Genomic DNA, 144,179 nt, shown 5'->3' with positions numbered 1-144,179 from the left:
TGCTGTTAAGCTAGTTTCATTGTAACATATGGCTGCAATGCACAAATTTTCACTCATATATTCATGGGATTTAAATTATTTCACATGTGCCTTTTCCCTGAAGACATTTTTCTGATTTTAATCTCATGCTTTTTTTTTTTTTTTTTTACTAATATTGTTGTTAAGAAAAAATATTACCCAAAGCTTATATGTAAGGTAAAAAAAAAAAAAAGGAAACTTTATTTCCATTGTTAGACAATGCCCTGTTCCCAGATCAAAAGTTGGCACATGATATAGTTTGGGTGCCCCCTCCAAATCTTATGTTGATGTGTAATGCCCAGTGTTGGAAGTGAGGCCTGTGGGAAGGTGCTCAGGTCATGGGGGAAGATTCCTCATGGCTTGGTGCTCTGCTCACAATAGTGAGTGACTTCTTTTAAGATCTGATTGTCTGAGGGCTCTGTTCTGTTCCATTGATCTATATCTCTGTTGTGGTACCAGTACCATGCTGTTTTGGTTACTGTAGCCTTGTAGTATAGTTTGAAGTCAGGTAGCGTGATGCCTCCAGCTTTGTTCTTTTGGCTTAGGATTGACTTGGCGATGCGGGCTCTTTTTTGGTTCCATATGAACTTTAAAGTAGTTTTTTCCAATTCTGTGAAGAAAGTCATTGGTATCTTGATGGGGATGGCATTGAATCTATAAATTACTTTGGGCAGTATGGCCATTTTCACGATATTGATTCTTCCAACCCATGAGCATGGAATGTTCTTCCATTTGTTTGTATCCTCTTTTATTTCATTGAGCAGTGGTTTGTAGTTCTCCTTGAAGAGGTCCTTCACATCCCTTGACGATAGACTGGATTAAGAAAATGTGGCACATATACACCATGGAATACTATGCAGCCATAAAAAATGATGAGTTCGTGTCCTTTGTAGGGACATGGATGAAACTGGAAAACATCATTCTCAGTAAACTATCGCAAGGACAAAAAACCAAACACCGCATGTTCTCACTCATAGGTGGGAATTGAACAATGAGAACTCATGGACACAGGAAGGGGAACATCACATTCCGGGGACTGTTGTGGGGTGGGGGGAGCGGGGAGGGACAGCATTAGGAGATATACCTAATGCTAAATGACGAGTTAATGGGTGCAGGAAATCAACATGGCACATGGATACATATGTAACAAACCTGCACATTGTGCACATGTACCCTAAAACCTAAAGTATAATAAAAAAAAAAAAAATCTGATTGTTTAAAAGTATGTGGCACCTCCTGCTTACCCCTTGCTCCTGCTCTTGCCATATGACGTGCCTGCTATCCCTTTGCCTTCCACTGTGAGTGAAAGCTCCCTAGGTCCTCCCCAGAAGCCAAGCAGAGGCTGTCAATATACTCGTACAGCCTGCAAAACTGTGAGCCAATTAAACCTATTTTCTTTGTAAATTACCCAGTCTCAGGTATTTCTTTATAGCAAAACAAGGATGTCCTAACACATCAAGATTTTTGTTATATTTTGTTTTCTGTAAAGAGGCCAGATAGTGTTTTAGACTGTGTGGGCCATCCAGTCTCTGTCACAACTATTCAACTCTGCAGCAAAAGCAGCTATTTAAAACATGTAAACAAATGTGTGAGGCTGAGTTCCAATAAAACTTTATTTACGAAACAGGTGGTGAGCTAGTTTTGACCCAGAGTCTAAGCAAGCCTGTAACTGGATGACTCCTGCCCTAGGGTGACATGATATATAAGTTTGTTTGATTTGCCATTTACTGTTGATTAGGCTCAGACAATTTACAACTCTATAGTATTGCTTTACTGGAAAGGGGATAAGGTATAAATAATTTTTGACCAATATTATGCAATAATTTTTGTCCAGAAACGGTGGGGATTCTTTTTGCCTGGTGGTGATACACACAAATTTCCTTGAGTAGAAAAATAACCTCAAAGGATATAGTTGTATGGCTGGTAGAACAATAACAGTTTTGCATCTAACTTTCTGATTTATTGCAGAATTCTTTTCTTTCATTGATTATATAATTGTCAGTCCTTGTATCCTACAAGTTTGAACCTACAGGTTGGTTTGAACCAACAAAGTTGGTTCAAAGAAACCATTAACTCATTATTAAGTCTAATAAAACTTTGATTTCTATTCATTATAAATTTAATTGAGAATTATATAATTTTAAACATTTTGAAAATTACATTTTTGGTATTGTCTGTTAAGATATTTGCCTAGATTCGATCCCAGTGCTCTTGTCCTTCAATTTTATGAACAGGTAGGGAAAGGAAAAACTATTTCTATTGACTTTCAAATCCAACTCAAGACTCTTAAATAATCTAATCAAGAGCTGAAAACAAGTAAAAACTATCTGAATGTGATAAAGAAGCCATAGGTGCCTTGGAAAGAGCATTTAACTGAAATGTCAGGTTGTGGCTTCAAATTTGGCAGTAGCAGAAAGCATGTGGCGTGTGTTTCTAATTCTGATACAGCGAACCTCTTGCAACATTTTCTGTTTTCTGGCAACATCTATCTCAAGATGGCAGGTGTTTTGCTCACTGGAAGTTGTCAGCACTTCTTTGATGTTACCTTTAAAACAGGAATGAAGGAACTTTTCAGAGTAAGTGAAATCCATGTATTAAATGTATTTTTCCCAAAAAATAACCCTCAGGAAAATTTAAGAATTGAGATTCTTCTCTCCCCCTTTGGCTCACAGCAGTGACTGTGTCTGCTTTTAAGAGAGGCTGAACTTTTGAAGGACGGCTGAGATCATGCTAATCAGCAGGCAGTAGCAAACTGAAGTGGATTTTTTTTTTCACATTAGACTAGATGGTGTAGTGCCAAGTGGAAAAATATTATTCAGTTTCATTTTGGATTCATGAGTTTCTTTTTTCTACTGTGTGATACTTGAAAGTCAAACTGAATGTCAGAGATAAAAATGTCATGCAGATTATAGCTAGGTTCCCTGGGTTAGTTGGAGATGTACACAGTTGAGACTCTTGACTGAGGTATAGAGAGGTCAGTTCAGCCCTGCTGTTCCACAGCCACCCCCTGCTATTCCTTACTCCAAAACAGTAATTCACTTTTTGTGTCCAGTTGAAACTCAGGTACAACTAAGATTCAGCTGCACTCCTAAAAGCTTAAAGACAGTCAGTTTATGAAAGTACTAAGGATAAAGTTTTTAGAAAATATAGACTCATAACTCTTCTACAAATAGAAAATGAACACGTCAAAGATTTTAACTCATTAATGAGGAAACAGTAAGATGTTACAACCAGTTCAAAGAACAATTTGAAGAGAAGACATACATGTAGGCTACCATAAATGTCAAAATGAATTTGAATTTCCATAATTGGTGCCAAAACGACTTGTTTGGGTAGGGGGGAATCAACTGAACCTCCCAGATTCACTTGTATATTTATGGAGGTTCAATTCAATCCCAATGCTATGGTCTTTCAATTTTATTAACAGGTAGGGAAAGGAAAAAGTGTTTCTTTTGACCTTAAAAACCAACTCAAGACTCTTAAATAATCTAACCAAGAGCTGAAAACAAGTAAAAGACATCTGAATGTGATAAAGAAGCCATGGGTGCCTTAGAAAAATCGAATGTGGAGTATCATTTGCATTTCTTTTTTTTTCATAGCAGCATTATTTGTAATAGCTGAAATGTGGAAGAAACACAAATGTTCATCGACTGATAAATGGACAAACGAAAGGTGGTATGTCCACACAATGGAACACCACTCAGCCCCAAGCCATAAGAACGGATGAGTGTTCATTCATGCTATAGTATGGATGAGCCTGAAAACATTATGCTGCCTCAGAAGAGCCAGACACAAAAGGCCATATGTTGCATAATTCCATTTATATGAGTTGTGTCCAGAATAGGCAAATCCACAGAGGCAGAAAGTAGATCAGTGGTTGAGAAAGGCTGAGAGGAAGGTGGAAAGGAGGGTGACTGTTAATGGAGATGAGGTTTCTTTTGGAGTGATGAAAATGTTCTGAAATTAGTGTTGATTGCATAATTCTGAATCATTTGCGTTTTTCAGTTGCAGAATTGTAAAGAACTCAAATAAAATAAAAGGTATAGAGATTCCATAGAATCAGGTAACCTGGAAGGGTATATTAGACAGTGCCTATATTTTCATTTAAAACATACAGTAATTTTTTTTGGTGTATTTTATTCCTTTGCAATTTTTCTCTACAAAAGAAAACTCAACTAAAATTATGTTTGTATCTCTAGGGTTATATAAAACAGAAAAGGCAATAGTGTTCTTCTCCTGCATCTGTTTGCCAAAAACAACATAATAGAACAACAGATGGACTAAGTAGCAGACACTTGAAAGCTAGAGAAATCAAATGGAAGAAAAAGTAAACTTTATTCTTTGCTTAATCATTGTCCTTATAGCATTTTACTTTGTATTTCACATTGTGGAAAATTTTAAGAGAAAAATACTAAATGGACTGAGCTGTCTTAAGCTCCCTGTTTTCATTTTACAACCTTTTCAACATTTTGGAATGTCAGAAAGAGCAATCTAAATCTAAAGCCTTAGAGAATACCGTGGAAATCTTGTGACACTTTTTCATGGAAGGAAGAGGCGACAGCACAATGGATTCTACATGGCATACCTTTCTAATAACCCTTCTTATATACCATCCCCCCGAAATATCCCACTCCTAATAGCTCTTCCTGAATCTTTTCTCTCTCATGTACTCTCCAAAGTTCCCAGTTGTGCTAGCTCTTCTGTTGCTCCTATCTTTTCTCTTTTTGTTCTATGAAGATTAATTGCACCTTCTCAATTCTTCAAGTCTTCTCTCCTTCCACAACAATACCCTGATAAACAAACCAAACAAATACTATTTCTTTTACCCTCAGGAAGAAATGGAGAGGGTAATCACAAAAACTTGTAATTTGGTATTTTCCTCCACATCACACTTTATTTTTAACCTAAAGATTAAATATGTTTGCTATATACCTTGGAATATAAATAGCTACCACACTGTAATTTTGAATAAGTGCACCATAAATGATAGCAATTTTATTAAACTTGTGTAAAAAAGTATTTCTATACTTCATCTAAATGTCAACTGGGTTCCTCCCAATACTTCCAAAATTCAGGTAGGCAAAGGGCTGTATTAGTTTGCTGTGGCTGCCACAGCAGAGTACCATTGACTCTGTGGCTTACAACAGAAATTAATTTTCTCACAATTCTGGAGGCTTGGAAGCATAAGATCAAGGTGTTGGCAGCTTGGTTTCTTCTGAGGCCTCTCTCTTTGGCTTGGAGATGGCCATCTCCTCCCTGTGTATGTCTAAATTACCATTATAGGTAATTTGTTTAGTTTAATGTTTATGATTCTTATGGAGAAAATAAACATAATGCACACATTTAAAGTGTTCTTCATTTATCTTTGCATTAGTGCCTAAAATACATATTTCTCTCTCAAGATGGCATTTAAAAATTATTCTAATACAATAGCAGCAAAAATACAATTCTGCAATTATAAAAGAGCTCAACTGGAATCCATAATTAAGCTATTCTTATGTTTAGAATTGTGATTCTGAGGCCAGGTGTGGTGGCTCATGCCTGTAATCCCAGCACTTTGGGAGGCTGAGCCAGATGGATCACTTGAGATGAGGAGTTCAAGACCAGCCTGACCAACATGGTGAAACCCTGCCTCTACTAAAAACACAAAATTAGCTGGGCATGGTGGCACATGCCTATAATCCTAGCTACTTGGGAGGCTGAGACAGGAGAATCACTCGAACCTGAGAGGTGGAAGTACAGTGAGCCTAGATCATGCCATTGCACTCCAACCGAAGCAATGAGCAAAACTGCGTCTCAGAAAAAAAAAAAGAAAAAAGAAATAATTGTAATTCTGAAATAAATACCACTACTATGTAGCTCTGTTGTAAGCTTTCTAAGTTTAGTTTATTTTTTATTTATTTATTTTTTTGAGACAAATTCTCACTCTGTCACCCAGGCTGGAGTGCAGTGGCATGATCTCAGCTCACTGCTACCTCCTCCTCCCAGGTTCAAGCAATTCTCGTGCCTCAGCATCCAGAGTAGCTGGGATTACAGGCGTGCAGCACCACATCCGGCTAATTTTTGTAATTTTAGTAGAGACAGGGTATCGCCATGTTGGCCAGGCTGGTCTCAAACTCCTGGCCTCAAGCGATCCGCCTACCTCAGCCTCCCAAAGTGCTGGGATTACAGGTGTGAGCCACTTTGCCCAGCCTAGGTTTGGTTTAAACACACATACACACATACACAATTTCAGTTGTGGGAGGCTTTACAAGTTATACTCTGCGCACTTTTTTGAAAGAGTTCCAAAAGAGCCAACCAGTCCACAAGACAGGCAAAAAAGAGTTAAGCAGGATAAATAGGACTCCTACATAACATTAAAGCATGCAATAATCTGCAGCAAACAGGGAGTGCTTCAAGGTTGGCCTACTGTCTTCTTTAGAACTGATTTCATCTTAACATTTTTAAAAGGTGGACATTTTACCATCATCAAGTCCATTTAGGTGACATGTTTCTTTTGTGTTAACTTGACTCGCCTGAGTGACCTAGTTAGTGAACCAGTCATGGGTAATTTGGTCACCAAGCAAATCAAGCCTGCAAGAAAGGCAGCCAATATTCAAAATACCACATTATTGTCTGAATATATTCAATTTATTTTCAACATAAACATGTAACCTCAATAGTGAAATGTGTAACTAATGCAAGCTCCTCCAACAAGACCAAGACAGCATCTCTTCTTCTTCTAAGGCTTAGGTTTTGTCCAGAATTCCCAATATAGGGAATAGCATATACCAGGAGTCATTGCTCCCACAGCAAAGCCTTGGGCTGCCATACCTATGTGGATCAGGTGAAGGGACATTTTAATATTTCCCCCGATCTTTAATTTGTTAATCCATGTGCAACATTTGCTGCAAAACCTGCTATTCTAGTGGGGATTAATGGTGTCTCTTCAGCTTTTCAAATAGGTTTGGATTCCTGATCTTCATTATATGAAGAAAGAAAGACATCTATGTTGGTTGACATAGTGATTGCTTGAAGAATCTTCTGAGAGCGAGAAAACCTCTCACAATCCAAATGTCTTCTCCAATCTTTACAGTTTTCAATTTTTTTCTTATTATTGAGTTTTAGGAATTCTTTGTTGTATTTTGGATATAAATCCTTTGTCAGATAAGTGTTTGCAATTCTTTTCTTCCGTTCTTTCATTTTTTTAACAGTGTCTTTTGCAGATAAGTTTTTAATTTTAACAAAATCTGACATAACTTTTTTTTTTCTCTCATAGATTGTGCTTTTGGCATTATATCTAAAAACTCATCTTCTAATTCACATCACATAGATTTTCTCCTAGGTTTTCTTGTAGAATTTTTATACTTTTACACTTTACATTTAGGTCTATGATCCATTTTGAGTTAATTTTTGTGAAAGGTGTAATGTCCTTATCTAGGTCCCAGGACCATTTGTTGAAGATCCTTTCTCCTCTGAATTGTCTTTGAATCGTTGTCAAAGATAAGTTGACTATATTTGTGTGGGTCTATTTCTGAACTGGTTTTAATCAATGTATGTAGAAAACTTACTGTTAGGTAGCTTAATACCTATGTTAGATATTCAAATTTATTCTCTAAGAGGTAGAAAACAAGTGCCCCCAAGTCTGCTATCTCTCCAGAAGGAAAAAAAAGGGATAAAAATAAAATGCATTTAATTTCAATAAGCATGCGTGTGTACGAAAATCTACCTCAAAATAGCTAAAATGGTAAAAGATGTGTTGCTATTTTAAAGTCAGAAGAGTTGGATTTGCCTCCGGCAGCTTTAAGCTTCCAGGGTGTTATGGCTCACTAGTTTCAGGTTAGAAAATTAGAAATGCAGCCGGGCGCGGTGGCTCACGCTTGTAATCCCAGCACTTTGGGAGGCCGAGGTGGGCGGATCACGAGGTCAGGAGATTGAGACCACGGTGAAACCCCGTCTCTACTAAAAATACAAAAAAATTAGCCGGGCGTGGTGGCGGGCGCCTGTAGTCCCAGCTACTCGGAGAGGCTGAGGCAGGAGAATGGCGTGAGCCCGGGAGGCGGAGCTTGCAGTGAGCCGAGATTGTGCCACTGCACTCCAGCCTGGGTGACAGAGCGAGACTCCGTCTCAAAAAAAAAGAAAAAAAGAAAAAAGAAAATTAGAAATGCAAGGCATGCTAAGGTTTCATTATCTGCCATTCTATCATAATTTTGTAGTACAAGGGTTTCCAGGGAGGGACCTAAGACAGAGGGTAGGAAGGAGGGGGCAAAAATTTATGGAGAAAAGAATGAAAGGTACCAAGAGAACTGGTCCAACTATCTGTCTTTATTTTTAACAGCTTTCAAAGCAAGTCTTGCATGCTGAGCACTGCAAAACACCAGGCATTTGTGGAGGGGGAAAAAAATCCTCTGGGAATGCACCGCTTGAGGGGAGAAAATGGCTTCATAAAGAAATGATGCAAACACCATACTTTGCGCCGCCAGCAACTTCTCTCTTAATTTGCAAGGGCAGAATGAAATATCCACTACACCAAAGCCTCAGTCAGCTGCAAAAACAATGTATTGTAATCTGATATTTATTTTTGCTGAAATGGATCCATGGCCCTGACATTTCAGATTCTGCAGCTTTGCAAAGCACCCAGAGAGCCTTTGCTGCCCTTGGGGGAGTGCAGAAGGCCATGAAACATCTTCACTTTTGCAATGTAATTTTTCTTCAAGAACCCAAGCCAGAGTTGCATGAGTTTCCATCCAGCTTTGGGAGGGAAAAACAAAAATGAATTAATTGAGCTTACCAGACAGCCTTCAAAAAGCGTAATGTCAGCCCTTTATTATGATATAGTATCAGCCAACACTTGGTTCACTTTCCCTGGGAGATACTGGATTGGAGCTGCTGATTATGGAAGAAGCACTTGGCTGTCCCAGCCCACACACTCAAGTGATTTAAATCTAGTCTCAGGAGAGACTTGACATCATAAAGGGAAATTGTATTCAGGTTTTCTAATCTATGAAAACATCACCTCAATAGTGCTAAACTCAAGCCTTACCACCATTTATTTCTTTCCTTCTATCACAAAACTTCACGGAAGAGGAATCAATGCTTCACTACTTCACCACCTAACATTTCCTTAACTCTAAGACCCACTGCCATAGAAAACGTGAATGATGCTCTTCTTTTAAAGGTCACCAAGGACCTCACATTCTTCAATCCAATATGTATTTTTCAGTTGCCATGGACTTTACCATTAGACACCACTCACCAACCTTTTTTTCCATTCTGAAGCTTTGTGTTTCCTTGCCTTTTGTGGACATGGTGCTGGAAGTTTCCTCTGTCTCTTTTCTGTGCATTTTCCAGGCCCTTCCTTGTGCTCATTCTCCAAGGTTCTTTATTTCAACCTCTTATTCTTTTATATTCCTTGTCTCAACAAGCCCCCATGCCCATATTCACAGCTATCATCTCCCTGATGGCTGGCACTTTAGCAGCAATCTTGAATCATGAAGTACCCTTGAGGATGAAATTCACCAGTGGAGGGTGCTGAAGCAGGGCATTAGAAGAAACTTGCCGACCTCCAGATTTCTTTTATGTAGTAGAATAAGCCCTGTGTGTTTTAGCCATTCTTCCTTCGAACTCCTTATTTTATGCAACAGAATCGAATTTAACTAATACAAATAGGTATCAGCCTGGGTACTGTGGCTCATGCCTGTAATCCTAGCATTTTGAGAGGCTGAGTTGCAAAGATCGCTTGAGGCCAGCAGTTAGAGGCCAGTGTGGGCAACATAGCGAGACCTCATCTCTACAAAAAATAAAAAGATTAGCTGGGCACGGTAGCACAGGCCTGTAGTCCTAGCTACTCAAGGAGGCTGAGGTGGGTGGATTGCTTGAGCCCAGGAGTTTGAGGTTATAGTGAGCTACGATTGTGCCACTGCACTCCATCCTGGGAGACAGAGCAAGATCCTGTCTCTTAAAGAAAAAAAAAAGAATATAATAATGCCTTGCTCGTAAAGTCAATATAAGGTTTACAAGATACATACAGGTCATGTATCTAGCTCAGAACTACTCATAGCCTATGTGGCCAAATTTTACAGATATTATTATTATAAACTCTATCCCTATATTCTAGCTGTGGTATACACCATACCACAGACCATCAACTGCGTGCTAAACAAATCTCCCCACAACCAATTCCTCCTAATCTCCTTCTTCTTTGGTTTATGACATGGCTAATTTGTTTCTAATGAAGGTGTTGATTTTCCCATTCTTTCCCTTTTAATATTGAATCAGTTACTAAACCCTACTAATGTAGTCCTTTGAAGCATCTCCAATTACTTTCCTCATTTTTATATTTCCTCTGCAAACTCCCTAGTAGGGACTTTGATTATTACTACCCAAACTATTGCAACTGTCAACTCAGTTGTTCCCCCACCCTTGTGTATCTTCCTCTTTTCCAGGTTACTCTATGGAAACCTTGAGATGAAACGTCCAAGAACCCTGCTCTAATCTTGTTACTCCTCTAATTGAAGATCTGAATAACATATGATTGTCCACTGAGCTAGATAACTCCCTCCTCAGCCTGGCTCTTGAGACCCCAACCTATCTTCTGACCTTGATCTCTGTCTCCTTACATGCCAGTCAGTCTAGACCCTTCAACTTGCCTTCTACTTTCTTAACTCTGTTGCTTGGCTCATGTTTCACTCATCCAGAATGTTCTCTTACTCCATCCACTTCCTATATTTCAATTTCTTAGCAAACTCACAAAGCTGCATGGAAATATTGTCATTCCAGGAAGTCCTCTTTCTAAAATGGATGTTATTTTCCCTTTACTTCCAGCATTTTGTGTCTGTCTTATGGCATTTGTGTTCTATTGCTTCAGAGCAGTGATTCTCAAAATTTGGAGAGTATCAGAATCACCTGGATGAATTTTGAAAACACAGATTGCTGTGCCCCACTCCCAGAGACCCTGATTTACAAGGTCTGGTGGGGTGGAGCCTGAGAATCTGCATTTCTCATAGGATCCCAGGTGATGCTGCTGGTTTGGGAATATCACACATTGGGAACTGCTTTATAGTGATTTGGATCTAATTCTCCTCCTATATTGTAAATGTCGTGAGATGGAACAATATGGCTTATTTTAACCTTTGTATTTCCTGTATCTTTCAACACACAGTAGATACTTAATGATTATTTATTAATATTGAAGGCCAAAGTTTTGCTTTTAAACTTGACACTTAATCTTTGGAGTTATGTTCTGTTGTTGGTTCTCATCAGCCAGAAAGAACACATCTAAGTGCTACTGCCAAGGGCACAGCCGAATTCTTCCTAGTCTTCGCTGTTGTTTTTGGTCTGGGGATGTGAGCTCACAGCATGTATTTGGAGAAATGTTAAGTATCGAAGGCAATGACATGACATGAATTCAGTGAACGCAGTAGTTGAAGGACTCCCCCAAAGAAATAGGATGACAAAAGTTCAACATTTGTGAAATTAAGTATGAACGTTGCCATGGTAAGGTAACAACAGATTTGAAATCTATAATTGTACCGGAGAGAGGCCTGTTAGAGTCCCCTCCGTGTATTTTGTTCCCTCTTATGCTTTTAATGCTTCAGAAGCAAGTCACTCTGAATTCAAGTTGTGATTATAATTACCCTTATTATTATTCTCAGAATGTTCTTTGGAACCAACATGGTTTTTAGGGAAGAAAATTAATTGCAGCTTTTCTTGGTTTAGAAATGTAGGCAACTGGATATTCTGGCAAATTCACATCCTGTCTTCCTCCCATGCGTAGATAACAGACTCTCTTTCTACCTGTCTATCCAGTTTTCCAGTCAGGGTATTTTTTCAGGAGGGTATTATGGAATTCTGCATATTGTAATTGTTTTTGAAATCATAAGAAAATCAAGAACAAGTCAGCCAGAGAAACAATAACACCACAATCATCTCCCCAGAGACCTTTGTTTTTAGGTTTTAATATTTCATGTCAGACTTCTCATGAAGTGAATTCTATAAAAATAATGAAGGATATACGGAGATCATTACAATAAATGATACATATCCAATATGGATATTTTTTATTTTAAGGAGGCAATTTAATTATATCCAGATGGAACATTTAAAAAGTCACATCTATGCATCATCATCTTTCAGCAGTAGCACAGATGGTACCTTTTCATTTGTACCACGTGCCAACATTGACAGTGTGTCCAGCTGTCTACCCCGCCTCCATCACAATTCCAAGTTTATGTGTAAAAGGACATGTTGGTTAAGTCAGAGACCCGTGGGAAACTGCATTACCAGGGGCCATGACATTACTATTTTACAGTATTTCCTTCTTGAGGGAAGCAGATGGGGTTGCCAGACCTTGGCTTTTGTTTGCTGCTCTTGAGTAAGGTGCCTCAAGTCTTTTTGCCCCACCCCGGGGACAGGCCACAGATCTGCAGTGATAGAGGGAACCGTGCAACATCTGCAGACCTTCTATTAAAAGCCCTTGTTTGTTTAATATTCTGTTTCCTTGCTATTTATGTTTCTAGAAATTAGGGACAGGCTTATCCCTTCATGTCCCAAATAAAGTCAAAAATGATGACTGATGTCATCAAGGGCCCTACAGCTTACGAGAAACAAACAACCCATGATGGTTGGAAACACATCATCCCCAGCACCACCAGCACCAGCACATCGCCCCCCTCCCCCCACCTGACTGTAGGAATGGTTTGTGTGGAGACAGTAGCAGGAATTCTGTTTCTCTAGGGAAATTCCTATGGTCTTCTTGGGGCAGCATACCAGCTTGGGGCCCAGAAAAATCCCAACCAGGGGAGGCACCAAGTAACTAAGTAATGGGAAGCACTTCTCATTGCATCTGAGAGCAGCTAAAGAGACAATGAAAGCACTTGCCGGCCGGGCACGGTGGTTTATGCCTGTAATCCCAGCACTTTGGGAGGCTAAGGGGGGCGGATCACGAGGTCAGGAGATCGAGACCATCCTGGCTAACACGGGGAAACCCCGTCTCTACTAAAAATACAAAAAATTAGCCGGGTGCGTAGTCCCAGCTACTCGGGAGGCTGAGGCAGAAGAATGGCGTGAACCCAGGAGGCGGAGCTTGCAGTGAGCCAACGTGGCGCCACTGCACTCCAGCCTGGGCGAAGGAGCAAGACTCGTCTCAAAAAAAAAAGAAAGCACTTGCCACTCTCAGGCTGACCTGCAGTTTGTTTTGTTGTGATACCACAAACTGTTCAAAGAGCAGAAAATCCCTAATTTTGGCATATCCTAGGGCCCTGGGGCATTTCATGGCCTAGCACTTATCACTTTATTGACAAATCCTAAACTGACTGATGTCACTGATAGTGACATCATTTCAACATTTAATCTCATATATGACACATCCACAGAGCACTGACAATATGCTAAGCTCTGGGCAAGGTGCTGGAAATATCAGTGAAAGTAAGAAAATCACAATCTCGTCTAAGAGGAACTTACGTTCTAACTAGGAAGGCAGCCAATGAAGAAGCAAATAAATAATAGGATAATTACAGGCACTTATCATTTTCAACATTCCACAACTGTGCTAACCTCAGTGGTCTCCTGCCCCTGGCTCTTGGTAGAGAGCTTCTAGTTCTTTGAGTTCTTTGAAAAGTACTGTCTCCTCATTCCTCAGCCCTTCCTGTGTCCTTGCGCTTAGTCAGCAGCCTCTGCAGCTCCTCTCATCAAGAGATGGAGCCTATTTCCTTGCCCTTTGGTTCCGATATCATCTGTGTGATTTGCTTTGGCCAATGGGACGTCGGCAGCTGTGACTCAAGCAGAAGCTTGAGAAAAAGCTTGTTCTTTCGCAGTGGGGTTTGCTCCTCTGCTGCGGCCATGAGCAAGTGCCCAGGCCATCCTGCTGGAGAATGAGAGGGATGTGGGGCAGGGCTGAGTTGTTCCATTTGTCCCAGGTAAGAACAGTCTAGGAGCAACTCACAGCCAAAGGACTCCGAGACCAATACTTTACCTTCCATTTCATTGTCAAATTCTGGTTTTACGGCTGGGCACGGTGGCTCACTCCTGTAATCCCAGCACTTTGGGAGGCCAAGGCAGGCAGAGCATTTGAGGCCAAGAGTTCGAGACCAACCTGGGCAACATGGTGAAACCCCGTCTCTACTAAAATTACAAAAATTAGCCAGGCATAGTGGTGCATGACTGTAATTCCAGCTGCTCAAGAGGCTGAGGCATGAGAACTGCTTGAACCTGGGAGGCGGAGGTTGCAGTGAGCCAAGATCACGCCACTGCACTCCAGCCTGGGTGACAGAGCAAGACTCTGTCTCAAATAAAAAAAATCTGGCTTTATCTCCCATGTAATTCCCAAGCTTGCCCACTTCGCTGTAACTCCATGGCTGCCACCCTGACAGCTGTACCATATTTCACCTGGATTTCTGTAATGTCCTTTTTCCTTCACGTTTTCCTGCAAGACTTTGCCCACTCAGCAACCTGGGAATCTTTTAGAAACATAAATCAGATGGTGTCAGTCCGCTAGATAAACCCTTTGCTGGGTGCTCCTTCCCCTTAGAATAAAAGCCAATACTTAGGCTGGGCGCAGTGACTCACGCTTGTAATCCTGGCATTTTGGGAGGCTGAGGTGGGCAGATCACTTGAGGTCAAAAGTTCAAGACCAGACTGGCCAAAGCGGTGAAACCTCATCTCTACTAAAAATGCAAAAATTAGCCGGGCGTGGTGGCGGGCCCCTAATGCTAGCTACTCAGGAGGCTGAGTCAGGAGAATTGCTTCAACCCGGGAGGTGGAGGTTTCGGTGAGCCGAGATCACGCCACTGCACTCCAGCCTGGACAACAGAGCAAGATTCTGTTAAAAACAAAAACAAAAACAAAAAAACATTACTCAGCAGTTCTCAAGGCTCACATGTTGTGCTTCCTTAGCCAAACTCACTACACTGCCCCAGGCTCTTCCTAGGCTCCTATTCCACTGACCTGCTTTTTTTCCCTCAGCAAGATAACTTCCTTCCCATCTCCGAGCCTTTGTCCATGCTGCTCCCTCCACTTGGAATGCTCTTTCCCCAGCACTGCCAATCACTGGCTGATTTTCTTGCTTCAATCTTTGCTTAAACATTGCCTCCTCCTGGAAAGCTTCTCTGTCCTCTACCTAATGAACCCTCCAAGTTGCAGTCATACCATCTAGATGATTTCTTTCATAACATTAATCACGATCTGTAATTATCCTATTATTTATTTGCTTCTTCGTTGGCTGCCTTCCTAGTTAGAATGTAAGTTCCTCTTAGACGAGATTGTGATTTTCTTACTTTCACTGATATTTCCAGTACCTTGCCCAGAGCTCAGCATATTGTCAGTGCTCTGTGGATGTGTCATATATGAGGTTAAAAGTGGAGAACCCTTATATCTGTACATGCATTCACACAAATAACATACATGGAATAAGTGTTCATGTGAATATGTTAGTGATTCCTTTTTCTGTGTGTGTGTGTGTGTGTGTGTGTGTGTGTGTTTTGACCCTGTCACTTAAACTGGAGTGCAGTGGTGCAATCACAGCTTACTGCAGCCTCAACCTCCCGGGCTCAAGTGATCCTCCCACCTCAGCCTCCTGAGTAGCTAGAACCACAGGCACACACCACCATGCCTGGTTAATTTTTTGATTTTTTTGTAGAGATGAGGTCTCACTATGTTGCCCAGGCTGGTCTTGAACTCCTGGGCTCAAGTGCTTCTCTCACCTCAGCCTCCCAAAGTCTGGGATTATAGGCATGAGCCACCATGCCTGCCATGATTCTTTTAACTTCACTCTTATATGTAATGTATACGTGGAACACACATATGTGTGATATATTTGCAGTATTTGTGTATAACGTATAATATACGTATATATGTAATGAGATCTTTATTTGAAACATTTTTGGAGTCCTTTATTTTTCACCCAACACACACACATAAATATACACAATTTACTCCTCAGAATCTTGCATTATATAAAAATAGAAATTGAGCATCTTTTTGTAACAGTGGATATAAGCTTACCTTACTTTTAAGGTTGCATAGGATTCCTTTGTATGGCTATACCATAATTTATTTAGCCATTGTGAATTAGTAAGTACTAAGGTTGTTTTCATTCGGTGATGAGAAAACAGAAGCTGAAGGAGATAAATAGTTTGTCCAAGCCAACCAATGTTGAACTTGGGGTCTGAGTCCTGAAGCCTAACCTGGCACACCCATGGCATTTGCATGCTAGGAGACAAGTTTGTTGGGGGTAGACTCCGTTCCTGTTGCTGCTTTTTTTTTTTTTTTTTTCTTTTTTGAGATACAGTCTCGCTCTGTCACCCAGGCTGTAGTGCGGTGGCGTGATCTCGGCTCACTGCATCCTCTGCCTCCCAGGTTCAAGCGATTCTCCTGCCTCAGGCTCTCAAGTAGTTGGGACTACAGGCGCGTCCCACCACCTCCGGCTAAGTTTTTGTATTTTTAGTAGAGATGGGGTTTCACTGTGTTAGCCAGGATGGTCTTGATCTCCTGACCTCGCAATCTGCTGGCCTCGGTCTCCCAAAGTGCTGGGATTACAGGTGTGAGCCACCGCACCCGGCCGCTGTCCTATTTTTTGGCTCTACTTTCTCCAATCAATTCATCTCCCAACAAGTTGAAAGGGATCATATATGTCAGTGGTTTTCAAACGTTACTGCTCATAAAATTACCCAGAGATCTTGTTATAACACAGACTGCTGGGCTCCACCTCAGAGATTCTCACTCAGTAGATCTGGGGTGGAGGCTGAAATTCTGCATTTCTACCAAGTTGATGGATGCTGAAGCTACTGGTCCATGGTCCATGCTTTGAGTATGTGAAGCGCTCTGTAAAGTCTATAAAATCAAGAGGGTGTGAGCTTTGAGCCTGTACTGAATCCTTACTGAATGCCAGCTATTGGGATAAGCATTACGGGGAAATAAAGAAACCCAACGTGGAGCCTCATCCATAAAGACTTGAGAATTTAATCAGTGAAAACAAAATGTGTAACAAAAGCTAAGTCTTCAGTACAAAGAAGAGTGATATAAGTGCCAAAGGAATAGTCTTTAATTAGAAACCAGTTCTGGGGAAATAAACACTCTACTTAGTGCAGACCATCTGATTTCTGGAAACTTCTTTAATATCAGTTTTGTTGATAAAACCTTCTCCCCTCACTTTAGCATGTGTGGAATTAAGTGTTTTCCTGGAACTTGTTGACAACTGGTTTGAGCCTCTGCTTGCTGTCTGTCTCTTAGCTGAGACTGTCCCAAGAGCCACATTACCAGAAATGGAGGCCGACTTAGATCGGTTTTCCTAGAGCAGAGCCTGAGATGGGAGGTTCTTGTGCAAGTGATTTATTTAGGGAGTGCTCTCAGAAGAAATCTGAAATGGGATGAGGAAAGCAAGACAGGGCAGGGGCAGGAGAAAAATGAGGATATGGGCTCAGTTGTAGCCTCAGCCTGACCCCACAGGGAGCTCTGGAACAAGAGCAGCAGCAGAGCTGTGCCACTGTGAGTCAAGGGGGCAGCCTTCAGTGCCCCGCTATCAGTCACTGCTGTGGGTTGTTCGGGGGGCTGGCATCATCGCCAGGGGGATGTGGCTCCCTTTGGCACAGGTGCCTTCGTGAGGACCTTGTAGGCCAGGGGACCCCTCTTGACTTTCCCCCATGTCCCCCCTGATTCTCACAGTCTTTGTAAAACCCTCTTTTCTTTCTTCTCTTTTATTTGGCAAGCATGTATCACACACATATTCTAGGAACTATTTGTACACTTGTAAGGTCCATTCAGGGTCTCAATCTCTGTTCCAGAACAAACAGCGATGTCACTTGCTGACAAAGTCTGACCTGGTGACTCCAAGGAGGTCCTTGACACTCTCCCTCCAGGGTCATACACCTGTATTTTATTCGTGGTCTTCTAAAGACAACTCCCAGTGTAAGATCGAATGTCCTGCCTCTGGGTTCGCCCTCTCCTGCCCTACCCGACACTGCAGCCAGGGGAATCTCCAGTCAAGAGAGGCTGGCCCCTTCACTCTCACTTAAAATCTTTAAGGATGCTCTATTGCCTTCCAGGTAAAGTCCAAATTCCCCATTCTGGTTTGTAAGATTCTTTATGTTTTGGTAATCGGCCCACCTCATCTCTCACCTCTCCTTAAGCTTGAGGAATGTCGAAATATCCACTCACCAGGGCATCTGCATGTCTATGTCTTAGCTTGTTCTAGTGTGCTGAATAATGGCCACCGCAAGATACCAGGTCCCAATCCGCGGAAACTGTTAATGTTACTTCGCAGGAAAAATGGGTCCTTTAAGATGTCATTGTAAATGATCTTGAGATGGAGAGATGTGCATGGATTATCTGGGCCCTAAATGCAATCCTAATGTGTTTGTAAGATAGAAGCAGGGCCAGACACAGTGGCTCACTGCAGTAATCCCAGCATTTTGGGAGGCCAAGGTGGGCGGATCACTTGAGGTCAGGAGTTCAAGACCAGCCTGGTCAACATGGCAAAACCCAGTCTCTGCTACAAAATTAGCTGAACGTGGTGGTGCACACCTGTAATCCCAGCTACTTAGGAGGCTGAGGCATGAGAATTGCTTGAACCCGGGAGGCAGATGTTGCAGTGAGCTGGGAGGAATCACGCTACTGCACTCCAGCCTGGGAAACAGAGGAAGACTCTGTCTCAAAACAAAACAAAACAACAACGAAAAGACAGAGGCAGTGGGAAAGTTGACACATAGAAGAGGTGAGGGGAAGAGGGAGACAGAGATTGGAATGGTACAGCCACAAGTCAGGGACTGCTGGCAGCTACCTGAAGTTGGGAGAGGCAAGAATGGATTATCCCCTAGACCCTAGCCTCTTTAGGGAGCATGACTCTATCAGCACCTTAATTTCAGATTTCTCATGTCTAGAATAGCAAGAGACTAAATGTCTTGTTTAAGCCACCTGCTTTGTGGGAATTTGTTACAGCAGCCATAGGAAACTAATACGGTTGTGATTTACCTCTTCTTGGAATTACTTGGGACCTCCACTCTCTCCCACAACACATATTTCATCAGCATAATTCTTTGTAGCTCATATGCTGCCTCCTCCAGGTAGCCTCCCAGATTTCTCCTCTCACCATCTCCAGGCTTGCGTCTGAACAGACAGCCCTCCTCTGTCTCCCGTAATTCCTTATGCGATCCTCTGTCATTGCTTTTGCTCCATTCTTTTGTATATGACTCTTCCTAGGTCAATCTCCTTGTTAAATTCTACATCCCTAAGGTCCTATTCATTTTCCTAGCCCCCAGGCTTGGCATCATGCCAGGTAAAAGTGTCTTTTCTGTATTTGTTTTCTGCCATGATGGGGAGGTACATGCTACGGTCCAGTGGTTAAAGGAGAGATTTGGGGACCTGACAAATCACCATACATGGGTGAGTGGCAGCTCCCCAGGCTGAGCCAGGAGTGGGCAGCTTTCTCCCTGACTGTCCAGTCCTCCAGCTCAACCTGCTCTAGAGCTTTTTGGGGCCAGAGGCCTGGGGTGCTCCCTTCAGTTTCATGTCTGCAGCACCCATGTTTATTTTCTGCTCAGCTTTTTTTATAATCTCCTCCTCTCTCTGCTCTCCTTCTCCTGCCTCCCAAACAACAGTGACTCACCACCTCCGATGCTGCTCCCTTTTGTCATTATTTTTAGGAGCCGCATGATTTCTCTCATTATCACCCTCGGGCTAGACCAGGATTTGGCCTGCAGTGTTTTATTTGTTAGGGCCAAGGTGCAGAGCACAGACCAAGTGACATTTCAATAAACTAGATGTCAGGTTAGTGTTCTAATAATCTGGTTTCTCTGAGGAGGTAGGGGCTGAACATGGCATTTGAAAATTAAAGATTGTGCTTCAGTCAAAGGGATGATCTTGAGTCTTTTCAATTCTTCCTCTGACACACAGAATTCCTGGCCAACATTTGCAGTCAATTTTGACACTCCCTCCTAAAATCTGACATTTTTTATTAGCCTCAAATGAAGACAGGTAATTGTTTTGTTATTTTTTTAGACACCAGGTAGAGGGATTCTAACATGGAGGCGGTGGTGACAGCCTATTTTCTACCCTTTGTGCTGTTTAGAAGCCACTGTAATGTTGTAATTATGAAAGCTGGGCTTTAGGGGAGGGTTTAATAGCTTGTTCACAAAGTGGTTGAAATAGTTATCTATTGCTACGTACAAATTATCCCCAAACTTAGCAGCCCCAAACAACAAACATTTGTGATCTCACAAAGTTTCTGAGAATCAGGATACAAGAGCAGCATAGCTGGGTGGTTTTGGCTCAGGATCTCTTCCTAGAAACAGATCACATGGCTATTGGCTGAAGTCCTCAGTTCCTTGTCACACAGACCTCCTTAGAGGGTTGCTTGAGTACTTGTAAGACATAACAACTGGCTTCTTCCAATGTAAGTGATCCAAGAGAAAGAAAGGAGGAAGCCACAGGCCTTTGATAACCTAGTTTCAGAAGTTACACATTGTCACCTCTGCCTTATTCTAGTCCATAGAAGTGAGTCACTAAGCTCATACTTGAGGGGAAGAGAATTAGGCCTCACCTTTTGAAGGGAGTGTTGAATAATTTGTGGACATATTTTAAACCACCCAACTGTCTTTTTTTCAAATAGCTTCACACAAGGCAAACAAGTCATTGTTACCCTGTGGATAAAAATACCACCTGGTGTTTGAATGTTCTGCTGGGAGGTTGCAAGAAACATGGAAGTCTTATATATCACACTCATTGAAATAGTGAAAAAGTCATATTTAGGAAGATGAGTGAGAGGGTATTCCGCTTTCGTAGGCATGGATGAGGGAAGAGTTTGGAAAATGTGGGGGACACAACTTAGAATTTTCTGTTTAATATATACATTGTTAACTAGCTATCTCATTGGGCTCTTTGATTCAAGAATTCAACACTATGAGGAATGAGACAAAAATCCCTGCCTTCAAGGATGAGAGATGAATGATGCAGAGCTAACCCAGCTAAGCTGCCCAAACCTAGCCCAGCCTAGACAGAAACTCAGCTGACCCATAGGTGCATGAATGATTCCAGCAGAGATGGGTAGAACTGCTTAGCTGAGCCCAGCTCAGGTACATACTGAAGAAGTGTGAGACATTAATACTTATTGTTGTACGCCACTGAGATTGCATGATTTACTTGTTATGCAGCAATAGGAACAGACACAAGTTTACAGTGTCATAAAAGAGACAAACATAATGAAAAAATTTGCAAAGCAATATATAATAAATATTATACTTGAAGATTGTATAGGGTGCTCTGAGAAGAGTGAAATGGGAGTGTTTAAATCTGCCTTGGGGAGTTGAAGACTCTAGTTGCCTGAATAAAGTCCCAAAGATGAGCAGGTATTTGCCAAGGTGGGGTGTGAAAAGCACATCCTTTCAGATACTGCAAGTATCTTAGTAAATTGGAGAGCAGTAGTAATGGATGAGTCCTAACTGTTGGCAGCCACTGGATCAGGAATAGCTTCATACATAGTGCTAGAATTTTCACTTCATCTTAAAGGTAACTATTGGAGGATTGAAGAAGCATAAACTGGTCAGACTGATGGTTTTTTAACCATGCTCTGGGAGTGGTATGGAGGGTGAGGCGAGACCCAAGCAGGAATTGGGTAGGCTCATACTGAGTGTGTGCTCTCCCAGATATGGCCATGGGAAAGGAGGGGGCAGAAGAAAGAGATATTCGGAGGTGGCATAGACAAGACATGGTGACTGATTTAATGAGGGGGTGGTTCCTGGCTTCAGTCCCAAGGCAGAGAAGTTTAGAAGGGGGCGGTGGTGAGCATGTCATTGTGGTTCATGATGAGTTTGAAGTGCCTGTGGGTGAGCTAGAAGGAGGTGTTTAGTAGGCAGGCAGAAATGTGGTTTTGGGCCTCTGAAGAGGAGCCTGCAGCAGGCGTCTAGGTTTGGGAATCATTTGCATAAAGGTAGTAGCTGAAGCTATTATAGGCAAGGTTGGGTTTGTATACTTTGAGAAGCAAACCCAATTTAGTATCTTAGGGAAATGCAGACACCTAAAATATGTGCAGAGGGAGAGAAACCGAAGGAGATCGACAAAGAGCAGCCAGAGAAGACCCAGGGGAAAGCGGTTTTGCAAAAACAGATGAAAGAGTTTTTTTTTTTTTAAGCTGGAGGTTAACAATATCAAATATCCCAGGGAGACCAGAGTAGCTGAGGATTCAAAGATTTTATTTGTTTGTTTTGTGCCCAGAAAGTATGATGAGTTTTACGGTGACCTGAGTGAGGGTTTCATAAAGGTCAAGAAGGATGGAAGATAGATTGTAGAGAATGGACAGGAAAACTGAGAGTCAAGAAATGAAAACTACAATGGTTATCAACTGCTGCATGATATTTGAACTATCCATGATCTCTTGGTCTTAGCACTGACTTTAGCCATGGATGGGTACACAATTCTGTGCAGGCTTTGACTCACTTCAAGCAGGAGGCATCTTGCCTTTAGTGGGTACCTTGGGTTTTCCTTTTTGTCTCAGGGCTTCTTCAATGCCATGGGCATCGATGAGAGTTTGCTCGACCCTGTGGATGAAGCGTGGCAGTGTGGGGAAATTAATACCTCTAGAAATAACCCTTTAGGTACAGCGGTCAGAGCTGATGAATAAATGCTCCTGCCACCCATCTTTTGGGTGGCCAATACTGAGAGGTATTTTATACACTTCTCAGATGTCCCATGGAATTGAACCCCATTGCCCAGAGTGGTGAACTTGACAACAATGCTTACGGTGGCCTTTCTTTCTTAAAAGATCTCTTACTCTGGCTCTCTGAGATCACCTCTTAAATAAACTACTGGAATCTAAGAGCATATGTCAGTCTCTGTTTCGAGAGCATCTAAACCAAAAAGCAAATATTTTAGACACTAGCGATTTAAGACGATTACGTAGATATCAACAGGTACTCACTCACTGCACCCATTCTCCCAACTACAGCTCCTGCTACTTAGGTAGCCATGTTTTGTGTCACATGACCAACTTCTCCATCAATAGCTCATTGGACCAAAAGTGAGCACATGAGTGAGCTCAGCCAATCCAAACATAGGCTGCTCAGCAACATATGATGTTTCCTGTTGTGAACCTAAGCGGGGAACTAACTGGATTCTTTTCTGTGGGAATTTCAGTAGAAAACATCTCAAGAATGAGGGAGAAAGCAATGAAAGCAGAAGCTGAAAGGTTGAGATGAAAAAAGTAAATGGAGAAAACATGGTTGGTTCTCTTTAGCCAACATTATGAAGTAGCCAAAGCGGGAGAATATAAAGACAAACAGAAGTGGAAGTACCACATAGCTGTTAAGCAAGAGGAAGAGAAGACTCCATGACTCTCTAATTTCAATTCTTCTGTGTGACCTTCACCACAAGCTTCCTTTTGCTTGAGGGACGTTTAGTAAGACTGTTTCATGCAGCTACAACAGCCTCAGTAGAGTCAGTGTGACTGGAGAAAGATACCTATGGAGAGGGAATGTGTTTGAAGCCCTCACTCGTTGCTCCAAACCAACACTCTACCCTTCTCCACCCTGTTCTGGGTCTTGGAAGTGCCATTTTTTTGTGGACCTCATTACTGACTAGCTTCTGGTAGGCTTTGGCCCTTGGGAGCCATCAGAAAGGCAGGAAATCAGACGGTAGGAGTAGAGGGAGACTGGTATTTATTTTCAGTTTTCTCTCTCCACGTTGCCCTAGGTTGACTCCATCCCTTCACCAAAGGCCACAACTCCAGCCAGACGGTGTCCTTTCCATGGAAAACTACCTTTTCTAGGTTCAGGGAAACTGCTCCCTTTCCTTGCCTCTTTGGGACTAGGGATGGGAAGGGCCCCCACTGTTGCTAGTCCCAAGGGACTGCACTCTCCTCCTTGGTTTCTCTGAACCCGCCCACATCTTTGTAAAGAGTCGCTGTTGTTAAAGTCCTGTTACATTACCCAGGCATTCTAAGAGCCTGACTGACACAGGAAGGCAGTACGGCATAGATGGGAAGGGACATTTTGAAACTGGAGGGACAGGAAATGAAAGTGGTTTATGCCTTATAATTGCAGACCGTGGTGCTGTACTACTCCAGGGAGCATTTTTCACACTGGGAAGCAATTATGTAACCTATGCCCCTGCTGGTAACTTGGTAACTTCTGTTTTTTCTTTTAAGTACAATGAAAAGTCATGCTATGAGAAAGGAAAGGAAAAGGGTGGGGAAGGAAGGGCTCTTTTGTGTTTGGAAGTCCCCTGGAACTGAAGGGAGAGCCAGATGAAGTTGGAGACTATATACGTATATATATATATTTGTCATTTTGGTAACTATTTTGAACTTCCTTATTGAGATATAACATACATACAGAAAAGTACACATGTAACATATTACACAGATCAGTAAACTTTCACTAACTGAACACGCCCATGTAACCAGCACCTATATCAAGAAGCAGAATTACTAGCACCCCAGAAGCTTCCCTTGCATCTTTAGTCGCTAACCATTTCCCCCAAGGATTACCACTATTCTAGCTTCTAACACTATGGACTCATTTATCCTGTTTCTGAACTTGATACACATGGAATGGAACAATGTGCTGTCTTTTGTATTTGGCTTCTTCCATTCTATATTGAGCTAATAAGACTTATGTATGTTGCTTCAGCATGTAGTTGTAGTTTACTTATTCTCATTACTGTAGGTGTTCTGTGTGAAAACAACCAGAATTTATTTCTTCATTCTATTGTTGATGGGCATGTGGATAAATGCCAGTCTGAGCTACAAACATTCTAGTACCTGTCTTTGGGTGAACAAAAGTATATACAGTTGACCCTTGAACAACCTCGGTTTGAACTGCATAGATCCACTTACATGTGGATTATTTTCAATCAAATGGGGATGGAAAATACAGTGTTCATATGATGCACAGCTCAAGGATACAAAGGGCTGATTTTTTCTATACTCAGGTTTCACAGGACTGACTTCAAGACTTGAGTATACAAAGATTTGGGTAGAAGCAGAAGTCCTAGAACTAATCCCTTGCCTATACAAAAGGACCACTGTATTTCTGTTTAATAGATACTTAAGAATGGAATTGCCAAGTCAGTGTATGCATACAGCTTTAGTACATACAGCCAAATGGTTTTCTAAAGTGGTTATACCAGTTTACACTGCCACCTGCTGGGCATGAGAACATCAATGGGATCATACATTTTCCGTGGTACCAGTCCAGGATTTTCCTGTGTTCCCAAGGACACCAGGCCTAAGGAGGGGTCGAGCAGAGAACTCTGTTGATCCAGAGTTTGGGATTTATAGTCCAGGATTGAAGGGCAGAACATGGAAGATGTTGACCCAAGAGTGGAGGCTGTCACACACTGGAGCTCTTGGCAGGATTTGAAATTGGGCTAATTGAGAGAAAACTTAGAAGCAGACATGAGAAGTTTAGGTTAGTTTGAAGAGCAAGTGCAAAGACATAAGAAAGAACATGAGAGAGTGGAGGTATGACTGTTTTGGTTAGAGAATGACATATATGGAGTTTAAGATTTTGCTGAACTTTGGAGCAGTGTTGGATGAGCTGAGACCCAGGATGAGAACAGCTTTGTGGTGTAGGAGGGTGTATTCAAGGGCACCTTGGTGATGGCTGTGAGAATAAAGGAAGAGAGGGCAACCAAGGAACAGGTTATTTCGGGAAGATGAACTAGAAATAGCCTGAAGAGGCAAGGGAGAACTGAGTTCGTAAACATCCTCTGTCCTCCAATCCTTCAGAAACCATTGTTATTTAAAAGCTTCTTTTTATACTTTTTTCTCTAGTTCCTTTTTTTTTTTTTTGGGCAGAGTCTTGCTCCGGGCTGGAGTGCAGTGGTGCCATCTCGGCTTACTGAAACCTCTGCCATCTGCCTCCCGGGTTCAAGCGATTCTCCTGCCTCTGCCTCCCGAGTAGCTGGGACTATAGGCACCGGCCACCACACCCGGATAAGCTTTGTATCTTTTGTAGAGACAGGGTTTTACCGTGTTGGCCAGGCTGATCTCGAACTCTTGTTCCTTTTTAACTAGTAATGTCAGTTCTTCTCATTCTCTTCCGTGTTAGCATTTTGTCAAAATTGCTTGACTCTATCTTCGTTGGCGTTCCTTTTCCTTGTCTTCCTCTTCATGTTAAACTATCTGGTTCATTGCCTCTGGGTCTTTAGGATTAAAAGAAGCAAAACCAAAAACAAACCAAAAAACACCTTTCCTGATATTACTATCTGTCATCCAAAACCTTAGATCTACTACCGATATTTAGAATATTTATATATTAATTTTTCCATCTACTCTTGAGTTCATCCTATTTGTCTTCCAAATTATTCTAGAACAGAGGCTTTTAAAGATTTCTTTCTCTCTCTCTGTATTTTTTTTTTTTTTGCCTCTTCTTTTTTAACAGTGAAAGTGCTTTCAAACAAAATCTTCGATGAAACCCTATATATGGAACAGGCGAATGTGGAGCTGCTGTTACTGTATGCAACCTGAACAATGGGATGCAGTACCCTGGGTAGGTGCCCTGCTTGCGTGGTCTCTCCCTCATTTCCCTCCCACAGTAGATGCTTCTTAAACACACCTTCTAATTTTCTTGTCCCTGTCTCTTATTCCACCCACAACAGTGGCAATCAGTTTCATACAGGGTCCAACCAGCCTTACGGAAGTGTGAGCTGACTGTCCCCACTGCAGCCCCACCTCTCCGTTCTGCCCTGGAATTTTTCTAGTCCTCTGGTGCAGGACATCCTTGCAAATAACCCGTTGTCATCCTTGCACACAACCCAGAACAGGGAAGTAAACACCCTGCCCTGTGGTAGTCTTTAAGGTATATAAATGAAGGTTTTGAGAGTAGAAATTTACATGAAATTGATAATTGTGGAAAACAAAGTGTGGCAATCCTTGACCAGAAGGAGTTGGGAGTTGAGGGGCAAATGCAGCTAGCTACCTTTCTTGTCCCAGGCAGATGGTCCTAATAAACATTTCATAGGCCTTTCAGCTGTCCCACAGAATCAAAAGTGCAGGTGGCTAACTCCATTACTCATGCCTCCATTGGCTTTCCAATGACTTTTTTCACCATTCACTTTTTCATCCCTCATTCCTGCTCCCTGGAGTCACACTTCCAGATAAACTACTTAAGCTTATTCCTCTATTTCAGGCTTTGTTTCCTAAGGAAGCATCCTGTAACATCCCCTAACTTGAGAAAAGCACTTCCAAGGTACTCCAAAGTTTCTTCTTGGTTTGAAATCATTGCTCTGGAATAAAATTACGTTGAGATAGTTGCAAGAGCTATCTTGACTAAAGAACTGTTAATTATTCTCAGCGCTGAGTAGGCTATTTGCATTTAATGTATATAAATGAAAGCTCTGAGAGTAGAAATTTAAATGGACCATTGTCATGGTCAAATCAATCCGCATTGAAAACAAACTGAATTTTTAGTGGAGTGGTATAAAAGCTCTAGCCCCTTGGAGAGTCTGTTTGGTCTGGTTTGGAGTTTTGCCTTTAATAACAAATGAAAGTACAGATTTAGGTCTCTAGGGCTTTCTATCTCCGCAGCCTCTGGATGTTTAAAAACACATACCATTAGCACTTGCCTCATCGTTCCTAAACTGGCAATTGTCACGGTTCCTTCAAAGAAGTACAACAGTTCCTCGGAAGATAGCAGCCACTTCCCACACCCCACACCCCCGGACACCCGGGATATATCTTGTGTATACTTAAGCTGTCTCTGACACACATAATTTCTTTTTCAACCCTGCGTAATCAGTCCTTTTTGTCCCCTTAGTAAAGAGAACACTGTATTTTTGTACAGAAAAGGTGGGGAGGAAAGGAAAATAAAAGAAAGACCCCTTTCCTCCCTAAATTTCAGTGCAAATTTCCACAAAATAGCAACAAATAAAAGATAGAAAGGAAAATAAACACAGAAGTGTCCAGAATAAGGGTATTTGTCAAGTGCTAATTGAGGATCCAGTTTTATTTGTACATTTTGCAATGTTTTCTTTCAAGTTCTGGGTATTTAGGGGTTAATGATGTGGCTGAAACCCTATTGCTTTGAATAGGAGGGATTAGTTTTGTTGTTTCAGGATTAAGGTCAGTCTTATCAACAGGCTGTCAGCAGCCACCCTCAGCCCTACCTACAATCACTCCGCTCATGGTTCTCAAATCTTCCGTTGGGCTGCTGGACCACTGAGCCCTGTGATTTTTCTTTTGAATACCATTAAAGGGGAAGAATACTGGCATGTGCTCACTCTAAGAAACAGAGAGTTCACCTTAACTTTTTGTTTTCATAAGTGTCTAGGGTCAAAGAGGAGAGAAGAATTCCATACACCTCTTTGAGGTTGTAGTAGATTGATTGCAAAGACAGGCATACTATTCACCAATCTCTGTATGCACACTCTTTGCAATGAGACTGAAGAATTTTTCAACAAGAGGCAGAGCATATTTCTCTATTTCTTGGATCTGGACAGGTCTTGTGACTTGCTTTGGCCAATAGGATGTGGCAGAGGTGAAAAGCTTAGCCCTCAAGATAACTTGCACACTTCCAATCTCTTTTTTGGACTCCTGACTTTGTCATGAGAACAAACCTTGCTTCCCTGCTGGAGAATGAGAGTCTTCATAGAGAAGGAGCCTCAGTCAATAGCTGGCCAACTCCTAGAAGCTGAGCTATCCAGTGGGCTGTAGCTGACCACAATCAAATGAGGAGCCCAGCAGAGACCAGAAGAACTGCCAGCCAAGCTTATCCCCAAATGCCAAACTGCAGAATTGCAAGCTAAATAAATATTTATTATTTTAAGACACTATGTTTTGGGGCAGTTTGTTACATAGTAGTAGCTAACTGACAACAGAAGTTCATAGCCTCCACCATATTCCTTGAATATTTTGCCTGGTTTCCCTTATTATCATTAACAGTACTGGCAAAAATGATAACAACAGGTAACAGTAAGATAGAACTGTGGAGTGTAAAAGTCGTTTGGGCTCATAGTAACATTTGGGGAAGTATTCCTATTTTCTGGACATGAACAATAGAGAAAACAGTATTAATGCCCTTGACCTTGATGACTTTTGGGTAATGGTTAGAGACTGAATTTTGATGGTGAAAAATTCAGTACCCCCACTGCTACAATTGGGAACATGGAGATACTTGAGCAGTTTATTGGTAGGCCCAACAAAGGTATGAAACATATTTGATGTGAAATTAATTTACTTAAACCTAAGATGAAGTCCAGTGAGTACAACCTGTGCACATACATGTGATGAGTGAATTTTCTAATTAAAAGAAGCAAGAGAGGCCTGTTTCTGACCCTGATGGTGCTGATTGTGTTTCCTTTCACCTTAATCATCATCTTAGTGGTATGGAAGATTTACAAGGCAAGTTAATGAACATTATCCTCATTGATATTCCCAACCACCTTGTGGAATTGGTAAGGCAAGCATCATGATGTCCATTTTGCTTCTCCATAGACCAAAACTCAGGGAAGTCTTAATCAAGACTCCTGATTGAATTCTCTTTCCACAGCATGTCCATGCTACCCGTTAGTGTGCAATTTTGTGGGAGGCAGAACATTGCCTTTTACTATAAACTTTCATTTCTCCAACCCTTGTTTGGGGAGGGTGCAGTGATGCCTGAGGACAAAGGCTAAGCTTCATGGTGAAGGGCAGTAGGTTTAGGCAATTATTTTGGTATTGCTTTGCATGCAGCCTCTTGCTCAGCACCAAAGAATGCCAAGGGGCATTTCACTGAATAATGATGGATCCAAAAAATGCTTTGAAGCAGATGGAAGGCAGCACATTTCTCTACAGCAGTGTTTTGGGGAAGATGCTTAGGAGCTGGCCTGAATCTTGTGAAAGTGTTGTCTTAGTAGGACTCTCTGAAGAGCAGACCCTGAGACAAGGTTTTTTGGGTGAGTAGTTTATTTGAGAAGAGATTCCAGAAAAAAAAAGTAGGAAAGGTGAGAAAGAGACAGAGAAAAGCAGATAGCCAGTAAAGTGATTGATAATTATCAGGTGAGTTATCACATGAGCAATTAGAGATTGATTCAGCTGGGGAACTCTGGGAGACAATGCAGAACACACACCTTGGAGTTATCCCAACCTAGGGCCAAAGAAGCTGGGGTATCCACTCATCCATCCTCATCCATTCTTGATGACTGCTTGCAAGTCCATTAAAACTTCAGCGTTCTGGCTATCCCTGCCACAAGGCAGAGAATTACATGATTCTTCACTGCAAACAGCATTTTATGAACAGAGGTGTGTGCTTGGAGGATGTGGGCAAGGCATCAGCAGGGTCTGGTAGGAGGATTATGTGCCAAATTTTTCTGATTTCTTTATGGAGATAGGATCATAAACTCAAGGCGGTCAACCCCCTGAATAGAACGGTCTTGAAGCTATGTTATGGCAAGAGGCTAGAGGAGCCAAGGATTGTGTAATGGTGGGTGGTGAATACCAGCTGGAGGCATCCTTCCTGGGATTGCTCCTCCAGAACAGTGAGACAACTGAGAGTGTTGGCAACTCATCCAGGAGATAGCTGCGGGTACTACAGTTAAATGCCTTGATAATGGTTCACTTTCCCTTTGTTTTCTTGTTCCCTACATTCTAAGAGACAGACTTGAGTATCCAAAACTTAAAGAACCTGAGGTAGGTACACAACAAACATGTTTGAAGGTAAATTAGTAAATGGATGATTGTATGAAGACCTAAATCTTGGACCATGAGGTCAACACCTTCTACTATTCTAAGAAAATTTGACTTGACATTCATTCCTTGCATACCACTTGTCTCATTATCTGAACTTGCTTCCTTGCTCACTGGGCCAAGGGTTTGCAACTTTCTTCTAGCATATGTAGGAAATACTTAACACGAGTACTGATTTGCAGAGGAGGTACTCCACTATTATTAAATGAAAAGATAGAGGCAATTTGTACTTTTGTTTCATCACTTTCAGCCTCTGCTTCTCCAGTGGGTCACTCTGGATGTATTTTAATTACTAAACCTTGAAGAATTCCCTGACTTAACTTCACTTTATTGGTGAGATCTTCCCTGACCATTCTATTTTACAGTAACACCTGGCTATGAATTGAATGTGTCACCTCCAAAATTCATGTGTTGAAACTTAAACCCCATTGTGGTGGTAATAAGAAATGGGGGCTTTTGGGGAGTGATTAAGTCATGAGAGCCTCACTCTCATGAATGAATTAGTGCCTTTTAACAGGGCTGGAGAGAACTAGCTTAGTCCCTTTTGTCCTTCTACCTTCCTCTATGTGAGGACACAGAGTTTTTCCCCTCCAGAGGATGCAGCAATAAGGCACCATCTTTGAAGCACAGAGAGCAGCCCTTACCAGACATCAAATTTGCTGGTAACTCGATCTTGGACTTCCCAGTCTTCAGAACTGTGAGAAATAAATTTCTTTTATTTATGAATTACCCAGTCTGTGGTATTTGATTATAGCAGCACAAGTGGACTAAGATACACCCTCTGTCCTACCTCTTATGCTCTGTACCCCGTTCATTGTGTTGCATTTCTCTACAACATTTACCATTCCATATACTTTATATATTGTTAATCTCTCTCTCCGTAGCTTGAGTGTAAGTTCAGTTAATGCAAGGAATTTTCCCTGCTTTGTCTGTTTGCTTTTTGTTTCTCCTACTGCTGTTTTTCCAATACTCAGAACAGGGCTTGATATATAATGGAAGCTCAATAAATATTTCTTGAATGAATGAGTGAATAAAAGGTAGGTTCACAAGGACCTTCTGCTATGACATCTAGTCCATCTTTCTTTGCTTCTCCTTGTGGAGGCAATTGTCTCCAGGAGTTTCTTGGCTGGCTGAATTGACAGAGGTGCATTTCTGAAATGTATATTTCAGGACTCTCTAAAACTTCAAAGTCACACACATCTGGCTTAAATCACACCCACATCACTTATTAGCTGAGAGTGCTTGTTCAGATAAACTATCAGTTTCTTCATCTGCAAAATGGGGCTAATAATGCTGGTTTTGCCAAATTGCTAAGCTTTTTTTTTTTTTTTTAAGAGTTTAATGAGTCAAAATAAATGAAGCACTTAGCACAGTGCCTGGCATGTACTAGATAGATGATCACAAAATATGGATTTTCTTTCCTTTCTTTTCTTTTTCAATGCAATCATCAATTTATTAATGAATTAGTGACACAGAGATTGGGGAAAGCTGGTGAAAGCAGAGGCTCTAGGAGGATGTGGAAGAAGGGTAACAGAAATAGAAATGAGAGTCGGACAAGAGAAAAGGACTCTGTTACTGGGATCTGGGGCCACCCTTCACCTTCTGGTGTTTTGTAGAAGGGTCCTCTGCCAGTGCCAAGTACGAGGGAGGTAGAAGATTGAACTTTCACAGTGTTCCACATTGTCCTAATCATTTCATTTCTAATGTACTTTCTGAGTTGGTGCATTACCCAGAGCTGATTCATCCCTGGGGCATAGGTCTCCCTTTAGCCTAATGGAGATGATTGCATACAAGCCATGGCTGGATAACCTCAATCATCAAAAGAAATATGCTTCAGAAAGAATAATGTGACAGGCTTTAAAGCAAAATGCCTGTATCTTACTTTTAATGTATCCAGTGAGAGGTTTTAATTACTCAAATGATGTGGAAACACACTCATCTGGCTAAGAACAGATGGAGTTTGGAACAGAATTTTCAAATGTGGCCCATATTTGACCCCTTGGCAGCTTTGACATATGCAGTAAATTTATTCACTTTTCCCATCTTCTAGCATCCTTTCTACTACCTTAATTTTAAGGAGTAAGTTTGTTGTTACTATTGTGCCTTAGAATAACTTCCAAAAGCCTCTGGCTACTTATAGAGCCTGTTCTCAGGCTTGAGAGAAGGTTAAAGAACTACTCATATTTACTGTCATCACTGTTCTTGCTCCTTAACTGCTCTCACCAAACCTCCAGGATGCTTTTATGGATAAAATTATCTGACAGCCAACCAAGGCAACCAGGATGAATGTATCTGCATTGCTACTATGTGGATATACAGAGAGGTGGAGGAGGTGGCAGAGGTGATGGAAGTGATGATGATGATGTTGGCAGAGGAGATGGGCGGTCAGGTGGTGGTGGTGATGGTGGCAGTGGGAGCGGTGGTGGTGACGGAGGTGATGATGGTGATTATAATGGTGGTGGTAATAAGGGTGGAGGTAATGGGCATGCTGGTTAAGATGGTGTGGAGGTGGTAGAGCCAGTGGAAAAGGTAAGGTGGTGGTAAATGAGGCAGTGGTGGTGTTAGTAGGGGTAGGGATAGTGATGGTGGAGGTGATGGTGGTGGAGATGTTAGTGGTGGTTGTGGTGGGACAGGCAATGATGTTGGTAAAACTGTGGGGCAAGTGAGTAAAAAATCTTACGTCTACACAAAAACTTTTACATCAACGTTCATAGCAGCATTATTCATAATAGTCAAAAAGCGGCCAAGCGCAGTGGCTCATGCCTGTAATCCTAGCACTTTGGGAGGCCAAGGCAGATGGATCACCTGAGGTCAGGAGTTTGAGACCAGCCTGGCCAACATGGTGAAACCCAGTATCTACTAAAAATACAAAAAAAAAAAAATAAATAAAGCTGGATGTGGTGAAAGGCGCCTGTAATCCCAGCTACTTGGGAGGCTGAGGAAGGATAATCACTTGAACCGGGAGGCAGAGGTTGTAGTGAGCCGAGATCATGCCACTGCACTCCAGCCTGAGTGACAGAACAAGATTCTGTCTCAAAAAAAAAAAAAAAAAAAAAAGTCAAAAAGCAGAAACAATGCAAATATTTATAACCTGATGAATGGATAAACAAAATAGTACCTATGCATACAATAGAATATTATTTGGCCATAAAAAAGAATGAAGTACTGATCTGTGATACAACATGGAGGAACCTTGAAAACATTATATTAAGTGAAAGAAGCCAGTTCCCGAAGACCACACATTGTATGATGCCATTTATATGAAATGTATAGGCAAATCTATAGAAATAACTAGTAAACTAGTAATTCCCTAGGGCTGGGAGAAGTGAGATGGGAGTGATTGCTAATAGGTATGGGGTATTTTGGCAGCAGTGATAAAGATGTTCTAAAATTAGATTGCAAACATCTGTGAATATACAAAAGAAATTAATTATATATTTAAATGGATGAATTTTATAGTGAGTCAGTAAAGCTGTTTAAAAAAACATGGAGTCAGTAGTGGTGTGGTAGTAAAGCCCTCAATTTTAGATGGTGGAGATTTTGTGGAAAGGAAGGAAGATTGGAGTTGACAGACACCAGATATACCTGAATCTATGTAAGGCCATGCCTGGGTACCATAGATTTTTTTCCTATAAATTTTTTTTTCTACGTCTTCTGGATAACTACATTCTCTCCCTTAGTCAACACTGAATTCACCAGGTAATTCTGGAGCAGGTTATGAGAATCAAGCCAAGTTGTCAGTTGCCATCGGAATCATGCTTCAATCTTCTATTTTCCTCCCTGTCCTCGGCGCACAGAACTGGCTTTTAGTAGCTGGGATAGGGTAGCCAGGCTTTCTCTTCTCGTGTGAGTGCAAAATCAGACGAGTCCATGAAGAAATTAAAGCAGATCATCTGGAGTCTATAATTTTTAATAATTTTAAACTAGCTACAAAATGTCAATCACTTCACAAACTGACAGAGGAGACAGGAGGAATTTAATATTACATGCTATAATGATATTTATCTCACAGTTTATCTATATTTCATTCATTTATATTATTTTTTAAAAGGTTTCTTTATCAGCTACTAAACATCTCAGCAATTTGGTGTGCATAGCTCTAGATTAAGCAACAAAGAATTGTACTGATAACAAACCACAGGGGAAATGGTGGTTAGTAAGAGTCAGCCTTATAAAATTTACATCCACACTGTTTCACAGCAAGATTGCTCTCTCCAAAACGTAGCCATCAAAAGCAGCAAACAAACCTTATATTACATCCATTTGACATAATTTCAGCCAAACATATATTTTGCTGGAAATGATTAAATGGTGAGTGTGTCAAATCCATCTTTTTTAAAATTCTTTTTTTTAAAAAAGGATGATTATGATTTAGAAGTCTCTATATATTGACAGGAAAAAAGTGACACTACTGCACTTTTGCTGGTATAACTTAATCTTGACAGTGTCTCAATACTGAGCATGCTTTGTTGTTGTTCTCTTGTTGTTGCTGTTGTTTTATGTGTGTGTGTGTGTTGTCTCATCAGTATGCTACTGTCATGGAAAGTTTTTGTTTAAGTAGGAATCTAAAAATCTATTTAGTTCTCATGCATAAATGCATAAATCACATCACTTTTAGTGCAATGCCTGTTATGTAATTCCACATTGTCTAATCATGAAATCATAAAGACAGATAACAGCCATGAGGAACCAAAGACGGCACATTTTGAGAGATTCAGAGCCTGACACTCGAAGGACCGTGGCAGTAGCTCTGTGGAATGTCACAGTTTTACAAGAACAATACTGTGGATTGAAAGAATCAACAGCACATTGAGCATTCCTAAACTGTTGTTATTCAGCAAATGCCACCGAGGAGAGAAAATGAAAAATGAAACTCAAGACATCAAGGAGTTAGAGCCACCAAATGACCACTATGTACAACCTTTGGAAAGAAAGAGACCAAGAGAAAACAAAAGACACAAAGTATTGTTGGGAAGCTGACAGATGACACAGGACAACATTCACAATGGGGGTGGACTGATGTGTGTTATGTGTGCAGACCTACTAGATAATACCATGAGAAAAGCATGAAGGAGCTATCTTGCCCGACAGCATTTGGAGGAGAACACAGGTGGGCACATTTAACCACTTCCCAGCATCTTTGTTGCACGTTGGTTGGCCTCATCAATTCTGGTTTTGTTGGAATCAGCCTAGAAAAGGGGGAAAAGAAACAGAACTCAGGTTACCCCTTAAAAATCCATTCGCCCTTCTGGGTCCAGGTCCAATGCTTCCTCTTGGGTGAAACCACTTAAAACCTCCTTGTTCAGCTTGGGCCATCCTTTCTTTTGTCTTCCCAGAACGACGGCTATGGCTCTATTTGAACGTGACCGTAGAAGCTTAATTTTCATTTTTTTTAATGAACGAATATATTTATTCAGAATCATTGCTTTTTTAATTTTCATTTTTAATAATTTTCCCTACCAGAGAGCATAGGCTTATATATGATTTATCTTTCTATCCTAGAAAGACACTCAGTGACTTCTATGGTAGGCATTCACATCTGTTGGACCAAGTTGAATTACACTTCTTATACAGTAGGATTGAAACCGTGGCTAATTTATTAGCAGTGTCCCTTTGAACAAATTACATCTTGGGGGCTCAGCTTTCTCGTCTCTGACCTGGATGATAAAAAATATTGCTAATGAGCATGAGCATGTACAGTGGACCCTTGGACATGATGGGTTTGAATGGTGTGGATCCACTTTTATGTGAATTTCTTTCTTTCTTTTTTTTGAGACAGGGTCTTGCTCTGATGCCCAGGCTGGAGAACAGTGGTGTGATCATGGCTCACTGTACCCTTGACTACCTGGGCTCAAGTGATCCTCTCATCTCAGCCTCCTAAATAGCTAAGACCACAGGTGCATGCCACCATGCCTGGCTAATTTTTCTACTTTTTGTATAGATGAGATCTCACTATGTTGCCCAGGCTGGTCTTGAACTCCTGGGCTCAAGCAGTCCTCCCTCCTCAGCCTCCCAAAATGCTGAGATTACAGGCATGTGCCATTGTGCCTGGCCAGGATTTTTTTTCAATAAATATACTGGAAAATGCTTTGGAGATTTGCAATAATTAAGACAAACTTGCAGATGAATGTGTTACTTAGAAATATTGAGAAAATTAAGAGAAAATTAGCCATGTCATGAATGCATGAAATATATGTAGATACTAGTCTAGTCTATTATTTACTATCATAAAATACATATAAATCTACTTTGAAAAGTTAAAATTTATGAGACTTAAACAAATAGAGACCATACATGGGCCTATTTGCAGTTGAGAGAAATGTAAAGATGAAGTATTAAATCATAATTGTATAAAACTAACTGTAGTCCATACTGTACTACTGTAATAATTTCATAGCCACCTCCTATTATTGTGGTGAACTCAAGTGTTGTGGGCATCCGTTTAAAATGCTCTGTGATACTAATCATCCTCACGATCTCTCCAATAAATTGCATAGTGCAGTAAAAAGTGATCTCTTGCAGTTTCACATTTTAAAAAAATCATGGTTAGTGCAATACTGTAAACCTTGAATAACATCATGGCACCCATACAAAGTGCCACCAGTGATGCTAGCAGTGCTCCCAAAAAGCAAAAAAAAGTCACGACATTTCAAGAAAAAGTTGAATTGCTTAATGTGTACTGAAGATTTCAGACCGATGATTCATCTTGTAAACAAATGATATAAACTGATGGTATCAATAAATACAGTATAGTATTATAAATGTATTTTATCTTCCTTATGATTTTCTTAATAACATTTTCTTTTCTCCAGCTTACTTTATCATAAGAATACAGTAAATAATACATAAAACCTAGATGTTAATGGACTTTTTATGTCATTAAGGATTCTGGTCAACAGTAGGCTATTAGTTAAATTTTGAGGGAGTCAAAAAATTTTCAGCTGCATGGGGGTTGACAACCTAAATCCCCATGTTGTTCAAGGGTCAACTGTACTTTGTTCCACTCATTAAACTTTGACAACATCAAGATTAACAACATCAACTATAAAGTGTGTACTATTATTAGCTCCCTTTTCCAAATGAGAAAAGCGGTCAGAAACGATCTGGGGCATTTGTCTGAAGTCTTAGTACTAATAAATGGAGAAACCAGAGTCTGAATGCTAGCAACCTGGAGTCAGAGTCCACACTATTCATCACTTACTATTCAATTTGCTGAGATCAAATGAGTTTATACACATAATGTGCTTGGAATAATGTTTTGCAAAATGAAGGGCTCATTAGTTTATCTTGCAATTATTGTTACTGTGTGAAAACTTGGCTTGCTTCTGGGATGCTTAATAGTTTTTAAGTTGCATTTCTGAAGATTCATTTCTATGAGTTTAATAACTGTCTTGTCTTTAACAGGTGTACGTTTACCATGATTTTGTAGCTGGCTGGCTTTAATCTCTTGGTTGATCTCTTTACTGTTTGGGTTACGTTTGCTGTATATGCAGCATGAAACCTAGGGCTGCTACCAGCATAAATCTTTAAATTCCAGAAAATGAATGATTCCCAACACCACTGAGAAAAATGCATTAGCAAGCAGAGGTGAAGACAACGATTCTGTTGAGGCTTTTCTTTTGTCCTTCCCTGACTGGTAATGCTGTCTATCCTCCTACAGCCTGGGAAGAAGAGGAGGAGGCTCAGGCAGTGTGGGGAAACCAAACTTTTTTTCTCAACCAGTATCACTCAATGATTACCAACTTTGTACCTATTGTGGTGCTGTACTTCCCCATTTTTATTGAGCTGAGTCTTCTGTATTCAGTTCATATTCTGAATTCTCAGGACATTAGAATTATCCATGTTCAAATAGAAATTTGCAAAGTTAAAACAAACATATTTCCAGATTAATCATAACTTTGAATACCTGGCAATGGTTCTCTGTCATCTGTGTGGATAATTAACACTTGTCTTTTAAAATCGGTATTTACATAGTAAGACAGGGCATTGATTTTGATTGTTTTGAACTACAGACTCACATTTTTGACCTCAGGTTTCTCAATTGGAAAATGGATAATCTCACCAATCTTACTTGGTTCTTAAGCCCTCTCTTTCCAGCTACAAATGGTATCAGAAATAATGACCCTTCAGTGCAAAGGAAAATTACAGGATCAGAGCAATGTGAAATGTTCCTGTAGATTGAATTATTATGTTGCCAGACTGAATGCTTTGAAAAGCTCAAATGAGAAAAATAATTCGTTTAAAAATGATGGCATTTCTGAGCACAAACATTCTAGGATCTCCTGTACAAGAATGCACTGAGGAGCCTTCACCTGGGGGATATTTGAAGTAGAGCATGAGGTTACTCTGGATATCCTCAAAGGATGTGGGAGGAGCTGAAACAGACTTATGTTCAATGAGCATCTGTGATTTCCACCTAACTTACTTCTGAAGCATATGAAAATTCCACCCCATGCAATATTTGACACAGAAAGCACTGCCCCTTTATTATATAAAAGAATTAGCTTCTTTTAGAAAAAAGAAAGTCTGGAATCCCTTGTAGATGTCTTCCTGGTATTTGGAGAATGCCCCTATGATTACCCTACTTATATGCTGTAGGACTTTATTTATGATGGCTGTCCCATTCCAATTTTTATATTTCCATTTAGAAAATTCTAAATTTGCTGGAGTGCCCAACATATGTTACATGTTTGTCCTTGTGAGAAGGCCAGGATGACCACCAAAGAGCCAGTAAAAGGTTAGAAGGAGCTGTTCAACCCATCTTCTGAACACTCTGGGAATCTCTTCAACTTCAGACCATGCCAGGTAACTTTTAGGACCCAGTTCAGACTTCCAGCCTGTTCTGATCCTGGGTTTGAACAGTTCTCTTACTATCCTTCAGGTGAGGCAATCAGGTCACAGAGCTGGTGAATGGCAAAACCCTGTTAGAACTCAAAGTCTGAGCTCTCAAATGCTGTGTTTTCTCACTGATAGAAGAACGTGAGGACTGCTAAAGCGTCAGCCTCACTGTATTCCAACATGTGCCTGTTATCTATCACTGTCAACTTTATTTTTATTTATATATTTACTTATTAGAGATGGGATCTTACTCTGTTGCCCAGGCTGGAGTGTGAGTGCAGTGGCACGATCATAGCTCACTGCAGCCTGGAACTCCTGGGCTCAAGGAATTCTCCCGCCTCAGCCTCTGGAGTAGCTGGGACTGCATGCCTAACTTATCACTGATAACTTTAAATCAAAGTTTGGACACTGCTAAGGTATTTCCTTAGCAACAGTTCCCATAAACCCTCTGATACAGGCTTGCTTCCAATTCAGTGTTTTCTGAAAAAATTATGTTTTTAACCTTAGAAGGTATATCTATATATGATTGTTTATTTTTATATATGGTTATTTATATATAGTTATTTATTTATATATATAAGGTTATTTATTTATATACATAAATACCCTTAAGCAGAAAATGAGATTTTTAAATAAAGTAATTTCTTGACAATCCATGAGGATGTATTGAAAATCTCATTGTTAAGGACTCCCAAAACTTCACTATTGATCCAAGTGATGAGAAAAGATCATGATTGATAGAGCTGGGTAAAGGTTGCTGTTGGGGTCATGAGAGACTATGAGAGAAACATCATAAGACTCTCCTTACCCCTACAGTGTGATTGTAATTACATCTTAGATATGCAGGAAACTTCTGCATACTGTCCTGTTATCAGAAATGAGAACTTCAATGAGAAGGTGGAAATCTATTAATAATTGTGCAGTTCATGCGACATGATCATTTTGGGCAATGCTGGGTTGAAGTGAGCTCTATTTAAACCATGTGTGGATTTTGATTCTGGAAAAAAAAAAGGGGCTATTTAAAGTGTTGACTGGAAGCTAATTATTCAAAGGTAATTAGACCCTTCTCCCACTTAAATGATTCTGCACTCATGGAATGATACAAATGGAAATAGTCATTATCCGTCCACCTGCCTGGCTTCTGATTAAACCTTGTAGCTGCATGTGTCTCTGTCTTTATAGTACACTAGGCCTAGAAGAAAAACTTTCTCCCTAAAGATGAGAACTAGAAATTCAAAGTGGCAGAATCAAGATGCCACTTGCCTTTCCAGGAACACATTTTCTTGCTTAAAGTTCAACTCTGTCAATAAGAATTTGACCCTTCTATTAGTAAAGACTCTCCTTCTGGAACCCTAATTGGCTTTGATGCATTATCTAGCTGCATCTGCAAGTAAAGTGGGTCCATTAATAGAAAATGAATACTTCCTGTTTTTTTCAAATTGTTTTTTCTGTTGGAGGGCAGCTCAGCAATGATTTCTTCGTTCATTATTCTGGGCTGTAATGGGTTAGGTCAGCTTGTGTTGGCTCTAGTGAGTTTTTTTTTTACTGTTATACTTTAGGTTTTAGGGTACATGTGCACAATGTGCGGGTTTGTTACATATGTATCCATGTGCCATGTTGTTTTGCTGCACCCATTAACTCGTCATTTAGCATTAGGTATATCTCCTAATGCTGTCCCTCCCCCCTCCCCCCACCCCACAACAGTCCTCGGAGTGTGATGTTCCCCTTCCTGTGTCCATGAGTTCTCATAGTTCAATTCCCACCTATGAGTGAGAACATGTGGTGTTTGGTTTTTTGTCCTTGGCGATAGTTTACTGAGAATGATGTTTTCCAGTTTCATCCATGTCCCTACAAAGGACATGAACTCATCATTTTTTATGGCTGCATAGTATTCCATGGTGTATATGTGCCACATTTTCTTAATCCAGTCTATCGTTGTTGGACATTTGGGTTGGTTCCAACTCTTTGCTATTGTGAATAGTGCCGCAATAAACATACATGTGCATGTGTCTTTATAGCAGCATGATTTATAGTCCTTTGGGTATATACCCAGTAATGGGATGGCTGGGTCAAATGGTATTTCTAGTTCTAGATCCCTGAGGAATTGCCACACTGACTTCCACAATGGTGGAATCTAGTGAGTTTTGAAACTCTCATTATTATTCTAATAGCTATTGATTTACACAGCTTTAAAAGCTTTATCATATGAAAGCCTTCTTAACAATGATAAGCATGCCATTACTTGCAAAAGTAAGCAAAGCACAAGTATTTTGCCAACCCACACCAAAGTTTGCATAGTTCATACTGATCAGGCAAAATATGCAATCGGATATTTTTAACATGGAGTATGTACAACACAACAGGACAAAGTGTTTCCTTTATGCCTACTTACTCCTTTTTCAAGTCATTGGAGGCTGCTTGCATACCAAGAAACTACTATTTAGACTTATGATTCTAAAAGTCTTAAAAGTATCCTTCTCTGCTCACCAAAATGGAATGAATTATTATAAGAAAATTTAGGATATCAGACAAAGAACTTCAACATCTCCCAGGGAATAAACACACAACATAAGTTACCCACATTGAGTAGATTATAGAGGTACAATTATCATTAAATCTAAAATGTCTCTATTTCTCCTTTTTAGCATTTGGACATAAGAGTTTGTAATCAATATTCAAGACCCTACTGACTGAGGAAAGGGCATGAAACATGGAAATATAAATTATGTCGGAGTTCTGTGTTGTAGAATATCAGGTTTTGGTGCCCTAGGTCTCTTTATAGGAACGTTCCAGTGTTTCTTTCCAATCTTTTCTAATTTTAAGCCCCCAAACCCACCCCTTCCCAGTCTACTCCCTCCAGTCTTTCTTATGGCCCACGTTGACATGGTGGATCTTAGAGCCAAGTCTGGAAACTCAATTTCATCATATAAAATTCCGTTTTTAGATCTGGGGATGTGAACTGTTAAACTGGAAATGGAACCTGGATATTTTTGAATTACCATTAAAGCTTTGGCATTTATAAAAACAAAGCTCATAATCATTTCCTGGCTAAACTGACTATTCTTTCCCCCATTTTCTGATTCTATCCCTTCACCACCTCCACTTGACAAACTATTAATACTAACCATCCTTCAAGATTCAATTCAAAGTCAACTTATTCTGAGATTTTCCCGCACTTTGCCTCTCGAGATCTTTCCTTATCTAACCTTGTTTAGCATTTTATCTGTGGATCTCTTAGTGAATTATATTTTGAGTGATAGAAAATTCATCTGGAGGCTTGTTGCCCCCCATGGGCCGTGAATTTCTTGGCAGTAGGGGTGGTGTCTTTCTCATGTGTACATGGCCCACAGTGCCTAGCCCAATGCCTGGCTGACAGGAGCCTTTGAGAATATTTGCTGGATTAAATTTGACCCTCTTATTTTCACTCCAATTCTGTTGCTGCGTCCTATATTTTTCTCTTGGAAAATGAAGAACATTTCCAGCTATCAGTGCGCCTGAATCCAAGGTCATGTTTTGAGGATCTTGTTATGCCCTTCACACTTCCTGTTGGTCATTTCGGAAGTGACCCGCAGTAGTGACTTGCTGACTGCCAGGTGCTCACCTTCTCCATGATCCTGTCGATCTGGCGATTCTGTGTATCGATCTCATTGCCCATATCCAGGGCCATGTGACGGAGGTTCCCGATGATGCCGCTCACCTGCTCCAGGTTTTCATCCATTTCATTTTCTCGGGCATCATTTGTTACCCTAGGATCCAAAGAGCAAGTTTTAGAAGTCAGAGGGTGGAAAACATACTGAATACCAAGGACCCAAAGCATAGTGGAAATCTGTAGTCCTCTGGGCATCAACTTTATCTATCTTTAATCTCCATCCAGGTACAAAAACACATTTTAGCTTTCATACATTTAAAAAAAATGTTTGAAATTGCTTTTTGAACCCTTAAATTTCTATTCTTAAAGAAGGTATATTAAATAGATTAATTTATCTACTTTCTCACTCCTTCCATTATGTTGTTTCCCCTTCATGTGTTTATTTCAATTTTTATTGTTTAAGGACGAAAACATTTTGTTTGAAAGGACTTTAGGTCAGAGCACGAAGATGGAATTAGAAACGGTATTCTTCTAAGAATATTCTTAATATTTCTAAGACTCAAGTCTCAAAATTTCTAAGACTCAAATTAAGAATACAATAAAAAGCTTATTGTGCTAAGTCAGAGTTTCTGTGCTCATCTCTTTTTCACACTGGGGATTGACACCAATGGGAAGAGTAATGATAATTACGGTCTGCCCCTTAACCCTGCCTGCTCCCAGGAACTCCAAGGAGAGCTACTTGTTCAAGATGATTTTTATTTACTCATATATTAATAACATGGGTTTTTTAGTGGCATGGTGCATAGGTGATTTCAGAGTCAAAAACTGTGAAACCGTGACAAAAGAGTATTGTTTCAGGTTGAGTGGAATGGGAATGGGAGGAAGGAGCTGGCTCACAAAACACATTACATTTTTTCACAGTCCAACTTGAAAGTTAAGGAGGTACTTATTTCAGAATTTCCCTAGTGTATACGGTATTGAGCTAAAAAATATTCAGAAGGGTTAAAATCCTTCCCCCATGGTAACTCCCAATGTAGACTGGCTCATTATGGTTTCAAAATCAGCCCAGGCCAGAGAAAATTAAAAAATTAAAGGAGAACTTTCTAGCTTTTTCCTGTGGGGAAGAATTTTATTTAAATGATCATCAACAGCTAAGAGATACTTCTAGTTCGATGGTGCTTGGCCCTAAGTGCATATCAGAATCACCTGAGGAGCTTTAATGGGCCACAGGTGCTTGTGTCTCACTTCAAGAGCTTCTGGTTCAATTGGTGTGGATTCGGCCCAAACACTGGTAGTAAAAGAAAAACAAGTCTCCCCTGGTGATTCTAATGTACAGCCATGCTTGAGAACCTTTGGGCTACTTTCCCTGGGAGCAAAGGGAGAGCTGAGTTCTGAATTGGCTGATGTGTGTAATTTGAGTTTTTTTTTTTTTTTTTTTTAAGGGAAATGCCCCTGAGTCATAATTTGAACTTTTAAAAATAGATATTTAAGTTGGCTTTTGATTCTAGGTTTCAAAATAAATCATTAATAAGAAGCTCATTGTTCTCTATTTTCACTCCAAATCTATTCTTGGACCTTCTTTGCTCTGTGCTCTCAGGAGCTGACCTCATGGCTGTATCACTCAGCTTCTCTTACCCTCTGGCTTTCAGTAGGCTTTGGCTAATGGCCAATGAAACTGCAGGGCAAGAGGAGTGAAGGGTTATGGCATTTATTTCCCTCTTTCACTCCCTCTTAGCTTTGGTAGTGGCTATATTTCTCTACTGATGGTTCCTTGCCCACAGTCGCAACTATTGCTGGGTTCTGATAATCATTCCTTCTCCTGTCCCCCGGGACTGTGGTGGTAACAACTTCCTGCTCTTGCTAGCTCAGAAGTGCTTCACCATTCCTTGTTATTAGTCCTGCCCACCCCTCTGTAAGTAGTCTCTTTTATAAGCTCTATTCAATTAAACTCATGGAATGTGATGCCTGTGTACTGCCACACTGAGTCTGGATGTGGTCATGTGACTTGCTTTGTCTAATGAAACCGCCAAATACAAGGTAAGCAAGCAAAGGTTTGATAAGTGCACTGAGGCTTGCCCCCTTGGAATGCTGCTACCACCATGTAAGGAACCTGGGCTCTCTTGCTGAAGAGGCCACATGGAGAAGAACAGACGTGCCCCACCCACAGCCCCAGCCAACCACCAGACAAGTGAATGGGGCCATCTTGGATCACCCCACCCAGGCAAGGTCCAGGAAAGGCTTAGAAAAGAACACTCAGCCGGTGTGTACGTTAATGAGCAATAAAATGGTTGTTTTTTAGAAAACCACTCAGTTTTGGAGATGTTTATACTTGACAATAGAGAACCACTGCAGTGTATGCTGCATGAGGCTCACCTGCGGATGAAGCCGCCACTGATGGCCATCTGCTCCCGTTCGTCCACTACACGAGCAGGCTGGCTGGCCACCACTCCGTCCTGATTATTGCCCCAGGCTTTTTTGTAAGCATCACTTGATTTAAGCCTATGCAAAAGAGAGGGTGAGTGACAAGGCACAGGGGTGGAGGAGCAAGCTCTCAACAATTGTCACTTCTTCAAGCGAAGAATCGAACCAAGCGAATGAGTTTTAAGTCGAGGCATTAGAGAATACCGATATATCATAATCCAGACCCAAACAGTTGGCCACCACCATGCCTCAGCTACTCAACATTTCACTTCCAATCGAGTCCATTGCAATGGACTGCAATCTTTGTCCACAAGGTTCTTCTTGTTTGGGCTTGTTTTGTGGTTTAGTTTGGATTTTGGACAAGGATTAAGGTAGCTGGAGGACATTTAGTTCTATTTTAGTGATGTGATTATATTTGGAGACACAAAACACACAGAAAAACATACTGGCAGACAGACACAAAACAAGACTGCCAAGTAGAGTGTGCACATCACACCACAGCAACACACTGTCATCAAGAAAACATCCTCAACCAAGTTTTTACACACCATCATGCAAAGATCCCTGTGGAATATTTTTTTTCCAACACGTGTGGAACTAACATTTCCAAATCTCCATGAAGGACATAAAGGATTGGTGGTTGGCCAAGAGTGATGGTCTTTGCGTTGCCTCTAGAGTGATTTGAATTAGATAATATATCGGTACTTCCAAACAGTCACCATACATCCAGAGTTGATGTACAAACCTTTGTCCACAGAGACAAAAAGTAAAAGAAGCATAGTGAAATGAACGCAGGAAAAGAGAAGAGAGAACAAGCCATCTAGCACCAAAAAGGGAAACCCCTCTATGTCTTCTTCATGCACCAGCTACAGGCATGAGTAGAAAGTGAAGCATTCTCATTTAAGCCAAACTACTCCAGAAGTTGACCATTCTCGAAAAAGGCACTAGCAGGACAGTAATAGCCTTCGTGAGGATTTGAAACGCAGGTTCAGTAGCTTCTTTGTTGGGCTGAGGGGCAGGGCAGAGAGTGCTTACAAACTCCTACTTTAAACTATCCTGGGGTCGTAATGGAGGAGAGTGGTTTAATGCTGGTATGGTCTCCATGGGCTGTATTTCACTGAGCTGCCTTGGAGAAAAACTTAAAATCCAGGCATACCTATTGTGCCCAATAGAAACATGTGCAGCATATTTTGGTGAGTGTTGTAATTAAAGGCAATCAAAGATGTTTTTAGGTTCTTTACATAGTAGAAACCATATGCTTTTTAGTCCAAAAACAAGAGACATTCTTTGGTCCCATTTTCACATTTTTTTTGTAAGACACCGGAATTTAACATTTTATTTTCTTCTTTCGCCAGAGGACCACAGCCATCTATTAAAACTGGCTCTAATACTTGCAGACTGGGGACCAAGCAACCCTAGAGACAAACTGGAAAATTGTACCAATGGAATTTCGGCAACTCCCACAATCAAGTCTGTAATGCCGCAGGCCTTAGTGCAGTCAAAATTTATTGCACCAAAGGGCCATGGACCCATTCAATGAAACAAGATCCCCAAACTAAATTTAATAGGGCTTAGAGTCTGGCTTTTTTAATTTTTATTTTTCCAACTCCCCATCTCCTCCCTCCTCAGATTAAAAGAAGTTATATGGACTTTGTGATGTTTTCTGCTATGTCAAATATCTGCTATACCATCTTTGGCAAAGTCAAAGGACTGGGAAGTATGCGTTTCTGAAAGAAGGCAAACCACTGCACCCACAATGCTGCACATAGACTCACATCACTGCCGTACATCTACCATCGTCCCTTGAAACATGCCGAGACAGGGCGAAGCCCTCAGAGAGTCCAGGGCACCACCAGCCACTGCGTTGTGACACATGGTTTTTAAAGCATTATTTACACACAATAGGGAACACCTCAGTCAAGCTTTGAAGCTTAGTTTAGGGTCTCTTGTGCATTAAGGAAATTAGTGACCACTCAAAAGTGGAATTCGTAGGAGCCATCATTTCATTAGAACATTAGAATCCATCCCAGGGGACCCTGCCTTCACCCTTTCTTCACACACAGTTGATGAAGGGGGGAAAATGTATCTGTTGGAATTTATCATGAAATGGATGGAAATCTCACCTGGGGGCAAGTTGCCACTGAAAGGAATATACAGTCAAATCTTGACTAACTGGAATGCTTGGTAATGAGGTGTTTTTTTTTTTTTTTTTTTTTTGATGAATTATATGACTTTCTTAATGAACAGTGGGGCCATGGAGGAAAGTTTTGTTTCATGGATGATGAGTGAATATCTTTGCTAGACTCCTGAGCCACTTTCCTGCCTGAAAGTCTTAAGGTGGAAGACCTGATTGAATCGTTCCTTGGTTATCATTTATATTGATTGCTTGATGGCCTTTCCTGTGAAGATCAACTCTTATTGTTTGGTCCTCATAGATGTGGAAGTTGCAGGAGGATGGAGACTAAGTGAGACAATGTAAACTACCCTGAAAGAAAAACTATTTTACATTTCTGATGTGATTTTTTTCTTTGTTTCTTTTTTGCTAAAAATGGAAGGGAGCAAGAGCATGCAGCTGAGGTTTCCAGTTAGCTAGATTCCAGTTAATCAGGCTTTACTGTAGATCATTCTTTAAAAAGCAAAAATTTTTAATTTTTTTGCAATATGAGCCCCTCCCCCTCCTAAACAGGAAGTGGGATATTTTAAATCAGCCTCAAAGTTTAAAGGATGTGAATGGTCATATAATCTGCTAAAAATGACATCAATTTCTATTCTAAAAGCTAGGATCAGGAGAGCTTTTAGGAAAAAGTCTTCTTTTAAAAGGGGGAAGTGGGAGGGGTGAGGGAGATTGGATAAGGAGTTTAATTTTCCAAATGCATGTTGGGCAATCCACTCATGCATTTCTTTTTCCACCACTAGTCAAATGAGACAATCTTCCAGAACCCTGAGTTTTAGGTTCCTTCCGTTGCAAACCTTTATAACCACATGTCACATTTCTGCTACATTCCAAAAAAGCGTTGCAGAACCTTGAGAACAGTTGAATGTTTTGTGATGTTGTGCATGCAAAATCTACACATTTCAACATTTCAGCCAGTGTACAGGCAGATCTTCCAAGGAGAACAATTTGGGAGGGATGGGTCCAATTTGAGTAAGGCTTGAACGCTTCTTGCTGAAGAGCTCATTGCCTCTGTGTTGGGTGCAGCGGCAGCATCTATTGACCAAATTTGGCAACTGGTGGGCAGTAGAAAGGGAGAATCTCTGTCATATTCTCTAATTTATAGAATGCTTCCCTGGGCCAAATTACCTGTCTCTTTTATTTTGGGAAAAATCAAACCTTCACATATGTGTTTCTCATCTTCCAAACTTACCCGCAGCCTTTTCTAAATCTGTAATTTTGACTCTTGGGGTTGGGGAAAAGGAAGTTCCCTGGGTGCCTCTTTCTTGAGGCTAGCCTCTGTCTCAAGGTACACTTTCTGGAAAATGTTGAAACGTTCATCAATAAAAGTTGCTGACAGTGAAGCTTTCACTGTAGTATGCCTGATTTTTAATGCATCAACAGTAACTCCTGCTAATATCATCTATGCTATGAGATGAATGCACTGGAGACGGTATTGATCTGTTCTGCATGCCACATGCTCATCCTGCCTATGAGCTTGGCAGGAATGAGCTTGTCAAGGCTTGGAGATGGGCCTTGGGAAATCAAAGCTTCAGGCAGGCAGGCAGCACCTACTTGTTACAGGGACACACACAAAGCCCGCAGAATTTTCCTAGGTCCGTCAAATTCTTTTCTGCTTCTTTCATGTCCTTATTGATTTGGTCCATCCCTTCCTCAATGCGTTCCAGTTGTTCTGATTAAACACAAGTATTTTATCCCCACAGAATGAAGCAGATGGAAAAGGACAAAGAAAAAAAGACAAAACTTCAGACATTCACTTTGACATTAAAAAAGAAAAAAAAAAAAAGAAAGAAAGAAAACTGGACGCCACAGATTAGAGCTGGTACCCAGTACCTACTTGTTACAAGGACATATGAAAAGGCCACAGCATTTCCCTAAATCTTTTAAATTTTTCTCAGCCTCCTTCATGTCTTGGTTGATATGGTTCATGCCTTCTTCGACACGATCGAGTTGTTCTGGTTAGGACAAAGGGATGACAGTGTGGAATGAATTTTTTGGGGGTCTCCAACAGAACATGAGAAATGACTATGTGAAACAGAATTTGAAAGAGAGATATTACAATGCATTGTCCAAGAGGATGCATTGTTGAAGACTGCTACCGCTGCTCTACACAGGTATGGGTGGAAGGAAACAAACAAAATGATGCTCAAAATACTTTGTAATTCAAACATGATGGGATGGGGTCGAAGGCCTGCTTGATTCTGAGTGTCCAGGAAAACAGCACAGCATATTCGCTTACTCAGGCACCAGTGAAATCCAGGAGAAAAAAAAAACGGTGTTAGTTTATGTTTTAGGCATTCCAATTTAACGCTACTAAAGAAAGTATCTGCTTCAACTTTAAAATATCTCCATCTTTTGGTTTTTAAGCATCCTCAACCAGATAAGGGTAGAAAATAGAATCCATTTTCTTCTTTGGAGACAACAGCAGCAGCAGCAATCATAAGCAATGGGTATGGAACTCTTTTCTTCCCCTAGCAGTGGCTGTCTAGCCAGAGGTAGCCATGGTCTGCACTTGATTGTGCATATGTGATTCATAAAAGCTGTTTAAAAAAAAAGAACAACATCCACACAGCAACATTGTAAATCCTGGAACACTGCAATTCCTCTCTCATCCTATGACTTAATTGCTATGAATGTTTTGGAAGGGATTTCACTTCTCTGCCCCCTGATTTCCAAGTCTATAATGGGGGGCATGCTCCAAGCCCAGGCAGAGAGCAGGGAGAATGAATGTCTCTTTGGAAGTAGGACGATGAATTGGAACATAGGACAATATGGTGTCACTGCTGCCAGCATAGCTGACCTTAGTGTATGTAAGACATAGATCAATAGTTATAAATATGAATCATACTTCTAGGTTGCCAAGGTTACATATACCAACTTGATTAATTTTTTTGAATTGTGTCACCAAATTGAGATAACAATTGAGTTCAATGAAAGGATTTTTAAAACAGCTTTTAAAAGACCATTAAAGGAAGGCAGCAATGGATGTCTTGGCTGTCTAATTACAAAACCTAATTACATTTCCATTCCTCTTTTCATCTGTATTTTCATGCATGCATGCCTATGCCTCCTGGAATAAAGGCATGCCTAGAATACAACTGATAAGTACATTTCCAGCCTAAGGGCATACATCATCACTTAAACACAATTTCACATTAAGTTATACAGTGGAAATTGTGCTTCCAAAAAAACTAAGATATATTCACTAGTGACCCAAACTGCCAGACTGTGAATTTGGAAAATAAAAGCCTATTGTGTTTTCTTTCATGAGGCTAAAGAACAGAATTCAGTTCATGAGGAATCTGCTATTTCTCTATGCTTTTGAAATGACAGGTGAAAACAAAATTTCGTTGTTTATCCAGCATTGAATACCTGGAGGAGATAATAAGGTAGTGCAGAACTTTTGCTGAATAAATACAGGCACAGTGACGGCTTAAAAAAAAAAAATCCGCTAAATATAGCTGGGCGTGGTGGCTCATGCCTGTGATCCCAGCACTTTGGGAGGCCGAGGCGGGAAGATCACCAGAGGTCAGGAGTTTGAGACCAGCCTGGCTAACATGGTAAAACCGTGTTTCTACTAAAAATACAAAAAAAATTTCTGGGCATGGTGTCATGTGCCTGTAATCCCAGCTACTTGGGACGCTGAGGCAGGAGAATCGCTTGAACCTGGGAGGTGGAGGTTGCAATGAGCTGAGATTGCGCCATTGCACTCCAGCTTGGGCAACAAGAGTGAAACTGCATCCCAAAAATAAAAATTACAATTAAAAAAATTTTTAAAAAGGGCATATATATATATATATATATATACACACACATGGCAATCTCTACATTTGAGAAGATATTTTTCTTTTCTAAGGATTTCACTCCAGTTTCCTTTTAAGAATGCAATAAATTAGTCTCTAGATCAAGGTAAATATTCAAGTGGAGGGACTGGTGTGGGGAAAGGAACTCATCATCAGATGAAGAACCATTATATGTACAGACAATAGGGATGCCAAATCCCAATCAAGTAATTGCTAATGGCCTCTGGGAGTACAAGCTTGAGACGGATTGGAGCAGGCATCTGGGCTCAGAAGGAGAGATGCTGCCCCCAGCTAATGACAGCTGAAATAAGCATAGATTATGGCATGGGGACACATACGCAATTATCTGTCCTTCTTGAGGAGTTTCTCCTAAGTTACAAAGCAAGTTGACAATTTTTTTTTTTTTGGCCAAAATATCAACTCTCTGACAAGATATTAGGGACCCATCCACTGTGCTTCCAGAGATTAGGAGGTAACATATATATGTGAATTGGTGCACAGGTATTGGACCCATGAATTAGATAATTGATATTAAAAAGGGAAAAACAAACAGGCACGTCTAAATCCTTATTTCAGGAAGCTGGGCTCTGCCATCGGTTACCAGCTTAATTTGGCAAAGTTTTGACTAAAAGAGAAAACTCTGAAGCTGAATTTGATTCAGAAAACTATTCAGAAAATAGTTGATTCAGAACACTATTTTATAACTACCAATATCACTTGAATATACATTTATATATGAATTCTAAGTCAAACCTTTAATTTAAAAAATATTGTGGAATCATTTTGTTGCAGAAATTCTAGCAATAATATTATTTTTTTGAGTGTACTGAGTTATGTTTGTGGAGATGTTTGGCATATTGGGACTTCACGGCACTTCAGTGATTTCTGTGAAGATGCTTTTCAGGAAATGCTTAAAAGCATCTCATTCTGGGATGGACAGCAGCATCTCTGAGGCTGATGCAACGCACCATCCAGTGTTGACTGCTTTTGATCTCCCTAAGCTTGTTTTCTGGCTGGTTTCTGTTTATTCTTGGGGGCTGGGAGGAGAATAACAGTAGGGAGGGGGTCTTCAGGTAGGTGACACTATATGTTGGGGCCAGAGCTTGGGCTTTCTTTTGCCATGATATTGGATCACTGGATATTTGTGATAGATCCACCAATGACAGGATCCTCAAGAATCTATATTAATGTTTTTCATTAATATTTTTCCAATGACTGGTGGAAAGAAAATTTCTACTAATCTCTCCTAAGTAAGCCAACATGGGGCCCTTAGTATTCTCAACCTAGTAAAAAATCAGTAGAAGAATAGTAAGCATTAATACTATTAATATAGTATGCAGCCTTCATGAGTATACCCAGTTACAAGATGCTGCCTCTATGAATTTCATTTTTCTTAGCATTTATGAACATATAGAAATTTATTTAAATTTAAATAGCCCTATGTGGCTATCATGACTAAGTACAGCCTTAGGCATTCATAACGGTTATTGGTGAGTGGACTTTAGCTAGAGAGATGGTTTTTCAAATGCCACCTTGTAGTGCCATGAACCTTTTAAGATAGCCGACTCTCTGGACAGGGATTTACTTTGTCTTTCTTCTGTCAGACAGTAGTCAAATATTTCACTGTTTAGTTTGGAGTTGATCCCAGGAGATTTTCCCAAGAGTCACATCTTCAGCATCAGAACAGACATACAATTCAGCAAAGACCAGCAAAAGCAACAAGAGATATGCAGGTAAAAGCCCACATTAGTGCCAAGATCATTTGGGGACTTCCCTTGGTGACAAATTTTCTAGAGGAATGAAAGTCCCAGGGCTCAGTAGGTTTCCAGGGCTGGTTGTCATGCTCAGTGCTCCTTGGTGTCTCCCGATACCTGGGTATAAAGCAAGAATTCCATAGGAAATTTCCTAGCGCAATCATTTAACTGGACAACCTGGAATGGCCTGGCCTGACCCAACAGTGGTTGAGATGGTTCTTTAGAAGGATGGCTGTTTCTTGAGGTTCCCTGCTGCTGTGAGGTAGAAATAGTCAACAATTTTGGTGCTCACGCATAAACGAAATTAGTAGAGCATAACTGAAGAGAAATTTCAAAGCAGTTACTGATCTAAACAATTAAAGGCAAAATTAAAATGCATTTATAATGGCAATGAAGATAGCTGTTGACATGCTCATCTGTCAATTAGAAAGGTCCTTCTGGGTCCCTACTGCCTAATTAAAAAAAAAAAAAAAAGGTCCTAAGCTCCTATTATACTATAAAGGAAATGTGTACCATTTAAGACCGGCCAGAAACCACCCACTTTCGGGGGTTTTACAGTTGCATGTTTCTCATCAGTGTCTATCTACTCACCACACGTCTGGTAAAACCCAGTCTATCCTTGTTTAATTGAGGAATTCAGCATTTACTGTGGTATGGTCATAATTGAAATGTCTTAGCCGAGAACATTAAGTGTCTCATGGGGAAATCTGTCAAACAGACATTCTATTCTGCTTTGTTTCTCAGAGAATAATACATAGGTGATTCTGGAGATCATTTGTGCTAAAGAATATATATTTTTGCATTTTTATGAAGATTTCAGCAAATTATATCTCTAGATTTTCTTCATCAAAGTACAATGCAATTTATCACTCATGTAAGCCTATTATTCATGTTTTCTCTTTTTGGTTCCAGGTTTGTATATATTCTTTTCCATGTCTTTATGTCAGTGCTTTATTGTTCGGGGGGAAAAGGTTCTAGTCTAAATCTTTCCTAAGTCTACCCTCCATTGCAATGTCTCTTTTTCCACCCACATCAAGTTACAAATTATTAACTTAAAAAATAAATAAGGTGAAACTCCTAATGAGTGTATATGTTTCAATTTTGCACTGGAAATCAGGTACTACTCCTCTATTGGGAACCTGTTGTTTAGTTATTTTTTTAAAAGCAATGACTTGCTGCATCCTGAGTTTCAAAGCCTGGGACATTGTTACACAGATCCAGCCAAGAAGTCACATAATAGTAACAAACCCATTTGGGGAGTTCTGAAGGCTTCCATTGCCACTGCAATATCGTCAACATGGAACTCTAATAGACTTTGTTATTTGTGTACAACTTTTGACAATTTGTATTGGGAAAATTGAAGGAAAAACGTTGGGGTTTATGTTCAACTTTTTTTTCAAGCTTTTTTCTCCATTTTTTTTTGATCAATTGGTATATATTTATTGAAAAAGTTTAATACAAATAAATAATGTAAAACCGAAAGTCCTTATGTGACAGCCAGATGCCTCCAGCTGTGCAACTATGCAGCCTGCCACAGTGTTTACCCTGAGGCCAGGCTGTTCCTGGGATGCTTCAAGCCAATGGCTGAGCACAATGGGCTACTAGTGCTAGAACATTTCTGCCCAACACAGGGCTCCTCTAATCAGCACTCTTTGCTCTCGGGCTCCCCATCGGCCTGGCTGAGGGCTTCTCAGAGCGGTACCCATCTACTTTTATAGGCGTCAGACCTGCTTCATAGTCTGAAGGCTGTCTCTGCCTGCTCCCGCCCACTCTCCCCTTGACCTATCACAGACGTTTCCCCAATAAATCTCTTTTGCTTCTAATTGGTTCCTGGCATTTGCTACCCAGGGGACCCTAAATGAGGCATCTTCCTCCAGTCCCTTCCTGCTCCCACCCCAACTCCACAGAAGTCAGTAAATAAAGATTTACCTTATGTATTATATTGGTGGCAGAACAATTCTTTTATGGCCGTACCACAATTAATTGGGTTGGTCTCCCCACCGACAGATACTTAAGTTGTTTCTAGTCTTACATTATTATGAGTAAGCCACATGCATTTTACTTCATATAACTGTAAATGTATATCTGCACTGTAAAATTCTAGGAGTGGAGTGTCTTGGTCAAAGATGGGTGCACTTTAAAATGTGAAGATATTATCAAATTATTCTTTAAGACATTTGTGTCAGCCTACAGTGCCTAGCTGTGGAATAAGAGTTTCTGTTTTCCCAACATATTCACAACACTGGTTATTATCATTTTTTAAAATTTATGCCAGTCTGCTCTAAAAAGTGGTATCTTGTCCTTGTTGGTGATTAGAGCATGGTTTCATACATCTGTGATGACGTCTTATTTTACATCCATTTTTCCTTTGGGTTGCTGCCCTTTTCTTTGATACGCAAGGGCTCTCTGAATTTTAGGAGAAGTGCCTTCTTTCTGTTATCTGTCAGGCACGTTCCCCCACAGCTTGAGATTTATGCTTAGAGTTTATTTAAGGTTTCCTGTGTTGTGAATACATTGTACATTTTCATCTTTGCCATTACAAAAAAATAGTCATGACTCCAAAAAATGTTCTAATGCTTTTACAAAGTATGAATAAAAAGAAAAAAACTTTGCAGAAATCTGTTTATTATGATAAGAATTCAGAGTGGAATCAGGTAACTGACTTGTGGCTAGAATTATGTACAATCTCACCATAAGGCTAGATACATTGAGATGAAGAAAAATGATGATATTACCCTTTTTAGTTTCCATGTTAGGTATAGAGATGCTATATTAAAAAGCTGGCTCTCTGATTTTCCTTGCTTCTAGCATTTCTGTAATAATCTTTAAAACGGGCCAAATACTTCAATTGGTTCAATGTTCTATTTTCCAGATAATTTCCCTCAGGTTATATTCTGTGAAAAACAGCTCCCAGGTATTTAAGAAATACCCATAGTGACTTGAAAATCAAAACTACTAGATACTGAATTGGGATGGTCAAAAGAAGCAGACAACATGATATGCCATATGCTCATTCTATCTACATATTATAAGAAGAAAACCAAATTTATTGGGAAAGTTTAGGGGCAAGGATAATAAGAAAATTCTTACACTGTCCAAAATACTATCATTTTAAAAAAACAAACAATGGCTTTTGCCTTCAAAATTCTGTTACCCCAACATATATAACAGAGATAGTGGTATCATTGATTCACTCATGAAGAAGGCCTCAACATTTCCATACGTTTACCAATCTTTTCAACAGAGAAAGAAAAAAAGCAAGATGAAAAATCTAGAACCTGCATATTCGTGTACGTGTGTAACACATGTCAAAGCGACCATCTGCATATGCACAAGTAATTTTAAAATGCACATTATTCAGAAGAGGAATTGTTCTTACTGAAGAAATCTGAACTTACCTCCTTGTTCATCCAACATAACCAAAGTCCTGATACCAGCATCTTTACTCTACATTCCAATAACGGTAGCAAAGTTGAAAAGGAGTTAGAGAGAGAAAAGAGAGAAAGAGAAATCAGTAAGGGGACAATTAGCCCTAGAAATGGAAAATGAAGAAGGACCAAAAGAAAAAAGGGAGGAAGTATGACAAGAGCCCTGAGGGATTATGGAGGGATAGAAGAATGGGCCAGCTGTGGACTTGATCTACCAGTGATGCTTTAGGCAGAATGAGGAAATGGAGCACTGTCTCCATGGGGTAGGGCTGGGGTGGGGCCTGTATGAAATCGGAATACACATACTTCATATTATACTATAATTTTATATTTGGAAATAAACGTGTTTACAGTTTTTATAACACCAATCACAGAAAGCAAACCTTTGGAAATCTTCTAGTCTAAATGTTCTTCTTTGGCACGATCTATCAGAAAGTCTTCATCAGTGAAATTGGGGAGGGATGCCCCATGGGAAGATGTGCAAGAATCTTGGTGGTGGGGGTTGAGGTTTTTAGGTTCATCAGAAGAGAGCATGGCTTCACAAAGATTGGGAAACACAGCTCAAAAGGAAACTCACTCTCCAATTTTCTCTCTCTATAGAGAGAGTCTGCAGTATTTAGAATGGGTTTGAGATGAGAAATAAGGGCTCCAAGTTCTGAAATCTGATATTCTGCATAATAATCTAGTGTGAGAAAAGAATTCCTTTACAAGTTTTACAGAAGTTCTTCTGTTCAGGAGAAGTCTTTAAAAGGCATCCCTCATCTCCTTATTGTTCAAATAAACCAAATATGACCTGAACCATGGGCAGGAAGGGAGTGGGAGTTGGTGGGCAGGAGAGAAGGAACAAAGATATCTGTATCACTCATACTTAAGAAGCCTAATTTCTAGAAAGCCTAATCAGTTAATGCCTTCCATTTTACAGGGTGACTGTTAATGGGTATAAAATGGCATTGCTTACAGTTTGGATGAATTGGTTTTTCAAGTAAAGCTCATGGTACCCCCAGAAGAAATTCTAAGCTAGGACCTCTCTCATGGTGCTTATTTTCCACTGATGTACTTTGAACTAAGAAAGAAAGAGAGAGATACTAGTGGAGGCCAACAAAGTGCTTTTAAAAAAAATAGTATTTTAACACTTACATTTCAATAGTGCTTCCGAAAAATAAAATACTGAAAATGATTTCTGTGAGCTTTTATAAACTCACCATTTTAGAGAATGTGTGCAGTTAAATCTCCAGGACACAAAAGCCTACCTTGCCTTTGAGCACACTTTGATAGGCTTTAGTGGCAAAGTCAGGATGTAGTATGGACAGGGCTGGCCCAGGATGGCCTCAGGAGTCCTTGACAGCACAGACTCTGGAGCCAGACTCTGGGCTGGAATGCTGGTGATTTCATTTCCTAACTGTGGGGCCTTAGGCAAGTGTCCTGATTGTTCTGTGCCTCCTTTCTCTCCTTTGTAAGACAGCAATGACAATAGTTAATACCTCATTGAGGAGGTATGTGCATTAAACAAATTAATATGTGGAATGTGCTAGAATGGAGTGTTTCTAAAATAAATATATTCAGAAAATGCATCTATAGCAGGCTATCTAGGCAAACTAAAAATATCATCATTATCAAGTATCTGAAGCTTCTAGACCACTACTTTTCAAACTGGAATGTGCATATGAATCCTCATCTTGTAAAATGTAGATTCTGATCCCGTAGGGCTAGGGTAGAGCCTGGGCTTTTCATTTCTAACAAGCTCCCTAACATGTGGAGCTGGTTCAGGGACATACATCGAGTAGCAAGGTTCTAGACCACAAAAGACATTTCAAAATATTTTCTTTAAATGGGTTGTAAATAGGCTTTTGTCTGTACTAGCCTGTATTTTAATGATTTATTTGCTCTTTTCTGCATTCTTTCTCCATTTCTTGTGAGATGAAATTATAAAAGGCAGATGGCTATTCGGGCATAGGGATGTGACAATGCAGGTTCTGTTGACGGCAGAGGCATCTCGGAGAGCACTTTCTCCTCGAGGGCCCAATCAGGCCACACATGAAATCTTTGCTCCATTCTACTGGGGACAGTGGTTGGGAAAAAGGTTAGTGATTTTAGTTTGGTCAGTCCAGCCCTCATCTGTTTACACTTTCTTGATATTCTATTATACCCATTTATTTTTATGTGGAGCCCTGCAAGTATAATTGCACATTTGTCCAATTTGGTGCTGAATGTTTTAACACTAGAATGATTCACGGAACTAATTTGAGGGAGCAAGAGTTTTTTAGGTTGCCCCAATTTGGGAGAACAGAAGCAGAGAGCACTGATGTGGGAGTCAGGAACACTGGGTTGTGCTCTTAGCTCAGCCAGCAACCAGTCATGAGACCCTGGAAGAGACATCTGGCCTTCCAGAATGTTTCTCCACGTTTAAGATAAGGATAGGGATGCCGAGTAAGATTGAGAAGATTGAGTGGTTGATAGGTTGGTTAATCACTCACAGGCTCCTTTTTACTTTTCCTTCCTTCCTTCCTTCCTTCCTTCCTTCCTTCCTTCCTTCCTTCCTTCCTTCTTTCCTTCCTAGTTTATTGAGCCTCTACTCTGCTCTAGGCACTAAGGATAATGGGTAGACAAATGCATGACCTCTCAAATGTGTCCCTTTGTTTGTGAGACAATTCGGTCAGGTGGGCAGAACCAGGATCTAGGAGTCATTACTTCTGACTTCTAGACCTATCTTCATAATGCTAGTGCTCTAAGGTCACCTGTTCTGTGTCTCAGCTTCCCAGCTGTCAAATGGGGACAGTAACTGCTCCCTCATAATTTCTCACAGTAGTTATGAGGGTAAGATGAGCCTCAGAGGGTCCAGCCTCTCAAGGTTCACCTCTATGGGAAGCTGACACCTCCATGAGTTCAGGAAATAAGACGTTGAGTAGAATCTCAATCCATTTAGAATGAGCTGCTTTGTTTCCTTAGATCCTTTTGTGTGTGTGTGTGTGTGTGTGTGTGTGTGTGTGGAATTCTCAAAGAAAAATAATGATTGTAAGAGACGCTGGTGGAAGAGAAGTGTGATGTGTAAGAACTTACACTCTGAACTCAGATAGACCTGGGTTTTAACTTCATCTCTGCCGTATATACCTGTGTGTCTCAAGCAAGCAACTTAACCACTGTGTACCTCAAGTTCCTCTACAGTAAAACAGAGATCAAAGTAGTAGTAGAAGGAAGCTGACAAAGATTGAATTAGGTAATGTACATTTGATGATGATGACAGTGATAGCTCCAAGCACAGTACCTGGCACATTTCACCTTGGTACATGTTAGAACTTGCGTTTGGCTCCACTCTTTTGCTGACAGCTTCTATTAAAAATAACTAGGTTGCTTTTGGGGGGAGCTAGAAGCTTAAGGAGATGGGCAGGGATAGAGACATGATTTCAGGGAGGCAGAATATTACTTTCTCTTATTCCTTAAATAGTATTATGTTTTAGTAGCTAGGAGTGTGAGGAGGTGGTTCTATTTTTATCTTAGCTCAATTCTTAGTTTCTGTTTGAGATTGCTGGGAAAATCGCCTACTTAAAAACAGGGGAGTTGGAGATACGAAGGATTACTTTTTCTTTTCCATTTCTTTCTTTTCTCTTTTATTTCTCTATTTTAATTAAAAAAATTTTTTTTCCAGATGAACTAAGACAATCTTTATAGAACGTTTCGAATCTTTCTTTTGCCATTCTGAGATGCTTTTCCCAAAGTCTAAAACATTTGAACTAAAACTAGAACACTCCAGGCACTCTCTCCAAAAGACCCCACATCTGCATATCTGAAAAGGACTGCTCAACCTGATTTTTCTCATTTTTAGCGGAAAGTCTGGCATACACCGCTTTAGAATGCTTATTCTCTTTGCATGGCCAAAGTGTCTTGAAAGTCTTGAAAGATAAGCTGGCATAAAAAGAAGGATGCTAAAACATTCATGAAATATTAGTTGTGCAATAACCACTCCATGGAAGTTATGTGGCGTCTCTGAATTGGCCTGCCCTAAGGCTGTGGGGCTTTTCCTGGGCTTAATTTACATAACCCAAGGCACTGATGTGCAGACTCCATTTCCTGCATTTAGCATTAGCAGAGTTAACTTTTTTTCCTGGAATTAAATACTCCCTCCTTAAGGATACCTTAATGAGTCTCTTACCAGAATCAGTTGTTCCCTCCCCTATGCGCCTAAGGCAAATATGCCCTTGAATTTGCAGCGCTACTTACATATCTGTTTCCCAGCAAGATACCAATTTACATCTCTCTTCCTATCCCCAGTTAGGTATTCTGTGAATATTTGTTGAAACGCATTCACCAAAAGAGAGTTCCTAACTCCAGGCTGAGAACCAAGTGCTACATGATTTCTAACCTTTTTACCTATCTATGGCATTCATTTTTTCTGAACTTTCTCCACTCACCTCTGTGTAGTTTTACATTACCCTTGAAATGCTGATAACGATGACTATTAAAAAGCAAGGCCCCACCCCTAACCACGGCTACACCCTGGAGTCTATTAAGGATGGTGTAAAGTTGTATATTCCACTGAAAGACAGATTGTTTGCCTTAGGGAGACTTCACAAGTTTAGTAACCTTTCCTGTCTTTGAGACTGAATTTCAATAAGGATTCAGCTCAATTCAAATTATATGGCACTGTCAAACCTTGGGATCATGAGTAAGATCCTGGTGCTTCAATCCTCAGGTTTTCCAAATGATTTCTGCCCTTGATGAATATTTAATGCAGATTCTCTTTAGAGAATGTCCTTTTTGATTGAAAAGCAGAATATCATCTAAATAGCCAATGTCCTAGACATCAGGATGTTTGACCATAAATATAAAATAACCCAGGAGGAAGTAAGAGCAAATCAGTCTACTCTAATAACACTTTGCTCACAATTTCCTAAGCATGGAGAGTCTAATAGCCTCCTCTCATTTATTAGAGGCAGGAGATAGCTTCCATCTCTTTTGATCCTTGTTCTAAGATGTAGCTGCATGCTTGATTGAAAAATGCTTTAGGAGAAACAAAAACATATGATTCGAGAATCCTACTTCAATCAATAAGCTTTTGAGAAATTTTCCCCTAGAATAAATTAGAGCAGATACTCATTTTTGAAGACTGGCCGACATGGCTTGCAGTTTAAGAAGATACATGAAAAAGTGACCATGTCTCAGACTCTGATGTGTAAGGGGTCAGTTCAAGGTGTGCGTTCTGATTGATTTGTTTTGCTCCTTTCCACAGTCTAGGCAGCATTTCAACATTGCACAGGCAGGCAAATTAGTGACAGTTCTGGTATTTCGGAAACTTATATCAGATGTGCACACACGTAAGCAAAAAAAGAAAAATGGGATTGGAGGCTATGGTTGAAAGCCATAAGGATGTATTATGATAATAATGTAATAATATACAATCAAATAAATATCTCGGTTGATTTCTAGGCTCCCTTCAGGTTAACTTCAGAGCTCATGTAGGCATATTACTAAGATGGGCTTCTTTCATTTTTCTTCCTCCTGAAAACTTGAGAGAGAATAAGTCCATGCTAAGACTCTTGCCTGCACTCCTAGATTTAGAATATCTACCTCTTTCTTCATCCTCAAGTATTTCTGCATGAGCGGCAGCGTTCCCTGGACTGTGCAGATAAAATATTGCTCTTCACTTAGACAGAACGCTGCTTCCCTGTACTGAGGACCTGCTTTGCTAGGGCTGCCTTCCGGTGTGGCCCGTTTGTGCCACATTGCAGGCTCGAATTATCATTCTGGGGGATAACAGATTTTGTTATGTGCACCCCACCCTCCCACCCCCCGCCCCACCCACTTGCCAGGCTTCCTAGGGAGTGCAGGCTTGCCACCTCCTTCCCACTCCTCCAGTGGCAATTCACATTTAGCCATATCTCATTCCTAGGTGAGAAGCTGAAGCTACAGAAATAAGAGAAGGAGGACATTGGCTCCTAGAGTGTGAGAGGCGGCTGCCTTTGCTTTTACCCTTTGTAAAATTTATCTTTTCTTCCCTTTCATGTTGTTGCATATGCAATTTATAACATGAGGGGAGTAGGCTCATTTAATCATTCTGCCAGAGAAAGCCCAAGATCTCTAAAAACGATAATCACACATGTATTTATATACCGATAAGCAGTTTCAAAGCACAGCTAAAACAGCATCTCACTGAATAAAAACTATTAGGCTTGTTTTATTAGGTTAAGATAAATATAGTCCAACCCATTCTTTTTCCACTTCATCTCTCCCATTGGGCAAGTTCAATTAATCCATTTATTCTGCCTGGCCGACTGCTGCTCTACCAAATTGGAATGAGTGAGGTTTATGATTGCAAGTGCCCTTTTGATTCCATTATTGCTATTTGCCCCATTTTACCCATTTAAAAATAGTTTGGGATTCATTAACCCTGCCTTGCAAATGGGTGCTCAATCCAGACAGGAATATAAAAAAGCTTCTGTATTTATATTATTGGACTTGATATTTCCCTTTGTTAAAGGGTTTTCCTATTTTTTTTCATAAATTTTAGTGCTTGACTTTAAACAGAACAATTTCTAAAAATGATACACCTATATGCATACATATTTTTAAAAGTCATATATGTGGCTAAAGTTAGAACAGAATCTCAAGATTAGATGTAATTTATAGGCACCAAAATAATTACAAATAAAGTTTTATGTAGATAATTCCTTTGTATATTAAAAATTGCTCTGATTTGCTTAAAGTGATACAATCTTCTGTGATTTCTTGAGAGCACTGACTTGGAAATTCTATTATTCTCTGCTTCCCAGACCAGACTACAGAGGTGGCTTGGGCTGGGAAGGAGGGCGAAGGTGTCTTCATGGCTATCTGGCAACTTAAATACAGCATCTCCCTCATTCTGAGCCTTTCTGATGGGCTACATCCACACTGGAATCTAGGGGATCATGGCCTAAGGAAACATAATAGCAACTAGGAAAGGATATATCAGCATAAGGGATTTGTTTCTTTATCTTAAAATACTGTCACTTCTTACCTCTTCAACCAGTTGCAGCATACGACGGGTGCTTTCCAGCGACTAAGATTTAAAAAATAAACAAACATAAACTTTATGAGTGCAGGATCCAGAGATCTTGGAAAATCAGAAATACTTTATTTACTTGAGAAACACAAATGGTCTCTATCACATATTCTTTTCAGTTGGCAAGTGAAACACAAAACGTCATTACATTTTCAAACTAACTGTTTCCTGTCAGGCTTTTTACATGATCAGATTCCCTAAAGCAATTACATTAAAGCTTATCTTCAGAAAATCAAAACCATATGAAGCTGATCTTGATATCAAAGACGAAGTAATCTGGAGAAGATAATTTTGCATGCTCAGAATGCATGAAAAATTATCTCAAATACTCAGAGGACTAATTTGGCCTCCTTGGGCCAGGAATATTAAATTTTAAACACGAACATAATTTTTCATGAATCGAGATGAATATAACATCAAGTTTCTTACAAAGCTCCTAGAAACACAATTGGAAGTTCTTATCAATACAAATTAAGTTGTCGCCTTAGGGTGAAAAAAATCAAGCATGTTTGAAGATAATAATAATTATTATCTTCATCCTTAGGTAAGAAAAAATGAGACGGAAAGGCTGAGCTCTGCAATGGTCCCCCGGGCGCGGCGTTGTCACTTTTTTCTCAGTTCTTTTGAAACGACTAGAATCCAACAACCAGTGTGATTTCTCAAAGCTTTGCTTTTAACTGACAAACTTATTTTGAACAAGATTCTGCAGGGACCTGAAGGATGTTAACTTCCCTGGAAGAGCTGTCAGCCGGCTGCTTTTTGAAATAGAATGGCTGCAAGCAGCAGTCTGCTGGTAAAGGTTTAACTACCGGGTATCTGGGAAAAATATACGAATACATACATGTATTCAAGTTTATTATTTTACTGATAGAAAGGATGAATAGCACAAAATTTATAAATAATAATAAAATATACAATACTCTCTTTATTGTAAATTCCACATAGCCAATTGATTCTCACAGAAAGCTTTTACTGATTTTTGCTGAACTTTTGTGTCTATAGCTAACCATGTGATGAACCAGAGTAGTTCTGACATGAATATTGGTTGGATATTTTCATTTATACTAATGAGTAAGAAGAAAATGAAACAATGAAGGCATGTGTTGGAATTGTACTCATTTGTGAATGACCAAAAGGATTTCTTTGCCTTAGAGAATCATAATTTTCAAATACTGGAAGATTTCCTCTTTTTGTGTTATTCATAGTATAATGGCTGCAGACATACATACTTTTAACTTTAATCTCATTATTAATATTTTCTCTACTTTTTAAAGTCTAGACAATCAGCAAAACAATAAGTCAAGCCCTGATCTGCAGTATTTGCAGATTCTTGGGTTATAAATACTCTTACTCTGTCTGATTTTTAAATTTTTAAATATTTTTAGAGATGGGAGTCTCTCTATGTTGCTCAGGCTGGTCGTGAACTTTTGGCCTTCGCAGTCCTCCTGCCTCAGCCTCCTAAGTAGCCGAGATCACAGGTGAGAGCTGCTGTGCCCAGCTCTGCCTGATTTTAAGCTACAACTTCATATTACTGATCATGAAGTTGGAAAGATACGTGGTAACACATTATTATACCTTATTTCCACCCTACATATAAAATGGATGGATCTCAAGATCATGGATAATAGTAAAATGTAGCAAAATAATTAGGAAGTGATGAAGTTTGAGTGTTTATTACTTTTGATTTTAATAGAATCTATCTAATTGTCAGTTTATATAATTCAATTTTAATAATGGCTGCATTTAGCAACCAGCTTGCAAAGTTCCCAAAAATGTTAACAATCTGTTCTCAGAACTGAGCCTTCTCCAGCATAGAACTGAATTGAGGCACCCAAAGACATTGCTTTCTCTTCTTAGAGGACCTTGACTTCTCAAGATTTCTAGAAATTGAGAGTTAGGGCCAAGACATTAATTTGTATGCAGCTTTTATAATCAACTCATTCTGGTCCACAGAAGCCTTAGGTGTACAGAAAATCAAAGTCATATTACTTTTTCTAAAGAAATTGAGACATTGAAAGAAAGGCTTTCCCTACCTGAACCTGAATAAGACAAACCACTCAGGCCTTCATCTTTTGCCTCCCTTCCTAGGTCTCCACTCCTTACCTCATCAGCCAACTGGTCAGCCCTTCGCTGCATCTCCTCCAGCTCATTGCGCATGTCTGCGTCTTCGGCCATGGTAGCGGTGGGGAGTGGCTGGGCGCCTGGGCTGGGGGTTCAGTGACGGGTTTGGCTCTGGACCTGGGAAGAAGTAGATTTGAAAATATGAGAGCTTATATATGTTCATGTAGGTGTGTGCAAAGACCAGAAAATCTAAATGGCCCATACTCAGTCCACATGACTCAGTTTTCTGATCTGAAAGCCATGCTCAGACAGGGGTCAACAGAATTGTGCTGTTTCTCCGAAAGATGCCACAAATACATACTTGCCAATTCTGCTATGGAGATAGACACCTATCTACCTGTGAAATATTTTTAAAGAGACAAACTACCCAAGGGTTGGGAATGATGAGGTTGGAGGGATGTGGTTTGGGGTTAGTGTACTTTTATCATCACATTTATTTATTTATTTATTTATTTATTTATTTATTTATTTATTTATTTGAATAGCTCTATTAAGGTATAACAGATATACAGTCCACCCCACATATTTGAAGTGTACAACTTGAGAAGTTTTGACATATGTATACACCCAGGAAACCATGACTGCAATCAAAACAATGAACATAGCCATTACTCCTCCAAATCTCCTACCCACCCACTGGCCTCTGCCCTATCCCACATGTCTATGCCCAGAAAACTGCTGATCTACTTTCTTTTTTAAATTTTTTTGAGATGGAGTCTCGCTCTGTCGCCCAGGCTAGAGTGCAGTGGCGCGATCTCAGCTCACTGCAAGCTCCACCTCCCGGGTTCACGCCATTCTCCTGCCTCAGCCTCCTGAGTAGCTGGGACTACAGGTGCCTGCCACTACGCCTGTCTAATTTTTTGTATTTTTAGTGGAGACAGGGTTTCACTGTGTTAGCCAGGATGGTCTCGATCTCCTGACCTTGTGATACGCCCGCCTTGGCCTCCCAAAGTGCTGGGATTACAGGCGTGAGCCACTGCACCCAGCCTGATCTACTTTCTGTCACTATGCATTAGTTTGCATTTCCTATAATTTTATATAAATAAAAATCACATAGTATGTACTACTTTTTGTCTGCCTTCTTTCACTTAGCATAATTATTTTGAGATTTATCTGTATTGCAGCATGTATCAATAGTTCATTCAATTTTTGTTGTTGAATAGTGTTCCATTGTGTTTAGAAGCATGTGGAAGCCAAAGGCAGAAAATCTTTCATCTATTTCAGTCGTCATCAGAGGTTGCCAAAAGGGCTTGTGTGAGGGTGAGCTGCTATCACTCCAAAGAGGGTGGGTCCTTGGTCCTGAAAGGTGACCAGTCCATTTCTTGGCTACTCTCTTGAAATCCCACATGGTGCAAACAACAGGTACAAGGACTGAGTCCATTCCAGAGAGAGCCCTTCTTCCTTCTCAAATATTTATTGAGCACCTGTAATATGCCAGGCAGTGTTAGGCACTAGGGATACAGCGATGGACAAGATAGGCAAATTCCCTGCCTTTACAGAATTCAGTCTAATTAGATGATTCAGGGTGATGATAATTACACTAGGGGACATGTCTGGTATCATGGGTGCCCATGGGTTTGTAACAGGCCTTTCTGAGGAAGCCACGTCCCCAGGCCATCGAAGGGAAGGGGGTAAAGGGCCCGATGGGGTAGGTATCTGACAGAATGAAAAATTCTCTGTGAGTAGCACATTTGAAGAAGGCATGGGCTCTTGTCTTGTAGCTGAGATGGTCAACTGTGCACTTTATCCTCACTGTTGCATGGTAGAGCATGATCTCTGGGAAATGGCTGTGCAGCCAGGAATTACATTTCTAGTTCCCATTGCAAGGAAGTGGAGCTTTATGGCTAGAGACAGTCCATGAGTGGTAGTAGAACAATGTGTGTCCCTGTCAGTCTAAGGCAGTTCCGAAGCAGGTATTCTCCTCCCTCTCTTTCTCCTTCTGCCAGAAAAACAGTCTTTAAGGATGGCTAAGCCATGAGACCATGAGACATATCCCTGCATGGAGGAAAATGACTCCTGGCCAGTAACACCTGAACTCTTATGCGAGCAAACAATATATTTCTATTATGCTATGGAAAATGTGAGGGTTGTTTTGTTATAGCAGCCTGTTTTACACTAACTAGTAAATGCCTGAAGAAACTTAAAACGAAACAGAAACATTGCATACGAGCATGATTTCCTAACCAAAAAACATATTTGTGTTTGTCCTTCTATTGAAAACCGAAGCTGGGAAAGGAAATTAGATTTAGGGCCTTGGGGCACTACCATGTTTATTATTATTATTATTTGCATGAGAATGAGAATCAGTTTTTGGAAAAATAAAAATGAAAATTCTGTATGAAAAAAAAGTCATGAACACACTCATTGGGAGGCAAGGGAACAAAAGTTCCCAGAGGCAGGTCCTAGATCTGATCCTGGGGGAGGAGGCTCTGCCATCTCGCCTTCCAGGTCCACGATTCTACTGCTTTCTCAACAAGGATGAAATTTTAGTACATATTAATATCACTTTCCAAATTTATTGCTCTTGTGGAAAAAAAAATCATACTCTTTAGGGTTCTTAAGAGGAATCCTAAAGTGAAACTTCTTTGGAGATAACAGGTTTCACAGTTCTCTACTCAGTGATTGCTGGGCAAAGCAACAAATATGAAATCTGAGTAAAAAAAAGAAATAACAAAGCTTTAGGGTTGCTTTATTCTACCACTGGCGTTAAACAAATAATGGAGTAAGTTTATGTGAGGTTAGCTTTATGGGCAGTCATTTAATAACTGACAGAGCATCTTACTATGAGCCTGCTAATTTTCGAATGCCTGTTCTGGCCACTAGAACATGTGCTCATGAGATGATGTAGAGATGTGAACACTGTGTTTTATTTAAATACATGAGACTTTATTTCCATGTCTCCATTTTAGAAATTAGGATCTAGAAAACAGACACTGGAAGGAATTTACACCAAGTCACTCCAGAATCTTAAGATGCACAGAAATGAAATTTCAGTATTCCCAAGTGACTGGGCATCTACCCTCCAGAATAAAGCAGTGGACCCGTGGGGAAGTTGAGTAGACTACGGACCATAGTTTAGTGGAGTGGGTGGATAAAGGCATTGATGTCAGAAAGACCCAGCTGGACTGTTGGCTCTGGCGCTCAGAAGCTGGGTGAGTCTGGGTAAGTTCATCGCCATCTCTGAGCTTTAGTTTTCTCAACAGGACAAACAATACCAATCTCATGGGGCTGTTGAGGGGAATAAACTACAGAAAAGTTCAGGCCAACCTTTTTTGTAAAAAAGGATGTGGAGCTTAATATTCAGAAAGCCTCACTAATTCAGGACAGCCCCACACCCTTGGCTAAGAGGGGAACAAACTCAGTATTTGTTAATCAGCTTTCCTCTACTAACGGCTGGGCACAAGGCATGTTGCTGTGGTGCTGAGCACCCATGGAAGCTTGAAACCAGGGAAACCAGCAGAGTGCCTGAGCCTCAAGTCTCCAAGCAGCACCTCTCACAGGAGTACAACAAGGAGACAAACGAAAGTGCCTTCTGGCCCCGCGCTCCATCTTTACATTTTGCTGCTGGGTTCCTGGGGGGAAAATGTCTATCTTCAGCGTAAGCAAGCCATTTACCTTTCCTTTTCACAGGTCAGTTTATTAGAAGGCAGGGGTCCATGTGCTTTCAGGTCTGTAGTGCTATTGCTCTGTCCCACTCCTTCAGGTCTATTTGCTGATGAATGTTTCTGTGCATGCTCTCTCTCTTCTCTTTCTCTCTCTCTCTCCCTCTCTCTCTCTCTCGTGCTCTCTCTCTCTCTCTCTCGCTCTCTCTCTCTCTCACACATACTCAAGTTTCCTGTGTTTCCTTGGCAATCTCCTCTCAAAGATGTTATTCTCAGCATGTGAAGAACAGCTGTAGGGCACCCTGGCTCCAAGCTGACAGCAGCCTATCCAGGCCTGGCTGATGGGCAGCTGGTGCGATGGCGGAGAAGCCATGTGGCAGATACCCTTGGTTTCATCACTTTCATGGTTCCCCCAGGAGCTCCCACACCTTTGTCCTGCTCTAAAACATGGAGATTCATCTGTGATTTGGGAGGAGGGCCGATGAATCCAATGGATCTCAAACACACAGCATTTCAAAGCTGAAAAAGCAATTCCCCCTCTTCTAATAAGAACGGCTGGAGAGTGGGCGCTGAGTGTACCTCCAGATCTTCTGTTGGGATGTTTACTGCTAGTGTTTAATAAATTGTTCCTATAAACCCCAAACTCATGCATGTTAGCATTCTAAAAGACAGCAGCTGAAGAGGCATAAGGATGTTTATTAATAGTAATTTCAGTAGCTGAAAGGATGTTAGTAGTGAAGTGGCATTTATGATCAAGGCAGCCTGTAATACATCCCTCATATTAGCACATTAAACTGCCATCTTGTGTGTTGCAGAGCAGGTGGAAAGAGGAAACTAGGAAGCAGAGGAAATTAGGAAGAAAACCCACACAAAACTATTCCCCGAGGCTCTGATTGTAAGACAAACTCCAGTCTATTAAGAGCCTAACAGTATCTAATTAATTATCTCAAATCACCAGTGCTTATTAGCAAAGGGTCTGACCCCTAGTTAGAGTTCAATTCATGTTAACTGACATGGATGAACTGTTCTGACACTCCCATGTAGCATTCAGTGTTCCCAAATCAGCACTTTACAAGGTGTGGTCCAGGGCAGAGCTTCTGAAACTTCCCCCAGAGTCAGAATATGCAGAAACCTTGTTAAAATGGATTGCTGGGACCCACCCTCAGGGATTCTAATTCAGCTGGTCTGAAATGGGGTCACTGATTCTGCATTTCTTTCTTTCTTTCTTTTGAGACAGAGTTTTACTCTGTCACCTTGGCTGGAGTGCAGTGGCGCCATCTCAGCTCACTGCAACCTCTGCCTCGCGGGTTCAAGTGATTCTGCTGCCTCAGCCTCCCAAGCAGCTGGGATTACAGGCGCATACCACCATACCCAGCTAATTTTTTGTATTTTTAGTAGAGATAGGGTTTCACCATGTTGGCCAGGCTGGTCTTGAACTCCTGACCTCAAGAGATCCACCTGCCTTGGCCTCCCAAAGTGCTGGTATTACAGGCGTGAGCCACCGTGGCCAGCTGATTCTGCATTTCCAGCCAGCCTTCAGGTGATGCTGAAGCTGCTAGTTCACAGAGCACACGTTGAGTAGCTCTGGTCTGTAGGACCTTCTCTCCTGGGATGTTCATGAGCATCACCAGGTGGGGTGGTGGGAGTCCTACAGTTTTTTGTTGTTGTTGTTTTTGAAATAGAGGTTCGCTCTTGTTGCCCAGGCTGGAGTGCAATGGCGTGATCTTGGCTCACAACAACCTCTGCCTCCCAGATTTCAAGCAATTCTCCTCCCTCGGCCTCCCAAGTAGCTGGGATTACAGGCATGCACCACCACGCCAGGCTAATTTTGTATTTTTAGTAGAGACGGGGTTTCTCCATGTTGGTCAGGCTGGTCTCGAACTCCTGACCTCAGGTGATCCGCCCGCCTTGGTCTCCCAAAGTGCTGAGATTATAGGCGTGAGCTACCATGCCGGGCTGGAGTCCTATAGTTACATAGAGTGGCAAACAAGGGGCAGGCTACATTAACCAGGGGCTTTGGGGAAGTTAGGGCCCACAGGCCAAATCCAGCTGTTTTTGTATTGGCCTTGAGCTGAGGATGGTTTTTACATTTTTAAAATGATTTAAAAGACTCAGAGAAAAAATTTTGTGACACGTGAAAATTACATGAAATTCAAATTTTAGGGTCCATAAATAAAGTTTTACTGGAGCACACACACATCCATTTGTTTATCTGTTGTCAATGGCTCCTTTCACTCTACAACAGAGTTGAGTGGAAAGACCATATGCCCCCAAAAGCTGAAAATAGTTACTACCTGGCTCTGTGCAGAAAATATTTACAGATCCTTAGCCTAAAAAGACTCAAGCAAAAATTCTGAAATTTTTCAAAATCAATCTTAATATCCCCAGAGCATTATACATTTCCTATAGACACACACAGTATATTTTTTTCTGTTCATATGTGTCTGTAAAATCCCCTTTTCATGGAACTTCTAAGATGGGGTTAGTGTTTTCTGAAACATAGTTTATTTTTAATTTTTTATTTTTAAGACGGAGTCTTTCTCTGTCGCCCAGGTGGGAGTGCGGTGGCACAATCTTGGCTCACTGCAACCTCCACCTCCCGGGTTCAAGTGCAACCTCAGCCTCCCGAGTAACTGGGAGTACAGGCAGGCGCACCATGCCTGGCTAGTTTTGTATTTTTAGTAGAGATGGGATTTCACTATGTTGGCCAGGCTGGTCTCGAACTCCTGACCTCAAGTGATCCACCTGCCTCGACCTCCCAAAGTGCTGGGATTACAGGCGTGAGCCACCATGCCGGACTTCTGGAACATATTTTAAAACAATGCATGAAGTAAAATACAAGATGTAAAAGCAAATTTGCCTTTGATCAGCTATTCCTATAGGGTTTTAGGATTGCAAATCAGATTTAATCTATATGATTGATTGCAAGGTTATAGGGTGCCCTTGTGGCCCTCAAAACAATTTCTAACTTCTGCAACCAGCTGCGGACAAATGTTCCCAGCCCCAGGAGTAGTGGTGGGAGACAGAAACATCTGAGACAGATGTTTAACATCAGAAACGGAAACATCTGAGGGTCTGTCACTGTCAAGATACTTGCTTCAAGGTGGGCAGGCTGCAGTTATTCTTCAGTGTCAAGGGTAATTTGAAAATTCACAAATGACTCATTTACTTGGCATTTTTCTTGTTTTGGGTATAATATACTTATTGCTATAAATTGTCCTCTATGTGTTACTGTGGCTGTATCTTACAGGCTTTGTCATATAGTATGTTCTTTGTTATTTATTTCTATATAGTTTTAAATTTCAGTTTTAACTTTCTCTCTAATGCAAGAGTTATTTGAAAATGTGATGTTAAGATTTAAATATTAGAGTTTTTTTTGTAATCTCTAGTTTTATTTTCACTATGTTGAAAGTGGCCCATAGATTTTTACTTTGTGGAATTTGTTGAGATTTCCTTTGTGCCCTAACACATGGCCAATGGCTGTGAATGTTTAATTTGTGTCTGAAAAGAAAGTCCATTCTGTCTTTGACTCTAACTACCTACCTATTGATATCAAATCAAGCAGAAAAGGAAGGTTTATGTTTTCAAACTCTCTAAATTCGCTAGTCAGTTTGACCTATTGATTTCTGAAAGGGGTGTGTTCAGGTCTTCGACAGTGAGTTCGCTCCATCAATTTCTTCTATTTCAGCCCATTTTTACTCTTTACGTTTTGCAGCTGTGTTGTCATGTTTAGAGGTCCATGATTGCTACCTTTTCATAGTGCATTATTGCTTTTATCAATATTGAAGATAAGTATTGCTACCATAACCCTGTTCCGCTGTTATTCATGTTGCACAACCTTAGTCAAACTCAATCCAATCAAATATTCATTTCTCTTAGCCTTATGTCTCTCATCTTCATCAAACAAACCAAAACAACAGCAACGACATCAAACTAGTGCATCTAAGCATCTAAGTCGTGAGTTAATGTGCTCTCATTTGGTTCACAGTAGCCACCTTTTTTTCTCTGGGTTTCTATTCTTGCTCTCCAGAAAGAGCCAGTACTTGGATTTGTTTGGAGACTAATAATCTCTTTCCCTGACTGTAATGGCATGGGAATATGATCAAAAATGGGTTTGGTGTTATTATTTTCACTGGATGAAATTTCTTGAAGAGAATGCAACTGTAAGATGCAAAGCACTTATTCTAAGGGAATAGTTAAGCACAGTGACTGCTGCTGAGACAACGCCCTAAGTCCCCTCATTGAAGGGGTGAGTGAAACTGGTGGAGAGGTGATTCCTTCCATTTTCTGAATCATCAGAATTTGCCCCAGGTTTGAAGCAGCCTTTCCCTGTTAGGCAAAATCAGCTGCATCTATTCTAACATTCTATGCCACACAACTGTTAGTTGTCAAAACGCTCTTCATAATAATAGTTATTTGTCAAGAACTTGCAATGTGATAGGAATCAAACTAAGAACTTTATATAAAACTAGGGGGATTATATAGAAACCCCCAAACCTTTGGTACTCCAAATGTGTTCCCCAGACCAGCATCAGCCTCACCTGGGAGCTTGTTAGAAGTTCCACCCCAGACTTACTGGATTGGATCACTTACTGAACAACGTATCAAGCACTAAGTTTGAGAAGTGCCGCCCTAAATCACATTGTCTCCATATTAGGCTGGTAGGTGTGACAGGTGGAGTTCCCACCTTGGGGGTGATTCTGTGCCTGTGCTCCACTCTTGACCACGTGATGTTATTTTAACCTCGCCAATTCACATGTCCTACAGACTCCCAACATCATTTACTTCCCAAGCTGACTGAAAGCTCCATGGGGCCATGGGTTCTGAGTCTCCTAATGGTGCCCTGCACTGGAGGGTGGACAAAATGACTGATTTCCATGAGATAAATTCTTGTATTCAGAAACAAAGAGAAGATAGTTATTAGAAAAAGCACACTGACGATGGTCTGTCTCTCCCAAATAACAGGGTTTGTGAAGTCTTGTTCTATAAGATAGAGGAAGAAGAGACTGAGGATTTTGCGCACTGGAGACTCTGTGGATGGTACTGATAAATTATTCTTCTTCCTCTGCAAATAATTAAAGCTTATGTCTTAAGGCAAACTAAGGACCAGAGCAAAAAGTACTTTCAGCAGATAACATGTTGTAAGTTTCTGTTTACATTTCTATCACTAAGAATGGACACTTCATAAATCTGCCATGTTCATAGTTGTAAATTTTCTAAAGCATGGGATGGACTTGGCTCCTTGTTATTGTATTTTTGAATATTCCTGTGCATGAAATTCAATCTCCTCATTTCATAGCAGGAAATACTGGTTTTAAACTACTTCCTAGTTAAATCAAAAGATTATATTTCAAATATGATGAACACATGTCTTGTGAATGAATTGATATACCAACTTGCATCTATTTTACACCCCTTGTCTGGATAACAGATGAGTCACAATGGCTCATAACAGGGCCTCTTAGTGAGCCAAGATCGCGCCACTGCACTCCAGTCTGGGCAACAGAGCGAGACTCCGTCTCAAAAAAAAAAAATAAAATAAAATCATGGTCTGAGATCTCCTTGCCTCAAAATCTTTTTTAGTTGCTTGCTAAAATTCAGATTCCCAGTTACATTACCTGTGGAAAGCAATCTGTGGAGGTCGGGCTAGTACCTGCATTTTCAACGACAACCACAGGTCCTTCTTATGCTCCCCCAGAGTGGAAGGATCCATGTGTAGCATGACTTAGGGCTGAAGGTCTTTGCAAGGATCCAGTGGGAAACTCTGGTAACCTTATGATAAACTATCCCAAAACACAAGAACGTGGTTCCCCAGCATTGAGGAGGCCATCTTGATCTGAGGGGGTGGTCCCTTTTCCTTCTCACCAGGTTGTTTTCAATATTTGATGACATAGTATGTGTTAAACACCATTAATATGCTTCTTATAGGAGAATTTGGCTGAAGAACAATCTCAAGTGACAAGTACTTTAACCAGCCCACAGAATTGTCACCCTCTCCCACAGTGTCTCTGAGAAGAGGCACTAGCATTAAAGCCCAATTCCTTTCAAACTTGGCTAATCTATTTCCCAGAACATTCCACCCCATACCATTCCTAAATGGGATTCTATATCTGTATGTCTGGATATAAATAGACACAGTCTTGATCTGGTTTCTTCTGAGAAGGGAAGTCTGGCTTCCCTGATATGCCCCTTCCCTGGGCTAGTCCAGGATTAGTGACAGCATCGTGAAAAGTGGCCTCTGCTTGGGTTTTGCATTTTAGGGTGCTGGGTCTGGGGAGGCCTGGCATTGAAATGCAGCCAGCATTGGCATTTCTTAGTTGTAACAGGGCATCCAGCCACAACCAACACTGATTATGCCTAAATCTCTCTTTTTCGAAAATGCCAATGTTTCTTTTGTCTGTTTTGCAAATGTGGCTAAATGGGTATTTAGCCCTGTGGTTTGTATTATGCAACAGTTCCTGATTGTTTACTTAGGAGCCAGTGCATGGTGGCCTCACTGACGAGGAGAGAGAGAAGAGGGGCCCCAATCTTGTTTCATTGATTGTTCATAGTTAAACAAACCACGGTAACAGGTTCATTCATTTAATCAATATTTACAGAGTGCTACTGTTAGTGCAGCCGCATCCAGCCCGAAGCTGGAGTGGAGAACCGCCCCTAAGGGATGGTTCTAGGAGCTCTCACAAGAAACCTTTGCGTTTGGGTCTCTTCCTTCCCCTTCCTAGGACAGAACTGATGAAAATGTATTGTGAGGTACACAGCTCGGTTCTTGGGAGATGAGTAATCTTCTGTGGGGCTAACACTTGGCCACAATAAAAGAAAGTCTTGTTATACCCTAAACGAAATGATTCCTCTCAGGAGTGCGTGAACAGACAGAATCTAAGACCAAACAGAAAGACCCCACTCCCACCATTCTCATGAAAACCAAACTATTTCTGTGCTGCTATGACCACACCAACACCTGGAAGGAAGCTGGTGTGTATTCAGGCTTAGTAACAGTTTTGCCTTCAGCAGTCGGTTATTGGGGACCTGCTCAGCTCCCTTAGGGGTTCTTTGTGGTCATCTCCGTGTTTCTGTGCCTGTGACCCTCTTTGTAAGAACACCCCAGGGTTGGCCCAGTGCGGTGGCTCACACCTGTAATCCCAGCACTTTGGGAGGCCGAGGCGGGCGGATCATGAGGTCAGGAGATCGAGACCATCCTGGCTAAGCCACTGAAACCCCGTCTCTACTAAAAATACAAAAAAATTAGCCAGGCGTGGTGGCGGGCGCCTGTAGTCCCAGCTACTCGGGAGGCTGAGGCAGGAGAATGGCAAGAACCTGGGAGGCGGAGCTTGCAGTAAGCTGAGACTGTGCCACTGCACTCCAGCCTGGGCGACAGAGCGAGACTCTGTCTCAAAAAAAAAGGAGCACCCCAGGGTTGCTTCGCCTGATCCACTGAGAGTGGCAGCAATTACCTGGGAGCTTTTGACCCACTACTCCCCCCACCGCCCACACCCAGAGCAGGCCCCTAGCTAATAACTGACTGGCAGAGGAGGACAAAAAACTAGCTCCTGTACTGCTTCTGTGCCTTAAGGTGAGACAAACCATAAGGTGTAATGTAGACTCCAAAGATTCTCTCAGGATCATGGCAAAGTTGGGACCCTGCCAGCAGGCGCTCCTTGGCTTGGCTTCCTTCTGTCCCCACTGTCCTTCTCCAAACTCCCTTTCTGGTTTCTCCTGCGAGCACTGCCTTAATAAATCGTTATCACATAAATCCCTGTCTAAGGGTCTGCTTCTGAGGAATCCAACCGAAGGCAACTTCCACTTGTTTATGAGCTATTTTTTTTTAATCACATAGGGATAACTGGACGCCATGTACTTAGAGGAATCAGCAAACCACTGAATCAGGAAAAGAGGGGAAAAAGAACAAAAATTCTCTGTATTCTCAGCTTGGCTGAACTTACTTGGATTTGAAGACTCCACATCCAAAATATCACAGAATGGCTAGAACTTGAGGGTTACTGGGTGTCATTTGTCACAGGAGGAAGGGAAGCTCAGAAAGGTGGAGTAATTTGAAACTACAGAGTCATGCAGAGCCTGAATCTTTAAGTCCCAATCTAGGGCTCACCTTAAGGTATCCTTGAAATGGCAAACATCAAAATAGTGGAGAGGAAGGGACTTGTCTGTGCTAGTTGAGAATGTTTTTAGAATATATAAAAATAACAGGACTAAGGCCAATGTAGCCTGTCTTTTTCCTACTGTTAATTTCAGACAATTGCTATTTTTATATTTCATGATATCATCCTTCCATAGCAAAACTAAAACTCTACTTTTTTCTGACTTAGATCTTCTCTGGTGGGTGCTGGTCTTGGTATAGAAGGCTTTCTCTCCCGAATTAAAAGCAGGCATATGAGCTGTATGGTATTTATCAAAGAATCAGTGGTGTTTGTGTTGCTAAACTCATTGTGTTTTGGCACTTTGTGTTATTTTTTACTGCCTTCTGGAGAAAAGATGAACAGTTTGGCAGGTAAATAATGCTGATCAACATAATTTCTGTTTTCCTAGAAAAAGTACTTATGGTGAAGACAACTCTGGCCAGGGCCCCCATACCCTGAACTCATTATCCTTGTGAATAGTTTTTCCAAAACCCTGGGCCTCTTATGTTTTCTTCACAATTTAGGCATAAATGCACACTACGTTGTTAATTCACTAAGTCTTTTTAAAATCATTGATTTTAACGCACCTTTCAAACCCAGCCTCATTCTAAGTAATTATATATAAAATCAGAAATGTTATGGCTAATTATGTTTGTTTAATATACATTAAAGTAGACACACAATTACTAAAATGTATATTGCAAATTTCATCTATCATCCTCCTAAGCTCATTTCGCCAGCCACTGAAGGTATATGTGCTATACTGGGGAATTCATTGCTATAGATAAGGGGATGGATCACACACCCACATTCTTGCCTATGTTTCCATATGTCTGACCCATGTAGAGGGTGCAAACCTAGGCGAGGGAAGCTTGGCAAAGAGAGGCTCTGAGTTTGAGCAAGGTCTAGGGTGTGGTGGCTCAGGGAATAGAAGTGGAACATTTAGGGTGTGTGTAGGTACCTTTATCCTGGGATCTGAAGTCCACAGAACAAGTGATTTCCTGAATCACAGGTTCATACTCATTCATTTGTAGTTACCTTAAAGCTGGGAGGAGAACAGTTTGGTCTAGGGCTTTGAAATCCCATTATGCTAAAAATGATTGAGGGTATGAGGGTATTTAGCTTGGAGAAAAGAAGACAGAGCATGACTCTGGTTACTGCAAGGAATAGATACTAGACTGGTTCAATGTTAGCCATTAAATTGTAATTTAACTTAAAATTCATTGACATGAACGTATTAGTTGTAATCTGTACCCAAGAGGTGGTTAGTAAACAGTCATGGTACCCTAAGCAGAGATACAGACTTCTAGGATAGGCAGTTAGCATTTGAAAGAGTTATATCAGGAACTCACATTTCTGAGATAGCTACTATTCGTGCTTCAACTCCCTTTGCCTGTGATCTATGGAATGGTTTACTAATTAACCTAATGGATGTTAGGAATAATTTTTTATCGGTGGAATGAATGTCCAAAATATAAAAATTGGCTAGAAATACTGTAAATGTACTACCATCCCACATAAGCCAGATGTGTGTGTGTGTGTGTGTGTGTGTGTGTGTGTGTGTGTGTGTGTGTAGTGAGTCTGAGTATGCCATTAACCTAAGGCTTACATTTGCTCCTTGATTCTGTCATGGTTACGGGAGTTTCCTGACCGGTTCTCATGGGTAGGGCTTGTTAAAACTCAGATTGCTGATGTAGTAAGTGATTCTGGGGTAGGGCCTAGCAATTTGCATTTCTAAGATTCTCATTCTCTGATGCTGCTGCTGGTGGTGGTTCAGGGAATGCATTTTAAAAACCACTTTTTTTATTTGTTTGTTTTAATCTGATCTGACTGCAAGGTCACCTGAATCCTGCCACTAGAATATTATGCAAGGTGCTGATTGGAATGCCCAAGTGAACAGGAAATGGGTGCTTCATTGTGTTTATAGAACAAGTTTTCCAACTAGTACTGTGTCTGCTTGCTAAGAAATATTTTGGTGAGGGAAGAATCCATCCTGAGGCTTGTTTTCCTTAAGTATAATACCTAGTTTCAATGTCATGAGGGAGGAGACCTACGAACTTCACCTATTTTAACTACGTCTACTAAAATAATTACTGATAATTACCAAATTGGCAGAGGAAAATTTGCAACAGACTCTAAGGAATAAAACCGTCAGCACTGGGAGGAAGTGGCAGAAGAACTTTCTAAGAGATCTATCCGAAGTCTGGGTTAGAGGACTCGGAAAAACTGAGTTCCCTATTTCAGGGAAAGGCTGACCAACCAGCTGGTAGCCTTGATGGACATGATTCCTTTATAAGATGGGACACTGGATCAGGTGATGTGCAAATTCTCTTCCAAACTTGAGGTTTCTGGCTCTATGAAGAAGGCCAAGGTGTATGTATAGTGTTGATGACACAAACCCAGATCCCTTCATAAGAATAGGTTCTGGCTGGGCACAGCGGCTCATACCTATAATCCTAGCATTTTGGGAGGTCAAGGCAGAAGGATTGCTTGAGGCCATGAGTTTGAGACCAGCCTGGGCAACATGGCCAGACCCATCTCTACAAAAAATTTAGAAGTTAGCCGGCATGGCAGTGTGCACCTGCAGTCCCAGACACTTGGGCAGCTGAAGTGGGAGGATGGCTTAAGCCCAGCAGTTAGAGGCTGCAGTGAGCTATGATCACATCATAGCACACCAGCCTGGGCAAGAGAATGAGACTCTGTCTCAAAAAAAACAAAAATAAAAATAAAAAAAGTCCTGATTAGCTGGTCCTTTAAAATGGTTCCTAGAATCTAATTTCACCCACAAGACTGTCATAGAGATTAGAATGCTGATGGACCTAATTCCTTCTATCCTCCCATCCTTTTTGGAAAAGGTTTACCATGCTGGAAGAAACACCATCTGCTCCTCAGTATTACAGGATCCACTGTGGAAACAAGACAGACATTTCCTAAGCCAGCAAACTCCCAGGAAGGAGCTGACTCACTTGCAAATTCTGCTTCCATGGAGGTGAGAGAAACAAAAATGCCAAACTAATTGTTATTCCTCAGATTAATCTGATCATCTCATATCAAAAAACATGGGCATTCACCTTGGACTTCATCATTATTATCACCTCTGCCGAATATATATATATTCTGCCATACTCTGCCATATATATATATCTTTGTATATATATAGCCTTAGATAACAGTTTTGCTATGTCCCTCTTTGAAGAAATCAGGACCTATGAACACAATCCCACTCTGAACAAACCTACTATATACCAACCTACTAAGCAGTTAAACTCTCTGGAAAATTATTTGCTCTAGAAGTGAATTCACTGCAGGGTTTCTTTAAATAGCAAAGCTACTAGCTTATATTCTAGACTTCTATAGATCATTATGGGAGTACTTGACACTGAGAGGGGTAACAACAAATAGAAAAAGGTCCCTGGCCAAAGTGTCAGGAGTCCCACTTGATGGCAGAAGAGCTCCACATGATGATAAAGTGTCTCTGAAGTGATTGTGGGAGTCAATGATGGCAGAAGACTGATTGGTAAAATTGGATTTACCCAAATATCTAATTGCTTAAGGTAAGTAACTGTGACTGTAACTACCCTAGTGTGTAAATTTGACTCCTCCAGTTACTCAATTTGGCATTCCCTGTCATTATCATGGAGTGGATTTAAAAGGCACTTGGATTAGACCTCGTGGGCAAAGGGCCTGGAGATTTTTGTAAGCCACACAGAGCGCATGTTCTGAGAACATCAGGAGAAGGAAGCATTTTGTGGCCAAATGCTAAGATGTTGTTGCTGGATCAATCTCCACTCAGGATGAGTTTTCTAGGTTCACTTCTATCACTAAATCCATGTTTGATCATGGATAGTTTTTAAGGTACCCTTTCAAAAAGTTAAAAACATGAGTCTCATAAAAATATAGAAGGAGTATGTGATGAAGATTTATTAACTCATTAATGAGAGAGCCAACAAGATGGTAAAACTGGTTCAAAGAGAATTCATACATAATACTGGAATAAGATTACTAACTGAAATACAAAGCTGGTTAATATCTTACAGAGCAATAAAAGTGTCACCTTTGCAGTTGTTTTTTTCTATCACACAGGAATCATTTAAATTTCCATGACATGAGAATCTCTAAATTAAGAAAGATGTAGCTTCACAGAGTCTGGACCCTGATCAAAAGTTAATAGTACGTCAAAGAAAGAGAATGGGATAGTCCTTGAGTGGGTCCATTAGATGACCAGTATATCAAATGGAAGATGGGCATCCATCATTTTGCTTTATTTCCAAGTTATGGATAATTTTTCTTAATAATACAAACAGGTAAGGTTTTCCTTGGGCACTATTCTATGAAATTTGCTGGCAGCTAGCAGGTGAACTTTTTTTTTTTCTTTTTGAGACGGAGTCTCACTCTGTTGCCCAGGTTGGAGTGTAGTGGCATGATCTTGGCTCACTGCAACTTCTGCCTCCTGGGTTCACGCAATTCTCCTGCCTCAGCCTCCTGAGTAGCTGGGACTACAGGTGCATGCCACCATGCTGGCTAATTTTTTTGTTTTGTTTTGTTTTTGAGACGGAGTTTGGCTCTTGTTGCCCAGGCTGGAGTGCAATGGCGCAATCTCGGCGCATCGCAACCTCTGCCTCCTGGGTTCAAGCGATTCTCCTGCCTCAGCCTCCCGAGAGCTGGGATTACAGACATGCACCACCATGCCCAGCTAATTTTGTATTTTTAGTAGAGACGGGGTTTCTCCATGTTGGTCGGGCTGGTCTCGAACTCCCAACCTCAGGTGATCCACCTGCCTCGGCCTCCCAAAGTGCTGGGACAGGCGTGAGCCATCGCATCTGGCCCATGCTGGCTAATTTTTGTATTTTTAGTAGAGACAGGGTTTCACCATGTTGGCCTGGCTTGTCTCGAATTCCTGAACTCAAGTGATCCACCTGCCTCAACTTCCCAAAGTGTTGGGATTACAGGCATGAGCCACTGCACCTGGCCAGGTGAACGTCTTTTTGCTTCAGAAGGCTACATAAATATTTATTCTTTCTCCAAGTCTTCTCAGTGAAGAATTGTTTTTTTCCTTTTTTAAATCATATGCCCATAATTCTCAAATCTAGAGGGGCGCATTTAAATCTCCTGGGGAGCTTTAAAAAAATCTTGATGCCCCAGTGACACCCCAGACCAATTCAATCAGAATCTGAGAATGAATCCCAGGATGCAATATATTTAAAGCTCCCCAGTGACTTTAATGTGCAGCCAAGATTGGGAACCAATGTACTATTTAGAATCAATATACATGTGTATGCCTGCATATACATAAATTTATTTGTTAAAGAATCGGATATACACATTATTATCCTGTTTTTTATAGTTAATTACATTATGAAAATTTTCATACATTAGACATTGCTCAAATGACATTTTTAATGACTGCATGATGTTCCCTCACATAATATATTAAGATTTATTTGGCTAATCTCCTGTTACTGGATATTTAGAGTTGTTTTGCTTCCTCTCTCCTCTTCTTTCCCCATCCTTTCCTTTCCTTTCCATTCCCTTTCTTTTTGCCATTGTAAGTTAGGCTATCATGAACATATTTACACAAACATTGTATTTACATTTTGGATTATTTCCTTATAATAGATTCCCAGGAGTAGATTTACAGGTCAAAGAAAATAATGACAGCTGAGTTACATTACCAAAGTGCTTTCTACAATGGCTCATCAGTGTATATTTTTAACTTGTGATTTCCTCAGTATTTTATCTGCAAAATATTTGCATATTCCAAAATGAGTTAAAATTTCATTTTTTTTCTAGTTTTCTCAGTGGTCATATTTAATTGAACGTTTTAATCCAGCTAAAATTTGTTTTAGTGTACATACGGAAAGTATTAAAGCCCTAATTCTATATTTTTCCAAACAGCTCCTTTTTCAACATCATTTATTGAATAATTCATTCTTTCTCCATTAGTTTATGACTCAAAGAAGTTTAAAATAAAATATGTAGGTTAATTAATGGTACTTCATAATAGTGGATAGACTCGAAAGATGCACGTGAAGAAGGTTTCAACTACTAACAAACTAGTTTAAGTACATTCTTGCCTAAATCTTAGCTATTATTATTTCTTAGAGATACCTAGCTCTGATTTTAACTCTTACTCATTTATAGAACACTTAGGTGTTGAAAAACAACCCAAAGCTCATCCTCTCTAAGATGGCTTTAATCTGTCTGCAAGCAGCTTGTAGCTTTGCCAGTAACAGGTCTGCCTAAATCCATCTGTTCTACTTCACATGTTCTCCCTCTGAAACATTGTTTATACCCTTGCATTATCTATGCATAAAGGTTTTTTTTACATAATGTTGATTTATTACCAATTCTGAATGCAATGGAATTGATTTTTGTAAGTTTTGTTATTATGCATTTATGTCTATTCTTATAATCATCATAGTCTCACTGCTCTGTGATTAATAGCCCTATATAAAATCCGTAAATGAAGCCCAAAGTTATCAAAGCCATATTAACAAAGGGAAAGGAGGCTAGAATTTTTAACTATGTCCAAGAAAACAGAAAAATGTTCAATAAATGGAGGACACAAATCTTCTAACCCACATGATTCCTGTGTTAAATCACAGGAAAGGTAGATTTGCCTACTAATCTTTTTAATAAGTTGTACTTCATTAGTAACTCTAGTACTCAAGTTGTACCCTTTATTAGCTTTCTTGGGCCCCAAACCCCACCTTTTGCATCTCCTATTGCCAGGTAGTGTATAGACCACAGTGAATTCCCACCCCAGAACCCTGAGTTGGCAGAGGAAATAAATTGTGTGTGTGTGTGTGTGTGTGTGTGTGTTACTGTTCCAGAAACTTGGAGGAACTTACCCTGACCCATTCACCCTCTCCCACCTAGTCTCTGTATAGCTCAAAGAGTTATTTGCCCATTGGAAGGAAACATGCAAGAGGGTGAACAACACTTAAGAATGTCACTGATGCACTTGGGCCAGGGGGAGCAAGATCGGATGGTGATTTAAAAAAAAAAAAAAAAAAAAAATTAGGGGGGGGGGGGGGGGGGGGGGGGGGGGGGGGGGGGGGGGGAGGGCATGTGTGGCAAAGCAAAAAAAAAAAAAAAAAAAAAAAAAAAAGAAGTCATTTAAGCAATCAAAGTTTGAAGTGCTTTGCCACACCAGTGAGTCTGCGTAGTACCATCCAGTCTTTTGGAAACTTGGCCGGTTGGCTGTCACAACCGTTATTCTTATCCATGGGCCCACTTGGACCCTGGGATTTGGCCAACTCCAAAAGACAAATTTTCAAATATTTTTCTTACCCAAAGTCTAGGCTATGGGCTGCCCTGATGGCTTGGGGAGAAGGGATCCCTCTATATCATTTCAAGTACCTTAGCCACAAATGGCTGGGCTCGGGAGTCCCATTGTGTCCCATCAATCATTTTACTTCAGATGAAGAAACAGTCTGAAGGCACAGACCCTTTTCTATGGCGACTGAGCTGAAGAAGGAAGCTAGGGAGATTTTCCCTGAGACCAGTGAGACACAGGCAGGCTATATCTGTTTTGGAAGAAGTTCACGAGGCTCCGAGACTGCCCAGTGCATTAAAAAATAATTTTCCAGACCCGAGGCAGGTCTGTGTCTCCAGCACTTTGCCCTGGGGGAACTGTTTTTTCCTTGGAGGATTTGAATTGCTGTTTTCTCCATTTACCGCAAGGCCTGTGTCTTCGCATCTGGTTTCTCCTCCTGCACCCAAAGTGTTTACAAAGCAGGTAGCTCAGGATAGGGCAAACTGCTCAAAGTTATGTGTTTCTAAGAACTTCAGAGCAGGACCGTCCTCCTTTGGGATTCCATAAGCTACCTGCAGAGAGGCACTTCTCTACTGCAGATGGGAGTGTGGGGCAAAAGGAGCTCCTCCTGGGTTTGCTGCTTCGAAGAGCCAACCCTGAGCTAAGAGTCTATGTGCAGGGAATTTGTTGAGGGAATGCTCCGGGGGGAGATCAGGAAGGGAGTGGAGGAGATAGGTCAAGAAAGGGGAAGAAGCCAAGCAAGGGTGGTGTGCCAGCATCAGCATCATCCTCCATGGAGCTCTGGAGTCTTAAATGCACCTCAGAGCACGCCTCACCTCCAGGAGAGAGAGCTGGGCTTTGCACACTTCTATATCAGTCAGTCACTGGCTAAAGCCACTTGTGAGGTACAAAAAATCCCAGCAATTTCTGGTCTCTGTATGAATGAAGCAATTCTCTGTATGAGTAAAATCATAGATTGCCTTTAGCAGCAACACATGCAGAAGCTATGCAATGGGCTGGTAAAAGGGAACAAAGGGATCTCATAGGAGACCCACAGTGCCTGCTAAAGGAACCCTCTGGGGTAAGTCTTGTAGCTCAGGCTGAGCAATGCCCCAGAACTAGGAAGGAGCCATCTTCCCCAAAGCAGGTGGTAAGCCATCTGTGGGCTCTGTGGGAGGAGGAGGGCACATCCTGCGTAGGGAACCCTGCCAGTCAGCAGAGTGGAAGGTCTATCTAGGCCACCCTGAGAACTGCCTGGCCAGCCCCTTTGTGGGTGTTAACACCTTTTTTCCAGCCCCAGGGTGTGTGTGACATGTAGATCACAAAATGTTTAAATGTCATTAAACTACATCTACAACTGCCAGACAGCTTGTATTAGCACCCCCAAATACACCTTTGAAGTTATTGCTGAGTGACACCACAAAGGGGAATTGTCCTGCATATAAAAATTACATTTTCAAGCCTCATCATTTCGAGAAGTCCACCAGCACTCCTCAGCCTTGCTGAATGGGACCCTTGGCTGCTCGACCACTCCTTCACAGGCGCTCATCGTAACAGGGATGCTCCCTGAGCATGTAGAGTCCTCCCAGCACTGTATAGATCCTGGTATGTGATAACTCAGTATCATAGTCCCACCAGCTCTATGTGAGGTGGATGCCTTCATCATCCCCATTTTATAGATAGGAAACCAAAACACAGAGGGGTTCAGCAAGTAGCCTAGAGTCACATAGCTAGTAAGTGGCAGAGCCAGGATTTGAATCCAGAGTCCTCATCACTGAGATACAATACCGTGGACAGACAGCCCTAAGAGCTTATGAGATTCTGGAGGTGAAGAAGCCAGGATTCCATCAGGATTCAGTGCAAGGCCTGGCAAATCCTACTCTAAAAATTAGGACCTGCTTTAGCTCTCATCTACTCCTTGCAGTTTGTAGCTGAGGAATCAGAAAAAAGGTAAAGACAAGTGACCTGGTCAAGAACACAGTTCCGAGTGTCCTTAGGGTCTCATCCCTGGTCTATGACATTTTTTATCTCATTGTCTCTCATTCACATAGCTCCTGAGCTGCATTGCTCCTTGGAAATGATAATTAAGAACAGTTAACCTTTACTAGGTCCTTAATATGTAGCAGGTGCTGTGCTAAGCACCCAAATGCATATTTTTATTTAACTCTAGTAATACACCTATGAAACAGAGATCTATTATTATCTCCATTTTTTTTTTCAGATGGAGAATCTGAGCCTCAGGGAGGTTTAAATATTTTGCCTAAGGTTACACACTTAGTAAGTGGCCAAAACTTAAATCTCTTTGAGTTGAGAACAATTACTTTAATTAAAGCCAAGAAAAATTATATAAAGCTTGAAAGCTAAAAAAAAAAGGATGAGAAAATTCTTTTATATCATATTGGAACATTTTCTAATAGGATTGCCTGGGGATTATCTAATTTTTTAGGGGAATGTAACTTATTTGGGCTTACTATTTTTTTTTAACAGCTTTATTGAAGTATAAAGAACATATAATGAATGCACATATTTCAAAATCTGTTAAATTTTAGCATATGTATATTGCCATGAAACCATAACTACACTAAAGGTAATAAACATGTCAATCACCCTCAAAAGTTTTTCTTATTTACTCTTGATTAGAGACCAGACTGACAAGTTAGATGTTACTTTATACAAGATTGAGCACATGACTTTCATCCAGTAAAGAAGCAAATGATATCTCTCTGGTAGAAAAGATAATCCCAAGCATTGTAGTTATATTGCCTGGAGGGCATTAATCAGTTTTGAACCCAATTAAACAAAATTTTTTAACCTCCCTTTCCTGACTGACCATATAAATCTTTGTTCCTCAAATACTCTGTGAACTGACTTGATCTGCCTACTGGTTTTCTCACTAATGAAGTAAATAAATCTCTGACATATAGTCACTATACATTCATATGATAGTCATGTGCTAACTCTGGAAATTATGCATTGCCTCTACTAAGTTTGCACGTGGGTGTCTCCGTATGTGCAGATGTACAAAATGTTCCCAAGAGCAAACCAGGGCACATAGGGCCTGTTAACTGGAGGGTGGTAGAGTTCCAGATGGTTCTAGAAGGTCGTGGCAGCCATATAAGAAAGCAAGCTTATGAACTTCGCTCATCCTGATTTGGCATGTGCTGCTGGAGTGACCTGTCAAACACAAATGTACAGAGAATTTGTGCCTCAAGTCTCTGTAGGTTCCTGTTCTTTCCATCTCCCCAGATTTGAGATTTCCTTTTCTGTAGCTGCACAAATATCCAAAATTTCCATAAATTCACTTCCTAGGAGGAACATATGATAGGCAAACAAGCTTTTCTGGGCCTGTAGTTCATTTACCTAGAACCTTGAGGAGATATACGATGAAAACAGAAGATCTCATGAGTAACAAAAAGGAAAGACAAAAGCCACCCAGGAAAGGTTAGCCTGCTTTAATCACAAGTGCAAACATGGCTCCCTTCAAATAGATTTATGTGTTCCTTTTTGGAGGTAGGACAGGTTTGTTTAACATTTTCCAAGGGATCAGATCTCATGCTTATTAATCATTGCTCCTTCAGGAGCATGCCTGATGAAAATGCTTCCCTACTTAACTTTTACTGTAATCCTTCCAATGTCTGCTATTTCTTTTGCCATAATATCATCCCTCAACCCTTTTCCAGCCTTCCATCCAGCCTTCAAAATTCTGAACAAATGGCATCTCCTGGAGTAGGCTGGCAGCCTGGACCAAGGCTCCCTTTGGACTCCTGTGTGCTTCTCAGGTATCCTTCCCAGTATTTCTTGCTTCATGCTACATTGGCCTCTATGTCATCTCTATCCCCCAGGAAACTGTGATAGGTCCTCAAATTTTCCTTGAAGCACAAATTCTCCTGGAGACAAAAATACTGTGTACATTTGTGTTTGACAGGTCACTCCACCAGCATCCTTTTAGTCTGAGTGCCTACCATGCAGAAAGCAGCAAGTAAATAATTGTGAGGGCAAGGATCATGTCTCACCCTTCTTTATAACATATTTTGTTTGACATGGTGCTGGGATCTTAAATTGGAGTATTCAGCCATGCGTCACTTAACGATGGGGATACCTTCTAGGAAATGCATCATTAGGTGATTTCATCATTGTGTAAACATAATAGTGTGTACTCAGGCAAACCTAGATGGGATAGCCTACTATACACCTAGGCTATATGGTATAGCCTATTGCTCCCAGGCTACAAACCTGTTTAGCATGTTACTGTACTGAGTACTATGGGTAACTATAACACAATGGTAAGTATTTGCGTATCTAAAGATATATCAACTTGGAAAAGGTACAGTAATAATCTGGTATTCTTATCTTATGGGACCACCCATCTATCCATCATTGACCAAAATGCATAGCGCATGACTGTATGTTTTTTAATTGTTTCATGAAGCTTTTTGGCACCAATCTTCCTTGGACTATTTAAGGCAATATATTTCAAATTAATTTGAGCATGTTAATACTTATAGGAGAGTCCAATGAGTAATTTAAAAAATTCTTTAAATACTTTGCCCATTAAGCGTTAGTATCCTAGAGACTGTGGGTTAAGATACTGAGGGTTTAAGACTAGAGATAAATACTTTAAGGTTTCTTCCTCAGGGGACTTGGAGACCACTTGTGACCATTTGGGTGTCATTTTTGCAGGGCTTGACTAATGTGCTCAGAAAATTTAGTCCCCCACAATGTGTATCATGAAGGCTCTGGTTCTAAGCAGATCGAAGGTTAAGATTAAAGTCTCCTGGACAGGAAATCATGAAGCCATGCCATACCTCTTCCATTTACTTACACTCAACAAGCTCTTTCAGAAATGCCCTGGACAACCAGAATCAGTTCTATTTTAACATAGTTTGTGGACTTTGATTGAAAAATAAGTTTAAAAAGTAAGTAGTTTTCTGAAGAAACTGAGTTCCCTAAATCAGAAAATATAATTTTGAAATGGAATGATAGAATCAGAGATCTTGAAAAAGTCTGACAGTTGCAGTCAGTTTTTTTTTTTCTTTAAGAAGGATGTTGCTAAAGGAGTCTAGGAATGTGGTCCAGGACAGGCAGCAGCAGCATACGCAAGAACTTGCTAGAAATGCATATTCATAAGCTCCACCCTAGATCTGCTGAATTGGAATCTCTGAGGGTGCGGCCCAGGAATTTATGTTTTAATAAGCTCTCCAGGTGATCCTGATGGTCACTAAAGTTTGAGAAGAGCAAACCTTTAGGTCTAACACTAGACCTAAAGGGTTTTAACTTTCCAGAGGGTTAGCTGTTCTCCTTGGGAAGCAAAATAATTAGCTTTGCAGGGTTCTTGTTAGACGAGGGCTTCTAAAAATCACCTGAAGAGCCTATTAAAACAGATTCCTGGGCTCTAAATCTAGAGATTCCAGTCCAGTCGGCCTGTGGTGGGGTTTATGAATCAGCATTTCTATCAAGTTGCACAGCGATGCTATTGCCTGTGGCCCACACTGAGCAGGAAGGATGGACACCCAGAGAGTTCCAAGCTGGTCCTACATGGCTACAAAAGCTACACTCCCTCTAGGCAGACATCACAGAGGCTCTGCCATCATAGGAGGGTTATTTTTTCTTGTAAGGAACCCGCCAAAATAATACCAGTCTCTTTGCTGTTAGAAAATAGCACAGAGGTCTTTGGAACAGGTTCCCATCAATAGCTTCAAAAGGTAACATCTTTGTGCCATTTTTTTTTTCCATTCATACTTCACTTGATGAGATTGTCATTCCTTCAGTCAGAAACAGTCACTTCAGTATCAGTATGTGGAAGCTGCTGGGGGCAGGAATCCTACCACCAACCATCATGGATGGGGCTTCCCAGCTAGGGCTCCTTGCCAAGGGATTGAATGAATGAGTGAACAAATGAGTGGCTGCAACCCACACACCTCCCAGTAAAACCTGGCTCTCAGAGAGGCTGCATCTAACTTCTGAGCTATCTCCTTAGCCCTATAGCCTCACCAGAAGAAAGGCACGAGCTAGCAAAGAAGTAAACGTTGGCTGTTGTTGTTTTCCCTGAGAGTAAACTGGAAAATAGATATAACATAGACTTGACAGGCTGTGTGTCCATGGCCTATTTGTTGAATCTTTCTCATCTTCTGTTTTTTCATCTGTGAAGCGGAATTAACAGTACATACCTTGACACTGCTGTGACCAGAGTTATTCGCAGAGTGGTTGATGAACCTGTAATATCAGCATCACCTGGGAATCTGTTAGAAATGCACATTCTTAGGCCCCAGACCAAATGAATCATAATATCTGGAAATGATGCTCAGCAAATTGCTTTAACAAGCCCTTCAGCGGATTCTAGTGCACACTAATGTTTCAGTAGCATTGGATGTGAGGATCAATAGTACAGATTTTAAGGGTCAAAAATGCTCTGAGAAGTGGGGCTGCATTACTTTGAATGCTGGCTCTACTACTTACTTGCTGTGTGATCCCAGGCAAGATGTCTAGCCTCTCTGTGCCCCATTTTCCTCATCTCAAAAATGATCGTTGTTGTGGGGATTAAATGAATTAATACATATAAAGCAGTTAGCAGATGTTCTGACACATAGCACATAACAAATGGTATTACTGAATATTTAAATATAGATAGAAACAAGGTCATGTTATGCCATATGTATAATAAAATAATTATTCATAATTATTGCCTCTGCACACCAGATTATGGTTAATAATATTTTCCTTGTTATATTCTTCTTTGCCTATTTTTCTGCAATGAACATGAATTACTTTTATAATCAGAAAAAAACACTATAAAATAATTTGCACTGAAGGAGGGAAAATGTTAACAGCTAAATTACATGAGGTGTTGGGGTTGGCTATGAACTATTTTATGGGTCTCCTGGGTCTCCCTGCACCCTATACCCTTATCCTTAAAGCCAAGTATACTTTTTGTTGGCTTCTGTGCACACATGTGTGTTTGATAATTCCCATGCAATTCAGTTGGGGAGAACAACTTTTTAGGTCTCATTATCTCATAAGCATGGGCTCAACATGATTAGATTGGAGTGTTCTCCATCCCTCTTTGTATCCATGCAACCACTAGGTGAACAAACCCAGGCTAGTCTAATGGATCATGAGATACACCCTGTGGAACAGAGAGAAATCATCTTAGCTAAGGTACTCTAAACCAACGAGCCCTCCAGCTGATCCAGCAACAGACTACAGAGGGAGTCCAGCTGAACTCAGCCCAAACTGCTGACTTATGGAATCATGAGCTAAATAAATGAATGTTGTTTGAAGCCTCTAAGTTTTAAGTTGAGGGTCATTTGTTACAAAGCAAAAGCTAACTGACCTACTGAGTATGTCTCAAAAGTTTGCTTTCGTGCCATCATCCTCTCTCCCAGTTCTGCCCTCCATACCCTGCAGTCAAATTTCTTTTCACTCTTTCATGTTAGGAGTTTTAGAGACAGTTGGACTATCGGGATGAGTAAGCAGCAGGCAGCAAGTAGAGCAGAAATGCAGCATGCTTGGAAGGCACATCAGTCATGGAAGGTGCTCTCTTCACATCCTTTACCAAAAGAAAATAGGCCAAGAGGAAAAAAGGAAGCCTGACTTAATCTAAATTTTTCACATGGCATCTCAGGAACAACCAATGATTCTATTCTTAGCCTTTTCCTCTATCGAAGCTGAAGTGTATTTCCAGTTTAATGCCTGTGTTGGTTTAAAAGGGAATACTGAAGTTGTGGGCTAGGACAGGAAGAATGTCACTGGTGAAATAAAATTTTGTCATCTCATTTCATTTCAGGAGCCAGAAAAAAGTTTGCTATAGGGCTGGCCCTAAATGTCATCACTGATTGGAACAAGTGGTTGTTGGTGGCACCACTCGACCACTCTGTTGTTGGTCATTGATATGAGAGCTCAGGGGCAGCCTTCTGGGAAGAACTAGGGTGTTCTCTGTAGCTTCCCAAATCCTTTAAGAAGTAAAAAAGGTGTTTGCATTTGCCATTGAGAAATTGCCGGTTCTTTTCTAACTTTTGGGTCATATGGATCTTAACTGGAGGCATGAGGCCATCTTCATGCTTAGAAACACCATAGTTGACATCTGTGAATCACTCACATCATGCCAAGCAGTGTCTGACTTCTTTATGCATGTTAGTGCTCATAACAATGTTACGATCATCACCCCTTTTCTACACATGAAGAATGGAGAAACAAGAAAGTTAAATAACTTTCTCCTAGGTCTCAGGCTGTTAACCTTTTTGCTAAATTGCCACTACATGCAGGACAGTGCCTGGACATAATAAATGCTCAACAAATATCGTGCCCAACGATGTGAGCCCTAACAGGAATATTGTACCCAGCGGCTGGTGAACACATCTTTAGAATGAATATTAATGATAGGGCATTTATTTATTCTCCCTTCTGTCCTTATCTCTCCACTTAAAGGGCCACTCTTGGCACATCTATTCTTTCTGGATTTCAAGGGGGCTGTGAAATTAAAAGGTGGCAATTTGGTGGGAAGTTTAGGAGACTTGTCTGGAAAGTGAGTTTTTTAGCAAACGTGTAGTTTTCACTGAGGCTGTGTGTGCATTGTGGCTGAGGGCTGGGATAGTGATGGAGCCCCTGGGGATGGTGGGTAGCAATAGGGCTCATTCCTCTGCCACTGTCAGGGTGGCTTGCCTCTTTTCTTTCTTCTCCATAAGACGTTTTAGATAAACGTTAAAATTTCCTGGGCTCAGCCAATCATTCTGTCTTCGTTGATAAGGAGAACCTTGCAAGTGCAATTCCCCTCCCTCTCAATAAACAGGCCAACCCCCTTTTATCTCTCTCTCCACCTTTTTCCCTCACCCCACGTACATGCACAGATGTGCACAGGATGTGCTTGCACACGAATGCATGCACACACACACATGCATGCGTACACACACACACACACCATCTTCTCTTTTACTCTAAACCAGGAAAATTCAGTGTGAGTCCCTGTCTTTGAAACAAATGGCTCAGAAATAGCTCAGACTCAGCTTAGAATCGATATGCTCTCCGCGAAGCCACTGGAATTCCAAGTTTTCCCAGCAGGCTTTAGACAGAAGTGGAGTCAACATATTCAGGCATAAAATGAATTCCAATGAGCTCCATTAAATAATGTCAATGCTTGAGGACACTCACTAGTTACCTGGGCTGAAGGGCACATAGCTTTGAAGTCTCAGACTTCGGTAAAGGTATGCTTAAAATTTCAGTCATGAAGTGAATTAAGATTTTCTAAAAAAAGCTGACAACAACTTAAACTAAAAAAAAAAAAACAGCATGAGTAAAAAAGAAAAAAAAAAAAAGTCAGAAAAAAAAAAATATCTGAAAAAAAAAAAAAAAAGGGAAAGATCCATTAAAAATGTGCGGAAAATGGCTAGCCATATGTAGAAAGCTGCATGGATCCTTCTTACACCTTAAAAATTATCAGATGGATTAAAGACTTATATGTTAGACCTAAAACCATTACAATCCTACAAGAAAACCTAGGCAATACCATTCAGGACATAGGCGTGGGCAAGGACTTCATGTCTAAAACACCAAAAGCAATGGCAACAAAAGCCAAAATCGACAAATGGGATCTCATTAAACTAAAGAGCTTCTGCACAGCAAAAGAAACTATCATCAGAATTAACAGGCAACCTACAGAATGGGAGAAAATTTTTGCAACCTACTCATCTGACAAAGGGCTAATATCCAGAATCTATAATGAACTCAAACAAATTTACAAGAAAAAAACAAACAACCCCATCAAAAAGTGGGCAGAGGACATGAACAGACACTTCTCAAAAGAAGACATTTATGCAGCCAGAAAACACATGAAGAAATGCTCATCATCACTGGCCATCAGAGAAATGCAAATCAAAACCACAGTGAGATACCATCTCACACCAGTTAGAATGGCCATCATTAAAAAATCAGGAAACAACAGGTGCTGGAGAGGATGTGGAGAAATAGGAACACTTTTACACTGTTGGTGGGACTGTAAACTAGTTCAACCATTGTGGAAGTCAGTGTGGCGATTCCTCAGGGATCTCGAACTAGAAATACCATTTGACCCAGCCATCCCATTACTGGGTATATACCCAAAGGACTATAAATCATGCTGCTATAAAGACACATGCACACGTATGTTTATTGCGGCACTATTCACAATAGCAAAGAGTTGGAACCAACCCAAATGTCCAACAACGATAGACTGGATTAAGAAAATGTGGCACATATACACCATGGAATACTATGCAGCCATAAAAAATGATGAGTTCGTGTCCTTTGTAGGGACATGGATGAAACTGGAAAACATCATTCTCAGTAAACTATCGCAAGGACAAAAAACCAAACACCGCATGTTCTCACTCATAGGTGGGAATTGAACAGTGAGAACTCATGGACACAGGAAGGTGAACATCACACTCCGGGGACTGTTGTGGGGTGGGGGGGGGAGGACGCATTAGATACCTAATGCTAAATGACGAGTTAATGGTGCAGAAATAAATGCACATGATAATATGTAAAAATGCACATGTAATAAAAAAAAAAATAAAAAAAAAAAAAAAAAAAAAAAAAAAAAAAAAAAAAAAAAAAATGCTTTTCTTCCTTGCCAATTTTGGAAGTAGAAAGATGATTTTATATGGGGACAAGATGGGACAAAGGAAAGGACAAAGCTTATGATTTACATGTGCTCTTGGGATTTCAAATATAGATGTAGTGACAAGCAAGTTACGGCACCTTATCATGAGTCTAATTATAGATTCATTTAAGATACATATTGAGCACCTATTGTGTGGGAATTGTCAGTGTGTGTGTGTGTGTGTGTATAAGATGAAGATAGCATTTCTGTCACCCAGAAGTTTGTAGTTGAATTCTGATGCAAGACTTTGGATCTGGGCACACGCCCAGGGTGAAACTGTAAATGCGATACTTTGAAACCCACACTGCCCCAGAAACAAAACTTTTTTTAGACCCCCCAGTTTTAAATGAACATTCACTTTCCACAAATATAATTTGATAGCTAATCTAAATTCTCCCAATCAGAAACTTCCTTTGCCTTACGAAACTCCTGACCTAAAAGCGAAGGAGAGTGGATTGACTTTAACTGTGGGAGACACAGCATGAGGATATGCTTTGAGTGGTCCGGGTTCTTTTATACCAGCGATCAGTTCCAGTTATTGAAAGAGACGCCCTGCCAGCTCCAACCTCCCCAAAACCAAAGACCGACTGAATTCCCAAGGGCACATTCAGAAATTGAGAGAGCAGGATACAGACAGTGAGAGAGAGATGGAGATATTTCCCAGAAAGAAAATTTAATATTAGTTGGCTTTGGGGGAGAATGCTTAATATCAGCTGGCTTTTGTGGAGGATGCCACACTGGACTGGGAGGTTCCTTAGCAATTTTTCCAAACACCTCAGCTCTCTTTTTCTGACCCCGGCCCCTCTCTCCTGTTTGGCATATGCTTGCTTAAGATTTAACAGATGATGGCCGGCCACGGGGGCTCATGCCTGTAATCTCAGCACTTTGGGAGGCCGAGGTGGGTGGATCACCTGAGGTCAGGAGTTCGAGACAAGCCTGACCAAGACGGTGAAACCCCATCTCTACTAAAAATACAAAAATTAGCTGGGCTTGGTGGTGCGTGCATGTAATCCCAGCTACTTATGAGGCTGAGGCAGAATCGCTTGAACCCGGGAGGTGGAGGTTGCAGGGAACCGAGATGACGCCATTGTACTCCAGCCTGGGTAACAGAGCAAGACTCCGTCTCAAAAAAAAAAAAAAAGAAAGAAAAAGATTTAGCAGATGTTATGTCTCACTGGGTTCCTGCTCCTGATGAGGCCCAGTCACCTTTCACACAGTCTCACACAGTTTATACTTCTTGTTTATCCCACATAGCATTGTGTAGTGGTTACAAGTGTAGACTCTGAAGTCGAACTGCCTACATTCAAATCTTGGCTCTGCCACTCACTGGCTGTGCGCCTTTAGGTAAGCTGCCTCACCTCACTGTGCCTCAGTTTCCTAATGGGTAAAATAGTGATAATAGTTCCTACCTTGAATTCTTTTTATGAAGATGGAATGGGTTAATATTTATAAAAATGATTTGAACAATGCTGGGCATATAGTAAGTGCTGAGTGTTTCTTTATAATAAATAAACCTGGTGGATTTAGTTTTATAATATGCCTCTCTTTCCCAAATGTAAGTTCTAACTTACTGTTTTATGTCACTGAGGTGCATTATCGTGACCCTAGATATCAGATACACAAGGTCAGAGTAATGAAGGCAATTATTACTACAACTATTAACATGATTGATAGTGAACATTTGTTGAATGTTCGCACCATAGTCAAAACCTTATAGGCATTATCTAATTTAATCATGGCAATAACTCCTAGAAATAGATATTTGACTAATACCCATTTCTCAGAGGAGGAAATTGAGGCTCAGACAAAACTAAATAACTTACCCAAGGTAACAGTCAGGAAGTGCTGTCTCAATCCCAGGGGAACTGAGGGGTCTGCAAAGTCCTAGATCATTTGAGAAAGTTTGCAAACAGTGATTGGGAACTAAGGCAAAGAGATGAGGATAGTTTTGTGGCCGTAAAAATGTGTCTCATAGATTTCTGACTGATTTCCACCCACCTCTACACGCGCCATACTTTGAGGGTGAGCTAGACTCAGTCAAAGATTAGAACAGGGAAAGGGAAAAATATTGACTTTACAGTGGAGAGACCTGGCAAATATGACCTTCACCAAATAACAAAGTGTAATATTACCAGTAATGTCATATGGATCTACCGTATCCCCTGACATGAAATGACGAGTAGGCCACTTTACCTTAGCTGTACTCTTTCCAAAAACCTATAACCCGAGTCTAACAACCCTAGTCTTGTTCCATTACAAGAACAATAGACAAACCCAGATTGGATGACATTCCACAGGATCCCTGTCAATGCTCCTGAAGACTGTCAAGGCCATGAACAACAAAGACTGAGGAACTGTCACAAACTAAAGAAAACAGGGGAGACATGACAATTAAATGCAATGTGGTGCCCCAGATTGGTCCTGGAACAAAAAAGAAACACTAATTGAAAAGCTGATGGAATCCAAGTAAAGTCTGGAGGTTGATTAATAGTAATGTACTCATGTTGGTTTCTTGGTTGTAACCAATGTATCATGATAATGTTAGGTTTCAACAATGGGGTAAATTGGGTGAGAGGTATACCACCCTAGCAACTTTTCTGTAACTCTAAAAATATTCCAAAATAAAAAGTTTATTTAAAAAGTATTCCCAGAGATTATAATTCAATTGATTCAGGATACGACCTGGGCTTCTGGATTTTTAGAAGATCCCAGGGCATTCTGATGTGCAGGCAAGGTCTGGAAACCACTGATTTACATTCTAAAGAGCTATACAGTTGAACAGTAAAGCCAGTGCCTCTAAGCAAAGCTGTGGCCATCACAGAAGCAGCTGTTAGGCGGCCCTACTTCTTAGCTACTGGTTTCTTCTCTGCAATCACAGAGCAGGGGACAGGAAGAGCCACTCCTTGCTAATAGGCCATGTTTATTCTCCATTTATTCTCAGAAACAGGATCGGATGCCTTTGGTAGAAGATTCTAATGTACTGATTAAGTGCACCTAATCCTAATCTCCTTTTATGCTGGCTAAATGAATATTTAGATATAATCTTCCAGAATGCAATGAACTTATTCCTGGGAAGCTGGATGAATGGAATGTCCATAAATTGATTCCTATTTTAAGTGCATACCTGGAGGTGATTATTTGGAGAGCATCTGTAGGCAATGAGAGGTTCCTCCTGTAACAGGCCTCCTATGTTAGCTCATTTGCTTTTAGAAATGTGGGTCCCGTGCTTTCTTGCAGCAGGACACTTTCTTAGTCTAGGCATCCTCCCTCTCCTCTCTCAGTAAAGTCATGGCCATTATAACAGATGCTGGAGGTGCTCTGCCCAGATTCCTGTTACTTTCCACTAGCAAGTGCAACTGTTCCCCAGATGCCGGGCTTCACATGGCTTAGAGTTTATACCTGTGACTTCTCCTGAGCCCTGCCCTTGAGACACAGGAGCCTCCTCCCCTACTGGGAGTTTCTAACACCTCCACTCTGTGCTGGCCAATGACTGACCAGTTCAGGGCTACCAAAGCCTGGCACTCCGAGTCTCAAGGCAGGAGTAACTATGATGCAATCCACACTCCAGGGCTCCTCTGGGATCAGCTGATGCTAGTCTCCAGCTGCAACCACATCCTTGCTTGCTTCTTTCTCCTGCCCCATTCTTTCCCCCTCACTTTCTTATATAGGTTTCACTTGAGAATCCTTCCTCACTGAATCACTTGCATATACATTCTGCTGCATTTAGCGAACAAACTTAGAATCAGCTTCTCTCCTGCTCCAGGTGGAGACTGTGGAGACAGCAGTTAGGGTTCTCCAGCAGCTCCCCATGGTGCACACCCACTGGCCATTACTGTCCAGTAGGGATCCCCTAGTAAGGAATGCTGCCTCCCTGGGTTAAGTTGCTTCACCCATAGTCATACTCTGGAGCTTCAGCCACCTCCTTGCTCCACTCCAATCCAGAGTATCTTGTAGAAAGATAAATCAGATGGTACCAATCTCCCTGTTACAATTCCAAGGGCTCCCCAGTGCTCTCTGAACAAAAGCCAGTCTCCTCTGCAGGCTGGCAGGCCCTGGCTAACCTGGCTCCCTCCTAACACTTCACTTTCCTCTGCGCTTCCCTCCAACAGCATCAGCCTATTGCTGTGTCTTGAAAGCACCCACCTTGCCCCTGCCTCAGGCTTGGCACGAACTGTCTGCAACACCCATTCACACCATCTCATGATTGGCTGTTCTTGTCATCAGGCCTCAGCATAAACATCTCCTCCTCGGAGAGACCTTCCCTGACCCATCTCTCTGGACCACCTCACCCTATTTCAATCTCTTCCTTAGCCACCATCCCCATCTGATATTTTTCTTGTCCATCTGTCTGATTGATGTCTGCCCCTTCCCATTAAAATTTAATCACCCCGAGAGGAAATATTGCCTGGCATGTTCACCCCTGTTTTCTCAGTGCCCGGAGCAGTGCTAGGCATGTAATAGATGCTCAGTAAATACATGGGGAGTGGCACAAAGAGGGAGGAGGGGGTATTGATGGACCCGGGGGCTGCAATTGTGAGTGATGAAGATGATGAGGATGATGAGGGTGATGAAGAGCTGGGGTGCGGAGCCATCCCATGCACTCTGAGGCTCAGGAGACACTGCTAGGTTGCCTGTGAATCACAGAACACAGATGCTGCCCTCACTCCCCCCACTGCACCCACCCTGCCCTCCCATACTGATCTCTGCCTTCCCAGCCAAGTCCTCTGCTGTTCTCTTCGGCACAAGAACAGCTTCATCAGGAAAGCCCATGTCGGCCCTGCAGTTCACACTGGGCCTCTCTTGAGCAGGGCACGCAGCCCTAGACTCTTGCCCGGCTCCGTAGAAGCTCAGCGAGGCAGCAGGGCATTTCCATTACCCTGGCAGCTGCTTTGCAGAGGCTTTTCTCCAGCTCATGTCAGGGACCCCCAAAGCCTGCTGTGATTGCTGGCTCCACGGAGCAATTGAAGCCATTCGCATCACTCCCCAGGTCGCTAATGGCAAACACTGAAAGACTGAATGCTCCAGAGCCCCCTGCCTGCTCTTCCAGGGCTCTGCAAGCCTAGCCTCCTCTGGAGGGATGATTGTAGATTGAGGCAATCATGATCAGAACAATGCATGTAGGCCCCAACTCATGTAGGTGGATGGGTCTGCAAACATCACAATTACCCAGTTCAGAACGAGGCCTGGCTGCTAAGAAATGTTCATTTGGGAGGCCTCTGGCTGTGTGATGTGAACCAAGGCTCTCTGTGGGGCAGGAACACTTGCAGCCTTGGAGAGAGGCATGAAGAATGGCAGAAGGAAGCAGGATCACGCTTTCCTGGCATGCAGGGTGCCATGCTGAGATGACCCCCAGCATTTCTGTGCCCCGGTGCCCAAGTTCTTTATAATCTCCTTCTCTTGAGCATGGGGGGCACCTGTGAGCATGACAGGATGCCATTCTGTGATTAGCTATGATATTTGGAAAACGTAAATGGATCCTGCATGTATAATTAAGGCTCCCAATCACTTGATTTTGAGATAAGTAAAAAAGGAGATTGCCTGGGTTGGGCCTGACTTAATCAGATGAAGGCCCTTAAAAGAAGGACCAGCCCTTCCTGAAGAGAGAGATTCTTCTGCTGGACTTGAAGTCAGCTGTCATGTTGTGAGTTGCCCCAAGAGGGTCACGTGGTAAGGGACTGAGCATGATTCCTGGATGACAGCCAGCCAGGAAACAGGGCCCTCGGGGTGATGCAAGGAACTGAATTCTACAGACAACCTGAATCAGCTTGGAAGTGGAGAAAGCTGCAGATGAAAATGTGCCCTAGCTGACCCCTGCACAGCAGCCTTGTGAGACGCTAAGGAGAGAGCCCTGCGATGCTGGGCCCAGACTTGTGATTCCCAGAAACTGCAAGATAAGAAGTGTGTGTTGCTTTAAGTCACTAGGGTTGCAGTAATAGTGTTACACAGCAGTAGCTAATGAATACACCCGGGTTCCAGAAAGGCCCCTGTAGGTTCTTGCTGCTGCCTCCCCAAAATCAGGGGGCTTCTACCCTGTCTTGTCCTCCTCTGCGCCTCTACTTAGGGAGGGCTCATGGGACATTGTGGAGTAGCACAGAAGCGTTGGCCCAAGTTCATGCAGGTTCCAGGGATGGCCACCCCACTGACTAGCATGGTCATATTCCATATTCTGGGCATATTCCTTGTAACTTCTTAGAACCTCGGTTTCCCCATCTGTAAGTGGAAATGTTGAGATTACCTACTGCATTTGGCAGAGTGAATAGCAAATGACTTCATATGCATAGAGTGCTCAGTTAGTGCCTGGGAGCATGTGAAATTTGTAATGACTTTTTGAAATAATTCTCCCCTGCTTGTACACGTGCCTGCAGCCACCAAATGAAGTCTACTTTGTAGTTTAAAAAGATCTACAGGCTTGGGCCAAGAAAAAATTCAATTGTGTTCCAAAGCCAAAATTCTTAGATGAATGCCCACTCTGTCCAAATATAGTATCTCCTTCGTTCTCTGTGTTCCTCCTACTTTATTTGTCTTCAGAGCACTTACATTACCTGAAATATAACCTATGTGAATTTCATATATGTGTGCATGAAATTCAACTATTGTCTAAACAGAGGTGGCACGGCAAACTCAGTGGTTCAAAAGAACCTGGACTTGGAATCTAAGATGGGATTTAAATGAGGTTTGAATGACTCGAGGCCCCCTACTCTTCCTTCTCTATAAAATACTTTAGATTTTGTCATTTAAATGGTCCATTTGGAACCAGTGTATGAAATTTATGCTCCCTAATCTATACCAGGGCATTTTCCATCAACAACCTCTGTCACATTATTTTTTTAGGTCTAACTTTATTTTTTGTTTTTGGCCTGTGATGGATGGAGAGAATCTGCTACTCACTGATAGTGGCTTCTGAGCCCCCACCAGAGATGGTGTCAGCACTGACGCTTTATTGATATTATTATTATTATTTGAAATGGAATCTTGCTCTGTCGCCCAGGCTGGAGTGCAGTGGTGTGATCTCGGCTCACTGCAACCTCTGCCTCCCAGGTTCAAGCGATTCTCCTGCCTCAGCCTCCTGAGTAGCTGAGATTACAGGTGCCCGCCACCATGCCTAATTTTTTATTTTTAGTAGAGATGGGGTTTCACCATGTTGGCCAGGCTGGTCTTGAACTCCTGACCTCATGTGATCCGCCTGCCTCAGCCTCTCGAAGTGCTGGGATTACAGGCATGAGCCATCATGCCCAATCTATTGATATTCTTTTTGAAATAATAGTATGATCCTCATGAAGTTGGATATGTTGACTCTAAAACAGAGTTGCACAGCATCCTTCTGCACCCATCCATTCCCCTTATATTTTTTGCCATCTGGAAGCTACAGTTTTGTTTATTACTGTGGAGCCCCCCTGAGACTGCAGGAGCTGCCACCTCCCTCCCACTCCCTCGCTGCCAGGCTAGAATTAATTTTTCCCTCTCTTAGTCCTTGCTGCATGCTATCTTAGTTTTAAAATATTAACCACGGTAAATCAGAGTTTACACTGTGGCCTGATGCTTATGAACAAATCAAGCAGTTCAATTTGCTTGGGACCCACAGGTAAGATCAGTCCTAAACCTGCAAGATGCTACAAAGAAATGGTTCCATGATTCCTTCCCCACTAGGATGCCAGAGGCAGTAGGATCCACCAAAGAACCTGTTGTGTGTGGGTGGAACAAGACCAGATCGTGGGTGGGTGAGTATGAGTTGGAGGGTGTTTAAGGACTTGGAGATTCAAAGATGTCTTGAGCATGCAGACAGTGATCCCAGCCCCCAGGGTAAGGAGGCCTGGAGGACGAGAGGGATAGCCCACTTCCCCAGGATCTAGAACACTGAAGGGACATCAGTTAATTCCATGCAGCCAACCTGAAAACAAGAGATAAAGGAACAGGAGAGACCAGAAAGGAAGAGGAGAAGGATTCAGGAGAAATGGTGGTATGGCGAGGCTGGATATGGCTGGGCCTTTTCTCAGCAGGAGAAAAGACTCCTCACCTAATTGGGGTGAAGCTTGCTGTGGATAGAGCATGGGCTTTAAAGTGGATCTGGATGGGAATCTCAGCTTTGTTATTTTTAAGCTGAGGGACTTAAGATAATTTACTTAACCTCATTATACCTCGGTTTTCTCAGCTATAAAATGAAGCTAATAATACCCTGCATGTTGTCCTGAGAATCGGATGTGATGATGTATGAAAAAACTTTATCTCAGTACCTGGCACACAGATATTGAATGAATGGAACCCACTAGGGACCCACGGAATAAATGAAGGTCCAAGCTATCAATGTGCCAAAGCTGGAGACAGCCATTGTGATACTTGGGGTGTCTGGTGATAACAGTGCAAAATTCTAGCAGCCAGTTGGTGCCCACCATATACCCTTGGCACTCGCCTTTTCTGTATATTCTGAGGGCCTCTTCTGCTAGTGCCTCTACTGTGAGTGAGGCAAGACTCATTGCCTTAGGATTTTCTCCAATCTGAGGTGTAGAGTTGGTCTCCTGCAGGGCTGGGTGCAAGTTTACACTCTGGTTTACACTCTGGGAACAGCCCTTAGCCACTGAAGGATGGGAGTTGGTGCATAATACTCCAGCTTCCTTGCCTTTCAGGTCAGGCAATCCAGGCATGTTGTACACTCTCTCTGAGAGAGGTCCCTGGCTGGGCTGAGCCCCAGCAGCTGGCAAACTGCTCATGAGTGCCCCCTGTATTGGCTTTCTTTGAATCCCTGTCTAGATTCTCCACTCCCCCATCAGCGCTTCCTAGGATCAACACCCAAATAAAATACGTGCACCCTCGTCCTTCACTAAGGATCTGCTTTTGGGAGGGCTCAACCTAGGATAGCATTCCAAGAAAAGAATTTAGAAGCCTTTATGTATGTATGTATGTATTTTCCTTTGGAGGCTCAGTAAACTGAAGCTGGTGCAGGAACTGACACAGACAGTTCTGCCCAGCGCCTCATCTTTAGGGGTCTTCTATTTGATATCTGAAGTGAGTTGAGCAAACGTACAGCCAGGTATCAGAATGCCCTATGGAAGCGCCTGGCTAGGCAGCTGGGTGAGTCAGCCGTGCCCTGCTAATCCCTGGAATCGCTAAGAAGGCTCTGGTGGGACCTGCTGCGAGGCTTCCACACAGTTGCTTTGCTTGTTTTCCATGATGCAGCAACACAGCTGAAAGGCCTTCAGAGTTTTTTCCATTGCCTCCTCCCTTGGGTTTCCATTACCAAAGTGCCCATTGGGCAGAGGGCTGGCAGAGAATTGTTTTTAACATTATGGGTAGCTCTTGTAATTAGATGAGAAAGTAGAATTTGCTTATACAGCGGGCACTTCTGGAGAGACAGGGAAAAAACTTAAAATGCAATCGTCTTTACCAAGACAGGCTCAAGTGAAATTACAGATAAAGCAACATTACCATAAAACAATAAGATGCTGATCCCCTCCTGCTCCACCCTGCCAGTTTGCATCCAGAAAAGTTTATTTATCCTCAATGTTCAAAGGAGAAAATTTCCCCTTTGACTTCTCTGCTGAATTGATCAGATACCTGGGTCTATGATTCCTTAGTTACCTTGGAGAGATGCAACTAGATATTCAGGTGCCCTCTTGAACCAAGGACATCCAAAGTTAAACTCGAGGGCTCCAAGGCCTATGGGGACAGGGTACTAATAAGCCAGGTCTAAGTTTCCTGGTTTGTGGAACTTAGTGGAAGATGTGTAGCCACAGGATGGATGAGCAGAGGCCATCTATCTATGGCAGAGGTGGGGCTTTCTCTGACTTATGCTCCCAAGATTGGTGGGAACTATGGTTGAGTTTTTGTAAATATAGTTGGCATAATTCCCCTCCCAAGATCCATAATCCCCCTTCCACACTGACGCTGTGCTTGGCCACGTGAATTACTTTGGTTGATGAGATAATAGCAAATGTAGCCTCAACAAAGACTTGGAAGGTGCTTGCACATTGGGACTTGTTCTCTCTTGCTGTTTTGAGAAACTCTGTAACTCCCACCATGTCTGTATGCCAACACTAGGGCTAGCCTGTTGGATGAGAGACATGTGGTCCAGCCCCTGATGCCCTAGCCAAGAGCCAGCAGTAACCACTAGACATGGGAGTGAACACACCAAGCAGGCACCAGCCAATCTACCAATTGACTGAAGAACTAACTCATTAGCCCATAGACCCATACGCAATAAGAAATGGCTGCTGCTTTAAACCACTGAGTTTTGGGGTGGTTTGTTATACAACAAAAATAACTGCTTCAGGGCCTGCCAGTTTCACTGGACCTGGATGACATGTGGATCCACTCCTCCCTCTGCTTGACTAGCTTTCTTCCATCCCACCACCCACACGGGTTCAGGAGAGCTCGACACTGACGTCTTCATATCATTTTACAGTTGTTGCAGATATCTCAAAATAGCAGATATTCTCACTACCACTTTGAAATTATGGTAGTTATTAGATTTACCACTAAATATTGTTATTTAATGCTTTAATTAAAAAACACATTATACCACAAATGCGGTTTTTCTAAAAATATTTTAATAGTTGTATTTCAATAAAATTGGTTTCCTATATAGTCCCCATGTATTTATTTTTATTTTTTAATTTTTATGTTTTAGAGATGAGGTCTTGCTCTGTTGCCCAGGCTGGAGTGCAATGACATGATCATAGCTCACCGCAACCTCAAACTCGTGGGCTCAAGCAATTCTCCTACATTAGTCCCCTGAGTGGCTGGGACTGCTGGTGCATGCCACCATGCCCAATTAATTTACCTTATTTCTGCAGAGACAGGGTCTCACTATGTTGCCCAGGCTAGAATGCAGTGGCATGGTCCAGTTCAAGGCCACTGAACTCTTGAATTCTTGGGCTCAAGTGATCCTTATGCCTTGGCTTCTCAAATAGCTGGGATACAGGTGCACATCACCATGCCCAGCTAATCCCTATTTATTTCATTTTATTTTATTTTATACATTAAAAAGTATCACTCTGAAAGTGGCTTCAGTATATCTTCACCATACTGCCAGTGGGATCCATGGGAAAAACAAAAAGCTAAGACTGCTTGAATTCAACTCAGATCAAAAGCCATAGTCTGTTTGGTGCAATTTATATGTCTAATCATGTTTCCCCAAATACTGACATAACTCATGAAGACATTCATAGGAAAGAGTTGTGGTAAAATAACCCAAGAAACTTCTAGTCATTTCTGATTCTGGCGGATCATAAAACCATGACAAATTGCACAACTTTTGTAAGCAATGGAAGCAATCTCAAATGCCTATAGGGCTGGGAGAATAATAAAAATTATGCCTTGGGCATAAGTAATGGTAGGCTTTGCGGCAAATTGGAGAGGAAGTACCCTGCCTTAAGGCATTTCAGATTAACGATTTTGTAAATCCAGTACTGGCCAAATAAAATAAATTTGTGGGTAGTATTAAGCCTATAGAGCACTAGTGTTCCATTTATGGATTAAGAACAAGATTGGGGAACTGGACATCTGGCTAACCTTCATCCCTGAACTGGCTCTGTCATCAAATAAGTAGGTGATCTTTCCCAGGGCAGTCAAATTTCTATGTCCCAGTTTTCATATCTGCAAAATGGCTGTGGTTTCTATATCATCTTCCTTTCCAGAACTGTGATGAAGTTCAAAAAAAATTAAATAATAGTGGGGAAACAATGGGAAAAAAAAGAAACAAGGATCATTAAACAGATGCAGAATAAATCAATGCAATTGTTTGGTAAGTGACCTGAAAAAACTTAAGTCTATCTATATAGGACATGGTTCTTTTAAGTTACCAGCCTGTCAGATCCAAAAGGGGAATTTCAAAAATGATTAAGGGAACTTCGCCTGCTTCACTGAGAAGCCAACTGTGATCCATTGGGCCAAAATTGTTAATAGAGTTGGGAGGAAAAAGCACATAAAAGAGCCACCCATATGAGTCTCAAGCCCTAAGGTGGAGGACTAATTTCCAATTCAATAATACACAAAAAGCTACACGCAGGCAAACAAAGTTGAAAACAAGCTTAAAGAAATAAAAAGGAAGGAAAACCAGACTCCTGAGATACTAGGACAAGAAGGGAATAGAACAAGTCGAGGGAGAACGTGACCTTGAAACTAAATTTGCCGGTCCAGAGGCACAATCTTGCAGCCTAACAGCATCTTTGGGCCCAGTTCTTCCACCTCGAGAGGGAAGTAGAAGAGGGTCTACTTCTCAGGTCTGTATGCCTTCCTGCATTCCATTATCCAATTAGATGCCATCCCTTAATGCTTACCTTCTCAATGGACCAGAGACAACTCAGCTTTACGCTGGGCCTTTTTTGTGATTGATGGAAAGATGGGTTTTGGTTAGTAAATGCAGAGGAAGGAGATTCTCCCTTTCCCTTCCTTCACTGTGTCCAAGAAAATTTGTGACAGGGTTAAATATTACGGTTGGCTGGGTCAAGGAATCACATTCATATCTTTTCCCTCTGGGTTGCATATATTTTCATAAAGCTTACATGTGATGTGGCCTAAGTAGGTCTGGAAGGAATCTTAGGCTTAATGGGAATTCACCACCCAGTTTAATATCCTGTGACAGAATCTTTGGTTTGGCTCCAATCTTTGAGCTCTTTAGCCTGCACAGGCCATAGGTGCCCCAGCTCATCCGTATATCTGTGCACATAATATGGTCATGATAGGAGGCAAAATGAGCCACAGGAGGAAAGACATGAAGCAGAGGACCAGTTATCCCTTATTTTCAGCCACTGTGGACTGTTTGGATTTTATGAAGTTCTTTTCTCTCACTGTATCCTTGAGCTGTAAGTGTACCTGGCCATGAAATTGGGGAGACAAATGAGAAAATGATGGGAAAGCAGATCTATATGATTCAGATCAAGGTTAAGTTTATTTTTATTGTTGAAAAGTAAAGGGATCAAGTGCTGGAGTTCTGCTGATGTTATAGTGGGAAGGGGGCATAAAAATCATTGAGCCCACAGATGATTTGGTCTCTGCTTAAATGCTGCCTCTCAGAGATGCATTCTCTCATAGCTCTTTCTAAATCATCATTTTACCTCCTTGGGGTATCACTCTATGTCTCTGTCCTGCATTCTTTAACTCATAGCATTGTCTTTCTCTACTAGAAGGTAAGCTCTATGAGGACAGGACTTCATATACTTTGTTCTCTGCTTATTACCATTGCTTAGAACTGTGCCTAGTCTATGGTGGGGACATAATCTATATTTGGCGAATGAATTGTAACATGGATGGAACATCCTGCAGAACCAGGCTAGTGTGAGCACAGAAAGGTGAAAGAAACATCCTTCCTCACTTCTGTGAAGTCTCCTTAATGTTCTCAGAGGTGAGTAGGTTATTCTTCCAGAGCAGCAGAGATTTTGCCTGTGGTTTGCTATCCAACCTAACCTTTTGGAGAAAACAAGGAAAGATGGCTTACTGTGTCTGCTTTGAAACTGGTTCTTCCCAACTGAACTGTGTGGTTCCAGCATGGAAATCACATTCCTCCAAGCCACTCCACACCCACAATTGATTGAGCACTTGGCCCAAGCTATGCCAATCAGAGATCTTCCTTGGTATTTTTGAATCAAGGATACAGACAACAATTGGCAGTTCCTTTTCCATAGTGGAAGGCCAGAGGGTACAAATCGCATGTGTATGTTTCTGGTATGGGGAGGAAGGAAGTGTTTTTCAACAAGAGAAAGTGGAATCAATGTACAGAAAGAATCAGGGACAGGAGGCTGAGAAAGAGAGAGCTCTGGTAATGTTTGCACACTGGGCTTGAGTTGTTCCTGAATTCCAGCTATGTCTCTGCTTTTCCTATAGCTTGACTGCTCAACATTTACTTAGATTGTTTAAGCCAATCTCAATTGTTGCCAAAACCACTTATAGCTGGGTTTCTATAATATGAAAAACCCAAAGAGATGTAAGCAGTATAGGTTGAGTATCCCTTATCCAAAATACTTGAGACCAGAAGTGTTTTCCATTTCAGATATTTTTAGATTTTGTAATATTTGCATTATGTTTACCAGTTGAGCATCCCAAATCTGAAAATCTGAAATCTGAAATGCTCTAATAGGCATTTCCTTTGAGGGTCATATTGGTGCTCAAAAAGTTTCAGATTATGAAACATTTTGGGTTTGGGTACAATCTGTACATCCAAATTTTTGAGGAAGCTCTGCCTGATAGCTCAGGGTTATGAGAATGTTCCTACCCTGTTTTTAGAGTTTGGGACACCATTTGAGGCCAAGACCTCTGAGTGTAACAACAGACTGAGAGAATTCCTGATTGGGAATCTGGAAGCTCCAGGAGATTGGACCTGCACCAGAGAGAAAATTTGGAAGAGATGGAGGCAGATGTGGTAAGGCAGTAAAGGGCAGTGGAAGGAGAGCTGAAGCTTGAGTCAGGAGCCTTGGTTGCAGTGCTCACCCTGTGACCTTGGTGTGAAATTTATCTCTGGGCCTGGTCATCAGCAATTTTTTTGAAAATACAAATTAAAAATCTCAGCAGGTGCTCTGAACCCATGATTCTAAGCAAGAGAAGGACAGGAAAAAAAGGGCAATGTAAGACATCAGGATCCTTTTCCCAAGGGCAATTGGTATTTTAATCCAGGGCAGAAACAAGACATTAGAGGCGATGAGTAGAAAAGGCCAGGATGACTCTCTGCATCTGTGGTAGCTCATTGCTGAGGGATGGGGGCAGGAAGTGTGGGGGGTGATGCGGAGGAGGAGTGATAGAAACTCCTTTATCCTTTGCACTGGGGACACTTTTTCCTCTTTGGTATCCTTCAGAGGCTACTAGCTGGGACTGCAGAAGGAGGAAAGGAGATGTCCTACTATTTGATGAGATTTTAAGCTTTGGAGACAAGATTCTGGGGGCTGGGATTGGGCCACTGTTGAAGAAAACAAAGCACAGTAAAGGAGCCAGTTGGCCCCCACCCCATACACTTGTCCTCACTCTGCGAATGCTCACTTTCCTCATCCTTCAAACTCACTTGGATGAACAATAGCATCTTCATTACTAAATCAGAGGGTAAGTGGAGATTTCTATCCAATGGTCCAGGACAGCTCTTCTCTTGCTAAGTACCCAGTCACAGCTTTTGAAAGGTTGAGAACAGTGAAAACACCTCATCTCAACAGGCTCAGTTTGAGACAGATGTGAAAGTCTGAAGGAACAACTAAGATCTCTAGGGCAGTGGTTCTCAAACTTGAGCATGCATCCGAATCACCTGGAGATGATTAAAACAGAGGTTACTGGGTCTCACCCTAGAGTTTCAGATTCAGTATGTCTGGGTGGGGCCTGGGAATTGCATTTCAAACAAAATCCTGGGTGATGCTGATGCTGCTAAACACCACAGTTTGAGAACAAGTGTCCTAGAGTAATGAATCATTGATTGTAGAAGGTCATTGCACTTGAGATCTTAAATTCAAACTCAAGTTCTCTCTCTAATTAACTGTGTAGAAGAAGGAACCATTTTCTCCCTCTCGAAGACTCATCAATTCCTACTTTGTCCCACAAAATGGGACTCTCCATTCTTTGGGAAGATGAGTGTTGGGATGATATTCCCTCCACCCCTTCCTTTACTTGCCCCTCCCACCCCCAACTAAAGTATTCTGTGAGATGGGAAATAAGCAGTGAGCAAGTAAAACTCAGTTCTCCTCCTTGGCCTTTTTCTCTGGGATCTGCCTGCCTATAGCAAGCTTGCATTTTCTGCTCCCCCAGATTGCAAGTTTCTGGAAGCAGGTTCTGTCACTTGGGGGAATGGGTGGGAAAAGGAGAGAAGGGCCTTTGGTTCTCTAGCGATCCTGTCTGACTACACACATTTCTGCAGCCCTTTCTCCTTTGGTAGGTCCCAATGTCTAATCTTGGAGTAGGACTAGAAAGGAGTAAGGAAGTCTGATAATCTGACTCTGGCTGCTGGTTGTAATCTTTTCTTTTCTTCTTCTTTTTTTTCCCGCAATTCTGCTTAACAAAATGCCTAGTATTTTAATCACTAACCCCTGTTTATGTATGAACTGGTTTGTCAGGGGAAGAGTAGTGATCAGTACCTTAGAATCCATTGTAAGACCTTGATTAAACAGTATTGTCTCTTAGTCAAGTCTGAAGTATAACCTGCCACTCAGAAGGTTGCTGTAGAAATTAAATACAAAACAAGCAACGATAGCCTAACATAATATCTACCACATAGTAGATGCTCAAAAAATAGTGTGACTTTCAAAATCTATCCCCAGCAAGCTGTCTTGTCTGTAGAGTTTCTCCCCAAAGCCGAATTTGAAGTCATTGCTTTATATAAGGTTGTTTTGGAAGCCTTTTCCAACTTTAAAGAAAAATCATTCTGTGAATGCAGCTTAGGAGCATAGATACTGCTGTTCTTGTATCTTGCTTGTGCAGGTTTTATATTTATTGGTTTATGAATAAAACTAAAGGTTTTGACAATGAGATGATGCATGTAGGAATTTTGTATTCAAGGCTGGCTCCAAGAAAGAGTCTGGGTTTGCATCTCTCTGCTTGTGCATTGTGTGCACGTACAAAAACACATGTGCACACACAATATTTAGTAAGAAATCTATCCCCGCCCCCCAACAAAAATCCTTAACACAAAGCTGAAAATAAAATGAAGCCAACAGATGTAGCTTCAGTAATGGTTCACTAAATAGCTTACAGAAAATTTCTTTTTCAAAAGCTAAAGAATAGCAGGACATATTGCATATCATCTCTTTTAACTCCTCAAGCATCTTTAAAATACAAGATGTTAAGGAAGAGGGGACCAGTGTTTAAATAACAACTGGGCCTCTCCAGGTATCTTAACATTACCCTGAGAAACATGAGGTCATTCCCAAAGCAGAGATGCTAATCAAAGGTATTTAAAAATCTTCCCCCAGATAGAAAAATCAAAGGCTGTTGACATATTTCCCCATTTTATTATGCATGCTGATCAAGCTAAAAAATATGTGATACCAAGACTTGTTTCTTTAAGCAAACAAAATAATAAAGAGGAAAAAAAGCATATGGCCTTCATGTAACCTATAATAAAGAACCCTGGAAATCTGGTATGGCAAATAGCAGGTAACTGAACATAACAACAGTCCCTTCCTCTTTCTCAGAGTGGTGGAGGTAACTACTTCACAAGCATTAGATCCTTTAGGTCTCATGACAACCACTTGACATATATGCGTGGCAGCAATTGCTCTCCTTTTACAGATGTAAATAAAAGTGAGGCTCAGTTCAGATTAGGTAAATTGTTCAGGGTTATACAATTGAAGTGGCAGAGCTGGCATGCAGCCAGCTGACTCTCCACCCATTGCTCCATGAACTTGTTTGGACACATAGTTTCCCTGGTCACTTACACCACCATATCTCACCTGGCTATTTAGCTCGGAGGACTCAGCTTTTTAGATTTGGCTGACTCATGTTCTATGTATCAGCAGTGTGCTTTCTGTTCTGAGGATCTCAATGTATTTTGTGCAACTCACGGGATAATTTATGGGGTGGGGGGGACAACCATGGACTTTGCAGTCAGACACAAGTGTTCTGAACTCTTTTAAGGCTGCCATGGAAATTAAATGAAATAACATACATCAAGTGCCTAGTGCAGCACACAGTAGGCAGTTAGGAAGGTAGTTACTTTTTTCCTTGTGGTCATTAAGTGGTAGTATCTTCAGTCTTCTCTGGAGAAAGCTGGATGCAGACTAACCTGTGTTTTCATGAGAAGGAATGGGGAAAAAAGAAATGCAAAACTCAATGCTTAATTGGTGAAGGTTTTTTTCTAAGGACAAATGGGACTGATTTACCAAATCATGCCCAGGCTTATGATTCTCTCCCAGGCAAGAAGACACTGACTATTTGAGAGGAAAAGCCAGAGACTGGTGTCTCTGAAGGACACTTTTAAGGAAGCGGAATCAACATGAAAAACTTGTGTCCACCATGCCAATTCTAATAGCACAGCAGCAAATATGTGACCCTGAAAACACGAGTTGGCCAAAGCCATAAATCTACCCCACTGGTGAATGTAATATATGTCTCAAGTGGAGGTATGCAATATCCTTTTCATCCTAGTGAACAGTAAAACATTTAAACTTATATTTCATATATGCTAAACTGCTTGGCTTTAAATGTGAAACTGACTTAAATTGCTCTTAGTGAATGGCTTTTAATCTCTGAATATAAGCCTGATTTTAGCGATGCCTTTATTGAGAATCCTTTGATCCTTTGTTAGCATTTTAACTCCTGACTCATAAGTGATAAAACAACAGATTAGAATATTATGCCATTTGCCATAGTTTGGCAGCTAGTTAGGGCAAACCAAAGTAATTCCCTGGGACATAATTTTATTCCAATATTTAGGATGAATCTATGTGCAAGGGTACACAACAATTCCTGAGTTATTCTGATCATAATATTTGATCAATAAAAAGCAGGATTACTTACAGTGGTAGAATTCTTTTCTCTGCAAAGGGGTAGCTGGTATCCCCATTCACTCACTTATTTCCTGCGTACATGGGTGTGACAGGCACTGTTATAGGTACTGAAGATTCAAAGAAAGCTAAGATATTACCCTTGCTCTCAAAGACTTCCAAAGTCTATTAAGGAAGAGAAATACATAAGTAGGTAATTACAAAGCAGTGTGATCAATCTTATAAGGGAGATAGGGGCATTGCTCATTGGTAAGAGGTGAATTTCTAGAAGTAGGAGTTTGGGGAATTAAGACATAATTCTACTTGATCCAGAATCACTACGTAATTCCACTTGATCCTGAATCACTGAACCTTGTTTAATGATAGGAAGTTTTCAGAGGAGGAAAGTGGATTGGATTGGGAAGTACTCTCATCCAAAGGACCCTTTCTTAGTCAACCTATTCTTGCATTGCTCCATGAGTTTTAGAGTTGGGAATAGGATTTCTGGCCCAGGAGGTACCATGTTTCTTAAAGCTTGACCCCTTCCTCCCATGAGTGGCAGAAAGTGGTTTGTACAGGGAGAGATCCCAACAGATTGGGATACTGGAATATAGTCATGTATTTAAGGGACATTTTAGTGACATCCTAGTTGATTGCCACGTAAATAGAGACGAGTTCACACAAAGACATATCTTAGATATTTACTGAGTTCAGTGATGGCTGAGGCTGGTTCTTAATATGTATTTGTTTATGATATAGCAATCTCTCTGTAGATACTGACAGCTCAGCAGAAACCTTCAATAGATTGTATATGTTGATTAGAGAGCCATAGCTCTTTTCTACATTGAGTTAATGTCTTAGATTCTAAAAGGCATCCCATTGAAACATGCCTTCTAAAATAATGACACCTCAAGAGGTGACACCTAGCATAACACATGGAGGGCAGAAACATGACGATTTTATTTACAGCTCTGACTTCAGGAACCAGTGTATGTTTTCCCGGTACATGACAGGTGTTCAATAAATATTTGTTCAATGGATTAATTAATGAAGAATGCCATAATAGCAGCTGATTTATGATGAAGGAATACATGGGCAGTGATCTTGGAATTGGAAAAAGTAGATACATTCAGCAATTTCTCTGGCATAAATTAGGAATGGACTTTCCCATTAAAATAAAAAATTCACTCAACAAGGCTAATGCGTATTGAAATAGTTTGCCAGTGTTCTTCCTAGCAGGATTTCTGGCATTTATGTCTGTGCACTTTCTGTTTATTGATAGAGAAGTCACAGTGTGATTTACCTATACCTAGCTGCCAGACCAACTTCGGAATAACTGCAGGGAAATTTAAGAAATTCACTATTTTGGAATTTGCCAGTCATTATTCTTTGAAACTGTACCAAAGATGAACATAAATAAAGGAGATCAACAACTTGGTCTGAGACTCTTCATGGAAAGGGAACTCTGTCCAACTTGCAGGATTTTCAGAGCTCAACTGAGAAAATTCTCTGAAAAAGGAATGAGGCAGGAGTGTAGGGCTGAACTCTGGCCTCAGGGGGGCACCTAAGAGACTTTCATTTTTTTACTTGCTGTTATCAGTAAAGGACAGAAACCACTGATTCAAGGTTACAGGCATGGAAAGTCATGTCTCAAGTTCAAGAACTGTGACTAGTGTCATTTGAATAAAGGAAGTGATGGGGAAGCTTGGACCAGATGGTCATTTTGTAGAACCTGCCACTTTGTAGGAAAATAACCTTTTTCTTTAAGTAAAAATGGGGACCACCTTGGAAGATTAAGACATGGTGAGTCAGCAGAAAGTGTCAACAGTCTCAATTTAAGACATGAGAATTAGACATCTTTGAGTAATATGAACCATATCAGCAACGGCAAAGAAGAGGATGAAATATATTTTTCCACAACCAAAGAAAGCAAGCCATAAGCCCAGTACAGCTGTTATTCAGCATCATTTGGGAGCAGGCATCATTTGACTGAATTTCTCTAGAATCATTGTTAAGCATTTAAAAGGAAATGCCAATCCTTAAATAGGATTTCCCCCCATCTCTTTTTAGGGATACAGATTTGTTCTTACCAGTAAGTCAGTCACTGCTGAGGTTAACCTCTGCAGTCAACAATAAGAAAATCAGTTAGGATTTTCTCTTGTGATACCATGTTTTGCCTTGGTGGAAAGACACTGAAATCTGCAGTAGGTTGTGACAAGGTGAACGTGTTTTTTTTTTTTTTTCCTCTGGGACATGTGAATTTATTTGATGTGCGACTATGAATTTAATTAATCAGCGTTGTACCACCAGCTGCTGACCTCTGACCTCGTAGGCTTTAAAGCTTCCTTCTCGCCTTGTCCCGTGTTTTTAAAGCTTTCTTGTAATGTCATTTTACCCCACATCTTTCCAATGTGATTAGTTTTTGAGCCGGCTATCAGTATCATGAGATTCAGGTCACACAGGAATGCTACTTTTAAAGTACTTTACAGCTCACAGATTCTATAAAAGCTTCTGTTTCCTCTTTGCTAAGCGGCAGAAAAAGTAAGAGGATGAGTGAGGGAACTGCAGCTAATATATTGCTAAGTCAGACACAGGAGATGATCAAAAAGAGGTCTAGAAAGAAATTTTTAAAAAGTTAATTTGGTTGAAAACAGAATTATACAAAGTTTAGGCAGGTTGTAGGAGACAGTATGTGCCAGATAGCTACAAATCTGATTGAGAAGGACAGGAGATACCCAAAGCAGTGATGACTCAGAATAGGGCTTTGAGGAAGAAGACAGGATTTCTTAACTCTGGGAAGGCTTCAGAAAGATGAAGGCAAGCAATTTTGAGGGGGAAAAAAATAAGGATTGGGATGAGGGAGGCGATGAATGTAATTAATCTTCCAATTGGGTCCAGATCAGTTACTGAAGCATTAAGATGACGCCAGCTGAGGCCATTGGTCAGTAGGCCAGGACCCATTGCCTGGGGTTTTCAGCACTGATTTCATTGATTTTTGAATGATAGGGATATTGGACATCATTAGTCCACTTCTATCATTCTGCCAGTAAAGAAAGCAAGTTCAACAGTGGTTCACTGACTAATTTAAAGACTGTGTAGTTCCAAACAGGAAATTACAAGCAGTTGTTTCAGGGCTAGAGCTGGGTCTCCTGGCTCTGACCAGCATCCTTACCTTCAGGCCTTGCTACCCAAGTGAGGAGGAAAAGACTGCAAAAAAAAAAAAAAAAAAAAAAGACATGTACATTCTCTATGCCTTATTTGGCCAATATGAAAAATGTGGATGATGCAAGAAGTAGCATAAAATATACTTCAAGGCTTAATCTCTGGAGTCAGACTGATTACATTTAAGTCCTGGCTCTGCTCTGTGACAAGTTACTTACCCTTGCTGTGCATCAGTTATTTCATCTGTGAAATGGGAATAATAATAGTAATCTGACCACAAGGTTGTTAGGAGGATACAGTGAGCCAGTATAGGTAAACACTTTTAGAATGAGAGTCACATTCTTCTTCCCCATAAGCCCATTCTGATTAATCACTGATTTGGGTATCTCTGTCATTCTAAATCAATTTATGTCTTACTAAATGTGATCTAATACTATATCTGAACATATGTGTCTGTGGGTTGTACTATTTATTTAGAAATCAGAAATTCCTTGGACTTTCATATTGGGTGAAGTGCTTGAGATCCTTGTAAAGAAAATTATGTAGAAAGAGTAGGTATTATTGTTAAGGCAATAATAGCAATTCTGAGGAGTCCACAGTGTAGCTGGGGTTCTCTAGAAATTTCTATGAAGTCTTTTTCCCCTTGTAAGACTTCTTTTTTTAACTTTTTGTCCCCTCATCATGTCCTAATTCCTCAGTGCTATGTCATATCTCCTTCCTTCACCTTACCTGATGCTTGTATGGCCTCTGGACTCAGTTTAATAACCACCAACCTGACTTCCTAAAGCATCAAATGTCACTACCTCTAAGTTTCCCCTAGGTAGTCAGCTTGGATATAAAAATGTTATCCTGTGGTGTCTCTACTGCCAGTGTTTTAGTGAAGAATAGATGAGGATAGTCTCTTGATACTTTATAGCCAGAAATGAAATGGCAGTAAAATCTGTATCTACTGTTGGCATTTCTTCCTCTACGTGAACCCACTGACTATTTTGGCTTAGCAATTCTGTCAGCATTTGGAATTTTGAAGCTCTTCTGTGAGAGTAGTAACCACAAGGTTAGAAAGGAAATGGGTGTAATCCAGACCTCGAAGTAGCCCTGAAGTGAGGGTAACTAGCAACAGTCAGCAAAATAGGCAGGGAAAGCAACCTGATACACTACCCACCCCAGTTTTTCAAAATTCTACCATTCCATCTTTTTCCTCCCATTTTTAGCCACTTGGGGATAGTCCTATATGTCATGCTGCTCAAAACATGCTCAGAAGAACTGACAACTTTTTTCATTCCTCTGGTCAGTGCACTTGACAATGCTGAATATTCACAGAGGTCAAGAGAGTGTTTGGCACCATGTTTATTATTCAAGTGCACCTTCTGGGACCTTCTGGGGTGTCTCATCACCAGATTCTTGACCTTCTTTTCAGTCTGCCTGGCAAGTGCTCAACTTGCATAATTTCTTTTAGTCAATAATGGAAAATTGAAACTTGCAATTAACTTCCAAGCAGGAATTATATGTCTATGTAGGTATATGTATCCTGAAAAGTGATCTTAAAAGATGCTTCAGTAAGGACTGATTTTTTTCATTAACCATCTCTTATGATACTAATTTGCTCCTCTCTACTTCTGGAAGAATGCAAATTAAATCCACTCTGTCAATAGTAATTTCTGGATATTAAAAGGACCTGGTTACTTTGTTATATCAGCTTCTGCTCAGAAATCAACTTTAGAGGATAAAGTACCAAATTCTCAGCTTGACATTCAAAGCCTTCCACAGAAGGCTCCAACTCTGCATCCTAGCCTGTTCCCTCCAAGCTTCCCACTCCACCCTAATGAATGGGCATTTTCAGGGTTTGCTAATTATAGAGTGGGCTTGCCTAACTTGATATTCTGCATATGTTGTGACTTCAACTTAGCAGAACTCTCCCACCTCTCTGCAACCTCCAAAAGCCATGTCAAGGCCTGCCTCTTCTCTCAGATTGTTCCAGTCCACTGCGATATTGCCCTTCTGAATTTATGTTACTTATTGTTGGTCACATTCACTTGGAAATTAATCACATATGTCCTCATAATTTGTCTTCTAATGTTCCATTGCATTTAATTCTGGTTTTATTTATTAACTTATTGTTTATTGCTTTTATTAAGATTGCTAGATGCTAACCTTATTGAGGTCAAGAAAAAACCATGAAATTTTATATCTCCCATGGGATTCATTTCTGTATCCGGTGAATACCGATTGATCAATATCTTCCTATCAGGTTGGTCCTTGCTGACAAGGGATGACATTGCAGAAAGTATCCAGCGCTGAGGCTTAAAACATGGATTTTTTCCTTCTTTTATAGAATTGTAAAGCAGTCCCATAATGTGGGAAACATTGTTTATTCATAGTGAATTATCTAAAAAGCAGATTTTCTATTTTTCTCATTCATGTCTCCTCTCTCAACCTCTTTCTCAGATTATTTTTCTCATTTCTACTAATCGTCAAAACCTACATGTTATGCTGAGGGCTGACTGCTTACGCAGCTTCTAGGTGTCACTGGCAGAAACATGTCTTTCAGCTGATAACCCTCACTCAAGGGTTAACATTTAGAGCTTAGGAATATCTTTAGACAAGCTAATTAAGGGGTAGTTTGTATTGTGTTTGTGCATGTGTGGTTGTGCGTGTTTAACAAAGTAAAAATAAAATTGTGAATTCTTGGGAGATTTTGCCATGAAGAGGTTAAGAGGATTGTAAATTGTTCTGTAATTTGAACACTGAGGTGGTAATGCAGTAAATGCCGATGAACAAACAGGCATCAGAGGGTCTGCATGAATGACTCCTGGCTCATCCTATGTCCATCTGCTCCTGCCTCTTCTCACCGCATTGCCCTGGATTTTAAAAATTCTAACTTAAAACAGGAAATTTCTCGATTTTTTTCCCTGGAAGCTTGTCAATGATATAAATGTTAAATTCATGGTTCAATGATATATTTTTTAAATTTCTCAGTAAGCTATTCTAAAATTAGCTTTCTAATTGTGCACATTGCTTCTTCCTCTCAGCTCTGCGCCCTTTGCCATCTTCACTGCGGTCCTCTACTTCCCCCGCTCCTCCCCCGTCTTCCACTAGCAAACAAACCCAGCAGTAATTACTAATGTCCAAGCACGTAATTCCGGCAGCATTAGGCTTTTCATTTGACGCAACTACGCAGACAGCTGTCTGGACATGCAGCATGGAGTTAAAGCATTTTTAAAGATTCCTGCCCATATTTTCTCTCCTCCACTACTAAAACACAGTTGTTATTTTTGTCTGCAGATTGCAAAGTTATAAACTTCTTTTATACATTTACATACTCGTATATAAATGTCCACCCAAATAATTTTACATCCATGCAAAATAACAGATCAACATATACATACATGGAAACACATGGTCATCTATAAAAAGAAAAAACACTAGGAAATAATTAAATAGCTGGGAATGAAATTACCTTCTGTATATGGACAGGGAATTTTAGTATCTGTGGCATACAGATGATAGGAGGTATGACTATCTAAACACAATCCAAGTTCTCATTTGGGGTCTTTTAAGGGGATCATGATAGCGTTTCTTTAATGCATTGTATAGATTATTACATATGACGCTGTTACTCGTTTTTGCTAATGACTCAAATGGCATAATTTTGACACTGGTCATTTTTATGCCCGTTTTATCTATATCAAACAGAGAGAAATATCCCTGATGACTTTTGCTCTCTCAGATGCTCCAAGCCTCAGAGTAGAAAATGGTTAAAGTAGTTATCACCACCTCAGCAAAATCCCGCAGTGCCATAAGAGAAATTGCAGTAGACCTTTGGGTCAGAGTTAAGTTCTAGTTTAACACCATGGTTCTTTACCTGCATTACCCTGAAGGACACACTTGGATTCTCCTGAGGAAGGCCAGTCTTAATATTGTCAAAATCTAAAGCTATCAGCCTGCGATAACAAGTGCTGATAGGAAATACTTCCAGTAACTCTGAAACCATGGCCAAAGAGGTTAAATCTATTCAGTACAGGACCAGTAAAATTTCTCAGATATGTGTTTTTGTGGATGAATGCTTGTGTTCATGCCTGATTGCAAGGATGGGGGAAGAAGGAAAAGGAAGAGTGATTCATTCTTAAAGTTGATTCTGCTTAGTTCAGCTAATCTCACATTTTTATCAAATGGAAACAGAGAGAGAGATGTATCATCCCTATAAACAGATAGCATTGGGTTCTTCATATATACAGTACTCAGGCTCACCCAAGATCTGTAGACAGATCTACTCTGTGTTAAAAAACAAAACCAAACAAAAACCTTGATACCCTGCTGGAGGATAAATCCATATTTTTTAAAAAAAGTATTTATTTTCTACGTAAAATAAGGGTCAGAGGGCAACACAGAAGATTTCCACAGGTAGACTACTATTTTGTTGAAGCTATGCAGGAGGTGAGGAGGGGAACAGGAAATTGTCTGCAAAGGAGTCTCTGTGAGGAAGATTTATTTCTTTCTTGTTTTCTTTTAACCTACTATGACTCCTCTATTAAGGGTCTCCGTAAGACCGGGGTCTCAGAGAGACAATTTGGTCTCCAGCCCTGGCCCATCCAGCCCTGGCCCATCCAGCCCTGGCCAGGCATTTCTGCCGCAGGCAGATGCGGCGCTGCGACCGGACCGCTGTCCCCGGTGCTGAAAGGTCGAGGGCGCCCGCGCGAGCCCTCGGTATTGCTATCCAGGGTGCTGAGCGCGGGCCGCTGCAGTCCCCGAAGCCAGCCCACCCGCGCCAGCCCTCCGCAGAGCCCTCCCACCCGGCACGACCCGCCCGCCTCCCGCCAGCCTGCAGTTGACGTGGAGCAGGCGGCATAAATCAAGTCCGCGGGGCATGGAGGCTGCTGTCGCTGCAGCAGCTCAGCTTGCCCGGGGCGGGAACTCCCCCTTTCTCCTTTCACCTCCCCAGCACCCACACCCTGTCTCCCCCTTAATTCTTCCCTGGATAATAGCACCCTAGCGACAACAGTCATAATAGTAGGGTTAGAACGACAGGGGAGGAAAACCCAACAGCCTAAATATCTCTGAAAACTGCATCGCAAAATGGAAGAAAGAGGGGGTCCCACTACTGTTTCAAAAGAGTAAGTTATTATTCGGTACGTACCCTCGCTCTTCCTCCCCGTCGCTCCATTTGCAGGGCTCCCGTTTCCCTTTCCCCCAGCAGCTCACCTCGAAAACACTTTATAAAGCCCCCATCAGACGTGCACACACGGAATACCGCACCCTAAGTGCAGCGATACTTGTATTTACCCAAGCCCACTCGGACTGCCCAGCTGCTGTCCCTGCTGGGTATGCAGCCATCCCGAGCCAGAACCACGACCTGGGGAGGGGGGTCCTTACCTGGGCTTCTCGGGAGGGTTGTGTTCTCCGGGCCTCTGCAGGTTGCAAGTGTGGTGGAGCCGCCGAGCAGGGAGGGAAGGAAAGACAGCGCCTGACCTCCCCGAGGTTTCGTCTTCAATGCAACGTGAGCTCTGCCCTCATCAAAGATGGCCGTCCGTTTTGACGTCAGCAGCTTTTAATAGCCGCCCGGCGAGGGGCGGGAGGAAGTGGGGGCGGGGCACCGGCGGGGGCGGGGGCGAAGGCGGGGCCCGGGCTGCGGCGCTCTGGACTCGGCTCCCCGTGCGCTGCCCTGCAAACCTGCGTGTTTTCACCTTCTATAAACACCCGCACGGGGCGACTCTTATGACTCCATTTTAACACTCGGTCTTGGGCAAACGCGTTCATCCCGCAACTGCGTTCCTGATGTTCTTTGGTGTGTGTGCGTGTGTGTACATATGTGTATATGTGTGTGTATGTATATATGTATGTGTGTATATATTTTATACTACATGTATAATATATGTATAATTTGTGTGTGTGTGTATATTTCCCCCCCCACCCCCACCCCCTTTCAGTGGAATCTGTGGTTGAGTCATCTAAGGAGAGGGGAAGGCAGAGGAGGGGTAAAAGGTAGTGATGGGAGGGGTGGGGGAAATTTTAGCGGCGATTTGTTTTCTCCGAAGAGGGTCCGGAGGGGCATCCCCGTCCACCCTCACCAGCTCCATATATGGCCAGGCTACGTGGGTTGCTATTTTTATGAGTGATTGCTTCATGTTATCGAAGCAGCGTCGAGGGCTTGTGGCCCTCGTTGCTGTGGTCAGCCGGGCAGCGAGGCTGGCGCACGTTATTTTGAACTACGTCAGAGCCAGGCTCTCTGAGCTGTTGCAGGAGTCGGGGGAAGGAGAAGGGAAGCGGAGTTAGCCCAGCCAGCGTGGGTTTGCAAGGGCTCGAGGCTTGAAGTTGAGTTGTTTGCCGAGGGCAAAAACGGATGACTCTGCTTTCGGTGGAATTTGCAGTCGGCGCTGGGGTTTCGTGCTGGGTGTCTTAGGGGTACCCCACGGAGGCACAGACGCCCCGAGGGAACCGTCCAAACGGCCGGGAGGAGGTGGGAGATTCAGAGCAAGGACGGCTGGGACGCGGCCGAATCTGGTGGTTCACTCACTGCGCAAACCCCGGGTACCCGTGCAGGCTGCCTCGGGGGGCCCTCGGATGCTCAAATCAGGGCGGGGAGACAAAGGCTACTTGTGCTGCTCATATTAGAGATTAAAAGTGGTAATTATAAAGCAATAACCCTAACTGTCCTCCCTGGCCGTGCACGGGCCCCGGGAGGGGGTGGTGCGCGGATCGCTCGGCGGTGGCAGCCCGGATGATTCACAGGTGTTGGGGAGGCTGTCGCGGGGCTCTCCGCAGGGAGGGCGGGTTGGGGAGCGCGTGGGAGGTGGGGGACCTCGTCTGAGGAACTGTTTGTACTTTTCCGGGAAGGATGCGATTAGAAGTCGTGCCTCGCAATGTTAAAACTTGATGGCCTCTTTTAGGCGATGGAAAATCCTTGTCTCGCTTAGGAGAAACCATTTAGAGCTGGGTTCGGAAAAGCGGCGTACAACCTCTCCCCTTGCACTCTCCCCCCCACCCCCGCCCCACCACACACACACACACACACACACACACACACACACACACACACACACACACACATCCCTAGCTGGCCTGAGATTCAAGCTTAGGCAATAATACGGCCTTTGATTGCACTCCATTGCGGAGGGAGGGAAGCGGGGTGGGGGGAAGGGAAGAAGAGTTGTGAAGGCGCTGCGTTTAGAAAGAGACGGGCTGTTAAGAATTTAATAAAGGATACCTTTAATCGAAATCAGTAGACATAATTGTTTCTTAAAGATTCCCTGGCCTGAAGGCTTTTTTTTTTTCGACGTATTAATGTTTTTGCCATAATAATTAACAGTGTTTGGATGTTAATTAAAGCCAAATTCCTAAAAAAGGCATGTTGCTGAAATTTGTTTACTTAAATATTCATTAAACATTTAAAATTTCCATACAATAAAGAAGAAAATCTGCAAAGTCCTTAGATACTTAATTACCAATAAAAGTCTCTTGATTATGGCTCTTACTTTCATTATAAAGCAAGTTGGAATAGGGGGAAAGGGGTTTGAATGCAAAGTACTGCAAAATCCTTTATAGTCAGAATTTTTTCCAAAGTGTGACAGTTTAAAAAAAGGCAGCATGCGGAAGTTTGAAGAGAAAAAAAACCTGCAGAGGGGGAAAAAATACGTGTATGGCCCTCAGACTAGAAATCATTCAGGCAGAAAGTTTTGTGAAGGAATGGAGGAGGTGGGGGATTTTCCAAGTTAAAAAAAAAAAAGTTAAAAAGCAACTACGTCAGTGACGGAGGCTTATCCTGCAGGCAAAAGCTATGTAGCAGTCACAGGGAAGGACTGGCTTGGTATTCTGAGTTTTCAACTGCTGACATCTTTAAAAATGACAGATAAGAAGAAAGAGGCAGGCTGTTTCCAGGCATCACAGAAAATACCATGGACCCTACAGGATTAGCTGGTGGTGGTGACAATGTTTTCCATTGCTAGTGCTTGTTTTGAAACTGATGCTGAGTGAGAGGTTCTTCATCTTGCTCTGGGAAAGGTAAAAGAATCTAATTTGAGATACATAAACATTGGGTACACAAAAATCTGCTAAGGATGACCAGATAACCCTAAATGTATTTTGAATATGATAATGAGATTTTTTTTCCCTTAGGATTTTCTCATGGCATGATTCAAGCAAAGCAAAAACAAACAAGAAAACGTCATCATCTTTGCCAGTAGGGAACCAGCAGATTCATGTTACTCAGGGTTTGCAAAGGCCTGAACCACACAGGGAAGGAAGGTGATGGAAAATTTGTTCCAAAATGATTCAGCTGCTATGGGTTATTTCTGCAAAGGACTAACACACAGAGTATCTAATGCTTAGGATGAGTAATGAGAAAATTACCTGCTCTGCTAGATGGATATTTGCACTATGATAATTCAAGCCTCTGAAAGCTTTTTTTGGTACATTATGCCCCAAAGTACTCTGGTTTGCAGTAGCTCTAGGTCCAAGGTATTTTGTACAAGGTCCAAGTAGCTTGTATCTCCAAGGTAAGGCGCAAGATTCATAGTTGACTCAATAATTACAATTTTATAAGGAATAATAATAATAACTTTTCTAAAATCCCATGTGATCTTTCCAAAGTCAACTTGGAAGCAGTTTAGAGATAGCCCAACTCAGAAGCCCTCTCTCCAGGGTCCTCCTTTGGAACATGCCTGGCACTCTATGACAATGTTTCAAAACACTGTGAGGGCAAAGAATATTCAGTTCTGCACAAGAATATTCAGTTTGATAGAGCAACTGTTTTGATTCCTTGGTTTGCTTTCCACGTGGTTTGCTTGCCACTTTCTCTTCATATATTCTTCTAGCCCTTAACCCAGCCCCCGACTCCATTTATATATAGTGAAGTAGAAGTACCTTAAAATGCCTGGAGTAGTTTAACTCTAGGTTTAAACTATCCAGGCTGTTCTTGTTCCCTGAAGCCTCTAAGGTAGATATATATCTTGTGAAAGGTAAAAAGAGAACCAGGAATATTAGTTGCTGTTTCTGGTTTGCCACGTTAAGAAAAAATAGGACTGTACACTCAGAATATTAAATAACACTTTATTCTTTACTACAGACAGTATCGTGGGAAGGAAGAAGGGGAGTGCCCAGCAGCCAGAGGCTGGATGTTTCCACACTTTTGTTCTTTGATGCACCAAAATTACAGACTTTCTTTTACAATGCATCCTAGGACCCTTCCCAATGCTGAGACATGCCTGTGGTCAAGTAGGGAGGAAGAACCTGTGACAATTAGGAACAGAGAGGCAGAGAAAATGGTAGTCCAAATTAATACATTTCAAAAAGGCTATTTGTTAGGGATCACAGTATTCCTTGAGTAAATCTTTTAGGAATCATATTAGTTCTATAACCTCTTTGTGTCTCAATTATCTCATAGTTAAAATGGAGACAATAATTATACCAAATACACAAGGAAATTATGAAGCACTGAGTGTCATGTCTAGCACTATGAAGTATTGGCTAAATAAAATCTATCATTTTGATGAGACTTTAACTTTATTTCTCTAAGAAATGACATGTAGCTTTGGCTTTAATATGGAGGATTGCCATTTTTTTCCATTAGCTATTAACTAGATATGTATCAATCATACTGGGCCTTGTTTTTTTCATCTGTATGAACTTACTCATTTACTCAATATCTAACACCTGCCACATGCTTAGCACTGGGGTCTAGGAAAAATTGTGTAGAGAGTTGAGGGTTAGAGTGGTTAAATAACCAGGCCAAGGACACAGCTAAGAAATGGGATAGCTGGGCTTTGAACCCCTGGGCCGAGCTCATAATCACTATGTTTTAGTACAGCCTCCTCCAGCTCCATCAGACTCCCTTCTGCCCTCTGCAGCTACTTCTCTGCCTCAACACACTGTGGCTTGCATATGGCTTTTCTCATTAGTAGCTTCAGGGTTTCATTTGCTCGAGGGATGAGTATGAATTACTGGTTTTGTTGGGTGAATCACAAGGTTTCGCTGCGGCGAATTTCAAGAAAGAAGTCTAGGCTATTAACCTGCGGTGAACAGAAACAACATATTCAAAGGAAGAGAGTTCAAATTACAATCAAGGAGGGAATTCAGAGATCAATATCCAATAAACAACTTAAATAAGAATGAGGGCAGAAAATGCTCTCAAAATATACATAAGCAAGTCAGCCAGAGGTCAGAACAGAATGGCAATGTGGATCAGTGGTTTTGAGGCAGATGATATGAGGTCTTCAACACGAATTGATTCCAAGAGTAAAGAACTCTGAAGGTGAGGATGGGGTTAAGCTGGGTTGAAATGAATGACTCAGGATATACGTGGGAATGGAGCAAGAATATCTCATGCCATTTTATTGATACTAGCAGAGAAGGGCATTACACTTCCGCCAGCTCGCAGGCACCAGCCTAGGCAAGGCGCATTCTAAGACATCAGCAGATTGCATCAATAATCTCTTGGTCATGTCCAAAGGACTTTTCATCTTTATTGACTTCTGAGTTCACCTGACGGCATGTACTTACTACCCCTTCCCTTTCTTAAAGCTTTCATTATCAGGTGCCTTCACCTCTGTTTCTCCCTTTTTTGTTGGCTCCTCATTTTCCATAGCAGATGGGTTGAAGCAGCAAAATTGTTGTGCCCAGCAGGTTAAGCTGGACATTTCCTTGAGTCCTGCACAAGCCCCCTGGGAGCTCCATATGTCCATAGAACCTGTCCTGACTCTCCACCCTGAAAGCTTCTGTGCTCTAAGCCAGAGAGAAAAAAATTAAATAGCTCTCCTTTGTATAGCTCTGTGCTAAAGAAATACGAAAGGTTGCAAAGAACTGTCACACACATGATCTCATTTTATTCTTGCAACAACTCTCTGAGGTATGTACAATAGTAATTATTATTTTAATTCCCAATTAATACATGATTATCTTATACCATGCAGCCAGTTGGTAATGGAGTTAGAATAGGTACTGAAAACTTCCTACTCTAAATTCTACATGAGAAAATGCAGAATTCTGATTGGTCTTTCAGCCTTCTCTACTGACCATGGTACCTCAAGAGACTCAGTGTTCTATATCTTCCTTCACATGTTGTCTTCAAAAAATCTGATTTCATACCCTTGAGTTTAACCATCTTTTTTTATATTTAACTTTTAATTTCCTATTGCCAGTCTCACTCACTCTTGTGAGCTTCAAAGTCATATTCCTAGCTTCTTAATGAACACTCTTATCTGGCTGAATCAAAGGCACCTCAAACTGAACATATATATGCATAAGTTGATTCCATACTCTGCAAGAATCTACTTCTCCTCTTACATTCTTAATTAACATTTTCTCATGATATCCCATCTTCCAAACTAGTATATTCACAACCATCTTATTTTCAATCTCCTTTGCTGGCTTTGCTTCCATTTTCTCAACTCCGAGGGTTCAAGACTTGGAACTTTTCTCCTTTCTACATAATCATTCCCTGGTAATTGTATCCATTTCCAGGGCCTTGGGTAGTATCTATGTGTTGATGCTTTTATATTACATATTCAGCCCTAATTTTGCTCCTGGACTGCATCATGTATGCACAAGTTTCTACTCAATATCTGTACTTAAGCATAAGGCAAATATGGACATCTAACTTAGCATATCCAAAGCAGATTTCAGATTTTTTAACTTCAAGAGGCTCCCTTCATCTTAGTTCTCCATATTAGCGAATGGCATTGACATTCCTAGTCCTTGAGGATGAAAATCTTATATTATTTCAAGGATTTTTTTACTTTCACACATAATGAATAACACTTGTTGCTCTATTGTCAAAATACTTTTCAAATCCAACTACTTCTCAGCACCTCCGCAGATACCACCTTAGTTTAAGTCGCCATCATTTCTCTCTTGGGATATTACAGTAGCCTCTTAATTTGTCTTCTAGCACCTGTATCTCCTCTACATAGCTGCTGCAATGATACTTTTAAAAGACAAATTTGGTCATATTTCCTTTCTCAAAAACTTTCAGTGTCACCCATCACACTTAGAAGTCCTTCCTTTACTCTACAAGATCATGCTCCTGGCCATCTCTCCGAACTCATTTCCCAACACCTCTCCATTCCAATCACATTGGCCTTCTGGCTGTCCATTGAACAACCAAGCACATTCCTACCTCAAGACCTTTGCACTAGTTATTGTTTCTACCTGAAATAGCCTCCCCCAGATCGTCTCATGTCTCATCTCCTCAAATGCCACGTTTACAAAGGAGCCTTCTCTGACGATCTAAACTAGCTAAAGTTGCTAACCTCTATTTTTTAAAATTATTTTACTCTGAACTATTTTTCTTCATAGCACTTTTCTCCTGTTGACATTATATATGTGTTTATAGCTACATCTATATTGTATTTCCCAGAGACAATGGTTTTCAATGGCATTTGCATTTTCTTTGGTTAAATTCTTTTTTGTTTCCAAATAATATGCAGACATTGCTAATTCTTGATTTGCAAAATAGATATCAGTTGACTTCCTAATAATAAGGCTTTCTTACATCACCCTTGTTTTTTCTCCCCATCCTGTCCATAACAAAACTGTTTGTTAAATAGTCACTCAGCCATGAATATATCTAGGTAAATATTGTTCACTGTAAGTAGTACCACATAATGAGTATGCTTCTTTTTTTTTTGCATATTTTCCCACTTTCCATAAAGAAGCTCTTAGAAGCTTCATAGAGAAGAAAGAGGTGGTTGCATACAAAGGAAGAAGAATTACAACAAAATTGGACTTCTCAAAACAAATCCAGATGGTAGGAGTCAATGGAACAGGTCTTCAAATACTGCAAGAAAAATAAATCTCCATCTATAAGTCTATATTAAGCCAGAATATTAATAAAGAACGAAGGGAAAAATGAAAACATTTCTAGAAGTGATGTGGACAGACTCAGGACGATTACCTCCCATTAACATTTTTTGCAAATAAAAATATTTTCTAAGGATTTTACCTTAACAATACAACTCACAAAGGAATCTATGCAAAGGAGGAAGACCAGGAACTTAGGAAATATTAGAACTAAGATAGCATTTTTTTCCTAGGACCAAAGCTAGGAAACAGATACGGTAATAAATCAGCGTAAAATTAGTTTGACAAATAGTCTAGTTTAAAAGCTAATTATAATATTAACCTGACAATGGCATAAATATCTCCTATGAGTAATGAAAAGAAAATGCCCCTATAATGACAGGAAAAACAAAAGCTATATCATATATTTTTGGTTCAAATCTGAAGTCAATTATATGACACAATTTTGAGCGTTTTTTGATGGAGTTTAAGGAAATATTTTTTATTTGTCCTTTATCTTCAATTTTTTTTCTTTTTTGGTGTGAAAATTTAGTGCCACAGAGATATTTTTTCTTTAAAGGTTTACCATCCTACCTGGTTCTGCAATAAATACTATTTATATAATCATAAGCTGTAAATGCTCTTTTTTGATCTTTGAAGTTTAAATTAAACTGTAGACCAAGAATAAATGACTTAATATTTACCAAACAGAATCTTAATATTATGGGACCTAACATATAGAAGTAGTGAGAGAGATGTCAGATGTGGGAAGTAAAGGAGAGGGCTTAGGAGGGGCAATGTAAAGAGATTTTATAATGCAGACACCACAATTTACTCATTTTATATGGTAAAGGATTAAAATAATCAGTATAAAGTTCATAAAAGGAAAAATAAAGTTTACTCGTGGTATAATCATATATAAAGTTATATGTATAACTTTAAAGTTAGCCAACAGAAGCCCAAAAAGTAATAGAAGTACCAAAGTTCAGTGGTTGTAATAAGGGAGACAGAGCCAATAAGATAATGTTCTCGGTTTTTTCATAAAGGACGTTTATATATTATTTAAAATTGGTAAATTAAGAAATAAAAAGATATTATTTAAAATTAAGGTTGGAAACACCAAAGATAACTTGAAGAGGAAGTATTTAAAGATGGTTACTTCTGGGAAGGATAATGAGTAAGATGCAAAAAGATTTTATTTTATTTAAACAATCTTCATTGTTGTTTTCCTGTGAATGTGTTACTCTTCTTTAAAAGAATGGCAGTAACAAAATTATTTCAAAAAGCTTTTATGCAAGCTCTCCTGGTTTGGGTGGGCTGCAAACTTCTGTCTTCAATGCCCTCTCCTATAATGCTTTGGCAACTCCACAACCTTTCTTATTCAGTGTAACAAAACGGCATTGATTTTTAAAGTGGAGAAAAAAAAGATTCCTTGAAATGTATTTTTAACCCCTTTGTTTTTCTAGGCAATGTTAAGGAAAGATACTGAGATTAAAATGGAAATATGAGATATGAGAGCTGACATCTGGTCAGGAGGTCTGTTGGAGCCAACATTTTAATAATAAAATTATGATTATGAAAGAGCCACTTCGGGGATGGTTGAATAAGGACCTCTGAAAATCTGTTCCTTCATAAAAGCAACAATAACACTAGCAAAAATTGTTAAAATAATTTTTTTTAGAAATCTGGAAATTAACCAAAGGCTTGCAATAATCTGAGGAGCATTTATTCAAGAAAAATGTCTGCATTTTGGTAAGAACAAGAAACTTTGTGGCATTTAACTTGCCCTATTGCCATTCCCCTTTCTGCAGCTTTATAGCAACCTTGAAAACCAGGAACCTACATGCCATTTGGAGGGTAACAGAATTGATTTGGAGCTCCCCAGAATACTGTCCAGAGAGAATTGTCACTATTTAACTTGTCTGAAAGTTTCCTGAAGGTGAGGATCAAAAAACTACCTATTGGGTACAATGCTCATTACCTTGGTGACAAAATAATCCATACCTCAAACCCTCATGGCATGCAATTTACTCATGCAACAAACCTACACAGGTACCCCCTGAATCTTAAATAAAAGTTGGAAAGAAAAAAAGTAGAAATAAAAAATAAAAAGTCCCCTAAAAACTACCACTCTTGAGGCTTATCTTTATTTGATGTAACTTAGAGCTCACGTAGTATAAACATTATCTCCCCAAAGCATTAGTCAAAAACAATCAGCATCAAACGTTTCACATAGCAGCTGCCTGAGGCAGTGATAACAGCTGGGACAAACAAGAAGTTGACCAAAAATCATAACAGGAAATGCTGGAAAATGAGATGTTCATAGGGTGTTTTGAAAAGTTCTGACATATTCCTGGGAATCTAGAAAGCCATGCACATGCAGAAAGCTGGGTGCATGCCCCAAATCTGAGAAGGCCCTATTCTCTCACCTCTCCATAACCTGAGACTGCATCATCAGTGGGCAAAGACTAAGGCAGCTTTGTAAACTGCCTGGTGGAGCATTGAAACATTACTCCAAAAAACACATAAACAGAACTTGTCAGCAAAGACCGTGAGCCTTATTGGTGCAAGGTATTTAGGGAAATCTCTGTCCAAACATGAGCTGAACATTAAATTAGCTGAATAGAGACTTCAGGGCCACACACAATAAAGAAGACTCACCAAAGTAGTTCAGCAAAATCACTCAACAATCAAACAAAACTCCCCCAAATAGATTGAAAAAAAAGATGAAATATATATACCACGCAAATAATCAATGAGAATTGGATAAAGTGGATTATCAGGCAAAATAGAATTTAAGACAAAAATTGTTACTAGGGACAGTAACAACAGTAGTAACAAATAGCAACAATAACAAATGCTGTGGGATGAAGGTAGAAATCTGATTTCCAGAACTGCCACATTATATTATTTAAAATGTGTAGTTCTTAACTAAACATTAAGACATACAAACAAATGTGGCCCATATACAGGAGAAAACAGTCAAGAGAACCTGTCCCTGAGGATAACTAGGCATTAGAATTTCTGGACAAGGACTTAAAATCAGGTCTTATAAATGTGTTAATGAACTAATGAACTAGCCCATGTCCAATGAACTAAAGGGAAATATGGGAAAGATGTCTCACAAAATAGAGCATATCAATAAATAAGTAGGTATTGTAAATAAATAAAAATTTTGAAGTTGAAAAATACCGTAACTGAAATAAAAAAATTCATTAGAGAAGCACCGTAACATATTGGAGGTGGCAGAATAAAGAATAAGCAATTTCAAAGATAAATCAATTGAGATGATTCAGTCTAAGGAACATGGAAAAAGAATGAACAAAAACTAATGAAGCCTCAGAGACCAGTGAGACATCATCAAGCATACCAAGTCAGCATAAAGGAAACAAAAGGAGATGAGAGAAATGGGTAAATAGAACATGTGAAGATGTAATGGCCAAAACTAACACAATTTTGAGGAATAACAATCTGAACACCCAAGAAGCTCAACAAACTCCAGTAGGATAAGCTTAAGGAGATCAACATCTGCGTGCATTACAATCAAAACTAAAAGTCATGGAGGGAGAATACTGAAGGCAGAAAGAGAAAAATGGCTCATATGTACAAGGGATCCTTAACAAGATTAAGATTCTCATTAGAAACCACAGAGACAGTGGGATGACATGCTCATATTTAAAGTACTGAAAGAAAAAGACATTCAACCAAGAAGTCTATATTCAACAAAATTATCCTTCAAAAGAAAGGAAAACAGCAACAATAACTAAAATAATTTGTTGCTAGCAGACCTTCCCTGTAAGTACTAAAGGAAGTGCCTCAGCTGAAATGGAGGGACTGGACAGTTACTCAAATCCACATAAAACGATAAAGAGTACTGGTAAATGTAGGTACAAAGAGAAATGTAAAAGCCAGCTTTATTGTGTTATTTTGGTTTGTATTTTTTTCTTCTCCTATCTGATTGAAATTACATAAAGCAATAATTGTAAAACTATGTTGATGAGTTTATAATATATACAAATGTAATTTGTATGAAAATAAAAGCACCAAGGAGGGAGGAGGGAATAGAGCTATGTCAGAGCAAAGTTTTGGTGTACTATCAAAATCAAGTTTCTATTAATTTGAACTAGATTTTTAAAACTTATCACATTAATTGTACTTCCCAGCTATGTACAGTGGCTCACCTTTGTAATCTCAGCTACTCAAGAGGCTGAGGTGGGAGGATCCCTTGAGTCCCGGAGTTCAAGTCCAGCCTGGGCAACATAGTGAGACATCATCTCCAAACAAACAAACAAACAAAACAAAACAAAACAAAAACTTTACTGAAAAACCCAGAAATGTTTTTGGGAAAATAAACAGTATGGTTCTAAAATTTATATAGAAATGCAAGTAACCCAGAATAGCCAAAAAATCTTGAAAAAGAAGAACAAAGTTGGAAGAGTCACACTTCCGCATTTCCATACTTAATACAAAGATATAGTAATAAAGACTTTATGACACCAACATAAAAACAAATAAATGGAATCAGATTAAATGTCCAGAAGTAACCCTTTCATTTATGATTAATTAATTTTTGACAAGGGTGACAACAGAATTCAATGTGGAAAAAAATAGTATTTTTAACAAATGGTGCTGGAAGACTTGGATATCCATATGCAAAAAAATGGTGTATGTGTTTCTCACACCATATAGAAATACTAACTTACCCAAAGTGATCTATAGGTTCGGTGCAATTCCTATCAAAATCTCATTAACATTTTTTTTCAGAAATAGAAAAATCCCTCTAAAATTCATATAGAATCTCAAGGGATTCTAAATAACCAAAATGATATTGAAAAAGAAGAATAAAGTTGGAGTTTCAGATTTCCTGATTTCAAAACTTACAACGAAGCTTCATAATCAAGGCAGTGTAGTATTGGCATAAAGTCAGACCAATGGAATAGAATAGAGGGTCCAGAAATAAACGCTTGCATGTAGTATGGTCAAATCATTTTTGACAAAGGCTCCAAGACCATTCAATGGGGAAAGGGCAGTTTTTTCAACAAATGATGCTCAGAAAACTGCAAAATATGCAGAAGAATGAGGTTCATTTGCAAAAGAATGAGGTTGGCCCATTTCCCCATATCATAGACAAAAATTAACTCAAAATTGATCAAAACTTAAATATAAGAGCTAAAACTATGAAAATCTCAGCATAAAACATGTGTGCAAATTTTTATGACCCTGGATCAGGCATTGAACACCAAAATACAAATGACAACAAATGATAAATTTGACTTCCTCAAAATAAAAAAAACTTAAATGTGTTTCTAAAAATACAATTTTACAAATGAAAAGACAAAAAGCAAAAAGGAAAATAATATTTGCAGATCATATATCTGATAAAGGACTTCTATGCAGAATATTTAAAGGACATTTACAACTCAATAATAAAAAGACAACACAACTTAAAAATGAGAAAAAAATTTAAGAATTATTTTTCTAAAGCAGATATACAAATGGCTAATAAATACATGAAAAATGCTTGACATGATCACTCATTAGGGAAATGCAAATCGAAACCACAATGAGGTACTGCTTCACATCCCCAAGATATCTCTAATCTAAAAGATGAAAAATAGCAAGTGTTGGTAAAGACGTGGAGAATATATAACTCTTATCTATTGTTGGTAAGGTATAAGATGGTGTAGCCAGTTTGGAAACATTTTTGCAGTTCCTCAAAAACTTAAACACAGAGCTACCATATGATGCAGCAGTTCTACTTCTAGGCATAAACCCAAGAGAACTGAAAACACATATCCATCAAAAAAAATCCTGTACATAAATGTTCATAGCAGCATTACGGTCAATAGCCAAAAAAGTGGAAATACCAAAGGCACAGGCAACAAAAGAAAAAAAGTAGATTGGACTACATCAAAAATAAAAATCTCTAGGCATCAAAGGAAATAATTAATAGAGTGAAAAGACAACCCACAAAATGGAAGAAAATATTTGCAAATAGCATATCTGATAAAGAATTAATATATAGAATTCATAAAAAGCTGTAATTCAACAACAACCACACAACCCATCTCAAAAATGGGCAAAATATTGGAACTGATATTTTTCCTAAAAGATATACAAATGGCCAATATGCACGTGAAAAGATGTCCAATATCACTAATCACTGGAGAAATGCAAATCAAAACCACAATGAGAAGCCACCTCATCACACCCCTTAGGATAGATACTAAGAAAACAACCTGAAAATAGCAAGTATTGAAAGAATGTGGAGATACTGGAACTCCTGTGCATTGCTGGTGGCAGTGTAAAATGGTAGTTACTATGGAAAGCAGTAAGATGTATCCTTGAAAAATTAAAAATAGAATTGCCATATAATCCAGCAATTCCACTTCTGGGTATATATCCAGAAGAACTGAAAGCAAGGTCTAGAAGGGGCAGTTGCCCACCGTGTTCATAGCAGTATTATTCACAATAGCCAAAGGCGGAAACAACCCAAGTGTCCATCAATGGAGGCATGGATATGCAAAATTCATATACACACAATGCAATGTTTTCCACCTTAAAAAGGAAGAAAACTTGGACACATACTACAACATGGATGAACCTTGAGGATACTATGCTAAGTGAAATAAGCCAGTCACATAAGCACAAATATTGTTTGATTCCACTTATATGAAGTACCTAGAGTAGTGAAATTCATAGGGACAGAAAGTAAAATGGTGGTTGTCAGGGTGAAGATGGAGAAAAGAGAAAGTTATTGTTCAATGGGCACAGCATTTAAGTTTTGCAAGATGAAAAGAGTTCTAGAGATGGATGGTGGTGATGGTTGCACAGCCATGTGAATGTACTCAATCCCATAGAACTCTACACTTAAAAATTGTCAAGACAATTATTAAAGTAAATTATTATAGTAAATTTTATATGTATTTTATCACAGTGAAAAAATGCTGATGCCTGGGTAACCTTTCCAGAAATCCTCAGTTAATTGGGTTGAAGTGAGTTCTGAACATAATTTGATAATTAAAAAATCAGGCCAGGTGCAGTGGCTAACACCTGTAATTCCAATAATTTGGAAGGCCGAATGGGAGGATGTAGGGAACATAGTCAGATCCTGTCTCTACCAAAAAATTTTTTTAAAAAGTAGCTAAGTGTGGTGGCACATGCCTGTGGTCCCAGCTACCTGGGAGGCTGAGTGGGAGGACCGCTTGAGCCTGGGAGGTTGACGCTGCAGTGAACCATGACTCCCCGCAACCGGCCCACTGCACTCTAGCTTGGGTGCTAGAGTGAGAAAAAAATTATTTTTCAGGTGCATCTGGTATTTCAATCTATTTCTTGGGTCAACCATGAATAAACTAATCGGTGTTGCCTTGTTTCTTTCTGGTTCTTTCCATCCACTTAATGCTTTTTTTCTAATTCCTTTCTCCCTTCAAGAAGCCCTAGTGACCTAATCTGCTGCTGCAGATAGCTTCTACTAAGGATAGATTATCAGGTGACTAATTCATAGTAAGCATTTAGAGACTTCTCACCATGCTAGAAAATCAGAGTAATTTTAAGAAGAATTGAGTAAGGTGAGGTTTTACACACATTGCCAGGTCGTTAAAGAGATCTTGTGGGAAGAGACATTTCTGGTACAGGACAGCTGCAGGGTATGAAAAATATACTTTGGACATGAAGTCGGATTTATTTTTATTTATTTAATAAACACACATATAAAATGTTGTAAGTTGCTAGCATTCTACACACTTTAGAGATTTAACCCCCTACAACTTTCTGATGTTTATACTATTATAATGCCCATTGAACAAATGAGTAAACTGAGGCACAGAGCAGTTAAATATCTTACCCAAGGACATTCAGCTAATAAGTGCCAGGACCCAGGTGCCAGCTCCAGAATACAAGTGCGCAAACATGACCCATTATTCTCTTGAACCTTCTCAACTCTGCTGTAGGTTCTCATTCTTCCTCTGTTATGTCCGTACTGTGTGACTTTTTGAAAACCAATTAACTTCTCTGAGCTTGTTTTCTCATTTGTAAAATAGAACATTGTGTTTAGTTGGAATAAGATGTCATGCCACACACAGGGTCTAGCCAATCTTTTTCTTTCTTTCTTTCTTTTCTTTTTTTTTTTTTTTGAGATGGAGTCTCCCTCTTGTCGCCCAGGCTGGAGTGCAGTGCTATGATCTCAGCTCACTGCAACCTCCACTTCCTGGGTTCAAGCGAGTCTCCTGCCTCAGCCTCCTGAGTAGCTGGAATTACAGGTGCCCAACACCACACCCGGCAAAGTTTTGTACTTCTAGTAGAGATGGGGTTTCGCCATGTTGGCCAGGCTGGTCTCGAACTCCTGACCTCAGGTGATCCACCCGCCTCGGCATCCCAAAGTGCTGGGATTACAGGCGTGAGCCACTGCACCCAACCAATCTCTTTCTAACTGATAGAGGCAACTTTTAATTTTTCTGCCATCTGTGTTTCCTGTTAAGCTGCATGTTAAGTTGTCACAATCTATTTAAACCAGGAACCCCTAACTATGAGTGTCTTAGAAAGTCTGGGCTGAAGTAAATCTCCAAAATGATGTCTGCTGATTTCATGAATGAGGAAACCGAGGAAGAGGAGGAAATACAGGGCCAGCCTTCTAACCATCAGGTGGTTACTTTCCCCCATAGTATATGTTTGAGTAGTGAGCTTCTAGACAGAACCCAGCACTTCAGGCCTATTCTATGCTATTGAAGAATTGTGTCTATCCCAAGTCTCTGGGGTCAATTCCCACTTGTGATTATGACAGCAAATACAATATGTAAAAATTCTGTAATTTGGAAATTGGAAAATGACTGTCACAGGTGATTGGAAACAGAAGAGAGATAGGAAGTTGAGGCAAAAACTTGTGAGGGGGGGCATCAAGCTTACAACATAGGGTGGCTTTGCAGACCAGGACCATTTTGCTTGCAAATTATAGAAACCAGACCACAATAACTCAGGCATAAAAGGAAATGTATTGGCTTATGCAGTTAAAAATTCTGGGATCAGATCTATAGTTTCAAGCAAGACTGGATTTAGGTGCTCAAACAATGTCATCAGGAACTTACCTCTCATCATCTCTGTGTTGATTTCATTCTCAGATAGACTCAGCCAATTATCGTCAACAGCAGAAAAGAACATGCCACTTTTCCAATCGTTCCAGCAAAATCCCTATTTTTTTTATTGGTCAGACCTGGGTCATATATTCATTCCCAGAAGCCATGATAAGTCCAACCTGACACACATCGACTAGGAGTGGGGAAGGAAACTCCTTTCAAGGAAAAATCAGAGTGAGGCAAACAAGAAGGAAATGCATACGGAGCAAGCAAAAATACCAGGCACTCATCCCAGAGAGCAGGGCCAATTGACAGTGGAAAGTATTGAGTGCTTGGGTGGGAGGTCAGAAACTCAGTAAGGTGCTGGGCCTTGAAGGGTTAATTCATCTAATACAGTAAATCTGGCTACACATGCTTTTCCAGTGGTATAATCCTGGTGTGATTCTTGCTGAACCTGTGCTTCTCAGATTCTGATTTAGTGGGTCTGGAATGAAGTTCAAAAGTCAACATTGCTAACAAACTCCCACGTGATACTGACGTTGCTGGTTAGTGGGCCACATTGTGCTAAAGCATTAATGTCAATAATCTGTAATAATCTCCAGCTGTGGTGAGTTCTGGCATCTTAATTGCCCTGCCCTTGAATTGGTGAGAGGTTGGATGATTCTGTATGCCCTGTCTGTGTGCCCTTGGCAAGCTCCATCCTATTATCATTTGTCTGTCTCAGGGGGATTTGGGAATGAGAGGCAGCCCTTCTGCCAGAATTATGGGCTTCCTCATTTCTCTACCCCAGGACTGCATGGGTTTAAGGCACTGGACCAAAGGAAAGCCTTGGCATGGGGTTCTGGAAGGTTAGTTAGCTGGCCCAAGGTCAGCATTTTATTTAATAAAAGAGTCAGAGATTATTCAGGTTCTTGCTGCTCACTTATTGCTCTTTGGCTATAGACTAAAGAGATTTGCCAAAGCCCAGATGACTACAGTTGCAGGATGGGGTCCTGCTGAGGCCAGCTTCAACCAGCAGAATGGCCAAGTTAACCCGCGGGTTGATGAGTCACACAAAATGGTTGTTGTGAGCCGCTGAATTTGGGGGAAATTTCAATACTGTATTATTAAGGCAATAGATTACTAAAAGACTATCTGTGTGGATTTGGGAATTTTTTTTAACCTCTATAAGCCTCTATTTTCTCTGTAAAATGAAGATAAACTCATGTAGGGTTATTGTGAAGATTAAATAGAATAAGAAAGAGGAAAAACTTGACCTAGTATTCCAATAAATAGCAGAATTAAAACTACAGTTTTCCTGTATACAGCTAGTCTTCAAGAAGCCTTGTAGAGAAATAAACTTTCTGGTAGAATTAAAAAGAGATGGTGTAAAAAAAGAAGAGAAAAGTGGAATTTGTTATTCCCTTTTGGTGTTAGGTAGTTTCACAGATCATCCAATATATTTTATGGAATTGTATCTTCCCTACCAACTTATGTGGTAAGTTTTTCTATTCACTTTTCATAGATGAGGAAACCAAGACACAAAAGCGAACTGATTTTATTAAAGTCAGATAGTCAATGGTAGAGGACCTCAGATTAAAAAAGCAAAAACACTAAAAAATGAAAAATAAATACAAAAGTTAGATCTTTCACTCTAAATACCTTGCTCTTTCCACTATTAAACCCCAACTCAAACCTTAATCACATTACAGTTTTTATTTAAATATTTTTATTCAGAGCTCCCACTACAGAGTAAGAAAATATGTCTTAAATAAACCTTTCAAAGATTACTTTTGCTTTTTCTATTTAACTTAATTTATCTTTTCTTTCCAGAACCAGTCTCTCTCTCCATCTCTTTGAATTTGTCCCTGACTCTCCAGCTATGTCTCTCTTCCTCTCTCTCCCTGACTCTTTCTCTGTCTCTTTCTTTCTCTGCCTAACACAGGCTGTCTTCAGATCCTTGTAGTTAAAATTCAAGTGGAAAACAAGTGACTCAGCAAGCTGGATGTTAATTTCTTTAGTTTATTTGTTCTTAAAGAAAAAAATTCTCTTGGCAGCATATCTAGAAAGAGAGAAATGAAAATTTTAAGGCTCTTGTAGGAAAAGCATCTTAGGTGTACACAGTCTATATGGTATTTTTAAATTCAACCAGGCAGGAAAAGAGGCCCAAGCTCACAGCAGAGTTTAAATAAACCTCTTTACCGTTTGTGCTCACATGAATGTGCCATTTCTTCTTTCTATGTTTAGTGTCTGTAGGAAATCAGACCTAGGATTGCTTTTTTTTTTTTTTTTTCTTTGAGAGGGAGTCTTGCTCTATCACCCAGGTTGGAGTGCAGTGGCGCAATCTCGGCTCACTGCAACTTCCGCTTCCCAGGTTCAAGCTATTCTCCTGCCTCAGCCTCCCAAGTAGCTGGGATGACAGGCACCCACCACCATGGCTGGCTAATTTTTGTATTTTTAGCAGAGATTGGGTTTCACCATGTTGGCTAGGCTGGTGTTGAACTCCTGACCTCATGTGATCCACCCACCTTGGCCTCCCAAAATGCTGGGATTACAGGCGTGAGCCATCATGCCCAGCCCCTAGGATTGCTTTCGTCAAGTTTGATTCTTTACCTTTATCTGATTCTTGATTTGTACACACATAGCTTTTTCACTTTGTATTCATAGAAACAAAAGACTCAGAACCAAGTTGCCATTTGGTGCCATATGACCTAGATTTGGATGAGGTATTGGTCAGCAAAGGCCATGTTATACTGCAGTAACAAACATCCTCATGCTCATAATGGCTTAATATAAGAAAAGTTTATTTTTCCTCTTGCTGTGAGCCCAATGTAGATTAACAGAGCCTGTCTTCATCATACTCACTAGCGGATATCTGCTGATGGAGATTCCGACTTGGGATTCTACGATTGTCAATGTAGAGAGAAAGGGGGAATGAGTCAAGCACAGTTACTTAAATGCTTCTTCTGGAAGAGACATTCATTACTCTTACTCATGTTTAAGCCAAGTCATGTGGCCTTTTTTTACTTTAGAAAGTGGGGAAGTGAGTCCTCCCACACCCCTAGAGAAGGAGAGTCAGGGTTTTATCAACAGCTCTCATAACTAGCCCAGAAGGTCTCCCCGAAGTCAGGTAGGGTCCTTGCTTCTCCTGGACCAATAATAAATAGGATCCAGGCTGATTCACTTTTCTCTTAGGTGAACTAATTTCTTTTCTTGGAAAGAAACGATGTCATATCTTATTATACAGCTTAGAAGGTTAACATGTACAAGAAATATCTGTGCTTTGAAAAAGATAATACAAAATTTTATTCTTTAAAATGATATGTATGTGGAGATAATACCCTTAAAAATAAGCAAAGTCCTTTTTTAGTTATTTCTTGCTTCTAATGTTACCTGGAAAAAGTCTTACATTGCTCATGCTCTTGTTAGGAGTTATTAACTTTATTTTTAACCTATAATCCATAATTATCACTGAGCTCCAGGAAGCTAAAATTTTGTTCATATTGTAGATGTGAAATTTGGCTTTCCAAGGTGAACTGAACCTTCAAATATGTAAAATATATTTTAAGAAATTGCATGCATATGTTTAAATTTCAGCCAAATAAAGGTCCTCTTGTGATTTTCTAAAACATTTATTGTATTTTCTACCAAATAGAATCGACAGAACTTGACTTAGAAAGCTGGCACACAGTTTCATGGAAGCAGCTTCTAGAAGAATGCTATCCAACATAACTTTCTGTGGTGACAGAAATATACTACAGCTGCCTTGTCCAATAAGGTGACTACTAGCCACATGTGGCCATTTAGTGCTTAACATGTGGCTACTGCCACTGAGAAACTGCATTTTAAATTTTGTTGAATTTTGATTAGTTTAAATTTGTATAGCCACACAGGCCAGTGCTAGTACATTGAATAGCACTGCTCTAGAAGTTGGGCTTTCAACCAATGCTTATTATTGTTGAATTTTAAAAACCGAAAATGCATATCCTTAACTTGAAATAAAGGAAGCTCACACGTGCATTCCTGGTCAGCTTGCTGAGAACCTGAAACTGCCACAGCGATGTTTTCTAATTCTGGGGTGTGAGCATCTTTGAATTCTAGCAACCTGCAGAATCACTTATTTGGGAGTAGACTCTGGGTTAGGCCATGCTGGGTAGCATTTTTGGACTGAGGGGTGGGATAGAGGGCAAGCTAGAGACTGTCCTCAAGAAGAACTATTACATCAGTTGGTTTGGTGGCCTGATACCCTCTCCTGGTGAGACCTAAGGGCTCCAGCAGGTCACCTGAGGTGGTCAAGGAGAGGATCCTGCCAGCTTATGCTGCAGAAGAACTGAGGTTCAAAAACACACAATCATCCCATAACTCACTCTTACTGTCATCATCCCCCATCACTGTGGGGATCAAGGTTGACAGTTTTACATCTCCTTCTCTTATTTGCCTCCCACCTCAGTATGCCCTCTCCATCATTCTGTAAAATTACATTTGCTGTTTTATCCAATTTTTCTAGAGTATAAAACAAACATAATTTCATCCCTCCCTCAAGTATACACTCAAAAGACAAATGCTCACCCTACAAACCAGCTCTACCCAATATAGATATTTGGGAGTGGACATTGACCATCACCATCATCATCAACAGGAGAAAAGAGTTGACAATGCTTCTTCTCTGATTTGTCCAGAGTTGCCAATCCTTCTTAGGTCTAATAGGTGCCAGCCTCTGTGCTAAGCCCTCAGGGTACAAAAGTGAATTACAAAGGTTTCCTCTTTCAGTGAGCTCCCAACCAACAGCTGGAGATAGACATATAAACAGCTGACTCGTGATAACACAGAATAGTAGTGTGAGGTGCTTGAAAACAAAGGTTAGGGAGTGACATAAAATATTTGGAATAAGATTAATATTCCCCCTAGTTACTTTAAATTTAGAGAAAGAAATATTTCCAGGGCTAGGCTTGTTGGCTCATGCCTGTAATCCCAGCACTTTGGGAGGCCATGGTGGGAAGATTGCTTGAGGCTAGGAGTTTGAGACCAGCCTGGGCAACGTAGCAAGACCCTTTCTCTAAAAAAAAAGAAATATTTCAAAAAATGTTTATGGTAGAGATGGTATTAATACTCACCAATCCTGATGCTTCTTTCTGGTCTCACAGGCTACATTACCCAGCTTCATTTTTTGTTTTTTCTTTGAGATAGGGTCTCACTTTGTCACTCAGGCTAGAGTGCAGTGGCGTGATCTCAGCTCACTGCAGCCTCAACCTCCCAGCTCAAGCGATCTTCCCACTTCAGCCTCCCAAGCAGCTGAGACTACAGGCATGTGCCACTATGCCCAGCTAATTTTTAATTTATTTTTTTTTTTGTAGCGACGAGGTCTCCCTATGTTGCCCAGGCTGATCTTGA

General features: G+C 40.8%; 1 protein-coding gene across 4 annotated transcripts; it reads right to left on the bottom strand.

Annotated features, from left to right (window-relative positions):
• Positions 1-34,535: 34,535 nt before the first annotated feature.
• On the bottom strand, positions 34,536-122,629 carry SNAP25 (synaptosome associated protein 25). Of its 4 annotated transcripts, none has more exons than XM_003252644.3 (8): positions 122,344-122,629; positions 65,786-65,920; positions 63,638-63,679; positions 56,620-56,668; positions 49,219-49,336; positions 45,444-45,569; positions 43,083-43,227; positions 34,536-35,832 (listed from the first exon to the last, which is right to left on the bottom strand). In XM_003252644.3, the coding sequence occupies exons 2-8, from the start codon at positions 65,855-65,857 to the stop codon at positions 35,764-35,766; spliced, it is 621 nt and encodes a 206-aa protein (XP_003252692.1). In that variant the 5' UTR covers positions 65,858-65,920; positions 122,344-122,629; the 3' UTR covers positions 34,536-35,763. The 4 variants fall into 4 exon arrangements, with proteins under 4 accessions (XP_003252692.1, XP_003252693.1, XP_030677845.1 ...); XM_003252645.3 differs by lacking the exon at positions 49,219-49,336 and adding an exon at positions 49,502-49,619 and having other exon boundaries at positions 122,344-122,518; XM_030821985.1 differs by having other exon boundaries at positions 122,108-122,485.
• Between the last annotated feature and the right edge of the window lie 21,550 nt (positions 122,630-144,179).

Source organism: Nomascus leucogenys, chromosome 11 (genome assembly GCF_006542625.1).
Source record: "Nomascus leucogenys isolate Asia chromosome 11, Asia_NLE_v1, whole genome shotgun sequence".
NCBI classification, from domain to species: domain Eukaryota; kingdom Metazoa; phylum Chordata; class Mammalia; order Primates; family Hylobatidae; genus Nomascus; species Nomascus leucogenys.
Note: the sequence above shows the minus strand (reverse complement) of the source record. Positions and strands in the feature narration are given on the sequence as shown.

Bases quoted from the DNA above. Each gene is read 5' to 3' on its own strand.
- SNAP25 (XM_003252644.3), bottom strand. From the start codon at position 65,857: ATGGCCGAAGACGCAGACATGCGCAATGAGCTGGAGGAGATGCAGCGA. The intron at 63,680-65,785 runs GTAAGGAGTGGA...TTTAAATCTTAG, and splicing joins CTGACCAGTTGGCTGATGAG to TCGCTGGAAAGCACCCGTCG. The intron at 45,570-49,218 runs GTAGGTGCTGCC...TCTTTTGCATAG, and splicing joins TGTGTGTGTCCCTGTAACAA to GCTTAAATCAAGTGATGCTT.